General features: G+C 41.8%; 5 protein-coding genes across 7 annotated transcripts; 4 read left to right on the top strand and 1 right to left on the bottom strand.

Moving 5' to 3' along the window:
* The first annotated feature begins 7,103 nt into the window (after positions 1–7,103).
* Positions 7,104–17,011, top strand: pygma (phosphorylase, glycogen, muscle A). Its single transcript, XM_070843191.1, has 20 exons — positions 7,104–7,406; positions 9,667–9,768; positions 9,897–9,975; positions 10,049–10,152; positions 10,375–10,506; positions 10,611–10,722; positions 10,818–10,900; positions 11,899–12,042; positions 12,267–12,359; positions 12,619–12,765; positions 13,383–13,546; positions 13,732–13,846; positions 13,931–14,032; positions 14,381–14,528; positions 14,624–14,682; positions 14,794–14,935; positions 15,089–15,296; positions 15,859–15,993; positions 16,264–16,330; positions 16,484–17,011. The coding sequence occupies exons 1-20, from the start codon at positions 7,164–7,166 to the stop codon at positions 16,631–16,633; spliced, it is 2,529 nt and encodes an 842-aa protein (XP_070699292.1). The 5' UTR covers positions 7,104–7,163; the 3' UTR covers positions 16,634–17,011.
* Positions 17,012–21,498: 4,487 nt separating this feature from the next.
* On the top strand, positions 21,499–26,780 carry slc22a6l (solute carrier family 22 member 6, like). 2 transcript variants are annotated; one of them, XM_070843394.1, is made up of 11 exons: positions 21,499–21,886; positions 21,983–22,490; positions 22,582–22,685; positions 22,875–23,029; positions 23,257–23,425; positions 23,575–23,698; positions 23,789–23,904; positions 24,012–24,226; positions 24,311–24,419; positions 25,842–26,045; positions 26,281–26,780. In XM_070843394.1, exons 2-11 carry the CDS (start codon positions 22,086–22,088, stop codon positions 26,366–26,368), a joined length of 1,689 nt encoding a protein of 562 aa, XP_070699495.1. In that variant the 5' UTR covers positions 21,499–21,886; positions 21,983–22,085; the 3' UTR covers positions 26,369–26,780. The 2 variants fall into 2 exon arrangements, with proteins under 2 accessions (XP_070699495.1, XP_070699496.1); XM_070843395.1 differs by lacking the exon at positions 26,281–26,780 and having other exon boundaries at positions 25,846–25,993.
* A 1,734-nt stretch (positions 26,781–28,514) lies between these two features.
* Positions 28,515–79,254, bottom strand: nrg2a (neuregulin 2a). The gene is made up of 10 exons (XM_070843573.1): positions 79,051–79,254; positions 68,538–68,703; positions 67,442–67,560; positions 46,020–46,140; positions 42,565–42,641; positions 36,916–37,018; positions 36,528–36,651; positions 36,259–36,386; positions 35,786–36,007; positions 28,515–31,723 (listed from the first exon to the last, which is right to left on the bottom strand). Exons 1-10 carry the CDS (start codon positions 79,136–79,138, stop codon positions 31,069–31,071), a joined length of 1,803 nt encoding a protein of 600 aa, XP_070699674.1. The 5' UTR covers positions 79,139–79,254; the 3' UTR covers positions 28,515–31,068.
* A 28,857-nt stretch (positions 79,255–108,111) lies between these two features.
* puraa (purine-rich element binding protein Aa) lies at positions 108,112–112,454 on the top strand. Its single transcript, XM_070843831.1, has one exon. The coding sequence runs from the start codon at positions 108,147–108,149 to the stop codon at positions 109,002–109,004; it is 858 nt and encodes a 285-aa protein (XP_070699932.1). The 5' UTR covers positions 108,112–108,146; the 3' UTR covers positions 109,005–112,454.
* Positions 112,455–114,556: 2,102 nt separating this feature from the next.
* LOC139212960 (SH2 domain-containing protein 4A) lies at positions 114,557–129,997 on the top strand. 2 transcript variants are annotated; one of them, XM_070843544.1, is made up of 8 exons: positions 114,557–114,639; positions 115,362–115,949; positions 119,108–119,252; positions 119,461–119,563; positions 120,490–120,528; positions 120,625–120,666; positions 122,060–122,354; positions 128,789–129,997. In XM_070843544.1, exons 2-8 carry the CDS (start codon positions 115,763–115,765, stop codon positions 129,010–129,012), a joined length of 1,035 nt encoding a protein of 344 aa, XP_070699645.1. In that variant the 5' UTR covers positions 114,557–114,639; positions 115,362–115,762; the 3' UTR covers positions 129,013–129,997. The 2 variants fall into 2 exon arrangements, with proteins under 2 accessions (XP_070699645.1, XP_070699646.1); XM_070843545.1 differs by lacking the exon at positions 114,557–114,639 and adding an exon at positions 115,192–115,269.
* Positions 129,998–143,083: the final 13,086 nt, after the last annotated feature.

Genomic DNA, 143,083 nt, shown 5'->3' with positions numbered 1-143,083 from the left:
CCCCCCAGGACTTACGAAAGCCTGCATGATATTGAATGGGCTCTCCGGGATTCAGCAGCAAACTGCAGGTTATTCTTTTGGTTTGAAGAACGACCGTCCGCCAGCTCACACTGCTCCTGTGGCTTGCGCAGTTCTACTGATGCACTCTGTTGTGCTCTTCAAGCAGTTTGCTCAGTAGGCCTACAATCAAACTGTTAATATTCAAAACAAACACAGATAACACAGCGTCAGCAGAAGAGCGGTGCAAGTAAACAAGGGCTAATAGCAAATCTGAGAGAACCCAACTGGCTAAAAACTTAACTGGGTCTAAATAAATTGCTTTTCAGTGGTGTGTAATATTGATTAATGAGCGAACTTGGATGAAATATTGATGACTAATTAGTTATTTATGTTAATGTTGCATTTGTGAGGCAGATGAAGTTTTAAGTTATAGCCTACATGTACTAATGTAGAGTCTCATTCATACTATAACTGCATTTTAACTATCTTTAATAAAATGGTAATGAGTAATCAATCAAATATGAATTATTGAGCTTTTAATCAGTGCATGTTTAAAGTCACAGCAGTACCAGCTGACTCCTCTCGTTGCACTGGAAATACATATCATGATGTTATGTGATGATAAAACTTCATCATAGACAAAAAAGTAGGAAATCAATAAGCCCTTTTTTCACCAAAGACATTTTGTCACAGCAGGTGCAATTATTAACATTAATGATGGCTGAATTCTATTTAGCTGCTTTGGTGTCAGGGTCATGCTTTTCTTCATGCAGGCTCACAGTCACGCATGGCTTACTGGGACATCCGAATACAACAGAGCCATTGTTAATGTTATTAGTAACACCTGTGCTTTTTCTTCTATGCCAAGTCAAAATGTCTGCTGTGAAAAATCCCATTGAACAGAACAAAATATCTATGACAAGATTGTGAAATAGAATAAAAGGTGTTAGAAGAAGCCCCAGTGTTGTAACTTACATGTTTTGGTACTGTGTGCTACTCATGGACGGTGTTGGCGATGCTCTAAAAAGGCCCTGCACACCCACACAGGTGTTTGCAGTTCTTCTGATCAGACCTTCACCTGGGCTTATGACGGGCGAGTGAGGGAGCTGTCAGTCAAGCGCAGTCTGTACACACCCACACAGTCCTGGTGTGAACTGTGACTCTGCCTTAAAAGGAGACAAAAAATGAATGTTGAAGCTTACCTGAAAACCTTCCTCTGTTCCTGTTATATCCAATGAACATTTCCCCATGCTCCAGGAATTATCACAGAAAGGAAAACACAATAGCTATAGCTATAAAAAAAATTATGAAATAGTCTCATACGTAACACAGTGACAACTTCTCTTTGTGCTGAAGGCGTTCTCTACTGATTTAGTATTGGACTTTTAGAACATTGGGTGACCCACAAGAGGAAGATTAAAAACTGAATGGCTAAAATCAAAACAGAAGAGGTTGAGATAACCTGATTTCTACTGCGTAGTTTGGGCTAAACAAACACTAGATCTAATACTTCCCATGATGCAGCTCAGTAAAATGAGAGCCACAGAAGACATTAGCCGCCTTTTCACAGGTAATATAAGTGGTAATCCTTGTGATGAACTTTATGTCTAAAATTGATGGAGTGCTCCTTTAACTAGTTGAAAGTTGCGTCAATTATTTGAAATACTTAATCAGATGATAATAATTACTCCTTGTGGTAGTTGTTAGTGCTGGTAGTTCCTCTCCAGTCTGCTTAATGTAGAACAAACCTGGTGGTTTTGAATGTGACATTACCAGATGTGCCACCAGATGACAGTATTCCTCCTGCGCTGGCCTCAGGTTGACAGACAGACAGACAGATTGAAGCTCTTGACCTGTGTAAAACACTGCAACTTAACACTGTCCCTGTGAACAAATACTGCCATGATTTATTGCAAGCAAGAAACGCAATGCAAATCAGATGATTAGTATTCTGCAGACACATCACCCTTTTAACTCTAGACAAAAGAAATCAGTGTGGATGCAATTAAATGCCTTTTTTACCCATTAGAGATAAAATTATGTCACGTGCACAAAAAACAATAATACTGATCTTGTCTGTCACTATTAGAAATCATTGCAGGACAACTGGAGATAAATGATTTCATGGTGTATGGAAATGAATTGAACCAGTTCCGATTTCAATAAAAAAACAAAAAATTCAATCCAGTATAATGAAAAAACTCTGAGGTCTTGTAACAATTGCTTGCAGTAGCCTCATGTGCAGAAATGAATGTGTACCAAGTAGTAGGTGTGATACCTTAAGTCCACAACTATTGGTGAGATGTAAACAAAGATGCTCATTCTCTTCAGGCGAGGGAGAAGAAACAGATTTCCCACAACAGACTGCGTGCAACAATGTGGATGTCTGGGAGTCAATGTGTGAAGGAGGCAAGAGAATTACAGCCAGATCAACTTGAGACGTAATTATCTGGCTGCTTAGTCGCTGTGAAGCACGTTTGGGCAGCAGCAATGTGTTTTTGTTGAATGTAGACAAGAAAAAAAAAAACTTTCACTGGCACACAGGCTGCATATCCCTCTGACCTTATTCAAAGTGTGTTGGCAATTTTTGTCTGAGAACATGCATTGTGCTGCCTATTAGTTTGATACTGAATCTCACGTCAATGCACTGAACTAATCAAACCTCAGGTGAATTCACCCATATAATGTTTTTTTCTTCTTCAAGACTCTGTCAAGTCTCATTTCTATTTTTTTTTTTTCAGGCTTTGCTTCCTCTGGAGCCAATCCCATGGGCCCTTAATCCAAATGTTGTGGATAGAAAAAAATGATTCCTTCCTTTACCTGAAAACAGCTGAATTCACCAGCTAGCCAATGACAAGAATACTCAGAGAAAAAAAAGAAAAAAAAGCATCAATGAAAAAAATTCAATGCTTATGAAGTCAGTGCTGTTGTGGACATACGGAGGTGCGAGACATATATTGCACCTGTAAATGTAACACATTATTCTGGGTGACATCTTTCAGATGTATTTACGACTGTGTGAAGGGAGACTTTGCTGTTATGTTCATATTTTTTAAAGTACCAAAAAAGTGAAAATATGCTATAATATGAATATAAAAGTATAATCATGAAAATGTATTTAAACGTATTAAAATTAAAAGTACTCAATGGAGAGAGCCTGTCTGTCACACACAGGATAACCTGAAGAGTCCAGGTGTACAATGGCATACACAACTGTACACACCAGTAACACTGCAGATGGCAAACTGGTCATGGAGCTTGGGCATGGGGGGGCGGGGGGGCAGGATCCACAGAGCAGCAGAGCTTCCAAACTGGGCTGGCTTGCAATCTCCTCACTGTTCTCCTGGATTTTCACCCTCCCCCCAGTGGTCACATTTAAGAGCCACTATATTTACTAGAAACAGGCTAGTATCACTGCTGTCTGTGAAATGATGCACCTTGTACCACATGGGTTGGGTCTAAACAGAGAGTGAAGGAGACAAGCACACCGGCAGACAGACACACGGAGAGGGTGCTTTATGTTATAAATCGAGGTTATTTATGAAGATCAGCTTTACACGTGCTTACAAAGTAGCATGGGAGCAGCATTACTTGATGACCAGCTCAGAGAAGAAGCAGAAGCAGAATTGACAAATCACAGTGCTTTACAATGCTGCTGCCTCCTGTGTGTGTCTACAGAATGAGAACAGAACATGAACTCTACTCCGTGTAGCTTGAAATAACATGTTTTTTTCATTGCAGGTAGATATTTCTCAGCTATTGTGTTTGCAAAGCTTCTCCTGAAGCCGCTGCTGAAGATAGTGAGCTTTACTGAGTGACAGCATGTGAGGGGGAGGGGAGGCAGTGCCTGGCCCTGATTGGTTGTTTTTGTTCAGGCATAAAGGATTCTTGCACATGACATCAGGAGCACTAGGAAGTGCTAAAAAGCCCCAAAATGACACCTTCACAATGCTTGTCAATAGTCCAAACTGTTATTAAATGATCAAAAACTAATCTTCTCATTTGAGAGGCTGGAACATAAAATGTTTGGCATTTGTGCCTAAAAAATGACTAAAACAATTATCAAGATGGTAGGCAGTTCATTCTGACTTCTTTGGTAATGTAGGTCATTGGTAAAGTAACTAGCAGTAGAGTAGAAGTAGAAAATGACAGGCAAAGAAATACAGTACTTGATGTTCTTATTTACAGGGTGAAACATATTTAGAAAAATATATTTTAACATGGGCAGCAGGTTTGTGGTTTGAACCTTCAACCTTTCTGTGTGGAGTTTGCACATTCTCCCCGTGCTTGTGTGGGTTTTCTCCGAGTACTCTGGTCCAAAGACATACAGGTTTGGCTAATTGGTGACTCTAAATAGCCCGTAGGTGTGAGTGTGATTGCTTGTCTGTTTGTTATGTGTTGGCTTTGTGATTGACTGGCGACCAGTCCAGGGTGTACCCCACCCCTCGCCCAAAGTCAGCTGGGATTGGTTCCAGCCCCCCCCGGTACTGTGGAGTGGATTAATGGATGGATATTTTAACATGGGTTTTAAAAACTCAGTTATATATATGACCAACTTAAATAAATCACAGCTAAAAAGGCGCCTGCTATGAAAATAATTAAATAATTGGAATCTTGTATTAAATTTTTACACCGAATCTTAAATGTCAACACAGAGTTATTAGCATAAGGGTCTTTTTCCTTCCCTATTTTACTTCCTGCTCTGCACACATACTGTAGATCTACTCCCTCATTTCTTCCCATCTTGTCTACTTAAACGTTGAAAAAACTGCACGCATGTTTAAGACAAGAAAAAAGTGAGAAACTATAAATTAGTACATAAATCCCAGTTTGTACCAGTCATGGTCTGTCAGTTTCCTTTTACGCCCTTTTTAATGCCAGCCAGACAACACGGGCACCTTAATAACTGTAGTTACTGTTGGCCAATGAGAGCATTCATTAACATCAGAGTTAATTGACTTAATATTCTCCAGGGGGTAAGATTAAAATGAAAATTAATTAAACTTTTATGCGTCTTCATAATTTCGTGATGGAGAGATCATAAATTACTGTGTTAGCTGGAAAGACAGACAGTTAGACCAATTGGCAGATAGTGTTGATTGAAAAAAACAAACTGGTCACGTTGTGTTGGCGCACGGCTGTGGTTCAGTGGAAGGACTGGCCCAACAATTACGTTTGTTGCTGAAAATTTGCCATCACATTAAGAGTATTGTGTTTTTAATTTGTTTTTTGTTTTTTTTTCCATCAGGCAGCGCATTCGTTCAGTGTGGTCTTGAAATGGTTGATGTGCCATTTGACAGAACAGCCAGTAGACATGTAAGAACATAATTTGCTCATCATAATGGACAAATCGGGGGCACGCCAGCTTCAATCTCTGTCATTTGCTGTGTGATGGTTTCTCTGTTCTTGGGGTCATTTTGCTAGCAGGAACATCAAAAGGAACATTACAGGAAATATTCTAGAGAGCATTTATATACCGTGTAAGTTCTAAAAATTCTTCAAAAGATGGAGAAAATCGCCATGCAGCGCTGCCAACCACTTCAACTACCACCTACAATTTGATTTCTATTTAGCTGCTGTCCAACTGTTGTGGTGTTTGACAGAGGCCCCTTTTGTTTTTTTCTTTTAATACCCTGTCCAATCATGCGACGGAGTGGCAAATGGCTGAGAGGCGTGATAATTTTACTCCCAATACTTTTCCTGTCAACATTTATTCAAAGCGCAGGGCAATCCAGTGCATCTTGACACTAAAGTAACAGTCACTCTTTCATCCAGCTTTTAACCAATTTCAGTCCAAAGGCATAAACCCCCTTTTAACAAGATAATGGTAAGCGTGCAGCACTGCATCCCACTGAGAACAGCTCTGCAAAACACTGCCTTCCTTCTCCTTATGCTGTAGTCCGACTCATAGAAATGTAGCCTACTAGTGCTGTCTGCCGGCTCTTGCTGACATTAACAAGATATGCCTTTCAAATATCATGGCCTTTGGGACTGGGTCAGAGTTACTATTTATAGAAGGACAAGACTTCGTGATAGTTTGGCTTGCTAGAGTGATAACTGAAAATAGAGTGGGTTTTAGTAGCTGTGCTGCAGCTGATTTTGTGTCTGTCATTGCTCCAGGCTCTTGAACAGATGTGATCTACACAGACTGCAGATCACTGGTTTATAACTACTTACAGTAGCAATACTTACAGTGCTTACGAAGTAACACAGTAGCATGAAAATGTGAAACATTGCGATACTGCTGTCTGGGTTCCAGAGCAGGCCGACGTACACGTGAATCCCGATCCAGTGGCTGCAGTGTGGACGTCTAAAACAAAAGATGTCCTTGAATGCAGAAACTTATACAGTGTCACCCTACAGTATGGTAATTAGCAGATTTTGCAGTGCTATGCTGTTGAGGTGCAACAAAATACATTTTTAAAAATTCAATGTACTATTACCATCTGCTGGAAAAGACACTCCTGCCAAACTATGGGGATAAAAACAAGTTAGCCACCGTAGCTGCCAGATATTATCTCCAGCATGTATTTCTGCCATGATATCACACAATACTTTACACTGGGTGGTGGAGTAATTGCATATTGAAAAAACTGAAAGATAATATTGTGATTTCATGTGATGTTAATATTATTCTAATGGTAATAATGAATAATGCTGGCTCACTGAAGTCATTGTGGGTTGTCAGCTTTGTAAATGTCACATTCATCCTTTATATAACAGCATTACAGAGGATGGAAAGAAACTAAACAGGGAGATTTAGATTGTTTCTATTGCTTTGATCAGGTTGACGGAAAATGATCAAGCAATTATTTTGATCAGTTTAAATCAAATAAGAAAAACAGAAAAGCGGATGGAACCTCAATCAGCCTTTTTACTCCTCCGTTCATGATGAGTTGATATATTGTAAATGATGCCATGGAATATATTTGATCAAAGGCAGGCCCCTTAGTTATTTAAGTATTACATAACTGAAAAGTTACAACCCCCAATCTCAACACATGCCCAACCCTTTACCTAATATATAAAATCTGCTCCACCCTCTCCTTAATATTCATAGGGTCTCCTTTAAAATGCTGATCCTGAGCCTGTTTGGTGCCGGCTGTCTTACTGTTTACATTCTTCCAGAGTCAGAGCCCTGAGCTGCTCCAACTGGTGTCACCATGTCTAAACCCTTGTCTGACCACGATAAGAAGAAACAGATCTCCGTGCGAGGCCTTGCCGGGGTTGAAAATGTCGCAGAGCTGAAGCAGAACTTCAACAGACATCTCCACTTCACACTGGTCAAGGACAGAAATGTGGCAACCAGAAGGGATTACTACTTCGCCCTTGCCAACACTGTGCGGGACCACTTGATTGGCAGGTGGATCAGAACCCAGCAGCACTACTATGAGAAAGATCCTAAAGTAAGTTCAAGTCATGACTGCACCAAGGACACAAGATTTTCAGTCATTTCTATGAATATGTATGCTCATTAATTAACTGATTTATATCTTACAGATTAATTATGTCATATCTTAATGTAATTTCTTTAAAGCTGCCATGCTTTTAACTACAATAATGGCAGAAACAGACTCACTGTTCACTCATCTGGACATTTATGGCAGTCTGCTGCATGGTGAGCTTGCAGCCTGTGGACACTGTTTTCATTCTTAACATTCTGCACACATAACCTCAATCTTTATACTGTTTCATGAAACAACTCTGTTGCTTCTGCACATTGAACACATTTAAAACAAAGGCCATGAATCATTGCCATGACAGAAAGGGCTTTATATTCTTCAGCTGTACTTTAGGCTGCCTCACGTCGGTGTAAATGCCAGTCATGACATTTAAACTTCACCGGGGCTTCTTAGCGCTCTTCTGGTATGCTGCCGTTCTTATAGTGTGTTGAAACATTAAACCTCCCCATGACCTTCTGTTCCTATCCTGTCTGACCATAAAGCACATAGCCTTTACTTGTGTCATATGAGCACATGCCTCAGAGGGCTACTGAGTTCATATATAAGCAGTCACATTGTCTCATTAGAGAAGCTATATCCCAACAACTGCAGTGTTATTAACTAACAGCTACAGAGAGAACCTTAAAAGAACAACAGGAAGCTGTCATCACAAGTAAAAAGCAGCAAAATTGCAACCCACACCACATTATTGCTTTAAAATGTCACACAAACTGTGAGTAATTACAATAGAGGCGTCGGAAGCAGAGTGAAATTGAGCCCCAGTTGCGTTTACTTGGCAGGGAAAAGAATGTCCCTTTCCTAACTATAGTGAATAAATTAAATAAATTTGTCTTTTCTTAACACCTGGGCTTGCTGTGCAGGGTTCTGCTTCTCTAACTTTTCTGCAAAAAAGCCCTTGTGCATTAATCTCAGTAGTGAGACATTTACCACTCACATTAGGGTAGTTTTCAGAATATGTTTGATCAGACGTTAATGGGCTTCAACCTCTATCTGAGAAACCGTCTGACCTCCAAACTGCGTGACCTTTTCCTGGTGCTCTCGACTGAAAGGTCAGTGGTGAACCCCTTTAAGTTCTAAACAGAAAGGAAATCCAAGCTCAGTCTCAAAGTTTTGTGTTGCACGTAAGAGCACATGCTGCACATTTATTATTACAGCAAGATTCATTTTTAATAATGCTAATATGCATTAGTGGGGAAAAAAATATCAGCCTAATGAGTTGAAACAAGAAATTAATTCAGACACGATTTGGAACATACAGTCATTTATAATTCAAGAGATCCTGTGAGCTGCTCAGTGATATGGCTCTGTCAGTGGTGTTCATGATTATTTTACACATCTATCCGAACCACCTCTCCCATCGCTCCAGACGTGAACTCCACAATGAAAGGGTATCAGGCTCAGGCTGACCTTTACAGCGACCTCTACAGGAGCTATTTTTGCCCGGGCCAAAATGTTAGCGTTACGTAATACCCAAAGCAATCTGGCCCGGTGTCCCTTCTCTCTTCTCCTCTCCTCTCTACTCTCCTCTCCTCTGCCGCTCCTCCTCAGCCTGTGTACGCCTCTCCATGTCAGAGGCGGAAAAAAACAACTAAATGGCAAAGGCTAAACACAGGCTCAGGTGGCACATTTCTATGCTCTCCCGACCATGAAGCTAAGTCATGAAACTTGAAGATTTCTTTGACACCGTGGGGTGGATCTTATTGTGACGCATGGCATTATGATTTCACAGGTCAATTCCAAATTTGTACCTCTCAGATCTTTCTGTAACCTTAATCATAATTAACTTATTGATATCTTACATGTTGAATATATCTAAATAGAATCTCTTTAAAGCTGCTATTCTGGCAGAAACAGAATCACACTTCACTCATCTGGACATTTATGGAAGTCTGCTGCATGGTGAGCTTGCAGCCTGTGGACACTGTTTTCATTCTTAACATTCTGCGCCATGATCTGAGCCTTGTACTGTTCATAGAATAACTCTGTTGCTTCGGCGCTTTGAACACATTTGAAACAAAGGCCATGAATCATTGCCATTAGAGAAAGGGCTTTATGTTCTTCAGCTGTACTTTAAGCAGCCCGGTGTCGGTGTAAATGCCAGTCACGACATTTAAACTTCTCCCTAAAATATCTCTATTAGTCAGTTTCTAACTCTTCATTCACTCTGACATTTATTATTTCTCCCCTTCTTCCTAAATTGTAGCGTGTGTACTACATCTCCCTTGAGTTCTACATGGGCCGAACCCTCCAGAATACCATGGTGAACCTTGCGCTGGAGAATGCCTGCGACGAGGCCACATACCAGGTGAGACCCAGGCGCTTGTTCCTCCTATACTGCTCTAAAAAAGACAAAATAAGGGGAGGGGGAGCTGCTTAATTTGAATTTAAATGGCTGCTTAATTTGGCTTTATTATGCCCTGTTTTCCTCTGTAGTTGGGTCTGGACATGGAGGAACTGGAGGACATGGAGGAGGATGCTGGTTTGGGAAATGGTGGCCTGGGTCGCCTTGCCGGTAAGCATCTTTTCACCCTTCACATGGATACATGAAGTTGACTGACGTAAATAATGCATCATTCAATTTTCAGCCTGTTTCCTGGACTCCATGGCTTCTCTGGGTCTGGCTGGCTATGGTTACGGTATTCGCTATGAGTTTGGCATCTTCAATCAGAAAATCGTCAACGGCTGGCAGGTTAGAAATGATGAACATCCTTTTCTTTATTTCTGTCTTCATGTTGTAGGAAAAAAACGTAATTTTCTTGTCAATGAGTGTTTCTTTTTTACCTAAAACACCTGCTGGATGAATTTCCTTTATCAATATCTGTTCCTTCTTATTTTCTGTGTCTGGCTCAGCAGACGTCACTCGTCTAATGAATGCTTTGCCTCCTGAATATAAATGTATATCATTATCCAGGTTGAGGAGGCCGATGATTGGCTTCGCTATGGCAACCCCTGGGAAAAGGCACGTCCTGAGTACATGCGTCCAGTGCACTTCTACGGCAGGACTGAGCATCATCCCGATGGTGTCAAATGGGTTGACACTCAGGTGAAAATATGATCTAAAGTAAATGAATATGAATAATAATAGAAAGATATTTTTTGAGATGATGTAGTTATCTATTTGAGTTGTTCCTGTGATGATCTTGGCAGGTAGTGCTGGCTCTGCCATATGACACCCCTATCCCTGGCTACAGAAACAACATTGTCAACACGATGAGGCTGTGGTCTGCGAAGGCACCCTGCGAGTTTAACCTCAAAGACTGTATGTGTCTGCTAGTGATCCAGCATTCAACTCATGCAACAGCTGTCAAATGAGAATGAATGAAGGGAGCTTATGTTTTTTTTTTTTCCTTACAGTCAATGTCGGTGGCTACATTCAGGCTGTTTTGGACAGAAACTTGGCTGAGAACATCTCCCGTGTGCTGTATCCCAATGACAACGTAAGAAAATATAGTGAAAAACTGAACTGCACACACAGGATGGCCGTGCACATATAAACCTGTGTTGCAGGCAAAAGCTGTTGAACCTTATAGGGGCTGTGGACTGTATGGCTGCTGTATCACTGTAGGGCTTATCTTAACTCAGCTCGCAGATGGATTTCCATAAATTGGAGCCCAACTGGTGTCCTTTGTCTTCCGCTAGAGCCTCTGTGTGCTCTTTCAGCTTCATCTGAAGCTGTCTTTTATAGCTGACATATGAGCTGACCACCGTGTGCGGACTCCCTGAAGGCTCAAGAAGGAGGATTGGGGAGATAACCATCTAGCTCCAACTATAACTCATGTCAGGTCTGGTAATTTATGTCTGTGCAAGTGATAGCACAGGTGGCGGCGGACCAGATATTCTAGCTTTGTTTGAATTCAGTTCAGTCAGTGTTACACTGCGGTTCCATCATGTTGTGTATTTCTATTAACAGTATAGAGGGATTGAAACAATTGATTGATTATTTGACTAGTTCATCAAAATGAAACTGTTCATAGCACTGAAGACATCACATTACCCTTTTGCTGCTTAATGAATGTTAAATTAAACAGAAATTGCTTTTCAGAAGAAAAAAATCAAACAATACATCTGTACTTTTAAAAATGCTTTGGTTCAACCTCTATAAATATCTTAAATAATTGTTTAAGGGAACTGCACATTTACACAATGTCTGCACAGATGACACACACTTGTATAAGCATACTTCTTTATATTATAGGATGGATTTCTGTTGTTACACTAAAATTATCATAATTGGATGGAAACTACAGATGTTAGATATACTCAAGAGCTGCTGCAGCTGTGATACCACTGCAATTTTACATTAGATTTGGCTAATTAGTTTTGTTAAAATAATAATATTTCAGTGGTTCGTGTGAAGGCTATGTTAAATGGATAAAAAAGCTATTCATGTTTGCCTGCAGAACAGAAACAGACAAATATGTGTCTTCATCCCCAGTTCTTTGAAGGAAAGGAGCTCCGTCTGAAGCAGGAATACTTTGTGGTATCTGCCACCCTGCAAGACATCATCCGTCGTTTCAAGGTCTCTAAGTTTGGCTCCAGGGAGATTGCTCGCACAGACTTCAGCAAACTGCCTGACAAGGTGAAAGAAAAAACTCAACAAAATAGTTTCTGTCAAAAATGAAAAGATTTCCCCCTGATGCTCTCTCTGTGCTTCTGTTAAATTGGCTCTGTCAGTGTGCTGAACAGGTTGTAGGTGGGTTTTATTGTGTCATGTGAGAATAGTTGAAATGAGCAGCGCTCACAAAGCACTTTGTAGCATATTGTAATTCTGTATTGGCATTCAAAATTTTTCTTCATATTAAGGTTGCCATCCAGCTGAATGACACCCACCCAGCCATGGCTATTCCTGAGCTGATGAGGGTTCTTGTTGATGAGGAGAAACTTGCATGGGATACGGTGAGGAAGAGCAACACTGACATTACAACTGAACTGTTTTTTTTTCTTTCATAGTTTTCACAGACACTTTTTCTTTCTTTTGCTTCATGTTATTTCATTCTAAGTTTTTCTTAAACTGGGGCCGCCGCCTTTTAATGGAGTTACTGCCACCACCACAAAGAGGAATAATATGGCATATTGTGATTATTTACATTGTTTCTCAGGTATGTTTTTGTTTTCACAGTGAAATATAAATGCATTTTGTCTTGTTGGTGTCCAGGCCTGGGACATCAGTGTGCGTACCTGTGCCTACACCAATCACACAGTCCTTCCTGAAGCTCTGGAGCGCTGGCCAGTCGACCTGTTTGCTCATCTGCTGCCTCGTCACCTGGAAATTGTCTATGAGATCAACCGCCGCCACCTGGAGGTTAGCACTGCACATTGCAGCATGTTATCGCTTTCATAATGTGCTGCAAATACTGTGGGCTTATGGCTCTTTCTTACTATTTTTAGCAGAGGAGACCTTACTGCCAATGCTCTCCGTACCAATATAGAAATTAAAGTCTATGCTATGCTAATATCTCTCTGCACTTTTATCTGTAAGGCTGAACCCAAGTTAAAGAAAGTACATTTTAAGTGGGACTACAGAAAATCCTCTTAAAATATAAGGAATGACTTTAAAGATTGGCAAGAGCACCTAAATGCTTTAATGTAAACGTCAAAGAACAAAATGGTATTTATTGGCCTTTAACTGCAGCATCTGTCAGAATTAAGGTACGTGGCACCCGTTCCTGCTGAACAGAAGGAGAAGTATCTCTGACATGAGGGAGTGGGCAGCTTTTATGAGCTGTAGCTCAGCTGGACCTGCATAATAATACACTGAGTTTTATCTGTCTGCTCATGTACTGACTAACTCTACTTTTAGAATAGCTGTGCAGACCTGCTTTAATATGCACGACAGCAGAAATCTATGGTTCAGCAAGCAAGATGAAATAAAATAAAATGTGACCTATGACTTATTTTTTGCTCTTTTTACCTCTGCAGAGAGTTGCTGCTAAGTATCCTGGCGATAATGATCGTCTGAGCCGCATGTCTCTCATTGAGGAAGGCGGACAGAAGAGGATCAACATGGCCCACTTGTGCATTGTGGGTTCCCATGCTGTCAACGGCGTGGCCCAGATCCACTCTGACATCCTCAAAGCTACTATGTATGTCCCTGAAATTTGCCTGTAATACTCTACAGTGGTAAATCATCTTTAGCATTAAAATACAATGCTAAAGTGTACAATATGTAAGTGTAGAATATCTAGAATATCTGGTTCATGAGTCCCCAGCCACTGCTACTGCATCATCTGTGTGTTCTCATACATGCGATGTGTCACTCTGCCTGCAGTTTCAAGGACTTCTATGAAATGGAGCCACATAAGTTCCAAAACAAGACCAACGGCATCACTCCTCGCCGCTGGCTGGTCATGTGCAACCCCGGGCTAGCTGAGGTCATCGCCGAGGTCAGCTGTGTTTTAACACTCCACACAAGTAATGCTGGAAACCGCAATGTTTTTTATTTACTATTTCTCAATTTTTGTTAAAAGAGAATTGGCGAGGACTTCATTCGTGACCTCGACCAGCTGAAGGGTCTCTGCAAGTACGTGAACGATGAAGCTTTCATTCGTGACGTTGCCAAAGTGAAGCAGGTGAAGTAATTCACTCATTATTGTGTCTTCTGCGGTTGATGCATTAACTCTATTATGTTTAAGATAAGTAGAGACACTGGAATAGATCATTGCACTTGTATTGTAGCTGTTATGTAAATCCAGTTTAGGGCCTGGAGCGAGGGGACGCACATTCCACATCAAGCAATCTGTGCCTTTTAATGCTATCATACCACACATTGTACCATTATATACTGTACATACATAACTGCTGTCCTTGCACCACTAGTCACCACAGACAAGAGCAAAGGAGCACATATCTTCTGTTGTATCGCACACAGCACATACAAATAACCATCATGTAATGGAGTCAATGCTTTGAATTCATAGGAGAATAAGCTGAAGTTTGCTGTGCACTTGGAGGAGCACTACAAGGTGAAGATCAACCCCAACTCCATGTTTGATATTCAAGTCAAGCGAATCCATGAATACAAGAGACAGCTGCTCAACTGTCTGCACATCATCACCTACTACAACCGTAAGAACGATTTTCAAATATCCTGCTTTTTAGGACAGCTGATTGTGAACCGACACAGACACCGCAGTCCTGTAATGTCTTCATATCTCTGCCAGGCATCAAGAAGGAGCCTAACAAGCAGTGGACTCCAAGGACTGTCATGATCGGAGGAAAGGTTTGTAGCTTAACGGCATAAAATTGGACTCTTAAAGCAAGCTCACCCTCACAGCTCTCAAATTAATTTATTCCATTCATTATTACTTCTCTAACTGCTCCTTTCATGCAGGCTGCTCCTGGATACCACACTGCCAAGATGATTATCCGTCTGATCACAGCTATTGGTGAGGTGGTCAACAATGATCCCGTGGTCGGAGACCGTCTCAAAGTCATCTTTTTGGAGAACTACAGAGTTACACTGGCAGAGAAAGGTAACTATCAATTTACTGCCCTATTTTCTCCCTTTCTATCTGTGTGTTTATGTCATCCTCTGCAGATGTCCCCAGTTTTTTGATACACAGCTTAAATCACAAACACAGAATTCCTATTAGAGACATCAACTCTCTACTTCTGTCATCTCTTAGCCATCCCCGCAGCTGACCTGTCAGAGCAGATCTCCACAGCTGGCACTGAGGCCTCTGGCACCGGCAACATGAAGTTCATGCTGAACGGCGCTCTAACCATCGGCACCATGGATGGGGCCAACGTCGAGATGGCCGAGGAGGCTGGCGAGGAGAACTTTTTCATCTTCGGCATGAGGGTGCATGAAGTCGATGCACTTGACCAGAGAGGGTAAGGAATGGACCCCGATCTGTCCTGATTTTGTTCTGCAGCCAGTGAACTCTGTTCACATTGTGGTACTACCTCTTCATCACACATTTTCTATATATATATGTAAGGTGATATACAGCAGCCAAAAACATTTGTCTACAAACTCAAAAATAATTTGACCTTGCCATAATCCCACAGGGGAGGCATCAAAGGGTGTAGAGGCAGGAAGAAGGTTTATCCTTGTCTTTTTATTTGTGCCACTACAGAGTACAGTAAGAACACAAATACTTCCAAGATAGTCCCATATGTGATATCTATATAGGGAGCTCATGTACTCTGACAATTCTCTGACTCTGACAACTCGGACAAGTTCTCACAGAGGTTTTGTTAATGATCACTTTCACTAGACTTGCATGATTTCTGCACCCAAGTTTCCTCACTAAATGGTGCGGCCTTAGGGAACCTGCTGTTGCCTCTGCATAGGCTTGAACCACTGCTTCTTAATTGGCTGGTTACTACAGCAACACGAATATGCATCTGTTTTCCTGACTTGTGTATATTACTTATTTTTGATCCTGCTTAGATACCACGCTGAGAAGTACTACAACCGCCTGCCTGAGCTGAAACAGGCTATTGACCAGATTGCCGGAGGCTTCTTTAGCCCAAAGCAGCCTGACCTGTTTAAAGAAATTGTCAACATGCTGATGCATCATGACAGGTAAAGACACATCTAACATTAGCAGCCTGAGATGCACACGTGTATACACACACATACAAATACGAACGTGTACAAGCTTGCATGCTGGTGCTAGAAAAATAGTAGGGAAACCAAAACCACTCACAGTCTTTTGCATGCTCGCCAGTATTCAGTCCTCAATACAAATACACACAAGCACACACACGTAGCACATGCATTCACATTGTGCTATATACTCTCTGTGTTGTATATGCCTTTTTCATTGTGTTAATTGCATTCTTTTCTGCACAGATTTAAGGTCTTTGCTGACTATGAAGACTATATAAAATGCCAGGAGAAAGTAAATGCTCTTTACAAGGTAAGCTCATGAAGACGGAATAGTTCATAAAGGTCCTTTTAATTAGTATGGATGTATTATGAGCGTCACTACTAATGGATGGAGACTCAGAGCTACTCCTAATAAGTACTGATCTTATTACTCACTTATCAATCATTTTCATCCTCACATCAGAACCCCAAGGAATGGACCAAGAAGGTGATCTACAACATTGCCGGATGTGGCAAGTTCTCCAGTGATCGCACCATTTCCCAGTATGCTCGTGAGATCTGGGGCATGGAGCCCACGCTTGAGAAACTCCCCGCCCCTGACGACAAGCACTAAACTGTCGATACAACGGCCAACCCCTCAACTTTCCCCCCTTGTATCACAACATTATATAAGTTTAGAGCCTACATGATAGATACTGTGCATCTGGTAAAAGCCCCCACAAACGTGCATCAGCAGGGATGCTTCCAGCAGTAATACACTGTATCTCCCACAAAAGCTTGGACAGGTCATATCTACATATTATCAATACCCAGGCTATAGAACTGCTGTAGTTATCATCGGGGATGCAGAAATGGTTATTTACAGTGTATTACAGAGCTTTGTGTGGGGCTTTGTGACTTTATTGGTGATATTTTTTTATCTAGAGAAAATATAAACTCTTGTATTTCCACTCAGACCCATTCTGAATAAAATTTGTCTTAAATACCATAACAGTCTGGGTGACTTTTTTTTCTCCAGCTGTTCCCATTACATTTCAGGAAAATTCAGATATTTCCATATAATTCATTCCAGTACTATAAAGTGTAAAACAAATATGCACGTAATGCTTTTTGTTGCAAAGAGAATTATGAGTTATGTGTAATAATTGTAATTTCAAGCATCACGCAAAATGGCCACTTGAATAATAACCTAAACAGTTTTTCAATGCATCGTGATAAACAATTGTACATTTCAGTTAGTGTTAATGATTGATTTTGCGAATGAATACCCTCACATTGAAGGTAAAGGGACAATAAGGACTATGAGCCTTTGCAACTGTGGTGATATCGTCATAGTGTGAGGACAGTGAACTGCATGACAGTGACTCTATAGAATGTATGTATGTACAGTATGTGTGTGTGTGTGTGTGTGTGTGACTGTGTGTGTGTGTGTGTCTATATATATATATATATATATACACACACTCACATATATATATTGTGATTGAAATTTGGAGGATATGAACATGGCGAGATTCAACATTCAGGGAATCTGGGGTCAAATCAGTGGACAGCAGTGACGTAGCTGCAGTCAACATTCAGTCAACATTCATTCAGTATCTCTATGCAGCTCTTTTACAGATTAACCTAGTAACAGACTTATATTGACCTGAGTAAGACATTAACCTATCTGTATGTAGATCATATCTGTATGTCAATTACAGACTCTGATATCATGTGTCTTCCCCACCTCTGAAATTATATCAGCTGACTTCAGTGGAGAAAAAAATGGGATGGATCACACAGATCTGAAAGGTACCGAGTGGGTAGTTTTAAACAAAGCAGAGTGGAGTCAAGTGGTGCAACACAAACAAAAATAACTAAGAGGGATAAGAGTGTTTGGTAAGGCCGTAGCCCCACACACCCCTGGGTGACAACACTCGCACGAGACCCTGTGCAGCAGCAGACGGGACTTTGACACTGTGTCAGTGAGGGCAGTAGTCTAATCCACTGGTGATGTGATGCTGTCAGAGGCAGTAAAGTAAGTCTGAATGGCAGCGGTTATCATAGGCGGCTCCTGATAACACACCAGTGTTTTGTTGCAGTGCACCAGATCCACCCAGGAACTGTACTCCAAAACAATGAATACCAATACTACCATGAAGAACAACAACAACTGTGGAAAAATCCTATAGCCTACTCTATTTATCTGCAAATAAATAGGGATCGCTTTACAGACATTCTGTGATCTGCATATTAGTCCAGTGTTACTTGAATTTTTTATAAACACACTCATGCTTGTGTGGGATCCTGAAATTCAGCCAGTGACTGAAAACCACCGTAGGAGTCATTTGAGTTGAAGTTCTTGAATTGGACCAGGTGAGACTCACGGTTCCTTTCCTGCTATCCAGCTGTGCCCCCCCCCTTTGATTCATTCATTTTATTTTTCAATGAAACCTTTGGTAACAGTAAAAATGATCATGGTACCGAGACAACTCCACTGTCTGGCACATGTAACCGTAGCATCCAGTCCTGCACCAGCAGGCTCAGGCCATAAGTCTATGGGTCTCTTGAGCTCAAGCTCATCACCGAGCACCTTACCCTTTAGACTTTACCTTTGGTTACATCCCTTCATATCTCTTTATACGTATTTTTTACAAGCTGCAACAGTTTTGTTTTCGCCTCGTTACTGGGTGTGACCATGGCAGAACGCATTCCTGAAGACATCAGTTGTAGTGGGAATTTAAAACACCAAACACATCACAGCTGGTATGATTCCTTTGCAATATGGTCTCTAGCAACCAGTTTTTATACTGCAGTATACAGTATACACAATATATTTATCTCAGTAATAAAAAGTACATCAGTAATATATGTGGTATATATTTTAAATGTTATATTTTAATCTGGTATTTTTACAGCACTGTTTTCTTCATGTCTTATCAACATCAACAATTATCAACAAGCAACCATAAGAAAGAACAGATCTAAAAGACACCAATCATAACTTATAAACCTTATAAAACGTGTATAAAAGAAAACAATTGCAAATACTTACTGCAACTGTCTTACTGAGATTTGTAATGAACGGTTTGTTTCAATTTCTTACAATATTTTTTAAAAGTTATTTATTTATTCATTTTTTTCAGTTTTTCGAAAAGAAGCTAAATAGCAGGAAAATGAATAACTTTCAGATAAATATAAAACCAGCCCGTGGTATTGGGCTCAGACAGTTGCACCTGTACTGTTACTTGGTCAAAGTTCTATGTCATACGTGCTCAGTTGTGTTTGTAAATATTAACTGCACATAACAAGTGGATATACGTAAAGTATCACTAATGTCAACGTGATTGCAGCGTTTAACTGAGCCTTTACTGGTCCAATAAATTGTAAGATAACTCTTCAGGGCCTGTGAGTTTAACAAGCTTAAAGTCCAAACTGGCATCAAAGAGATAACTGCAGGAGCACAAGAAACTGTTTACATAATTGTTTGAATTATACATTGAGATTCTTTGTAAGTCTGTTAAATCATTATTTAAAGAATCTCTCAGCATTTGGTCCCTTGAAATCTGACATTTACTAATGTACATTTACAATGGTTTACACCAAACAAGTTTTACATGCATCACGTATCCACTGTTATAAATATGTAGGTTGAAGGTTGACAGTGTTGCTAAATTGAGTCCACGTATGCCAGGAAAATTCACCTCATCTCTTTAAAATATTCTTAGTGCTACTTAACGCTCAGGCTTACAGGGGCTCAGGTTCAGGGTCCCAACGTGTCGGGAGCCCCAAAGAAATGGGACATAGAGAAGATGGGCTCTTTGCCAGTATAAAATGTTGTGGCTGCTTGCCTTTGGATGAATAAAATGTGATCAGTTGTTGGTCAATTTTACCTCCTCTTTGAAATGAATTGTCAAATGACAAATCTACTTTTATTGATGCCGGTGATTCAGCCTAGAGCACAAGCCTTTTCAGCCTTGCTAGCTGAATCATCCAACAGCATCATCAAGTCAAAATATAAATTTTTTCCAATACTACTACATACATTGCTGCTGATTAGCAAATGTTTGCTTGCTAACTTGCTAAACTACGATGTGAACATGTTAAACAATACACCTGCTAAACACCAGTGTGTTAGCATTGACAGCGTAAGCATGTTAGCATGTGGATATGATAATTTACTGTAGCTCAAAGCGCCACGGCCTCACAGGGCTGCAAGCATGAAGAAAAAATACAGAGGTGGACACCAGAGGCAAAGCTTTTAAAAAAATGAATTTAAACTTAATTAGTAATTTCAGTGCTTCAGTGTACTTTGGGGGCCTTACTCACAAGATATCTCCTTCAAAGTGCAGCCAAAAGTCAATTTCCTCTCAAGAGCTTCTCACATAGCTGTTGAGAGCAACTTTGTACAGAACTGAGAGTAACGACTAAAAGAGTTTTTAGAATTTTGATGCACCTGAGATCAAATTGTCACTTTGAGTAGCTTTTTATACATACTGATCCGAATCTAAGTGACTTTTGGGTTTACCTGTTTTCCTACAGCAGGTTTTTAGTGCTTAAAATGCTTTGTGCATTACTTTCAGACCTTTCCCTTTCTTCCATTTCCCCTGCTGGCTGCTTCTTCAACCATAAAGTCTCACTAGTACAATGTAACTCCATGTAACAGCAGCTCCTCCCGAAAACCTTCCTGTTGGATAATGGATAATGAATTGTACGCTTTTCTCTGTGCACAAGCCCATCTAACAGTTTGGTCGCAGAAAACCAATCGTTTGCAGTTCTTTTGTTACAGTTTACTCAAACTTAAAGCCCAGAATGTACAAATATCAGCTGCTTCAGAGACCTGTCCTGGTCTTTATCCTAGTCCCTTTGGAAATATTCTCCCTGTTACATCAAAACCAGAACTAAAACGTACCTAGTTTGTTTGGCTGTCTTTACATTTGTGTCTGTTTCAACCCTCACCCTGCGCTTTACTGTTGTCTCTGTTGTCCAAAGTTCACAAGAAGCCCAGAGCCCCCAGGAATTCTGCAAACGACTTTGTTTTGCATCTTTTCTCATTTTTCATATTTTCTGTCAAGTATCTGTTCTTAAAGGGCTCAAACTACAAAATGTACCCAAGAAGGACAAAGCTTTCCTCGATCCGAGTCTCACAGCTGAAAAAACACAGAAAGTTTATTGTTTTGCTTTGGTGCACCTGCAGCTTCATTCAGCCTGACATCTCCTGCTGATCATTATACAAGTGCACACATTCCTCAGAACTAACCATTAGGACACAAACCAGGTAGAAATGTCTCAGATTATAGCTACATGTAGCCAACTGCATAAAGCAACACAAATCATTAGAGTGTGCAAACGCAGGCATGCACACACACACACATAGGCATGCACACACACATGCACGCACGCACGCGCACGCACGCACACACGCACAGGCACACACTCTCTATAACCCCGTCCTTGATAAAGAGAGAAGAGAGCTGAGCATACAGTAGTTATGTGCCCACTCTTGATGCTGGAGCTCACTTGCACTGCAACACTTGAACCAGACATTGTTGCTGCACAGCAAGAGCTCGGCACTCTACCTCAGTGTTCAGTGAATGAGCTGCTTCAAGAGTTGCACTTCTAATAATCCAAAGTTCAGAAAAGCTGCAGGAATTTGAGAGCCGATTACTCACTTCAACACACTGCAGCAACAAGACGGCTTTCACTTCCTTTTGATTTTTTGGATTTTAAAAGGACTCTTTTTGGAACACTTTGACTGGATTTTATTTGAACTGTATTGGTATCATGTGTTAATCTTTTTCATGAAGGTGCTACACTTTGTTAGCCAGCATTCCTGTTGTATTTTATGGCTATTTAATGCAAACAGGGAAGACTAACTCAGCAGGTAAGTCTATCAAATTGGCAATTATTGACACATTCAAATGCACAAGACGAATATACTCAATTCTTGCAACTGATGTTTTCTTTAATATTCTCACAGGTGCTAGAACAACATACTCTTTTATTCTAAAGGACCCTATCAACAACAGGATCAAGTGCCATTAACATTATATCATATTGTGGAGTTCTGGTTCTACAAAACTATGGCGTTTAGTGACCTCCTAGAGCTGGTGGGCAGCACAGGGCGCTTCCAGATCCTGCATGTGACCCTCCTCTGCATGCCTGTCCTGATGATGGCCAGTCACAACCTGTTGCAGAACTTTGTGGCCGCGGTGCCCCATCATTACTGCAGCGCGCACAAAAACGTCTCCCAGTCCTCGCTGAGCCCAGAGGAAACGCTGCTGATCACAGTGCCGCTAGATCAAACGGGGAAGCCACAGAAGTGCCAGCGGTATGTTACCCCACAATGGCACCTTCTGGCTAAGAACGGGACCTCCGGTTCATGGGAGCAGGATGACTATGAGGACAGTTTGGATGCTGGCCTGCAGGGATGCACAGATGGATGGTCATATAACATGACTGAGATGAGCTCCACAATCATATCTGATGTAGGACCGCTTATACTTTTTTAGTCACCTTTTTACATATTTATATGTGGCCTTGTTGTTGTGTGTTAAGTTGTGTTTACATTTTTGCCAGTGGCATTTGGTGTGTGATATTCGCTCCTTGAAGCAAATGGGACAAACCATCTACATGGGAGGTGTGCTCGTGGGAGCTCTTGTCTTTGGAGGTCTTTCAGACAGGTAACCTTTTGATTTCACAGATACAGTTAATATCATGGTTTTGTTACAACCTATTACAATTAATCATATGATGTCACTTTTCTGCTTTATCTTTAATTGTGAATCAATATCATGCAAGGAAACTTGCCTCTTCTGCATGCAGTATTGTTCAAAAATTGCAACTTCTCACTGACTTCCACCTTCTCCTAGATATGGCCGACGCATCCTCCTGCTCATCTCTAACCTGCTGATGGCCGTGGCAGGAACATGTGCTGCTTTCTCAACCTCCTTCCCCCTCTTCTGCCTGTTCCGCTTCGGTTGTGGCATGGCTCTGTCCGGTCTGGGGCTCAACACTTTCTCACTCAGTAAGCTATTTAGCTGGATAGAGAACTATCAGTGTGCTCTAGATGCAGTCAAGACGCATGCTGATAATAATAATAATAACAATAATAATAATAATAACAACAATAATAATAATAATAATAATAATAATAATAATAATAATAATAATAATAATAATAATAATAAAAGGGTCCTAATCATACAGAATTGTTTTAAAATATCCCTTTTATTGTGATTCTTTCATTTCAAGTTGTGGAGTGGATTCCCACCCGTGTGCGGACTGTGGTGGGCACATTTACAGGTTACTGTTACACAATGGGACAGCTGCTGCTGGCAGTCATAGCCTACTTCATCCGGGACTGGAGGTGGCTAACCCTGGCTGTGTCATTGCCCTTCTATGTTTTCTTCCTCATCGCATGGTGAGATGAAGTATTACACCGCAAAAACTGCAAAAAAGTCAGGGTTGCAGCCAGAATTACCGATTAATATTTGAACTTGCCAAGATTTTGTGATCAAAGATAAAATTGCTTCACTATGAACGTATAAACTAAACAAACATCTCATACAGGTGGTTTCATGAATCTTCAAGATGGTTAGTGCTGAGTAATAACTCCGAGCGAGCCATCAAGAACCTTCACAGTGTGGCCAGATTCAACGGGCGCAGAGAAGAGGGAGAAAAGATCGACCTTAAAGTAAGAGGCTGCGTTATTTCACCATCTATCTGCGTGGATAACTGTGTGTGAAAGAGATTTGAATTGAGAGAGCTCTGCCTTCATGTGTAGATGGTGCAGGAAACCATGAAGAAAGAGATGTCCAGTTCGCAGGGCTCCTACTCCGTCCTGGATCTGTTCCGCACACCCATGATGAGGACTATGACAGTCTGCCTCAGTGCTGTCTGGTACCTGATCTGCTCTTGTTGTGAAAACACAAAAACCCAGTGTCAGTTCTTGAGCATCTTTTATTAAATGTCAGTGAAACAATGCATTCTTTTAAATACTAACTCAGGTTATCAACAAGCTTTGCTTACTATGGCCTTTCTATGGATCTGCAAAAGTTTGGGGTGGACATCTATTTAATCCAAGTGATCTTCGGTGCTGTTGACTTCCCTGCGAAAGTTGTCGTAACTGTCTCTATGAGCTTCATTGGACGGCGGCCATCCCAATGTGGTGCCCTCATCTTAGCTGGAATCACTATTCTGATCAACCAGCTGGTACCTTATGGTGCGTCAGAACACATGCACACAAGGGAAGGTTGAACATTAGAAACAACAGGAGGTCTGATGCATGTCCCACTGCTTGTTGCAGATAAACAGACGATACGCACATGTCTGGCTGTGGTGGGTAAAGGTTGCCTTGCGGCCTCCTTCAACTGCTGCTACCTTTACTCTGGAGAACTGTACCCAACCATCATTCGGTGAGTCTTATTTTGAAAAAACATGTCAAGTATAATTTTGTGTTTTTTTATTAGGACTTAAATTCATATTATATTGTTTATTGAGGAAATCAAATTCATCTCTATGCATGAATGACACAGATAAAATATTTTCCTCATGGATTTATATAATGTGGAATAAGTTAACATTAAAGATTCGGCTGCCACCCCTGGGCAATTGCAGTTTATTGTTTAGATAAATACATACTTGGGGCTACTTTGTGATTGAACATAAATTACAAACAATAAAATCTACCAAAATGAATGTTCACTGCAAGCAACAGCAAAAAAAAAGGGCTGTGTGGCGTGTGTTTTGTTTTCTTAGCCTGCAGTTCATTGAACAGACACGTTTAACGGCAGGAGAGCAAATAAGGGTCAGAGGGCAGATGAACAGATAAAGATTAACAGCGTAAAACAGAGGCATGTCTGCCGTGACATGAGGGTGAAACATTGAGGGATCTTTGCGAACTCAGCGACCACGTATGCTTGTTTTGTAACGTGGGTGCATTTTATCCTCTTAAAGGCAAGGCAAATTTATTTATACGGCACCTTTCAGACACAAGGCGATTCAAAGTGCTTTACAGGGACATAAAACACAATACAAGAAAACCACAAGACACAGAAACATGAAATTGCATGTAAAACATAATAAAAGTACAAGAGAACAGATAGTTACAGCTTAAAAGAAGATGCACTAAAAGACAATAAAAGCATGTGTGTGAATAGTTACAAATTAAAAGAAAGTTATGTAGCTCTATTACTGGAAAGCCGCAGTAAACAGCAAGGCCTGATTTAAATGCGCTGACAGTTTTAGCAGACCTTAGGTGTTCAGGAAGCTTGTTGGGGAGCAGAGAGACTAAAAGCTGCTTTACCTCGCTTAGTTCTGATTCTGGGAACGCCAAGCAGAGCTGCAATCCTTCTCCGTGTTTGTGGATTTATTCAGATTAACCAGCAGCAGCTCATCATGGCCGAACTGTGTTCTGTGTCAGATTTTCTGATCAACGTCACCTTTGCATTTAAATCTAGTTTGTATTCTTTTACCTTGTACCTTTGCCATCCTCTACTGTGGGTCTTGGCAGAACAACACACTACTGCGTGTTTCTGTTTGTTATACCATTTTCTGGAAACTATAGGCACCAAAATATACATAGATATGTTTTTATTGTAATTTTCAGTTTAATTCAATGTCCATTTTCCACCACTTTATGACATGTGTGTGATATCTACGCCGCTGTACACCTTCATGAATGTTTTCGCTGTTGCCCTTTACAAAAAAATCAAATAAGGGCCTCTAAATCCATTTTTAAACCTTTATCTCCAGTACCACAACCACTGATTTGAAGGATGATTATAGCCATGCTTGTTTGTGGCATTTAATGTTTGTACTACCTTCTTTTCTCTCAGCCAGAATGGCATGGGCTGGGTGTCCATGATGGCCCGTATAGGAGCCATGGTGGCCCCTATGGTGCTTCTCGTGGGGGAGGACATATCTTGGATACCAGGTTTAATCTACGGAGGAGCTCCAATTCTCAGTGGAGTGGCTGTAATATTTCTTCCAGAAACACTCGGCACATCCCTTCCCGACACAATACAAGACGTGGAGGACAGGTAAGACTGAGCTCCAGTAGACTGGATACGTTCCTCGTCAGAATCAGAATCACAACATTAATTTTCGGAACTGTAGATGGAGGGACTCTAGGACAGTCATGTGTAATGGGAACGCAGACTTTTTGGAAAGGGTCCATCAGCATGGTCTACTCAAGAAAAAGATATAAACACAGTTAAAGAGAGGAAGAGAGAGAAACAAATTTATTCATATATGCATTTTCTATTTTAAACACAGGGGATCTGGGAAAAGTGCCGAAATGCCACCAAAGGAAGCAATAAGCTTGCAAGACACCGAAGTGAATCTCCTAAAGCAGGCTGCCTGAGGGCATCTGTGTTGTACTCCTGATGTTTCTGCAGACGTGTTAATGAAAGTAGAGTGGGTACTGCTTTTTTCTCCGGCCTCTTTATTTGTTTGATTTCTATAAAGAGTTTAAGGATTGTGTCTCGTGACTGCTGGACAAACGGAGTTGCAATGTTATTTTTTGGACAGGTCAATACAGTGATAAGAATAGCTGCAAACAATCAGACCCATGTTTATTTCTTATACAGGGCTTTAATCTTACTTTGGACCACTTGTGTTTTATATTTCACATATCTGTGTTCAAAAATAATAATTTCTCTGTATAAGGCTCCTACAGGTTAAATGCTGTGCTTTGCTTTCACTGTTTTTACAACTTCTTATTACTTTATATACAACCCTGTATATAGAACAAAAATGTATTTTCATTAAAATCAACACCTACTCAATTATCTCTTGTGTGAGTCTCTTTTCTTACAGTCTGACCACAAATAATTGTTAATGTGGTTCCATATAAATGGGCTGAGCCATTATCAGCAACATTAACTGAAACATGTCAGATGAAGGGCCTGCCAGAACAAGACTTTTAATTTAGACACAGAAAAAAAACAGCGCCCGGTGAGAGACAGACATGTAACAGCTGAAACAGTCAATGAGTAAACCTACACTTGATGCCACACCGAGTGAATGTTTGTGGGATGAAGCGTTACACGACACTAACGACCTGTTATGTGAGAACATTCCAGTTGTATTCAAATACGACATAATGTTCTTATGTCAACCACTAGTTTGCCATAAATGAAGTCAAAACCCTCGACCTGTAAATAAGAAACTTTTGGGTTTCACAGCAAGAGGTTTAATACGTGTGGGCATAATCCAGTGAGTGGGATGTTTTTCCACCTGTGAGGAGTAATAGACTAGACTTAGACCTACTTGTGAATAGAATTTCTTTTTACCATAAAACTGTAAGATTTTGCGAAATAATTTCACAAATTCAGTCCATTTTCATTTTTTTTTTTAACTTCACTCGGTGACCTTTCCTGCCCTGGATTCAACATGGCGCTGTCTGGGGACAGTTGAGTCTTTCCACATCATCTCCACCACAGAAAAAATACCGGTTTAGGCCAAATCATGAAGAAAAATTGTGTTTGATACATTTATGTTCAAATAATCAGCAGTTGAAAAGCTCCAAACGATCAGTAGGCTCCACTGACCCCAAATGCTTTGAATGAAAAGCGAAATAAAAAACCAGCACCTTATGGTCAGCTGAGTATTTGATATGGTAACATTATGTTGCTACTGTGCTTCATTGTCACAAGAATAAAAAAAACTATTTCAAACTGGATGAATTTGACAGTATTGATGCTTCATATCTGCTATGATTGGAGCTTCAGCTGCATTCACGAGTTGAGTAAATGTTCCCATAAACATCACTGTTAGATCCGTAAGGTGTGCTTACATCAGATATTATTGAATACAATTCAGAATATCTCTCACAACTTGTAAAAAGTGAACTCCTCTGATGTGGGATTTGTGAATCTTGCTGTTGGGACACCATCTAGTGGTGTATCCATGCTAATGCATCATACACACCAAACATAATTTCATTATCTGTATTTGATTTTTTTTTTAAAAAGGAGAAAAACATATGCGCTGAAATGTTACTTTTAATGTGACTGTTGTAGATTTTAATCAGCTGGACAAAATTATTTGCTTCTCATATAATTAGGGCTGCTCCCACGTGTTTGATGATTGTTTTCAATATGCAATGTGTAGTTTTTTTACTTTCATTCTATCTGAGGTCAAACCCTGTGACAGCTAGAACTTTTTTTATTTTAGAATAACCCCATACTCTTCTTTTCTTTTAAAAATACATATAATGTCACACTGTCGATCTCTCTCGCAGTATGTTTGTGTTTATGTGTGCTTGCATGTCTGGTACTTACTGTATGAACAATCACTTCAGAGAGCAGGAACATCATGCAGAACAGATTTGTTATGAGTAATAAACCCCCAATCACCATTTTGAACATGTAACATGAGCAGATTTTATGTGCGTCCTCCTGAGACGCGCCGTGTATCGTATGCATTGTGCCAGACGAGTCAAATTGCAGCTCTGCAGAAAAAAACTACATCGTAAAATGATATGAATAAAGATTTATTTTCTCATATGAACAGGTGGATTCATTTTTCATTTTATTTTACAATCTATGACAATCTCGCATTTTTTTCTTTTTTTCTAGCATATTTCAGGAATGACATGGGGAAAGGTTCTTTTTTATTGCTGAATGTTAAATGAAATACACTTTAACTGACTGGAAAAGAATTGTCTGCTGCGTTTTTACCATGCACCCATCTAACCGTGACCACAAGGACATGCAGAAGAGAGGTGTTCAAACATTTTTCAAGCGAGGGTGGGGTCAGGTGGGATCAGGTGGGGGTGGGGGTCATCAAACTAAACAGAAGAGACTGGCAGGACATGCCTGGTAGCATCTCAATTGGGTGAGAGGACTGGCAAAGTGAACGGAGTATCACATTTAAACTAGAGGAGCACTGTCTTCTTTTGCATTTTTCAGACATACAAAATTAGACCCAGAGGTGAGAAACTCAATGAAACATCTGCAAGTGAGGTGTGACCAAAAACCTTTCGCTATAACAACACCACTGTGCATTTACCATATAGCAGTTAGATTTGCAGATCAATCTTTTGATGAGTCTTTTTTTTTTTTTAAACCAATAATCATCTGATAATTCAGCATTCAGATGTTTTTTTTTTTTTTAACGAGGAGTAGAAACATACCAACAGTGATGAAGCATCATCTCATCATCTCCCTCACTGAGTCACTTTAAATTGGTTTGACTTTTATTAAAATGACCTTTAAGATATTTGCTTTTCCTTCAGTGGAGAACAGGGGGCTTAAACGATTTTGTTTACTTTTTAAAATTGTTATCATTTTGACGGACTTCATTTGAACTGAGTAGATCCGTCAACAAGACAAAGCAGTACACAGTACTATTGGAGGAGACACTATTTGGATGCTATTTGACATTACTTGGAAGTGTGCATGTAAAGTGGAGCAGTTTAAACCAGGTGATAACATAATTCATGGACACAGTCATTCAATGGACGTGAGTATGTGAACAAGAAAGGCTGACAACTTGATAGATGGCTGCATAATGGCTTTAAAAACTAACTCATGTAAATATGCATTTATATCATGTTATTTCATTCTACACTATAGGCATCACATAGTTTTTTTTTTTTTTACACACAACACACTACAGTCACCTCTTAGAAAATGATGTAATCAAACAGCAAAATAGAAAGTTTGCATATTTTTGCATTGTGTGATCCTCCAAAGTTTCACAGCTATTTCATTTATATTGTCTAGTATGTTCTGCACTGTTCTGCACTGAGCTACTTCCACTTGGCTTTCTTTCTCTCTATATGGGAGTGTTCAGGGAACTGGTAGACTGTATGTTAACATTTAGGCCTTCATTATCTGAGAACCTTAGTCTTAGGTAGACCTTAAAGTTGAGGAAGAGGGTGAACAGGGTTTAAGGTGGAGGGGGGTGCATGTGGAAATCCTGAGACACTGTGTGGCCTTTAACATGAGCCACGAAAACAGAATGGACACAGAAGGATGATGAGACATGGGATCAGGGGCCGAGCTGAGTGGAAACAGATGCAATCTTTTTGTTTTGCCATCACCTCCGATGGCAGGGGTCACCCTGTGCCAAGCGGCTCAGTGTTTGTTGGCCTCATAACAGACTAGCATGAGGAAAGCCTGCCGAGAAATAAAAGGGACTTAACTGGGGCAGGCTGGGAAAGGGGCAGAATAGCTGTAAACACATCAAGCAATGACCTGCATAACATACAACCCTACAGCAGCCTCACCTGTCCACCTACACTGGGGGTCACTGTTCTGATGAAGCACTATTCTGTGAACCTCTGAGACTCTCTTCTGTCAGCTCTGCTAAGACACCAGCAGACCCACTCGTTTGATGTCACCACGACAAACAATAAAATTCATCTGACAATCACAAATACATGCAAGCAAACTGACATGCGCACACACACAGACTCAGGCATTTACACACACAACCACACAATCTCTCTCTCTCTTTCTCTCTCTCTCTCTCTCTCTCTCTCTTTCGGGATATTAGTCAGAGGGCAAAAAGGATCTACACTGTATTTATCAGGCGTTCTATTAGATCCCAAATCATAAACCCTACAGGCGAATCATATTAATGTAAACATACACTTTATGTTGAAGTGGTTTATATTGCGTGACATGGAAGGGGTTATGTTCCAGTGGGGCTAGACTCCTCAAAGAATGCAACTTGGAAAGAAAGTAAAACAGGAAACCAGAGAGGAAAATAAAACATAAACGTGTATAAAAAATGAGGCGTCCATATAAGAAAGGCTACAAAAACCTCCACTGGCCCTCTGGCATCGGCATACAGCAAAAGGCACCACAATATTACTCTATTTTTTACGTTGTGAAAAAACTGGCACATCTTTTTATGCTGTAAATCAAAATGTACATATAAATAGAGTTTTCCCTATAAAAAAGTCTTTGCTGTTAACTAGTAGACAACTTTTGCTAAAATGAAAATAAATATTTCATTTGTTTAGAATATCTGTCAGTTATATAAAATAAAAATATTTCTTATAGATGCAGGTCTATACTATATTGATTTTTGTTGGTTCATTTTCACTCTTTAATGGGGTGTATTGTCCGGTTTGGAGCGTGAGTGTGTAAGTCTTGTGTGCATGTTCCCATGCCCACTGTGCCGCCCCGATGAGTGAGAAGTCCGACTGTCCACCGGCCTGTAGATGGTGGAGGGCTCGGCATTCATGTTCTGCATACTGAGGAAGGGCGTGCTCTCACCGTCCTCCTCTGACTCACTATCTGTTAGGCAGCTTCGAGACCCATAGTCCCGAGATGCCTCATATCCACGCGGGGCCACATGGCCATTCAGTCTGGATCTCCGCCAGCGCCGGCTACCAGTTCCACTGGACCCACTTCTCTTTGGTTGCTCCCGAGAGGAGAGATACTCCTGGGTGGTCTCATAGTCTTCTTCCTCAGCCAGCCGGTAGGGGCTGGAGGGCAGGCTGCCCCTGCTGTCATTTAGATAGGTACGGCGCTGCTGCCGGTAGGGCTCCTGGCACTGGGCATCGTGTAGGGGCACCTGATAGCGGCGCAGCAGAGGCTGGTCATCCTCAAGCGGGTAAGGGTTGTGGACAGCAGGAGGGAGAGACATGGCATGGCTGGCATTGGGGGATGTGATCTGGAAGGTAGGCACCTGCGAGGGCAATGAGTAATGGAAATCCACTGGCGAGAGGCGGGCTGGTGTCGTCAGGGCTGACACATATCTGTAGTAAATACAGAGAGGAGTAAACAGTTAAGAAGAGAGGAGCAAAAGACAGAATGAGAACGAGGAGGAGTGTACGTAAGTGTAAGTATTTTTCCATACATACAGATCTAGATTATATTTTCACCAGAGCACAACTGCTGTGAGGTAGCTTACACACTGGGCACAGTGACCGTATATTTCATAATCTTTACTAACCACTGACATACTTTCAATCACAATAAGGATCTGTTTGAGAAATTGGTAGGCAAGGAAGAGGACGGACATCTCGGCTAAAATTTTGTTTTCTCAGCTCTCACACACACTAACATGCATGAGCAGCCGCCCTGGCTACCAAAACAAAGAACAGAGAAACTCGGACACACAGAGGAAGTGTGACTTCATTTTCTGCTCAGGAGGTCATTACTCCATCCATTGTTTATACCACTTATCCTTTTAGGTTCGCAGAGGGGCTGGAGCCAGTCCTAGTTGACACTGTGCAAGAGGCAGGGTACATCCTGGGCTGGGCGCCAGTCAATCACAGCGCTGACACATAGACAGACAACCATTCACGCTCACACTGACATCTACAGGCAATTTAGAGTCACCATTTAATCTAACCTGTATGTGGTTGGAATGAACATGCAAACTCCACACACTTTATCTTTTCATAGAAATTGTTTGCTGCTGCATTGATGTTCTGAATGCTGTATATAGGAACTTAAAGTTATTTTATAGCTGGAAAAAAGTGTTTTCCACCAATGTTTATATATTTTGACACCCCGCTACAACAACAAACCAGTTTTCCTCCTGCCTGCAGAACTGAAATCTCTCTAATGGGAAGTTAACGTCACAAATGACAAACGCTTCCCCCAGGGATCTATTCTGGTTCCACTTCTTTTGTTAAGTTCAATCCAGACATGAATTGGAGTCTAAACAAACATGCTAAGACAGTCATTCACTGTTCTATTTGAATTTCATTAATAACTTTTACAACCATTCTTTAACTATCACCTGGGTGATCTAATCTTTTCAAGGTGTCTAAGCTCAGCCTGAGGTCGTCAGAGAGGAGCACCTCTGTTGGCTGCCCTTCAGTCTATACTGACGACTGACAATGACTAAACTGTCTTCCTCTGCACCCCAAGGCTCTGGATCAACCTGCCCAACAAGATTACCCAGCAAACCCAGTATCCTACTATACAACACTTTTAAAAACAAACCTGTTAAGTCTGGCTTTTGCTTTAACAAAGATTTACACTTTAATGGTCTTTTATCCATATTAAACATACTTTGAAGCAGCAAATTTGCCACTTTTTTAGCATGTCAGTGTGTAGGCTAATTAATATGCAGACCAAACTTTTCCTGTTCCTCTCCTATAACTTGACCAGCTCCTTATCTTTCCTATCTACAGAAGCCACAGTTACTGTGCTTGTCATCTTAGTAATCTTTGCTCAAAAATGGGCCATGGCCACGTGGGCACCATGGCTGAATGCTGGTCTTGAAGGTTCTTGAAGATGCAAAACCATTAATGTTAGATGCTCGCTTTAACAAATGTAAAAAAGGTAGAGAGTCAATGCTAAATTACATTTTGCACCTGGGTTTAAACTCCAGTTTGGAGTCAAAACATCAGAAACTAATGCATGTCATCACGCACACAGCCCTACAAACTAATACCACAATCATAAGCCAACGTAGCATTCATGTCAATACATTTGAAAAGCAACTTAGAATTCAGATAAACACTGATTGTGAATCATTGCGGATTAGAGTGTTCATATCGTCTTTTTATTGCCTTGAGGAACCTACAGCACGCTGTGTGAGATATTCCCACAACACTGCTGATACAGCTGATGCAGAAGCTGTTGCCATGATGGAAGAGGTGCTTGTTACCTGGAATGACTCTGAGGGGATGTTGGTTATGCAATCTGGCTCTGCATAACAGCTCAGTGGCCAAGGCCCTGTTCGCACAAACATGTTTGTTGTATGCTGGCATTGTTGAAACCATAGAGCTCAAGAACATAAAAGGCAAGAAACATCTTGTCTCGGAAATTTATATGGTGCTGGTCATTTGCTTTAGATGTTACTTATTCAGAAAACAATTGCCAGCCCTACATAGTCCAATTTCTTTTTAAAGGTCTTTGGCGATTTATATTGTACTTAAGTCTTTGCTGCAGCCAGCGGCCGGTGTAGCACGCTCCGTCAGTCATGTAGTCAAAAGTTCAAATACTTTACAGGTGCATGCTATAAAAAAACTCCTTGTTTCATTACTTTAGCATGATTGAAGCTAGACATGTGCTGGTTTGTCTATTCAACACCTCAAGTATACATTTTGCAAGAATAGCAGGCAAAGTATCACCGAGCATAACTTCAGATCTCCAATTAATTAATGTGTTGAAAAGTCAGCATCTGGTCCTGGGTGTGTCTTTGGTGGGCCTGCATGTTATGTACTGCTAATGGAAGCTTGTTCAGCCAAAAGGAAGGAGGCACCAGTTGGCTCATCCAGTTTCACCTTTGCTGCAGATGTTCTGAGGTCACTGTGCACACCGATCTAGTTGATGCACCTAACCTGCACATAAATTCTAAATGCAGACACACTGTCTACTATGAGAGCTTTGCGTGAGGATTTAATTACTTACCACTCGTATGAGAATGTAACCACTTTTTTGGATGGTGGAAATTAATCTCAATGACGCATTTGTGCTTTGTTGGCATGTTGGCTCCCTTTCAGATTTGGTGAGATTTTATCTACTGGATCTTATGAGGTTTCACTGGGCACTGTTCAATTGCGGTATCACAAGTACATTACCTTTTCTGATGGTAACCCATCTGAAATAGATTGGCTGATGCGGAGCATAACCAAGGTTTCATGAAGGAAAACATTAGGGTTGATACTTTTTCTGGAGACTTTGAACAGAGGTGAATGAGAGCCTGTGTATAAGCTATACGAAAGGAAAGGGCAGGCGGTCCTCATGTATAGCAACCTTTGGCTTGTTTTTTCAAACCTTAAACACAGCCTCTTCAATTACAGGGTCAACAAACACAGACTTGCTCTACCTAACTGGGCTGTCATTCCCCTCCTTCAGAAAATATGTGGGGTATTAGCAAAAATATCTTGCCAACTGTTTTTATGGGTGTTGTGTTGATGCTTAAACACACACTCCATAATTGCTCCCATATCCCAAAATTTCCTCCCAGGTCATTGCTAATGTAGGCTTGTTGAGTGACGGATGCTTTGCCGTGAAATGTGTTGGAATTCAAAACATCAGCAGTAAGCAAGTATGACATTTTGGGATTTCAGGGCCTCACTTTTGGACCCTAAAACCAAACCACGGAGCGTATTTTAAGCACTTATAAAGCAAGTTCAAATTCAGGCCATGGGTGACATTGAGTACTATTGAAATAGAGAGCATGTGGAAGATCTGAAGCACATTATTGAGAGTGAATCAATTTGAGCTGTCATGTTCTAGTTCATGTTAAAGGAACAGTCCTACATTTTGGGAAATATGTGTTGTTTGCCATCTTGCCCAGAGCCTCATGTGAAGACTGATGAGCCTTCAGTACAGAAATAGGTGCAGGATAAATATAGACAGCTTTGGAGCTTTGGTGTAAGGCACATTTCCTCACTTTTGACAGACAAAGCTAACTGCCTCTTCTTGCTTCTACTCTTTGTCCTAAGCTTGGCTAAACTCATCATGAACCCATCTCTGTGGTGCAAAGATGAAATCGATCGTTTCTCACAAGCCTGTGGGCAAGATGGCAAATGAGTGTATTTCCCAAAATGTCACATTGTTCCTTGGAAAAAATTAAAGGGAACACTTTAGCCAATCAGAATTACATGCTGGCCAGGAAATAATGTTACAGTAACTGTATGCACAGAGTTCCCATTGAAAGAAGCACTGTTTTTCACTCTTGCCTACCTTAGCGTATTTCATCATCATGCCTGCTGTGTGTCAGTTTCCACTGAGTCTCTCAGAGTGCCCTGACTGGCCTCTCGAGGCTGAGAGAGAACCAGCAGAGAGAAAAACTTCTAAAAATGTTCACGACAAACCCAGTGCCATATCAGCCATACAGGCCTGTTTCCCACCTGTCGCTGTGCGGAGAGTCTCCCAGCGAGTCGAAGGAGTCTCCGTACTGAAGGCCTGGCCGATGGGGGTCAGAGTAACCACAGTGTGCAGCGCGCCGGGCCCGTGCCTCCATGCACGCAGGACTGCTGCATTTACTGGTCCCCACGGATGATGACATAATTCCCGGCGAATCAGAAAGGATGCTGTCAGAATGTTCCAGGCTCCATGTCCGTTCCTCATGTCTGACAAATAAAAAAGGTGTTAACATGCACACACCCCTGCATGTCCCAATGGGATTCTTTTGTTTCCTATCCTTTTTTTTAAAAACAAAAAACAAAAAAGCCTGATGTACCTATTTCTAGATGCAGGACATTTAACACATCAAGTGCACAAATTAACCAATCACCTTGTGCGAGGTTTTGTATTTATATAAAATGATAATCCTTAATGCAGGGTAGGCATGGCGGGTATGTACCCTATGGTGCATGCTTACCTGTGAGTTGATGAATGGGCTCGCGTGGAAGAATTGTGAGATCTGGAAGAGGCATGGCTGGCAGGGAACGATCCCTCTGTTGCCGGCCGTATGACTCGTTCAGTTGCGGGGACATTCTTTGATATGTACTGTGTTGCAAAAAAATGGATTTGGCAGATGGGAAAATGGGAAAAAAAGACAAGCTTTTATTACAACTAAGCATAAAACCATTTGGTGTACATCTGTGTGCGTACACTTTAATAACACTAGGAATCCTTTCAGAAACTCACTTCCAACATAGGGATTTCCTCTGGGCCTGGTCCTGGGTGATTGGGTCCGTTAGCTAGGTTACGATTGGGATGTTCTGGACACATGTTTTGTCGCAGATGATTGTGCATCTTCTTTCTTTGTTTCCTGTTGAGCAAAATTCTGTCAATACTCTCATCAAGATGCCGTAATTAAAAATGTAACATTATGCTTTTCTTTTTACCAGAAAAAAAAGACGGTAATATATCATTCCCGCCTATGCTGCATATTACAGGCACTGCAAACAGCACATCAGCAGCTTGAGTACACAGTAAACTGTTATTTTTTTAAATAAGATGCAGGTGGTAATGGAAATCTGAAAGGCTACATGTGCAAAAATCATGAGCTGATCCATTCATCGGCAGGACTTACTTGGTTTTACAGTAGGCAACCACACACACGATGCCCACCACCAACAGAGCCACACAAATACCCGTGATTGTCAGGACTCTTTTCTGGTAGAGTTCCTCTGCCTCTGTCAACATCACACCCACAAATACACAGACGCACCCACACACACCGCATGCACACAGCGAGAGAAATAAAAGGAAAAAAAAAATTAGTGTCTTGCAGGTGCAGGTTTCCTTCTTTTTCACTGTAGATCTACATTTCTTTCTTTCATTTTGTTTTTTTTTACTAAATCCTGAGCAGTATGAAGCTTCATCTTCCCTCCCCTGACAACTCACTTCACAGTCAAACCTCTCCTCTCTCATAATCACAAATACAACAGATGCTGCTGCTGCCTGTGCTGCAGTAAGGCGGCGTGGGTGGGGGCAGGGGCTCAGCAATATTTGGACTGATCTATTAAGCAACTGTCTCTAAAAATCTGAGTAATTACAAATTATATATGATGCTGTAATGCCTTGGGCCTTCAATTTATGATCAGTAGAACCTGCAAACTGTGCAGTATAGCACCAGTGCACATGTGAATATGAAATGTGCAATGTCGGACATGATCCTCTAAGTTTTATTATTCAGTTTCGCTAGTCTGTCATGGTGCCTGCGTGATCAACAATCGGATTTATCTGTCACTTATAGAAGTCTTCATCTTCTCAGGCATTCAGTAAGCACAATGATAAGATCGTATTTCACAGTAATTCATGGAACAAATGAATTTTGAGATGGAATATGATTAAATATGAATCTTGAATGAGGCTTTTCTGCGTTTCCAGAGAAGAGCTTGTGTGCGGTTGAGGCAGACTCTTAGTGTCACTGGAAAGAGGTGGAGTGGTACCTGATAAATAATGAAATGAAAACTATTGAATTTGTACAACTCCTTTCATCTGAGGTATCGTTCACCAGCTGCCATTTTACGTCAACATGCCAGAAAGTTACTGACATCATGAATAAATCATATGTATTGATTATATTGGTGTTGGTATAACAACACGTGTCCTTATGGTCTTATACAAAAAATGCCTCTAGCATTTCCTTTACACTCTCAACCACTGAAGCACTTTTCTGGAGAAGGTAGCAGAAAACAAGAGCTAACAATGAAGGATGGGAATAGCGGCAGATAGAAGAAAAACAACTGTAGGTTCTAAATATAGCATTGCATGCTCACATCACAGCACTTACTCTTTGAAGGATAATTCAAACAAGTAACACAGATATTACAATTCATACTTTAAAGGTACATTTCAGCTATACTAAAGACGGGGTGATGCAAGAAGCATGGGCAAGATCACACATAAATATAAAGAAGAGATGGCATGTCAAAGGAAAAGACAGACTCTAAAGGCAATAAGGAGGGCTAGGGTTGAAGATTGAGGAAAGACATCTGGTAGGTACAAACATGATACATCATGCTTGTTACATATGGAATGAGGAACCAAAAATCAGTCCAAAAAGGAAACAATACCATTCACTAATTCTACATTTCCATTGCACATGAATGAGAAGAGATGACGTCCATGTTAATGATGTTTGATGAAGGATAAGTTGGATTGACTGAGGATTTGTCATTACAATGAGTTACGGCACGATTGATCGAGCGATTGATTGGTTAATCGAGGGATGATCGAGGATGATTTACAATTCACACCACAGACGGAGCGGGAGCAAGTCAAAATGAAGGACATCTATTTAGTAGCTACGCTACGACTGAGAATCAAAATGGATTGTTCCATACCCATAAATTCAATCCCAAGATGCTCTGCCATTGCAGAGGGTTGATAGTTGGGAGGAAAAACAAAAAAAGAAACAGCAGATTAAGAGAGTGGCACCTTCCAACATATAGTGGGGCAAATAGAAATCGGCATTAAAGCAACTGTGACAACAAACACTTGTCAGTAATTGTCAGAATGACGTGGTCAGTAACATCCGAGGCGAGGCAACAGAACACACTTACAGTACCGCATGCAACACACACTTCAAAACACACTACACACAACTACATGAATACACAACTACAACTTCAATAATTTTTTTTTTTTTTTTTCATTTTTATGACTAATATATTCAACTTAAACTATAACATTTCTTGAGCTCGACTCTGGATTTTGCTTGTGTGAAATTCATCTCACTGTATGTCTCAACACAGTCCAGTGTTGCAGTTTCTGTCAAAGGAGGCGCCTCACTTCTACATTTTACAAGTGGTTTTTGATCGAGGTTTCAGTTTTGCAGAAAGTGCCGTTTCATTACATAACCAAACAAGTCTCCTAATGGGAATAAGGCATATTAGGCACATAGCCACTCTCATTACTGCTGTGTGGGGAAAATATGCGTCATCTGCTGAGATTACCTGTTCTTTCAGTTTTCTGCTCCCTAAAATCGCTACACTACAGTTTTCCAAACACACCCATCACATGAACAGGCAAGTTAAAAGGAGTGTATCTGTACAGTATCGGAATAATCACGCTGAACGAGAAGAGTTATAGTTGGACCTTATATTATATGGCAGAGTGAGGCCATAGGGAGGCTGCACCAACTAGCTGAGTCCATATCTCTGGCAGCTCACTTGCTTTTTCTTGGGTTGAAGAAAGTCCCAGCTGTTCTTATGACAACATGCTCTTGTTAAGCCAAGCCCTTATGGCTGAGGAGCAGAAGCCATCCTCCTCCTCTTTGGTATCTCCTGGGGATGGGAGGCGCCCCTCCAGGAGGCGGGTCCTTCACTATGGAATAAATGTATGTGTGCACATGTTCCTGCTCTCTGGGACCAAAAAATGATTTATTCTCCTTAATTGAGAGTTGCAAATGTGAATTATGTGAAAGGGAATTAAGGCTTACTCTAAAGGCAACATCATGTCTGATTGTGGCTTTCAGGTCCCTAATTTCTACTGTGGATCTGCATTTTTGAATAGTAAAATAACACTACATCTTTCACTTTACTTTTTTATTCAAAACCAAAGCCTTTAATTATGTTTAGAGGTAATGCCTAAAATATAAAATTACAAAGTCTACTTGCATCATGGACAGAAAGCATTTTTCATTTTTGTGTGGTGTTGATATTAACAGGTATGAATGCGTCTTGTCTCAACACTGGTTTCATTAAATTAGTTTCAAATTCAACTTCTTTTAAGCCTACAAATAGTAAAATCACTGATTTGAACATATAAGCATGTAAACCAAGTAAGCAAAGCGTGGTCTGTGTTCATGTGGCTGGACAAGAAGTGGAAATAAATGCCGTCCTTGATGCATTCGCACAGCTGCACTGAAGTTAAACAGAATGCACAAAAAGTGGGTGAGTGTAGGAAAAAAGAGTTCCCACACACCACTGTCTGCTCTGCCAAAAAAACAAGTAATTTCAGCACAGTGCATTACGACTTAATGTGAGATGAAATTACTTGTAGTTAAGAAGGGGGTTTTTCGCATTGTACAGTGAGCCAACATAGAACAAACAGTGTGTGTAAGCTCTACAAGTCAGACTACAGGGATGAGACTCTGTAGGCAGCATCGGGCAACCCCAAAAGCAGATGCAGTTAGTTATTTTAATTGTACAGTTACACTGAATTGCAACCACATGGGCTTGCAAAGACACGATGCTGACAAATATGCAGTAAGATAGAAGGCGATTCTAACCGATTATCTGACATGAGTTACAGGCTTTGTATTTGATTCTATATTATTAAGATTATTATTAATATTATCATTATTATTATAAGACACTATCTTAAACATGCGTATGTTTCATTCAGAGAATCAAGTCCACGCTACATGAAATCTTAGTTGTTTGTGTTTCATTAATGTCAGGTCACTCACTCCTTTCAATATCACCTGACATTCTTTACAAGTAATCAAAAGTTAGTACTGAAGAGTAAAACAGTGAAGACTGCAGTTGATAATCTAAAGAAGCATGACTCCAGACCAAATGGAGGGTTTTCAAATCGAAAAACCTTAAGGGCGAGATCTATCAAGCCGTAGTTCTCCACAAGCCTTGATCTAATCTTGGTATAATTCTGCAGTTGATGGATGTGTTTGCTGATGTTGCCGTGTGGAGTGGTGCAGGGTTGACTTCTCTTACCCCAGGCTAGCAAAGCTTTTTGACACAGCACTTGACATGGTACAACACATGAACTCTTTGCTGAGAACATATGCTGCGAGTGCACCATTTTGTTGCTACTTCTGGAGCAATGTGTGTTAGCAACAAAGGCAATTTGCTAAATGTTGGACTAGAGAGTTGCTGAGATTGAGGTCAGTAAGTTATCGGCAGCATTTGAAAGTGTAAAAAGTAGGGCCAGCCTAGCATATCCTGATGTCGAACCTGTATGTGCATGTATATTCTGTGATCCACAGAGTATCAGAGTATCAGTATCAGAAATATTCATTGCTAATGACTGGACCTGTGGGGAATCCCTTATTAACTTTAATTAGTCAGGAATGACATGAGTGCTAACTGGATTTTTGTCCTATTGGCAGTATAATCTACATGCTGTTAAACAAGGTCACAGTTCCACGCTAATATGTTTATGAAGAAATCCTACAAGTCGTATCTTGTTCATCTGGAGTACCGAACATAGGGCCTGTATCAAAAACAAGAGAGACTAAATTTCAAGCTCCAAGTGACGGCTCAAAATAAACATCTCTTCATCTGTTGAGCTAGAGCACCACCTAACAGATTCAATCATTTGTCATGCCTATTAGTTAATGCTAATTGTGCAGGCCTGGCTCTCCATCCATCACCTCTGACAGGAGCTCACTGCATAAACAAGCAGCATTAGTAGGTGAGTTAAAGGCAGGGTTGTAGTAATCGTTTTGCCATTGGACTGTGTTGTTACATGCAGCTGAGTTTGTGCATATGAACTTCCTCAAAGCATCTAAATTCATCCGCCTACTTGTTGCTATCAAACTTACTATCAGCTTGTATTCTGAGAGTGCACATGCAATACACTGCTAGTTAAAGGGCACACAATATCACATGCAGACCAAACACAATAACAGACTCCACTACACTATGCCAGTTTGTAAATGAGTCATCGGAGGACGCACAGACAGAACTATTAGGTAATAACAGGAAATTAATGCAATCTCTCTACACCCAGCATGCACGCATGACACGAGGACAGTCTGACAGAGTGACAGAAGAGGAAATTGACATACGGTAGAAACTGGCCATAACGTAGGTTTGACAGCGATCACCAGTAAAGTCATTTGGACACCTGATGGAAAGAAACAAAGCCACAAAAAGAGAGGGAGGAGAAGGGTGGAGGGTGAGTGAGAAAGAAAGAAAACAGAAAGAGAGAGAGGGCGAGGGTGGAGTGAAAAGGAGAGTATGCGTAAGAAAAAGTGAAGAGAGAGGGAGGGAGGGAGAGAGGGAGGGAGGGAGGGAGAGAGAGGGAGAGAGGCAGAGAGACACAGAATTAGAACAACAGCACATCTACAGACAGCAGAAGCAGAGTGTTCCCATGGATGTACGCCGTGTACATGGTGTAGTGCACAGCTCATTGCGTGTTGACCTGAGAGGGAGAAAGAGGAGGAGAAAGAGGAAGAGAACTGGGTGGGGGGGTGGCAGCAGGAGTCCACAGAGGTAATCCAGTGACAACTGTGTCTCTGTTCTCAGCTGCTCATATCAAGCGAACATACTTTTGAAAGGATTGGGCATGTACAACCGCAGCGGCTCAGTCTGTAAGCATCGCGGGCCGAAGTATCCATCCGGACATCTGGGAAGGAGCAGACAAGTGTTATGAAAAGGAAAAACACAGGAAGTGAGGTGCACTGTAAATGTTACTATGACCATAACAATATTGTTTAAGGTCACAGCGAAGCTATATGGATAAAGAAAAAGAAAAAAAAACGTGGAAATGATTATGACTTTCACAGGTGACCCAAGCGTTCACTGATATCAATAAACTGTTTCACCTCTGAAAAATTTTTTAAAAGTGAAAAGTAAAACAACAAACAAGATAAACTGCTACTAAAAGTGACCCACGGTATACTATGAAAGAAAGTAAAAAAATATAAAAATGATAAATCAATCCAAAAATGCAATAAAAAGCAGGTAGGGAAAAAAACCACAAGTAAATTATGATGTAAAAGGCTATGAATAGACTTCATCAGCTCCCACAGCAAAAGCTCACTCTCTTTTTGAACTCTGTAACTGTATTTTTTGGGGGGATGAGAGAAGAGCGATGTTCAGGTGCACAGGGACAAAAAAAATGTATCAGGGGATAAAACATGCATTGGTTTGTAGGCGATCAATAAATCAATCCTGTGAATGAAGTCTGTGCAGCAAAGCTGAAATTGGGGTAACGTGGTTTCTTCTCTTGGTGCCTGTTGGGAGCTCGGTAGTTGTTTTCATAACCTGTGACACACTTTTATAATCCATAAAAGAAAAACAACCCAAAAAAAATAAATACAATAAGTAAAACAAAATCCTGAATTTGTATCTGCAGTTTTAAAAAAAATCTATTTGAACATTTGACAACTCTCTTTGTTTTACTGGCAGTTTGAAACACAAGTCAGAGCTAAGAAAAGGTTTAGCTTTATGTCAGACTACTGCAACATCGCCTCGATCATTTGTGTTGGACCGAACTATATTTCCTCATTATAATCCCTTTAGGATGAGCAGTTGGTCTTTTAGGGGCACCGACATTCCTCTCACAGTCACAACTAGACCACCAATCCCACAAAGGTCATTGCTCGTGATTTACTGGTTTCACACAACGTCTCCCAGGAGCGCCATAACATTCAGCATTGAATTACTCATAGTGAGTGATGGTGTTTAACTGGGGGATAGCACCACCTCGGCCACGGCTGAAAGATGAAAGAAGTATACTGTCACTACAAAATTCAACAATCAGATGAGCATGCAAATGTCCACTGAGGCGCAGCTGCAAACTCTATTATCCCTCTTTTATCCTTAGTTTACAAAAGAGGAAATAAATCATCGCCATCATTCATTAGTCATTATAAATGAATAAATGAGAAAATAAACACATAACATTTAGAGGGAAAAGAATGTTTTAACAAGTGTTGCCAGAGTTGAAGCAGGACCTGTCCTTATATAATGCTTCTATAGTACATACTGAATATACAGTAGATTTGCAAAATCTCTTCCTTTCTCAAGTCCTGCCAGGAAGAGGTTTTTTTTTTTTTTTAAAGTTCCCAGTGCGCCCTGTTGATTATTCTACTTTATACTTTTATACATTCTTATAGAGCTGAAACCATTGGTCGCCTCATTGACAGGAATTTAATTTGGAGCTATTTTGACAATCCCCGACAATTCTCTGGTTCCAGCTCCTCTGATGTGAGATCTGCTGCTTGTCTCTTAATCACTATAAACTGAATATCTTGGGATTTTGGAAAGTTAGTCAGACGGACTCCAATTTGGTGTTCATTTTGATGTGTCAGCCAGTCAAAAACAGCAACAAACATAGTGAACAAATAATATTATCTTAGATTTGGCTGAGAAGAAGGCATCCATATGTCCATCCATATGCGTTATGTGAAGATGACAATATATATATATTTTTTTATGATTTATATGTTTTAAAGCGGCCAATTTGCTTTTTAAAAATTAATTTATTTGAAAAAAATCATCACAAAAACACGTTTACTTTAGTGAGTTACTTACTTTGGGTCATTTATTAACCTTACTTCCCCTCAAAACAAAGTTTATACCTCAAAGTGGAGGAGCTGGGCATAAAAGTAGGACTAGCTGTCTGCAGGACTTGTTTAGCCAGTGAGTAATACCCACTGAAGCCTGGCCTATATTGAATGAGATGGCTGTGGGGCAACAAATCCCTGCAGGCCTTCACTGCATTATCCAACTTTTCTGGACCCATGCCCCAGACGTGAGTGAATTAGCTGCAGCAATTGAGTTATTGCTGCCTCCAATTTGTACACAGCGTATTGAACGGCTGTTGCAGCCATGTCCTCGTTGCTTGTCGAGCATTCTTCCTTGGGCCAACTGGGCACAAAAGCCTTGCCAATGTTTCAGCTCTACATCAAACCAGCCAAAGGACTTATGCTATGATGACATATGGTCGAACAGAACATGCAACATAATATTTGACAACCATGACAGGAGGCAATGCTCATATTTTGTGTTGTACACTAAGTACACTAATAGGGTATCAGTTGCTGTTCCAGTGTCTTGCAGTGACACTATGCTGAATAAAGCTAGGGTGCAGCTAACACTTATTTTCCCAATTAATAGACATATCTTTTAGTCTTTTAGTTTAGTATAGTTTACACCTATAGTTTACACCAACCTACAGTCCAAAACCCAAACTATTCAGTTTATTAAGAAAACCAGTGAATGTCTGGCATTTTGTGCTTAAGCAATGACCTACATATCCAAATAATTTGCATATTTAATTTTATGACAATGGCCTAATCGGTTAACGTTCTCACAATTTCTTCTTTACGCATACAAAATTTGTCAGTGTTCTGAAAAACACAAAAAGCGAGGAACAGAACTGTTTATTTTAAATGATATCGTCTCCTGAGTTTGTACCGAATGATGTTTCTTGACTTTGAGTGTAATACAAACTAAAACGTAAATGTCAAAGAAAAAAAAAAAGGTTGTTTCTGTGATAATGTCAACCTGTTTTCTTCCTGAAAAGCTGAGATACATGGTTCCTCCAGCACACTTTACACTCGGGTCTTGATCCCCTCTGCCAAGGACCTCAAATGTAAGCAATGATTCTATTTACCTCACTGGGGGCCTCTAACAGGCATAAATATTTGCTCACTACTAAACCAGTGACTCATGACATTTTGAAAAGGCTTTTAATGTGCAGCCCCCCTGTACACTAAACATGACTTAAAAGGATGAGCGCACCACCGCCTCACTCCATTATTAGTGTTAAAATACACAACAGGTGGGTAGTTAGGCAGACTGGCAGGATTTTCCTGTGATGTGTTGCTGCTGCTGCTGAAAGAAAGAAGAGCGGAAATCAAGTGCTATCAGGAAAATAAACAGCAGGATAAGAAAAATGTTAGTTAGGATGTCACAAAAAGAGTTATTTATGAACACAGCACGAAATGAAAATTGCATTTTCAAAGTAAACCCAAAAACAAAGGAGATAACTCACTTGCAGGAGAGCTGATTTATACCATGTATGAAGTAACAGTCGCCGCCATTCACACAGTAGGCCTTCTCTGTGTCGTTGCATCTTCTGGCGTGGCCTGAGCCTGGAGATAGCGTTGTGGTTACTGAGAAAAGAAAATCAAGAGAAATACACATTACCACCAGCTGCATTTATCTTAATCTTAATTCATCCTTTATGTGTCAGTAGCTCCATTGCGATGAATAAATGATGATTTAAAAATACAATTTGTTGTCAAAACCTGGAGACATCATGACACATAATGTCAGGAATTTCATCTAATATGAACATGGGTGTTATTTTCATCTCACCGATTATTCTCAGCTTTAACCATATTATACACTTGTGCTTCACGAGAACTCTTAGTTTTCCATCCACAAATGTAATTGTGTCTCTAAGCAGTGTTGACACTATCTCAAGAAGTTCTATGAGCAAAGATAAATATTTCCCTGACATTGCGTAGGAGTTGTTTACGCGTTGACTCAGGTCCTTGGAATGGCCCAAAATGTCGTGTATCTGCACTTAATCCCCCCGACTGAATAGATATAATATGTTTGGGATGAAGTCTGCTTATCAGGACGAAAGCGAGAACGTTTGAAGGAAGCGCTGTGCTGAGAGAGGTGCACAGTGGCAGGATTGGGCTTGAGAAGGGAGGAGTGTGCCTCGCATGTCAGATGTTGACACGTGATTGCAACTGTGTACCTGCTGTCAGACGCTATTAGCACCTAAGTGGAATGTGACAGTTTGTTGGTAGGGATACAGAAGTTTCCGATTGGAAGACCTTTACAACTGCAATACATCAGCTCCAGCGGCCTGATACTCATGTCATGCACAATGTTGTGACAAGAAATTGCACTAGGGTGTTATTCAGCCGGGCCACTGGCTCTGACATATAGTAGGCTGTTTGCCACCAGGACTAGATTTCACAACTCCCATTTGTTACACAGTTGAAGAGGTAGGCTTGATTCTCTCCTCTGGTTGGAGAAGTGTGCCCCATCTTGTTCAGAAGCTCACTTTAGGTTTAGCTAAAACAACTGAGTTTAATTTCCATGCTAGTTAGCATGACAAAGTATATGAATGACATCAGTCACTTGTCAGTATGAGTGTAACATTGCAAACACAAAATCATAATTAAAACTACAAATGTGTTGTTATTTTTCAGTAAATACCATTGATTAGCAGAATAAGATGTTCTCACTGCAAAAAAATGAAAGTTTCTTTCTTTCTGATAAAAAAAAAACAAACAAACGCCCAGATAGGTCACTGGATATCAAAATCTTCCCAAATTCTTCCTTTCAGAGTTGCTGTAAGCATGTATTCAGGTGATTCTTCATCTGATTTACTATTACAAGAATCCATCCAAATAACCAACCAAGTCATAAATCTACAGCTGGTTTAATCAGATGAGACTGATATCAGTTGCGATTTATAGCTGGCTTTTCATTTTTGGAGTTAAAAAGGAGTGGAGTAAAATATGTTCGGGCTTAAGCCATAAACTGTTCTGCCCAAATTCCTTGAAAATTATTTAATGTCTCAAACATAACACAGCACCCATCTGCTGTCTCCTAAAAATTTTCCAAAAACATCTCCAGGTTCACCAGTTAATCGGAACTAACTCGCCGTCACACCTGACCTCTCACTGGCGTGTAAAACACCTCATAAAAAAGATCAGACGAAGCCATCAGGAATAGGGAACTTCAAAACATTGTAAAAACCTCCTACGCTCAAAATAGAAGCCTTGTGCAGTCTTGAACTGTAAAACACGCAAAACAAAAGGCAGCATGAATGTCTATCTGGGGCAGAGGCCTATCCCAGATTGCACTGGTGGAAGGGAGGGGAGCGTCCTGAACAGATCATCAGTCCTCTTGGCAGGGCAGGCAAACACATACATGATCAAACTCGCACATAATCTCCAGTCCACCTGGCTTACATGTGAGTGGACTGTGGGTGGAAAACAGGCGACCCGAAGAGAACCCACACAGGGAGGTGACGAACATGTAAACTTCCCACAGAACGGATCAAGGCTGATATGTGAACCGTGGACATGTTCTCCTCCCTCCTAAAGTTTATTTGGTTACTGGACATACTTTTCTGCTTAGTTTAATCCTTTCCAGGCAAAAAGATCTGCTTCATATCTGGCACTTTATGGGAATGCAGCTTATTTTAGATGATTATTGCCCCAAATTAGCCTATTGCAGCGCCTCATAATGACCCGCTGTGCTTTGTTGTCAACAGAGGACCGCTACACGACCTAGAGCTCATGCTCTTTGAACTACAAATATATTCTAATTGACCACGACCTACTTCTTGTCTGTCTTGAGGTCATAAATTACTTTTTACACCAAGGCTCTGAGAATTGATCTCTATATTAACATTTCTGTGTTTCATTAAATGTTCAGCAGGCCACCAACTGTACTCCCTTGGTCAGATTTGCATAAAATTTCAGTTGCAAAGTAAAATGATCCACATTAAGGTACAATACTTTCATTGAGAAATAACTCTGACCCATGAGCATTATTTTCCTGAGAATGACTTTTTGGTTTTGGTGAATTCATTAAATCCTTCTCCATTAACGTAGAGGAAGACTTAAATCCTTATTTGGCTGAAAATATGGTAACATGTTTGTGAACATCTGCATTCTGAGAGGAAGCTCAGAGCTACAGACTTGGTTTCAGACCTAGCTGGATCACCGGTCTTGTTTTGTTTCGCCATCCAGCTGGAGGCCTGCAGGTGAAGAGCCCATACAAACCCTTCTAAGCGGACAAGGCTCATTTGCCTAAACAACAAACATCACCTGCCTTTATTCAAAAGCTTCTAAGAGGAGCAGGGATTCCTGTGGACATTATTTCACCCTCAGTGCAGTAAAAAAGATAAACAAGTGAGTCCTCTTCGGGCGATTCAATGCTCTCTGAGGAAAGCTGCACATCATGGCAGTATCTCTTTTAAAAACAGGCTATATTGTAAGTATCTGTGCAAATTAATTTGTAAATCCTCTCAACTGACATCTCAGGTCCACTTAAACATTATCAAAAAGATGAAGATGCTGCATGAGGGCGTAAAAGTCTGATTGGTAAAAACCTCCCTGAAGGGTCTTGTAGTGCAGTCATGATAACAACCTCAGGTGAGTACACACGCTATGTATCAACCAGCCTTATGTATGTAAAATATGTAATAGGATTATAAAAGAATCCTATCAGATAAAGGTAACATTTTTTTTATACCTTTAAGAAAATTACCAAGTCATTATAGATCTAAGGTGTCCCATGGGCATGGAGGGACAAAACCTAAACCTTTCAAACCAGCAAATAATTTCATAAAGATTTTTTTCTCCCACAACAACATTCAACTGACTGCTAGCAGCTAGCTTTCAGTGGCTTCAAAGATGGCATGACGCCCAATACTAACACAAACAATCCATCTGAGAGCAGTTATTGGCCTGCCGTCATCAACTGACATCCAATCTATGATACTGCACAGTCAGTGTCCCAATTTTCTTCCCTTCTTCTCCTTTTCTCTTCTGTCCTCCCTTCTTTCCTTTGTGTCCTCCAATTACTCCCCTTGGGTTCAGTACTATAAACTTATATGAACTTGTCCTTGTCCCAAGTTTACAAAGACGTGATTGGAAAGAATATATACGCTAACAACAGAATCATGAAACACAGCATGCTAGACATGGCAGCATTACAGGGCCGGGACACAATAAAACAGTAATCTGTGAAGTAAACACAACTACATCTGCATCTGATACTGGTGGTGTTCTGACAACATGAACACACTGGACACACACTGAAAGCTTGAAGGTACCAGAACTACTAAGAAGAAGAGATTCAACAATTCTGATTATTATGCCGAATTTCATCTATGGCTACTATGGCTATGGCTACTGATTGAAACAGCTGGAGGCCAAAGCGAGAACAATTAAACTGAGGCAGCGGGAATCTATAAATCACACATGTGAACCCACTTGAGGTTTTATACTAAGCTTGTAAAACTTGACAAAAGTACGTAAAAACCTGCTGAGCAGCAGTTAAATATCCAGGCAGAATTTAAATGTTATATCCTGTAAGCCACTGTATTTGTTGTCATGAGCAGTCTAGTATGAACTGAAGTGCATATGTCAGTAGGATATTTGAAAAAAAACGTATGAATGTGTGATGGCATTTCCGTCATTACACTGTTAGTCATTATTGTTCAAACCTCATCTCCTGTAAGTCATGTTCATATACTACTAATTTGCAACAGGATATAAGCTCGGAATATGTTTAAACATTAAACATTAATTAACATCCTAGAGAGATGCAAACCCCGGCCTCTAGCGCAAAAGTCATGCACTTTGTACGTCCATCATACAACACGACCAAGAATCCCTAGAATTTGCATGCAGTACATAAATGTAGCACTTTCTACACTATAAATTCTTAGGGAAATCCAGTCCAGCAGGAACTACGTGCCCCTGCAAAGAAGTGTGAAAACAAATTAGCTGTATATACACATAATTTCTAGCAGAGAGCGCTGGTTGTGACATTTAAATTGATTTCAAGTTGTAAAAGGGTCAAGAAATCACTTAAAAGTAATAAGTAATGAAAGTAAAAGTAATACAAACTTATAAGTGCCTTCTAGAGTTGGCCGTGTGTGATGTAAATTATTTGTACTGACAAGAAATAAACCATGAATTACACTCTATTGCAAAAATCCCTAGTCAGAAGTAATATCACTGTGTGATAAGGCCTTTTACTGACTGACCTTTCTCCTTCTCTCTTCTACCTTCATATTTTTACATTTAACGTCACAGTTGTAGTGACCATCAGAGCTTCTGTTGACTTCAGGCCGACCGCACAACACGACAAACAGATATTACTAGAATAGAGGACCACCGCAGATGTCGCTGGTAGTCATTTCTCACTTATTGGAAAACCCGTAAAAGGAGAGGTACTTACAGACCCCGCCTCAGTGATGACACAAGAACAGTGTCTTCCCTCTGAGGTGACCCGGTTCAGCCAATACAGTGTTTACTCAGGCTGCACCACATGTTTACTCCAGATTAAAACTAATGACAAGGCCTAAAAATTTATTGACATGGTTAGAGGTACAGATACAAACAACAGAGGAGCATTTCATTCAGGGGTTTATAATGTGTACAAAAAATCCTATTGAAATTATTGCACTAGGGTGGTCATAATACAGCTTACAACATAACTTTTGGCAGGACATATGGGAATAAGTTTCTCCTCTAATTGAGCGTAGACTTATGTTGATAAAACATATCTGCAAGCATGCCAGTACACTTTTTCCTTTGATATGAGAATGTATTATTTCATTATTATTGTATCATTATTAAAAATAATTTAGAGCACAGTTTTACAGTAACCTTAGTGTTTAAACATTTGCTATCAAGAAGACAGTGGGTGGCCTTTTGTTTTCAACATATCGTGCTGTTTGGACAATCTACTGTAGCACAACTTTCAAGTTTTATATTTGATTTTAAACATGTAATTGCAGTAGTTTTAAATCCGTTATTGTCAGATGCAGTAGATGTGATGACATCACTACTCTGCTTTTGTATTATCTTGTATTGTTTTATCCAAGCAAGTTATTGCATATGAACGGAGTTAAATCCAAATGGCTGATCTGAGGCGGAGTCATTTGTAATCATCCAGTGAAGCTGCTCTGAACAGACCACGGCGGTTTCTGTGGACAGTTGGTATAATAACATGTGTAGTGAATGCTGTACGTGCTCATCGTTGCCATGTAGAGCAGCTGTTCAGTCGGGTTAGAGTGGCAGTGTTTTTGCATGTGTCCTGTAATGTATCAGTAATATATATATATATATTTGTTTCAATGCATTATTATAAACCTTCTTAAAGCTGCAGTGTAATTTAAACATTGTATTTCACAAGCCAATCAAGACACACACTGTAATCTGTCACTTGAGAGCTCATCTCTTCCACCTTCTCCAGTTAGCCCTGTCAACCAGATGACTGTTTTCTCTGCATAGTGTTTAAAGTGATAATTAAAGGAAGGAAACAGTGGGCAGCACTATTAATAGAAATAGCTTTTTCTTATTTGGAAATTAACAGTTTTGTTTAAACTCCTCTTTTGTTCTTCCCGGAGACAGCACTTTTGTCTGCATTTATCCCCGAGAGGTGAGATGGGAATGATGAGGCTAAAAATGGTTGATAAAAAGAGAGACCGCAGCCTGATCATAGCAGTCTCTCTCCTTCGTGTCTTGTGAGAGGGTGGTGAATCACTGAGAGCAGGTTTGAGTTAGAGAATGGACTCATGTGAAATCTATTGTGTTACATGTAAAATCTTTACATGTAACGGAGAATCCATAAATATCATACAATACAATCCCCCACCTCACAAAAAGGACATGACCTCAGGTGTATTTGTCAAGGTCGTCTCTGCTTTTCTTTAACCCACGACGGAGATCAGCCACCCTGCTAAACAGACTTTGTTTATCTGCACTTATGTTGCCAGGGTTTTGTTAAGTTTGCTTGGTTTTTTAACCTCAGGTTTCAACTTTCCTCGGTCCCGTAGCCCAGGGGCTGAATCTGAGTTGGACTTGACGAGAGGTTTCCTCTTGGTTAGTGAGAGCCACAGTGTTTAGCCATCAGCCTTTGCCACTGACTTTGATTAATCCTTCATGGCCCAAGAACTGAAAAGAAAAGCTGGGGGTGCAAGCAGGACCATCTGGAAACCTTCATAAACATGCCTGTCTTTCCACGCTCTCCAAAGGATTCTAGGAAAATCGTAAAAATGAAAAGAGAGGTCCCTGCTGCACAGTTTTTTTTTCCTCTTGAGGCACCCTGTGCATATGCAGCAAACAAAAAAGCGCTCAAACTGAATCCTAGCCCTGCGCTGCACCTCACAACCGAGCCCGAAACGTTGAATTGTGTAATGAAATACATTTTCAATTGGCCTGTCTATGGTGCACAGTTATACACATGTCCCCCTAATTTATGACAAATGTTGATAATTTATTGCAGCTTGGCTTAATCTGTTTCACTTATGCACTGCAATTGAACAGAAAACCATCTCAAAGCACAGGACAGAGTCTGATTCTGTGCAGGGAGAGAGCCAAGGAAGTTATTCAACCAGTGGTGAATCGGTTCCATCTGGAATTTGTTATTGCTTTATGTGTTCTCTCTTAAAAGCAACGTTATCAGGATAAAAATATAAATTATGTGGTCTATTTGGGGGCATATCAGTGAGCGAGAACAGTGTGCAGACCGGTCCATCTCTGACTGTTCTACATTATTGCAGTGGAGATACTGTATAACAGGACATGAAGGTCCAAAATCTTAAGACACATCTTTAACAGTCATGTAAATGTTTGATTATGGTGCAAATGTATCCTTTTATGGCCTCGGAAACATGCAAAACTATTTTAGTCACACAGATACTTGACAAAAAAATCGGATAAATGAATATGCAGTATAAAATGAATAAAGCGTTAGCTGGCCAGTAGTGTGTCAACAGGTGGCACCATACTGCAATGCCACACTGGCCCTTTACCTCTTTCTTTTATCAGATCATGTAAATCATCCCAATTCAAACGAGGAGAAAAATTAAACTCTGGCCATAAAAATCAGTCGAATGGGAAAGTGATAAATGTCTTAAGTACAGACCCTTCAGCAGACACATAAAGAGGATGGTATCTCTAATAGCTCTACCACCCAGACATGCTTTTCCACAAGTCAGTTTTATGTACCAGAAAAAAGCTCTGAGTGCCCCCCTCCCCTCACCTCCCGAGTCTTGGCAGGGAATGTCTGACATGTCTACTGTTACAGCTGGGACCAAGATCTTTTATCTCTATACTAGAGGCCAATTCATATGGCCGGCATTCTTGCAACTTCTTGTGTGGACTGCATTGTGCTCCTTTCTGCTTTTCTGAAAAGAGAGTCTAATCTAGATAGAAAGAATAAATTAGATAAACAAATTAGGAAAAGGTACAAAAGTCCAATTTGGTGAGTGTGGTTTCGGTTCAATGTGAAGTTGATGACAGCTCGGTCTGATGTGGTGAAAGAGGATGTGCAGTGAGGGTTAAGATGATACATGCATGAAAGAAAAGAAAAAAAGTATTTTGTTTGTGGCTTCTTAGCTATTTATATTGGAGGAGTGGTACTTAATAGAGGTATTAGAGTTCTATAGAGAATGGATCTGGAGACAAATTACACCAATAATAAAGCGATAAATGTCTGGAATCTGCTTGCATGCTGCAAGAAGAATCTCCTACGTGTAAATGTTGTCCTTTATATTTATGGAAGATTGATACTTAATTAAATGCATGTTTTCATTTCTAGATTAAGAACCATAACATATTTTGACGGGAGCTCAAGTTCAGACAAATGCAGTAGCAATGAGAAAAAAGAGGAAAAAAATGAGAGGAAAGGCCCAATGAAAAAGATAGATGGATACAGGAGTAATGCAGGGAAGAGGAGGGTAAATAAAAGAGACTTTGCCGACAGGATCTTAAGTCGGAAAATAGTTCAGCTTGCCAAAGCCAACAAAAAACAAGCACGCACCTACTTCCACACATACAGTATAGGCACACCCAATCAATGGCCATATCCAGCGGCTGTGTCGTCAAGCATTTTGCACAGAGTTCAAAATAAGCATTGAGATTTCATGTCAAATGCCGAAAGAGGAATTAAATTACTATTTACTGTACGCTGGACGCACGAAAGAACCCATTATGAGTGCTAGTGCACTTAAGGCTTTTCTCAATAGAAAATTATCCACAATTCAAACACCTTCAGTATGAAACAGGAATGTTTAGAAATGAACAAAATGGAGCCTGCCAGGAACATTAATCTACCACCCACTCTTCAGCAAGACTGCCACTGCCACAACCAGTGTGTCTTCTTTTATATTCTTGTCTCCTATTACCATTTCTCAGTCACATAGCTGATATGCCTGGTCTTGCCTGCCTCAATCGTCTCAGCACTGAAGTGAAATCAAAGAGCAGCCCCATGTGTGATTGCACAACAGCTGCTCATGCACTGCAATAGAAGCAAAGTGCACTTAGGAAGGGCAGGGTATGGTGCGGGTGCATAAACGGGTGCTGGTATGGACGCTGGCGGGCACCAGAATGCGTGCAGTTTTGACACATGGTGTTTTCCGCGGCACAGTTCCAGACAGGGCTGTTCCCCGCTCTGTCTTTTCAGCAGCAGCTCAGGCTCAGCATGGCTCTCCCGCTGCTAAACCGTCCTTGTTTTGAGTCTGAGGATGCCTGTTGCTTTCATTTTCCACACTCTGACCTGAGAAACAATTGTTTACTGCATCCATCTGCTTGCATATTCCCCAACTGGTAGGTATGGTCACTACAGTCACAGATGAGCAGTAAAAGGTGAGAGGGAGCAAGAAAACTCTCAATGACTATTTCAGTTTACTCCTACAGGGATATATGCTCTAAAATAAATCACACATGAAACTCAGTAGCCAGAGATTGAAATCACTGAGCCACTCTGGTAAAAGGGAGTATCCACTACATTTTCCGGCACATATGGTCATCCACTTTAGAGCCTCTCAACTTGATGGCGTCTTTTGTCTAAACTCACTAGACAGACAGTTACACTGCTGGTAAAGGTCAGAGATGCAGATTTGTGACCTTAAGGTGACACATTTGAACCTGAAGGCCAAGAAGAGTAACCTGTGAAAATACACTCCTCTCTTCTTCAGCATGTGCTGCTGAAGAGCCATTTAGTAAAGTGTTTAACCACCTTTGTTCAGCTGACGCTGCTCAATGACCAACAATAGGAGATGTCCTGTTCATTTTATTCAAGATAAAACTGGAATACTTGAGGCAGCTTATATGGTATTTCTTTGTCACCACACAAGGGTTTATCATGGGGAATGTACAAAAATAACAAAGGGACTAACGGAATAGTCTGCTCACCATGACTGCAGTGGCAGAGTTGAACTGAGCACATTAACACTGACTGTGAAAGCAGGGATGTTTTTGTTCATAAGGACCGACAGCCGCCCCTCTGACAGAGGAAGGTAGTGTGTGTAAATGTAGTTAGTTACTCAGTCTCAAAACACTAGTCCCAACTTGGTTATGACACAAGAATTTGGGATAAAATAACACTTACACACTGCATCTGTCTGACTTTCAAGTGCTGTGAAGAGCAGCTTATTAAACCCAGCGGAAAGTGGCTAACTTGTGATTTAAATAATCGATGTCCATCAAAAACTCAGGATACTGTAAAAGTGGAATTTCCGTCAGGATACACAGATCCAAGCTATCAAGAGACTTGTAGATTATAACTTTCATTTTAATGGCATTGGCATGAAAATTAAATTCTTTACATACAGTACTGTGTAATAGTCAGGCAGGTGTGAGGAAATGCTGTAAAGTAGGAATGCTTTCAGATATATAAAATTTAATAGTTCATTTTTGTCGATTAACAAAATGCAAAGTGAGCGAAAAGAAGAAAACTCCAAATCACCACCCTTTGCCTTCAAAACAGCATCAATCCTTTTAGGTAAACTTGCACAGAGTCAGGGATTTTATAGGATCATACTCAGGTGTATGATTAACCAATTATACCAAACAGGTGCTAATGATCATCAGTTTCATATGTAGGTTGAAACACAGTCATTAACTGAAACAGAAACAGCTGTAGGAGGCTTAAAACTGGGTGAGGAGCAGCAACTCTGCTACCAACGTGAAGCTGTGGAACATGTGGTTATACTGCATCAGCGAGGTCTCTCCCAGGTAAAGACTTCAGAGCAGACTGGGGTTTCAAGATGTGCTGTTCAAGCTCTCATGAAGAAGCACAAAGAAACGGGCAACGTCGAGGACAGTAGACGCAGAGGTCGGCCAGCAGATGAAATGATGACATTATGCTTACTTCCTTTTGAAATCCGAACATGTCCACCATCAGCTCAGAACCAGCAGAAACCAATGGGACCCAGGTACACCCATCTACTGTCTGGAGAGTCTGGCCAGAAGTTGTCTTCATGGAAGAGTTGAGGCCAAAAAAGTCAAACCTCCAATGTGGAAATATGACCAAGTTACTCTACCATGCATACAAAAACAAGAACTGGGGTGCAGAAAAATGGCAACAGGTGCTCTGGACTGATGAGTCAAAATTTTAAATATTTGTCTGTAGCAGAAGGCAGTTTGTTCTCTGAAGGGCTGCAGAGCGGTACAATGAGTGTCTGCAGGCAACAGTGAAGCTGGTGGAGGTTCCTTACAAGTTTTGGGCTGCATTTCTGCAAATGGAGTTGGGGATTTGATCTGGATTAATGGTGTCTTCAATGCTGAGAAAAACAGGCAGATACTTGTCTGTCATGCAAAACCATCAGGGAGGCGTCTGATTGGCCACAAATTTATTCTGCAGCAGGAGAACAACCACAAACATAGAGCCAATGTCATTAGAAACTTCAGCATAAAGAAGAGCAAGGAGTCCAGAAAGTGATGGTGTGCCCCCCCCACAGAGTCCTGATCTCAACATCATTGAGTCTGTCTGGGATCACATGAAGAGACAGGTGACATCCACAGAAGATCTGTGGTCAGTTCTCCAAGATGTTTGGAACAACCTTCCTGCTGAGTTCCTTCAAAAGCTGTGTAAGTGTATCCAGAAGAATTGATGCTGTTTTGAAGGCAAAGGGTGGTCACACCAAACATTGATTTGATTTAGATTTTTCTTCTTTTCGCTCACTTTGCGTTTTGTAAATTGATAAAAATTAACATTTTTAAAATTTTGAAAGCATTCTTACTTTACAGTATTTCTTCATAGTTGCGTAAAACTTTTGCAGTATTGTAAATTACATTTTCATGGCTGCCAGTCAACTTTTGCCTATAACACAGAATTATCTAGAGGATGCCAAGGAAACTAAAGGCAGCAAGAATAGCTGGTTTGGAAAAGAAATACGAGCCACCAGGGCTTAAGTCGATAAAATACAGAAACTCCAACTTTATAAATGACTATTGCCAAGAACTGTAAACAATACATTAATATCATAAAACTATTCTAGACAACTTTAAAAGGACACAGGCATCCACATCTCTCTGTTGCCCTTCATCTTCAACAGCTGGCCCTTATTTCTGAGGAGGGGCAGACTTTGCAACCATGTACCAGATACAGAAGACATACACAGCTCCATATTTGGGTCTTGTGCTCACAGCTACAGTAGTGGCCAGCTGCTAGGACTAAAGGTTTTCCCTCTGCAATTCCCCGAAAGTCAGAAAGCACACAGTCTGCTTGCGTGTGTGTGTGCGTGTGTGTGCTGCAGCCCTCCTTCACTCATATACACACACCACCCACACTCGCTGTATGTCCTGAAAACGGGCAACGGAGCACTGCTGTTTTGTTAGGCTGCCAGCCCTCTGTATACTAAAGGATGAGTTCACCGTGAGTGTATCAGTGATTAAAGTGAGGCCTATTCCATCCACGGCTCACACCTACACACTCAAAAGGAAATGGCTTCCACACTGCCGACGGTACCTTTGTACCCACTACTCATACAGAATCCCCAGGAAATAACTTACTCACCCCAAAAGGCGTGATGCGCTGAATACAGTTGCAAAATCGCCAACAAAAGGAAGCAGCGTGATGGAGTAATGGGAGGTTTAGGATGAGAGACAGCTGTGGCAACCAAACTATAGTACTGTGCTCCTGAGCTTTAAGCAATGGAATGGTAAGTATATGTTCCTCTTGTGCTCAAAGAAAACTTCAAAATGAGAAGACACCCACGATTGCTCATGTCCAGTTCTGAAAAATGCAAAGTAATAGGAGGAGCAGCGATTTTGTTTGATGTGACTGAACAATAGTTTGCTCACAGACCTGTTGTGAGTGCACTGGCTCGGTTCCAAGCAACTGCAAATTATTACTGACTCAGTGCGAGCAAGTCTTTATGACGCAATGAATCATTTTCAGTCCATAATTGTTCCTCTTTGAAAGTATTAACAAACACAGCATTGCTTGTTAGATATTTGGCAAGTTAAAACAGAATCTTGCACAGTCACCCACAGTTGGGGTCACCATTAGGGATAGACCACCAGGACAGCTGAGGGGCCCTGAAAGGGAATCTTTTATTATGCTATTAAAATAAGTCTCAGATAAGTTCGGTCCTGGGCCCTGGAAGAGTTAACAAAGCCCTGCACACAGCAAAACCTCATGTCACCTCCTGCTCACATCACTCAGCTCTTCAAGTGTAACAGCTGCTTCCTTCCACACACATAGCAATATCCTCACTCATTCACACTGAGGGCTTAACTGTCCCACATAACACAGTGAGATTACTGGATATCCTAAGAAGTGAGATGTGTTTTGGTTTTCAATAACTTAGATGTTTTTGCAAAGATTTGATTGAGGGTGCACGATTAACACATTGGATTGACGGGATTAAAGTGAATTAAGAGAGCAAGCAAAACACAATGATGCTCTGAGAAACTTTCACTTCATCATAAAGTCATTTTATTTCATATCTTTTTTTTTTTTCTCTCTCTCTGATAATGATACGATCCAGCAGCTGCCTCTCCTCTAACACATTAGGACATATATGTCAAAGCCAGTAATTCATACCATGCATAGCCCCTGTCAAAAAGCAATGAATTACTGACATATTAGGGAGGGGATTTATGTTTTATGTGTCAGCCACCTAACATTTATTATCCTCTACCACATTAACTTGAGGTTGTTGGAACTGAGGGGCTGCTTGGAAATCTGCGCTTCCATTCCTGTGTCAGAAACAAACACATTAATACATCTGAAAACTGAAATACTCTAAGATAAGGGTTCCTGAATGTGCCTAATATGTTTTGTTGAGGTGTACTAAGGTATAGGCGTTACCAAATATAATTACAGCATGCATATTCAAAAAACAAATGCACAGGCTTACATGCTTATGAAAATATGTACAACTAGATGTCAAAAGAGCAGCAAATACATGGAGGTGTTTCTTTCCTTGCAGGCATTACAGGCACGCAAGAGCTCATAGTATCCCATCAAGCTGCTTGATATTCCTCATGAATTAGTATTTCCCTTTGATTTATTATTCCTTTGGATGATATTCAAAGCGTGGGGTTCAAGTCCTCCTCAGTCATGTTTTCTGTATGAGTACACTGAACCCATTTGTAGCGTCGAATGCCGCGTCCTGATGGCTCAGTGATGCTGCACGACAGCGTGATGTGTGCTTATGATGCTGTGGGTGTTCATCCGCTCGGGACATAAACTCTTCCATTTACTCTGGATCTTCCCACTCTACCGGATGCTGCCCACTAATACAGAAAGGCCCTAACAATAAACAAAAACAACACGCAGTGTGGGTGAAGTGACGATCCTGCGACTGCCGCTGGAACTAAACATCACTGTGGGTGAACTTCAAAACAAGGTCTAAACTCTGACGTGCTCCAGCTGTCATGAGGTAAGACTGAATAACAAACACTCTCATTTCAGTGGAAGGGAATGTAGCATGGATTGTGAAAATAATTAATTGACTTAGTTTTACACTGTTTGTGTGATCAGCATTTGCTTGGATATTGTTCATTTAACATTTTGACTTTTACACTGAGGTTATTTTCAACTTCTTCATTTTCTTGCTTGCGCTGTGGGAAGCTAATGTACGCATTAACAGTTGTAAGCTGGAGCAACATAGATTCAGATTTTTTATATATCTCTGAACACCATTTGCTTCAAAGTGCATAAACTGGATCCATATTTTGCAGTCAAACCCGCCAACTGACAAGACCTGAGATTCTGGCGCAATCAGACGGCCACCTCGAAGGAATGCCTGTCCAGACCCCGGGACTGAGGATCATTTTGAAAAAAGCGGGCATGACTAATAGCACAGCGGCTTGATCCATGGAACCCTACAAGCTGTTCTCCAGTGGCCTGTAAATACAGAACGCTTGGCAGATGTGAAGGCCTGTTCCTCTCAGACATGCCTGCTGCTGCTGCTTACCCACACCAATCAATAGAATTGACTGGGGTACAAATACTCCACATTCAGCCACGACCACAACTAACATCCTTTAGCGTTATTAGAGATGAGTTTATCTTGTCGCTTGCGTAGCAAGAGTGAGTAAGTTCTGTTTTTACAACACAAGCTACATGGATAGAACTAGCAAAGGAAGTTGTTGTTTATCTAGTTCAAAGTAGTACTTGCTGTAATGTTTCACTTACGTAGGACGGATATGAAAATTTACTGGAAGAAAATAGGAAAAAAGCTGTGGGAGTTTTTGTCTGGTTTATGTTTATTTGTGCAAGCTCATGCTTTCTGTCACACTAAAAAAACAGCAAAAGAATGAGGTCCCACTCCAAGGCTAAAAGGTCACTGAATCACACTGTCCAAAACATGAGTCAAAGAATATCATAACATCTTTTGATGTGTTTTTTTCTTATGTGTCCCCAACTGTCTTCATTAAGTATGAGGACTGAGCCTGACTATAGGACATTAAGTATGATTTCACCTGTCTAGAGGCTAAAATGGCTTCTAAAAGCCTAATTTTTCCAATAAAACTAACCACTGTATTTGAAATAAGTACCCCAAATATCATAAAAATTAAATATTTCTTAATTGAGATTTGAGCCAAGGACCCCTGAAGTGCAACACGTCCTCTCTTTTTAGCTATTTCCTCTCAAGGCAAATACAGTGTGTGCAGCATAGTTTTATGACATTTTTGATGATGGCTAATTGATGTGTTTACTGCTCAACAAAGTGCTAAATGTTCTGATTCTTCATCACTTTCAGATGTTTGTGTCTTGTTGGTCTGGTTTTCTGGCATACTGTGGGTCCCCCGAGAGGATGACTGCAGTGCCAAATCACTTCTAATCACAAACACCCCATTGTTTTTTTTTACAGGAATGCATAAACAATTAGTTTTTAATTGATAAATGAATAGATTTTCTGTACCTGAATGATGTGCAATGCAGTGGCCTGAAAAAGTTTGTTGAAGCAAAGATCCAACCATGGTATATACGCTGGAGTGAACAGTGATCAATATGTAACCTGTGAAGTCTATATTTCAACTAATTGAGCACTACATGATGTCACTGAAGTGTTTTTTGTCCACTCATTAAAAGTTCGGAGGTCATTTTAAGTGTGCTAAGCATTAGCCTTATGACAATTGCATTGTGTTTGCTTTAGGATATGGAGTGAAAACATGTAAAGGTATGTGCACATGTGTGCCTGAGCGTGTGTGTGTGTGTGTGTGTGTGTGCGTGTGTGGGCCTGCGTGCATGCGCGAAATTGTTGCTGGTGGGCCCCAGCATGACTGCTGAGGTTGAAGCAATCATATGTTCAGCTGTGATTTCCATCAACACATTCCTGGACGCTCACACACTCTCTCAGTGGAGCTGCGCACAGCACCCCCCAAGGATGTGACCTGCAGCCTGCAGACACATGGCTGCCTCACAAACGCTTATCACAACACAGCAGCCTGTAGGATAATGGGAGGCCTTAATCTGAAGCCACGTGGAGCCAAGCAAACTTTGACTAGTGTTGCTCCTTCACACTGGCCTTATAGAAAAGCAGTCGATGATATACTACACCGTTCTGCAGAAGGCCAGCGGGTCTTACCATGCCAGACTGATTACAGGGTAGAGGTCAGACCAAATGGACAACAAATGGTCCCTGGTCCTCTACGCTGGGGGTTGGGCATAAGGCTGAAAACACCACTTTGGAAAAGGCAGCAATTGTTACAGAAACTGCTACAAGGACATTTGATATTCTACACTACCAGGAGACATACACTCACGCACATGCTGGAGGCTGTTATGCATTTTGTCACAATGCCGAAGTTGGCAAAATACAAACAATAAAAGACAGAGAAAAGTCTTGCGGATCCAGACAGAAATGTCAGAAATTGCTCCACTGAATGATCTCATGTTTCTCCAAAGCAGATAAAATGCAGCCGCCGAGAAGCAGAGAGTGTTAAATGAGTCTTAAGGCTGAAACACTGATAACAAGCAACTTAAACGGCTCAGTAGAACATCCAACCATCTGTGCTGAATAATTATACTGTGACTGGCACTTCATCAGCTGACAGTGTGCATTTTTCTTCCACTGGTCAAACAGAAATACACAAGTAAAACCTCCACACAGGTCCAATCATTCAATGTTATTGGCCAACTGCATGGCTGGCATGAAGCCACGATGTACTGCATGTATTTAAAATGCATGAGGGATTCGCTTTGAGTTTAGGTCCAACGTTGAACACACTGGCTATTTTTTCCCGCCCAAGGCAATTTGCACAACTTGCTCCACATCTCGGCTCACGGTTACAAGGGTGTCGCATTTGTCTTGCTACACAAATATTGATATGGCTTGGCTAGGCTGAGTAATGGCCAGCCCTTATGTGTAGTATCAATATTAAGGGTTTATATGGTTTTTGCTTTTTATGGCATGTGGCAGTGATTCTGTGTGTACATACTCTGATATAAGACATGTTAGGCTATTACTTTTCATTCAGGGAATGTTCAGACAACTCCTATATAATCACACCTCTGGGCTATATATCAGATTTGTCTGGTACTCCTTGTGTAATTGATGGTATGTATATCTTCTATAAATCATATTGTCTGTAACCGTTAAATGTTTTATGTCTAAAACTTTGTTTAATGTGTGCTGCCAGAGAACATTCATGCAAAGGAGATTTTTAATCACAGTGAGGCCTTTACCTGGTTAAAAATATGTCTTACTTATATTCAAATTTGTTGATCAAATGCTTTGCTGTGTTTGAAATAACCACTGTGTCAGTGTTTAAATGCCCATTTTATGTCTTTACCCTGAAAAATAGTGATGCAGAAAATCTGCTAATATAATAAACAAATAAAACAAACAAAATGAATCAAAAGCTACTTCCACCCTCCACCACACACCAACACACAACAATGAGTTAAATCACTGGCACGGTGCAGGAGTGTGTGCGAGCTGCTGAGCTTGTGGTGGCCTGTATTCACCATGTGGTGGAGCTGAGTGATGGTTTCCCAAAGTCTGTCCTCACCAGAACAGACAGCAGGCACGCACAGCCATGTGCTAAATTCACTCTCACTGTGAGGGTTAGAATGATGCTCCTGTGCTGAGCTGCTGTTTGACTCTATCATCCCAGATTTCTCTTTCTGTCTGTGCACGCCGGTGTGACGGCCAATATTTCTAATGATTGCATTTTCCTCTGAGACCTCACATTGACAAAGCAGGTTCAAGCTGCATTAGCATGCTTGCATGCCAGATAGCGTGAGTGGAACAACACAGGCAGAAAAAAAGCCATCCTCCAGTACCTGACTGTAGACATCAGATACAGTGGGAAGGTGCCTCGGACAAGGCTAGCAAGCACTAACTGCATTCTAAAATGGGTGTGAAAGTCTCCTCTGCAACACAGCGGGCTCTTGTCTTCCTCCTCTTCATACTTTTCTCTCTCTCTCTCTCTCTCTCTCTCTCTCCCTCACTGTCTGTCTCTCTTTCCTGTGGCTGTATCCCCTTCTCGCTCTCATCCCTAATGTCTTTGTCTGCTTCCTGTCATGCATTCCCTCATTTTGTATTTTTCCCCCCTTTATTCACGCTCTCTTCTTCTTTTGCTCTCTCTGTCCATCTACATCTGCACCCCTCCCCTTGCTCTCCCTCCCTAGAAGGCACACATACACAGATAATACTGCGGCTACATGCTGCTTCGGCAACATACTGCAGCAGGCGAGCATACTCCACTGCAGCCCTTTGACACAATAGCCATCTCTCTTATGACCTTAGGATGAAAAGCAGCTCTTGGTCTAAATGAATTTTATGTCCTCTGCATCAAAATCAAGCATGTTTGCTTCAAACAGATGTTTTTAAATCCGACCTGTTTCATAGGCAGAGAAAAGCCATTATTGTCACAAACAATTCTCTGCAAATGCAATCTTTTATTCTCGACATCTGCCGTTTCCAGCCTTTCATCAGCATATGATTATCACAGCAACATGCACTGTTTGCTGCCATTTCCTTTTATTGACGTATGTAGTTTGAGTGAAGCCCTCCCCCTGCCTATGGACATACCACCCCTGATTCGCCCTGTCTTGCCTTCTCCCCTGAAGCGTGACGGAACTAGGCATGCTGCTGTAACACAATGGGACTTTATTTCATTGAAAAGTGAACAAACACCTCGGCACATACACAAACAAACACACACGGAGACAGACATCTGATGATCATGGCACATGATAGGACATACAGTGTTCCCATTGTTTCAATATCCAGGAGTGATTTGCAGGAACATCGGCGCTGACAGACAGCCACGCAAAGAACATAGAGAGATGCATTTATGCAAGCACGTACACGCAAACGTGCAAATGCGTCTGAGATTCAAGGCAATCGGCACGAATGTGGACACATGTGTTTTAACATCAGCTTTAACTATTAGCACCCTGTTTATCAAAGACATCCCAAACTTCGCACCAGATGTAGGGATATCACATTTTACTTGTTTTAAACGGGGTGTGCTGTGAGTGAAAACACTGTCTAGTGTACCGTATCATCGCTCAGTCATGTTTTATCCATTGTGGCTACTGTACTCCTCAGCCCACTTCTTCATTGCTTTGTAATATTATATTTTCTTTGATACTGTTGCATTACATGCACTTTTGCCTGCTAAGCTTATCATATAGAGTTTCCTAGGCCACCAGTCACATGTTCATTAAACACTCAGGCAAACAGGTGCTACCACCAGGGATTCCCCCGACCTTTGCAGGGTGTAGAGCACGATTTAACCTATTTTATTTAATTGCCATTATACATGATTGTTACTCAGTAATTACCATTTATCAAATACATTTTTCATAAGTGTTAGCACCATATGTCTTGGGTTTGCACTTGTTACTGACCCTTTAAATATTACATGCTCATGAGTAAAAAGGAATATATCATTGCACTGGAATAAAGCCAAGTGTCAGAACAAGCATACAGTATGAATTACACATTTTGGCTATAAACCCCAACTGAAGCTTTTTAGATGTCAGAAAATAAAAAGAGGCAATGTGCAGCCCCATTTAAATACAAGATGGATGACTTCTTTTTCTGCACAATTGTTTGCTGGAAATCAAACTTGCATGTTGGAGCCACTGAGAATCTCTGTGTTTCCAAACACAATGGGCCCTTTCTTTATCTGAAAAGAGCCGCTACACTAATAATGCAGCTCAGCTTAAGTCTGCTAACCATAAACAATGGCACTAAAAGGTGGCCTTGACAAAATAAAGACGGAAGGGGGAGTGATTATTGTGCCTGAAAGTGAATACAAGGACTGAGTGATGGCTAAACTCCTGTCCCTCCCTTTTCCTGACCAGCTTTACTTCTCATGTCAGTGTGGTTTGTCTACAGAAATCATCCTGCTGTCAAGGTCAGCAATAAGAATGAGAATATCTCCTCTGTGGTGGGATGTGAGGAACCTTCGCCGGTACCACATTGTTTTTAACTCACTGGTTTTCCAAAAGCAGGGAAAGTACAGTGAATGTATGAATCTAGTCAACTCACACGGCATGACTGCGAATGTGTCGTAATGCACGAGAAGAAAAGAAAAGAAAAAAAATGCTATCTGCACTGACACTGTTCAACATCACAGCCCCTTGTCTGCGTAGGATTGAAATCTTGAGACATTATTCAGCGGTCTTCCGATAGAACAGGTGAACTCAATGTGCCAGCAGAAAGTTCATGCACATCAAGCAATTTCTGACTCATGTGCGCCAGACAACCTGCCGTATGATTCGCTGACAGTCCAGAACCAGATAACATCAAGTCCTTGATCGAGGCAGAAGCAAAGCTAGGTGAATTGTATCTGCTCCATAAGATCCTTATTTATATATATAATTTTTTTTTACACTGGTTCCATCCACTCAGACAACAAGCTACCCACAGCAGCCACACACCCGCTACCCGCACTACTTGGAACAAACACAAACTCACCACCCCACCAAATGGAAGCAGCTGTTATCAAAACTCTTTCATCTGCTACAGTACTTTGCAAAACTCAGCAATGCACACATACCACTACTGAACAAGCCTGTTAGTTTCTATCACACACTCTGAAGATTTAGACACTTTTCACAACTTTCATATTCTGTCGAGCTGTGCTTTAGATTTTATACTCTATATGCTTTATAGTCTGCTGCTTTTGTTGTGTGCTGTGACGGTCAAAGGCACGGCACGGTGTAGTTTTGTGGGATTTCACATTGCCAGCAGACTGCAGTGAATGAAAGATCACACCATACATTGCATTCCGTTCACCTCCAAGTTCAATGTGCTGTTCCACTGATTAATGGGCCGCAGCCACATGTGTGGACAGTTGTTCTTCATGCATGTTACCATTGTTACATGCCTGTTTGCGATGGCTCCTTTTTGATCTCTCATTTGGCAGGAGAACAGTCATACACGACAACAACAATGTACATCTGTGCCACTTCACTTGCTGCTTCGGAGTCAGTACTCACTGCTTTGGACGTTAACAGTGCCAGTGGAGTTCTCCTTTCCCAGCGGGTTCTCCACCACACATGTGTAATTCCCAGAATCCTCCAGTTTTGCTCTGCTGATCTGGACCCTGGAGTTTTTCCTGTGGGAGACAACACTCGCACCGCTGAGTCAGGGGAATCAGGGCAGGGAGGAAATAGCATGGAAACGCAACAAGTGGAAACATGGGGGACAGAGAGGCAGACAGCAGGGTGAGCAGCAGCATGGCAACAACTCTCTGCTTTGATAGAGATACACAATCACTGACACTGGGGCCAAATTTGAGGGCAGAAAACTGCTTATAATATGAAAGTATAACACCAAGTGTCAGAGCTACTTAACAAACTGTATCGTGAAAGGCATTCTTTGTTAGTCCATTGAAATGGATGCATTAAGAGAGAGCTGGATAAAGAAGCACCAGTCAGCCTTGCTGTTAATTTCCCCTGCTGGTCATCTCTAGAACTCCCCTGCAGCCCAAAAAGGATTTTTCCCAGTAGACAGCCATCGCTAAAGAGACGTCTGTAAAAAGGATACCGAAAGTTACAAACAGGGTCAATTATAACTCTTTGTGTTGTGACTGTTTAAAGTGTAAAATGCTGATTTATGTGAGAGCAAAATGATCCCATAAGATCAGTTATATAAACTGTGATGTGTGGCTGGAGATAGCAGAAATTAGCCACTGGTTGTGCTCCAGCAAGCAAAACTTGACTTGTAGTAACATGCACATTTGCTGAACTGAGAGCGGATGTGTTTTATTGCCTCTAAATGTAACATCTCTATTTTTATGAGAAAGTTACACGTAGGCATGATAAATTGACTGATTGATTTTGTATAAATCATTAGACTAGATTTCAATGAAGGTATAAGCCTTTATAATCCCACATATTACCTGAATGTTTTTATTCAATTTCTATCCTGATATTGATTTTTAAATGAGTTTCAAACTGCAGCTTCCTGAAAAACTGCATTAGCACAGTCTGCTGATAATAACAACCTTGCTTCGACTTTGGAGTTCCTCCGTCTCTTTTCATCTTACACTGCTTGTATTAGGTTTACAGGACACGGGTGACTTGTACTCACTGGCTGTTCCTTATTCGGACTTTTTTGCTTTTCTTCAGCTCGTTGCCATCTTTGAACCATGTGTAGGTAGGGAGAGGGTTCCCTGTGGCCTCACACTTAACTGTGAGCCTGCCTCCCTCGTCCACTATTATTGGATTCTTCATCGGTTTTAACTTTGGAGCCGCAGCTAAAAAGAGAGAAAGAGAAAAATTCAGTGTTATTAACCGCTATACTGTAGACACAAATTTGATTAAAGTTTGGCTGGGACAGTTCGCTTATGATTGTGTGTTGGTGTTTTAGGGGAAAACAGCGAGACAAAGAAGGACGGAGAGACAGCAATGGAGCCAATCATCATCTCTATGGACTCAGCCAACAACTCTCTCATGTGACCACCAGATGTTGTCACTAGAGACATTATCAACTTTGCCTCAGACTAATAAACAGGCTGAATTTCACTCTGGCTTTGCTGCTACAAAAACACCTGAAGCAATATTTACCAAACATCTAACAGCCGATGAAGGAAACCTGCAGCCACGAGGTAATGTGCAATTAGAGGCAACTGGCAAACATGAAAAAGCCTATAACATTGTCACACTACAACAACTAGTAAGATGAGCTGATGATTTAAAAAAAAAAAACTTTGATCATAACTCCTTCATTCGCAACAATAAACCTGTTAAATTCAGATTCAGTCAGATCTTTTATATCCTGTTGAGCTATATTCATATGTTACACTGTGGCGTTTGTTATATGTGATGTTTGTCACCTGCTGGGTTTAGTCCCTGATTCCCTGCACTTTTTTTTCCTCTGAGGAAAAAAATTGAAATTGAAAAATCATCTTTGTCCAAGTGCACACATACATGTGCACACAACACACACTCACACAAACACTTGCCAGCTGACAGCTGCACACATGTTTAGGAGAAGACTCATCCAGGGTGGGGCGAGAGAGAAGGGGTGAACGGGGGTCAACCAGGGGCTGGCCAAGATGCCCCCCTCTCACTCAACACTTTCTCTCTCTCTCTCTCTCTCTCTCTCTCTCTCTGTCCATGTGTAACATTTACAATTTCATGCATATGCTAAACTGAATAGTCGTGCAAATTACAGCTGTTTGCCGTGCATCATCTCTACAGGGTGACAGCAGAATGAAGACAAACAAAGCATGACAAGCAAAGAGAAGTGTGCATAGGTAATGACTCCAATTAAACATCGAAATAGAGGTGCACCAAAATTATCCCCTCTCGTCCTCTTTTTTGGGAGTCTGTCCTACTTCACTGACCTGGTAAAAGCGACATGTCTGCACGGAGAGAAAAACCGTAATGATGCTGCATTTTTCATTTTCTTTGTGGATTTAAGTGGACAGCTGTGATGGATTTGGGGTACAATTAGTTTTACGTCAAAATCGCCGCCATCCATGAAAATGTGATGTGTGCCTACACTTTTAAAGAATTTTACAAACATATAAGGTAGCTAGTGTGAAACAGACACTATCCTAATTCTCTGCAGTGTTATAAAGCAATTGTCCCATCAATTATGCAGAGGACACTTTCTTTTTAATGATCCTACCTCAACTCATTGTATACATACACAAGTGTTCATATACAGCAGGCCTTTCTTAAGCTTTATAAGCCTGGCAGATGTCGGTATTATAGACCTCTGTTTATGGCAAACCAAATACCCTGTGAGTATGTCCTGTGTGCTGTGCCACCTCTTGTCACCTGGCGCTAATACTCCTGATACGAGCCGAGGTCACAGCTCTCAGTTACAGCCATTGACCTCTGTGGTACAAGGTACTGGACGAACTCTCAGTGGATGTTGATGACAACTACACAACACAGAAAAAGTCTACCATAACCCATCCTTGTTTGACCATTGTGTGTCTCGCTTAAAGGTAAAATAAGTAGGATTTTCCAGTTTTCAAATTCATACAAAAAGAATCCCTCTCAGTCGTCACTTATGACCCACAAGAAGTGTATAGCTGAAAAAATGCAAAAAGTGAAATGCTAATCCGACGAGGCTCGCTCCACACCGAGAGTGAGACTGAGGTTGGCTTTGACCTGCTGGCGAGCACCCTAACCTTAGCCATGATCAGTTGAGCCGAGGAGGAAGGGCCAACTTTGAATGGTGAGTTAACAAACCACAACCAAAACATCCCAGTCATTCTACTTTAAGGGTCTGAGGCCCATCTGGTCTAGATCATTTTAGAAATATATACTCCCCACATAGATCAGTGACAGTACCGTAGATCTTTGGCGTTTACTGACATTTTACGGCCACTACTGCTTAAGTATACGATTTAAGGAGCATGAATTTACTTAATCTCATACAAAGGTAATTCGCATTGCAACCGAGCATGATTATTCCACAATACTGAATACCACGTACACTGAGAGAGTTGTCTGTCTGATGTAAACTTTATGATGAGTGTTCCAGTGGAATCACAGATAGTGAAATGTCAAATTCAAAATAGCTCACAAACAGCAAAGATCAGTGGAAAAGCAACTATTCTTAGTGCAGAAGCAGCTATTTGTTACTAAAATTACTCTTTCGCTGGTAAGACAGTGGACTTTTATCTGTGAGCAGCTTCCTGTTGGAAAATGTGAGTGATGATATTCATGGCATTTGGAAAATAAAGACAAACATTCTAACACGAGGCAGATGTGCCTTTGTACTGTGGTACTTAGTAACCTTAATGAGCCTATTCTCAGGATGGATCATTGTGCTGCAATTGCTCGGGCAGTTAGTTCAAGATTTTACTTTCCCAAAAGGGTTTTGGGACAATAAAACCCTCAATTATGCAGCAAGGCATAAATGTGGTTTTGCTGAGAGTCATAACATTATATAGGCTGAACATATACTGTATATCGCCTTTTAAAATCAGCTCTGCAAGTGGTGGAGCTTTATCGATAGCCTCCAGCAAGGCCATATAATGAACATGAGACTCCTGATGCTCCAGATGTTCTTCGTTTAACATTTTCTGTTATTTAACAAATGTAATCACTATATGGGACTGGATGTTAAGTAAAGATCAGACATGCGCAATGCACTATGGTCTGCTGCTCTGCCTAATCTTACCATTACAGTGGCTAATGGAAAATTACCAACACTGTATGTAATGACATAGCTTTGTAACAACATGGCACAATGATGAACATACTATAACATATGCACATGTGTAATGCCTCATTAGCAGCTTCATCACACATTTTCATGAACTGTTCTTAAGTTACAAATGTAATTTGGCAAAACTTTTATTTCAGTCTCATTAGAAAAAATATTTGTATGCTGTTCTACCTAATTACTTGCAAAACTTGCAGAACAGAACTGCTCAAGTCTGCAGATGTACACGATTTCCGTACATAGACTACACAACTGTGCCAGACTCCCAGCACAGACTCAGCCCAGCACACTGCCCAAGGAAAGCCTTGTCAGTCATAGTCACAGAAGAGCAGGAATGAGGTCGCACCATAAAGAAAAATGTTTAGTACTTCGTCTGGACACAGGTTTGTCCTTGCCAAGCAAATTAAACAAGCTTTGTCCTTGCCTGGAAAAGTTACAGAAACACAGGACTGCACTTCTCATTAACACAGTGCGCCAGATGTGCAAGAGGGTCTGCTCCATCTACAGGATTCAGTTCTAATGAAGACACAGGAGTCCATCAGGGACTAGCTTTGAGACACAGATGTTTAACATTATACTGAATAGAAATTAGTCTCCACGTCTATGTCTCCATTTAGTCTTTCTGTCCAGCTCCTTTATCTAACACAAAATAGAGTAACAAACAAATGCCTCTGAAATCCATACATTTCTAAAAAAAGAATATACTGACAGCATTATCAGTAATATACAGTAGTTGCTCTTGTTTGGCATGACAGATATGAAAAAAGGAACATTGTACAATACTGTCAAGTCAGCCAACTGTGTTGGACATAAAGCATGTAATTTTTAATGCTCGCAATTAATGTTTTCCAACAACAAAATAATGAGTCATTATCATTGGAAATAGCATAATTTCTTGGAAGCAAATGGCGATCTCGTTTTCCATTACACCAGTGGAAAAAGTGTCCGGCAGCAATGATAAACCCTTGCCTCAACAACAGCCTGATTCTCTCTTTTTGAAGCGGAGGGGCAGCTGCAGACATGGACTATAAAAACCAAATTTGAGAATAGAAGCCTAGCCGGCATGTCAACAGCTCATGCCTTGGGTAACAGTTGGAAACCTCAGCCCAGAATGAGGTTCAAAAACAAACTCACTTGATGAATTAACAATGCATTGCTCATATTATTGAGTTAACATTTCTGTTTTACTTCCAGGAGCTTAGAAAAGGAATCTGAGGCATGCCTTTGTGTTTTCCCTTCTAGACAAAGTATCCCTGATTACTCTGGTGTTATGTCACTTCGCTGCACGTTGTCAAAAGACAAATTACATGGTGGGACAGCTCATGGAATGGGTTTTGCATGTGGGAATGGTCTTCAGACACTGCACACTAGTCACTGTAACGCAACATCTGTTCAGAGAGATCATTTCAACAGCCTCCTACCACAACCAACACACTTTCACCAAATAATTATCTGGTACATTGTTTATATATGACTCAAAACGCTCTGCTTCTCTCTCACTAACCTCTATAGACCCGCAGTGTTGCTTTTCAAATTAATGACGCATATTTTCGCCCAACACTCAAACTTCCATTCCACTCCTGTGAACTTTTGACGTCCATTAAATTTTGTGCAGTGTGACGATTGTTTTAGTGGCATTAATGGAAAGTGGTTTTATGTGTAGAATTGGACAAAATGGCAATCACTACTTCCATTTTAGTAAATTAGTCATTTTTATTAAATAATTTTTAATTTCTTATATTTCACTGCCAATCCATCGCTGACACTTCATGTATATCTAGAAATCAGGATTTCATAGCAGGGACAAAAGTAGAATAAACAGTCTCCTAATTTTCTCCAGATGTGAAAATGTTGGCGCTATTTGTTTTTTGGGGGGGATTTTGTTTGGTTGCATAGTGAAAAGCACATAATCACCACAAAACGCTGAGGTGACGGTGAAATGTAAACAGTTATCATCTTCAAAAAGAGCAAGTTGTCAACCCTACAGGACCCAAAGCACTCCATTACATTTTGACCTGCCCTGAACATACTAGAGCAAAAATGTTACCCATTGGCCATAGTCTTTGCGTGTGTCTCTGCTCCTGCTGGAGAACAGGTCTTTCTCTTGTGTGATTGGAAAACTATGTTTATGTTTGTTTCATTGGTGAAGTGATCCAGTACGTAAACTCTTTTTGCAATGGTTCTGAAATAAGCAAGATGTTGAAACATTAATCATTTTGAATCTTTGGTGCTTTTACATAAATAATTAGAATTCTTGCACATAGTAATTGGACTAAATGTGCAGATGTGTGGTGTTCTGTATTTGGCTGTATGCTGCCAATGAACAGATTTTGTGATAGTATATGAATTTTAGATTTTTGGTCATATACTGTCAGAACTAGATAACTGACAACAGTTGAAGCAAAATATAAATTGCTACTCCTTAGATTACTTTGTGTGTGACACAGGCTGACAACTATAACAACTGGATGACTGCAGAGTCACCTCTTAACAAGTTACCAGACGTTAACTGAGGTTTGCTTCATTACATTCATAAACTAAACATAATGTTCCACTAAAATAACACTTTAACATCAACCATCAATTGACTAACTGTAATGCAGTGGGGTTGTTTATACTACTGATTCCATTGACAACCACCACTCTTGTACATAGCTGTATGCAGCCTTCAGCCACTCTCAGCTCTTAGCTTTGGCTTGTGCTTCACCATGGTTGGGTCCTTCTGGCTCTCACTGACTACCCCAAATAACACTGTGAGCAAACACTCCGAGCACACAAACTCACACACATTAGATGTCCACTGAAGATAACATTAAATAAAAAGCCAGCGAAGAAAGTTGAACATTAAGCAAACCAGAGTTTACTCTTGTTTCTCAGGAGTTGGTAGATAAAATCTGATGCACCAGATGGTTTGTTACACAGAACCATCGGGAAAGTCATCCATGGAAACTGTGAGGCAGGCAAGTTTAAAAATACTTTGCAGGTGATTGGATAAACTATCTGTCTATCACCATCTAGCACAGGCTAACCTCAACCAATCAGATCAACGAGCTATATAGCCCGTCAAGAGAAGCATCGTGTTTTGCTCTTTCTTTATTGACAAAATGCTTCCTAGTTCACATATAACTGATGCTTTAGCAGCATCTATGCTAACCTCTTTAAGAGCTGTCATTGTTGACTCTAGCACACCTAAACCCCGCCCGTAGCTTATTCTGATTGGCCCCGTGGTTCAGCCACATAACTTGGAGCCTGGCAAGATGGGCAAGCCAGACCGAATACTGTATTAGACAGTTAACAGTTGTGGAGAGAGAGGACTATTATGGGATGCCCATGTCACTGTAAGTTTCTGTTAGATGTGTAATATGCTTTGAGACGGATGTAGTGATTTGGGTTAAACCATGACCTACTGACATCAGTCAACAGACATTTGTATTAGAAATTAGAATTTTGCTTAATACTTCTGTTATTTATGCACTTGCTGACTAATTTACAGAGAAACACACAGAAAAAGAGAAAGGGGAGGAGAATTATGGAGGTAATGAGAAATCATGCACAAGTGGGCACACCGAAGACTACAAATCTAACATCTATTGTAATTTCTTGCCAAATATCTCCATTTATTTTCTGTTGGTATAGTAAAATAACTAAATATAAAAGCAAGAAGGGCATTTGCTAAGCAATTGCCAAAAATAGTTAACACTGCAAAAGCACGACAAACTTCCGTGCATGATATGCACTCACAGCATTATGTGAAAGCTCTTTGGTAAACCAGCAATTTCAAAAGTCTCGTCTGTTGATTGCTTTCAGATTAAAAGTCTGAATCAGCCTCCAAAGGACTTTTGTTGTTTTACCAATTTGTGGTTTTGATTAACCATGTTTTGAGATTACCACTGACAGTGAATTTAACACATGAAGTACAGTGTTTTATAGGCACTATAATGCTCTTCGTATAAGTCATTTGAATGAAGAGTGAAGTTGCGTTGATGCGTCTGATTAGTTGTCCTGTTTCCAATCACTGTTTGTACCATGTTTGTACCAGCATACCAAAAAGCAATTTTGTAAGAGCAATTATATGAAGCAAGATCACACCTGGATTGGAAGCTGAGGTTGTCTGAGGCCTCAGCACCACCTCATCCAACTACTGGTCTCTGTTTTGTTGCGGAATAAATTAAGGAGCTCAATTCGAATTATGAAGGTGTGGTAGGAGTTAGCACATGATAAAGAGCATCTGGCACAAAATGAAGGAGTTTACTCTTCACTTCGGTTACTGATTATTACTAAACTCCCACGCAGGCAAACCCAGTCACACAGAAAGGAACTTGTTGTGTTTCGTCTTGATGTAAGATAAGATAGATAGGGAACGTTTAAAGCCACCACCAGCAGAAGCATATTCATGTAGGTCAGACAGGCCGCACAGGGATTTCTAACTACTACTTGAAAAAAGAGACACATACATTCATGTTGCATTGCATTGATGACAGATTTGATGAAATGCCTGTAGCAATTTGCTCTCCTTGTCTTATTCATAAGAAAGACAAGAGAATTGCACAGTGTTTCCTTCCCTCGGGTGTCTTTTCTTTCTGATGGGGACCAACATTTTGGAACACGTCTTTGTACTCTGTAGAAGTTTTACCTTTCTAACCCTGGGCCTGATTCATTAGAAAAGCCATGCAACATTCTTTAAAAAGTGTCAACTTTCAGCCACAATGCACGTAACCTTCAAGAAAGAAACCTGAAAGGAAGTCATCATGTAACACTGCAGCAGCAGAATGCCCCAAATCAACACTTTCTGGTCCAAATACTGGAAATGTCATGCAGTGAAAGGGCAATTATAGCAGAGAAATACCTGCTGTGCAGTAATCTCCTTAATTAATAATGTGGAAAACTAAGTTCTCTGGGAACGTAAGGTACACAAGACGAGACTGTCGCTGATGGTTGACTGACAGTCTAACAAGAACGCTCATGGGCTAGATTACATATAGTTACATTTTGACATACCTCATCCACACAAGCACATGCGCGCACACACAGCACATTGTATAACGTATTATCCACAATGCACCACACTGGTGTATCGACGCAAAGGTGAGTTGGAATAACATCTTGTAGAAGCATTCAAACAAATAAAGAAATTCAAAGAAAGACGATGAATGAATCCTAAGCGAACTTGACCAGCTACAATAAAGCTATCTCATATCTACAGACGCCCTCAGACAGCTGTGGATCTCCAGCAAAGTGATGATAAAAACATTTCAGTTGATCACAAAACTAATTGGAAATAGGGTTAGGTCAGGTAGCATTTTGGTGTGATAAATGGGAAAATTGACCCTTCTCACTCATACATATTTTGATGGATGTGAGCATGTAACCCACAGACTAACGCACAGCAAGACAGATGCTAAGCTACATGATCAGTTTGAGCACATCAGCAAGGCAAGTTAGCTGGCTAAAGGATTTCAGATTACTTTTTAAACTAAGTACAAACAACGTACAGGAAGATGCTGTATACATTTCTACTTGTTTGATTTTTAACTGCATCATAAATCACACCTTGCTGCACTTCTGGTTGTCCAGACTTGTTTCCAGATTTGCTTCTTCTTCTTGCCTCGTACTTCTGACTTCTTCTGAACATGATTTATTGATAAACCACATCCTCAACAAAGTGATTACGTTCATGGGTAATTACAAGTTGCCAAGAGCCAGATCAGACGGAAGTATTGGATAGGGGATTAATCCCTAAAAGTGTTGTTTGGTTCTTCTCTATCTATCTTGGATGACCCATTTTGGAGCCTTAGGCCCAGAGCACACCTGATGCAGTGCGTAAAGAGCCATTAGTGCAGACACAACAAGAATCACCCTTGAGCATGTCTTCATTTTGACCTACTTGGGTAAGCAAATAGTTTCACATAGATTACCCATTCACCCAGTTTTGTGATAAATCAATGACAATGACTTATCATTTTTGAAAGGAAAATGATGATTCAAGATGAGATCATCACTGGCTCTGGGTGCATTTAAAACTGCTATGTGTCAGCTGACACATATCAATGAACAAAAGCAGCAAAGACACTTTGCCTTCAGTTACAATAGTAAAAGCATGTTGCCAATTCAACAATACAGAATAATTACAGGTTATTTTCATTTGTGTGAAAAGTAGAGAAACTAAACAAGAACGTGTTCATCACACGCTGCTCGTCTCTGTGTGTGTGTGGCAGCTGCACTCGTTTGATTAACAAAGATGCCAAATATTCTGCAAACAGTCCAGTGTAGCTTGGAGAACTGTTTATCTTCCATGTTTATAGATTACAATCAAACTTTGAATGAGGATCAGTAATTATTTGTATATTCAACTTTTCATGGGTAATAAAACAAGAAAATTAACCACAGATTGCCAAAAAGCAATCAGTAGCACGTTGGCGCTGAAAAGGTGCAATTTAAATATCTGGAAGGCCTACAAAAAGAAAATCTTGAAAATGTTGAACCCAGTGTTGAGGGTTATTTGTTGGAAGCTGACAGGGGTGACATCAGTAGGTACAAAATGGCTACCAGCATCAAGAGATGCTGGCTGAGATACAGTATCTGATCAAAGCAAGAATGACACATAGCAGCTATGGTGATAATCGTGGTATTGTCCTTAAAGTGTCGCTGGGACGGGGGTTGGGCTTCCCCATGACCTGAGGTCAAACTACAGTGACATGCTGCAGCTTGTAGGATCCACCACTGAGCAAGCACATTGCTACGTTTATGACTCGGAAAGACAAGCGGCTCCCATGCTATTCTAATGCTATTCAAACAGGCGGACTTTTATGTTGGATGACTCACCACAGTATAAGATAAAAGGGTTGTAGTAACCGCTGAATAATCAACCCTGTCAAGAAGCGTATAATTAAATATTGTATTCTGCTATACATACATCGCTTTCATGATAAAACTGTTCAAAAACAGACATTGTGTCAAACCTGTGATATGCAGCAGAGCTTTTAAGAACACATGACCACACATTGAAAAACACCAGAACCTTTAAAGCGCAGTAACTGACAGTCACTGGTTTTCAGAGGTAGCTCAAAATACAACTCTAGTTTGGCTCTGTGAGGTCCAGAGTTTGTTTAGCTAAAACTAAAGTTTTGGTTCTTTTTGTACACAAGTCATATCTTTTGTTCTTCCCTACAATTCCAAAGTGCTGCCAAAACCAGATGTGCCTCTACACGCTGTCCACATCAGGAGACCAATCCATGTGACAACCTAGCAGCAAGCTTTGACAAGCCAAGGGGATACTTACTTTGTCCCACACTTCCGTGACACAGTTACACAAAGTCTCTTCCCCTCTCTCTCCCACACCGACACACGCACACTCACATAAATATATTCATACGTGCATAAAATGTCACACAGAAACCACCTAATTTCCTTTTACCTTTAGTGGGATCGCCCTCTTTCTCCTTTTGTCCTTTCTTACCCCCCTTCTTTCTGCCTTTCTTATCTTTCCTCTTGCTCTCCGTCATGCTGTCAGAAGAAAGTAAATCCTCTCAGGAGAAGACACAGGAAAAAAAGCAGGTAGTCCTATTGGGAACGTGTGGCAAGTGGGCACCACCAAACTCTGAGCCTGTTAGAGCGTCTCTCCTCCTATATAGACTCACACCAATCAAGTACAGCAAGGAACCACCTACTCACAGCAGGGCAGAGGGAGAGAGAGAGGGAGAGGGAGAGGGAGGGAGAGGGAGGGAGGGAGGGAACAGGGAGGAAAAATAGGGAGAGAAAGGTGGAGAGGCACCGCTCAAGAAACTACGAGGGGTGAGTGAGCGAGAGAATACAGAGGGAGGGAGGGAAGAAAAGGGGAGGGAGTGAGGAAGGCATTTCCCATTGCTTTAAGGCAATCAACTGTTCCCTTAGTGGATCTATCAGATAAGCAGTGGCTCTTCCAGGCCCTGCAGCCACAGCTGAGGACAGAGGGAGGCCGGTCCTAAGGAGTCCGTGCAAAAGCCTGACGTCGGCCCATTCGAGCTCCATGGCCCCCCGCTCGTAGCCAACTCTGTTTCTACTACCTTGGGAGCATCTTCTCCGCCGTAATGACCCATGCAAAACTGAAGCGAGACCACTTAAGTTGTCCCCTCTGCGCTGCTGACCCCACCCAGATAATTCAGAGTCCTGCCCTTGCCAGGTTGATGTCGGGGTCCCAAAACACTTTACATCTGGTTCAGATTTGCTGAGCACGGATTCTGTGGATATATGTAAGAGAGCGATGTGTGAAGTGCCGAATGTCAGATTGCAATCTGTCACAGACTGCTTCTTGCAAAATTGCACAAAATCATCTGTGGCTTCCCCAGTTGCTCCCCTTCCTCACCTCTCTTGTCTGTCAGCCCCCCCCACCCCCCCCCTTCTCAGTATTACAGGCAAGTCCCAGCATGTCTGTGGTTGTATCTCTGTGTTTCACTGTCGCTGTTAGCCAGGTGTCATCAGTGTCTACGCAGCAATAAGGATTTAAAATCATTCAAACAAGCCTTTATCTTTTAAAAAAGTGAGCTTTAAGCATATGATACCACACTCTGGCCTTCTGCAAATCAGTCAAGTCCATTTTTTTTTTAAATTTCTGAAAGGTGAGTAGTCATCTCACCGGCTTACCTTTGGGATTTTCTATGTGTTCAGCAGGCAGCGTGAAAGCACAGAGGAAAATAGGGCAAGGGAAGAAACATGAGATATAGGTAGGACAGGACTGAGTTGAAGGCCAGCAGGGGCATGTGTGTGGCTCCAGAAGCATAGAACTTTCTTAAAATGGCAATCGAGTTCCTATCTTTAATATGACAGGAGGATATTTCAGTTTTTATTCAGGTTTATGTGAAACAGTAACTAATGCGAACATAACATCTAATCTGTTTATCTTCATTTGACGTAGCCCAAACGGTGACTGCATGATGATCGTAGCATTATCTTCAGCTGCTATTTCAAAGTAAGGTTTTCTAATGTCATGCTGACTGAACTCCACTCTCCTGTTTAGTAAACTATGTTAAAACAACAAAAGGGTGACTCTCAATGAAACTTGTGTGTTAAAAAAAAAAAAAAATCTGTAATGCGTCATCTGTGGGGCTCTCCCAGGGTTTGTCTCAGTCCAGCCCTTACAGGGTTCTTGGCGTTTCTTGGGAGGAGGCGGCAGCAGCAGGGATTGGGAAAGGGCAGCAGAAGGGTCATGTCTTAACAGGTCAGCGCACTCAATAGCATAAGCCTCATCTGTGGGCAAGAGAACTGGAGAGGTCAAACCGAGGCCAAGGTTTGACACGCCAGTCAGGTCCAAGGCAGTGCTCTTCCTACTTCAAAAATTTGCTCTTTCTCCTCTCCTCTCCTCTCCTCTCCTCTCCTCTCCTCTGCTCTCCTCTCGCAGTGGTTGTTCGCGATGATCTAATCTGTCAGCAGAGGTAACTGAGGACTGGCAGAGGCTACGGTGTGTCAGAGAGCTGCCATGCCGCCGTATCTTCCCCCAATCTCAACACTCACTTCCTCCTCTACAATGCAGCAAGATGAGACTCGTTCCCAGGCCTGCGTGTCTGTGGGTGGGCATGCGGTTTATGTATGTGTCAGAAATGTGAGCATTTGTGACGTCAGGACAAAAGAAATGCGACTTTTGGGGATGATGGGATGTAAATTTAGAACAAGAGTGCCTCTCACAACATTTCTCAACCTGCTCCTTCAAAATCCCACAATTGTCTTCAAGTAGAGCCACACAAGCTGCAAATTAGTGAAATGTAACATTAGCTGACGTGAGTTATGAGGGTGTGCGGCACATAACTGTGGGAGCACTGGGAGCGCATTAACCTTGGGAATAGTGTGGACATCAGTATGTTTCTCTTGTCTCAGAGGTTTTGCTGAACCGCTGCTGAACTGTCAACAAATTCTAAAATTTGCAGCATATAGCAGAAAGGATGCAAAAATGTATGAGGTTCATGACCACTGCTTAAATGAAACATGGATATGCAAAAAAATAATGTACATACACAAGACAGGGGGAAGGAAAGAGAGTCACAGTAGACAGTAGAAAATTAGGTTAGATTTTTTTTTTTGTCCACAAGCTTGTATGATGAGCTCTGAACAAGGTTGGGCTTTTGTATATGAGGTTGTGGAGTACAACAAGAGTCTGAAATGGACTCCATTTTCACACCCAGACACAAATATGGTCATGGACATGTGCATCTAAATCTCTTTCTCTTTTTTCTAGTCCACTCGAAAGCATCTGCTGTTTTTCAACAGCCGTGGGCCGTCCTTGGATCAGGGTCTGGAGGTGAAGGGGCAGAGTGGGCCAGCGTGGGAGGAGCATGACTTGAAGAGCACATCCAAAAAAAAAAAAAACACAACCCAACCCCTAAAAGTTCTGACATGGATCCTTTGTATGCCCTTCTCATGAATGCTTCACAGGCCCCATCTCTGCCTGCCTCCTAATCCCTCCTCGCTGCCCCCAGAAAAGGGGAGACAGCTCTCCTGTATGATGGAGCTGAGCAGCTCCCTCCTAACAAAAGCATACCTGCACATCATCACATTGATACTGCTCAACAGCACTCCTGCCCTTTTGCAGGCACGAGAGTTTATCTTTTTAGACATAATGGCTTTAAACAGCCATTAGGTTATGTTGTTTACATCTGTCTGCTTTTTTGCCAACAAAGTGCACATGGGGGTGGGGGGCTTAAAGTAGGGTAGAGTGCCTGCTTTTAGCACGCGTCTGCAGTCTTGACTCTGAGAGGTGAGCAAGGGCAGGAGGGGGGACAGATAGGACACAACCTCTAAGGAAGGTTGCGAAAGAGGATAAAGGGAAAGGGCGGGAAGAAAAGAGAGGAGGGAAGCACGGAGGTAAGGGGAGGACAGAAGGTAAAAAGTTGAAAGAGAGGTTTGGGAGTGAATATAATGTATTCTTCATGAGATGACAGAAAACAGCCCCACCTGCTGATGTTCACCTTTTAACAAGGCAGCCGCATCCTCAGCTGACCATGCACTGAGGTGTGTTGTTGGAACAACACAGGCTGGCTGCCTGATCACTGAAATAAAAACCTGCTCATCCAGCAGTAGTATCAGTTGTAAGTACAGACCAAGGAGACTGCGTAAAACACACATTTCTGAGCATAATAATCTGGTTGATGACGCCAGCGTTGCTCCTTTCTAAGTGTGTTTACATGTATGCATCAAAGGTGTCTGTGCAAGAGGCAAAATATGAGAAGCATGTGATGAAACACTGAAGACTTATGTCACTGGGCAGGCTGGCGAAGCCCCCTTAAAGGGAGGCACGACACAAATAAATGCCAGTGACATCTGGAGGCCCGAGGAAGGGGCGATTTTCTCAAGGTCAGCTGTGCCAAGGTCAACTGAAATTCCAAATCTGAGTGTTACTAATGACTCCGCTCAGCAACAGCTGATATCAGGATCACAGAAAGAGAGCAGAAGTCACATTCGCTGCCTCCTTCACCACCCAGCAAATGAACGGATAAATTCAAATCAAGCATGGTTTGCTCGGTATTTACAGAGAGCTGCTAGAAATCAAAGAGAAACAGCAAGAAAGAATTTAAGTGTTAAACAAGGAAGTGATCCTGGGTGGATTCAGCTCTTTGACGTTTCCGCAGCACATAGCTGTCACCATGGTAACCGCAGTCTTAAGGGTAGCAACTAGAGTATGTGAGAGAGATGTGGAAGGGCGGAGTGAGGATGAGAGACAGGGAGAGAGAAACAAGGAAGGATGCAAGCGAGAAAGTAGGAGATAATGTGTAAGAAATACAATGGGAGGAAGAGTGAGAGAGGGAGGAACAAAAGGAAGGTGAGACGGGAGAGACGGAGCAAAACTGAGAAACAGAGACTGAAACAAAGAAGCAGAGAGAGTGGCATCCACTGAGCAGCTGCAGCCTGGCCACTGTATCGCTCCATAAGAGAGATGTCCATGAGTAAGCCTGTGCCAAGCCTGCTGGGAAGCACTGCAGCAGCATCTCAGAGAGGGAGAGATGACAAACATCAGCACTGAGCATGCTCCACTCTCAAGGCCACTGAGAAAATGAGATTTCAGCTCTTTAGCCTCTCAGTTTGTTCAGTTCTCCAGCTCTACTCCTGCCTCCATCTGTCACTATCCAGCTTTCATGAGCACATCACACCATCAGTGACTGCCCCTGCTTCAGATGTGGCTCCACACTGGATAAAATCTGACTGGTGTGTCGGATGACTGATTGATCTGATGGTGAGAGGCATGTTTCCCACTTATGGCCACGCTGACTCATATTGTGACAGGTTTGATTGGGGCTGAGAGGAACAAGAGATGAGCATAGCAACTCATCAGCCAATGGGGCATGATACTGCAATAACAGGCCAGCACCACGGCAGCCTCGCTCAAACACACACACACACACACACACACACACACACACACACGCAGCCCTGCCATAATGCCAGATGTGATCTCTGTGCCTCCAAACTCTTACTGATCATCTTCCTTGTCTGGACGGCTGCCAGAGCTACACCGCAAATGACAGCCATACATTTGTGTCAGACCTACAATTAAGCTGAGGTTGATTTATTATTTCTCTCTTTTTTTTTTTTTTTGTTCTTTCTGCTTGTTCTGCAGTCAGACAGACAGACAGACAGACAGACAGACAGACAGACACGCCCACGCTGAGATACGATTGTGTGCTTTTGCAGTTTCACGACTGAAAACTGACGCCTCTTATTGGCGTCAGTCATGGTTATGGGATGATGAGTGTGGTAATACGTGTGAGTGTGTGTGAAGTTTGTGTGTGCGCTGTATGTATTGTATGTGTGTGAGGATACAGTGTAATTGAAAAAGAAGCTGTAGAGGATGTCAATTGCCACTCAACTTCCACTGTGGCTAAAGTACCCAACACTGAAAAATAATTTTCAGCTCGCTGATAACATTGGTGATAAAATTTTGTATCAAAGTTGGCGTACAACTCCTAACTGTCTATATATCTGTCTTCACTGATAACAAAGAGCCTCTCAGCTGGACAATAATAGCTTATTGCTGTGATACTGAAATAGCACAAATATTTTTACTGACAGATGCTGTCTGAGCATGACTTTGATGATCCTCTTAAACAAAAATCCGCTCTATCTTCTTAAGGCCGCCTGATTGAATCTCTATCTCTCTTCCCCTCTGTATTTTTCCTCTTTTTAAACGTATTTATTTTCCTGAGTCTCTGTCTGTCTCTCTCTGCCTGTCTCCCTCCCTTCTGTCTAAGGGAGAGATAAAGAGGTTTGTGTGACTGTGAGCAGATTGACTTGAAGATAGAGGCTGGAAGCAGATCTCTTCCACCTCCTCATTCTGCTCTTTCTCTCTTGCTCTCACCCAGATGAATAGACAAACAGTCTCCCACATGCTCTCACAGTTTATCAAACACACACCCACATAGAACCAGGTCTTCATGCAAACACATATGTGTGCTCTCACCAGAGAGAACAACACACACTCAATCTAAGTGCCCTCAGGCCGACAAAGTATACACTGTCACACTCAAATACAAACATACCCCCTCAAACACGCACATACGCAAACGCATACAAACACACAGGTGCATCCACATGTAAATACAAGAAGCACATGGGTCATTGATGCGTCTAAAATGGGCCTGTTTTCCACTCATAGTGTATCTAATACAAACTATTTCCCCATATAAAAGCACACTTCATTTACAAAAAGGACTTTTAAGACGACACATCTGAATCACAGCGTAACGCCAGGCTCGGTGCGTGTATTTTTCCATTGCGCACACATTTTTCACTCCAACACTAACTGACTAAACTTTTTAAACATCTTTTTTTTTTTTTTTGCCATCACTGTGCATCATTTTGAATGTGTGAAAAAATGTCTACAATCCTGAACTAATGAGTCTGAATTTTCAGTGCACAATACAGCCGTCATGGCACGGTCATGTATTATTCACAGGAAATCTTTAAAGTTAAAGTTAAAAAATGACTCCCCAATTTTCACAGCTTTTTTTGAGCAAACCCGTGACAGCAATAGCGGATGCATGTTTGAATTGTGGATTTAAATAAACAAACGATGAAATGTAAATTCACATGAGGGAAAACACGGGAAGGTTGTGCTCTTATCAGCAACCCCCTCTTCAAAAACATGCGTGCATCCGCTCTCTGCTTTGCATTCTTCGCATCAAATCAAATTCCTTTTGCGCTCTGCACTTGTCCTTTATCTCCAGAATGTGCTTTTAGAGCAGCACAAACATGTCACAATGAGGACACTGTGAGGAGTTTCACGCAGAGTGAAACCAGCTTCTTGGTCAAATCATTTGCATTTCTGCTTTCTGCCTCTCATGGCTGAGCTCGGGCTTATCAAGAGTCTGTCTTATCTCTTTGTTTGTTTTTCACCAATGTAGGCTTTTCCTGGAAAACAGGCCACTACGCATGTGTAAGCTTAGATCATGCTTTGGCGGCATAAGCCCAGATCAAGGCAGTCTCAAATTGAGTGATGCTTGATAAGTGGGCAAGAGAGTGGCCCCAGTTGACGGTGCCAGGATGGCCTCACACTGTGCTCTGGCAGGCCAGACATGGCTGACAGGAAGCCAGGACTGTGGTTGGGTCATCTCAGAGCGACAAGATGACTGCACAGGCCCACAAAACCCTCTCCACCCTTCAAGAAGCAGTTAAATCCATCGCCAAGTGTACCAGTGACTGACAATCCCAGTACTAAGAAGGAGGTCAAAGCTAGCTAAAGATATAATAGTTCAAAATAGGCAAGGCACAGCCAGTATGAGCAGCTTAGTGATGAAGCAGCAGAACCAAAGCTTTATCCTAAAAGCTAATAGTTGAGTTCCAGCCAGCAGAGTATTAATTGTTGCTCAAAATGCCTTGTAGTAATAATATAATACTAAACCATGTTTGTGTGGATAAAGATGCAGACCTGGGAGCTACAGGTTAGAGTTGACTGCAGTGTAAATCCGAGGTCAAACTGTTGACCTATGGGTATATCAGAACGGCATTACAGAGTTTTGACAGAATAAAAAGGATCCTTTGTATTATTTTAATAGTACATTTTCTCTTGTTTTGTAATGCTGGCTTGCCTACAGTGGTTTCCTGGCCCATGGCCATTTGCAGTATGATAACTGCCTGCTTGCAAGCCTAATGTCATGGAGACAACAAGGGAATGAAAAGAAACATGCCTAGACAATGCGTAGCAAAAGTACACATCCCAACAGATGTGATGGAGAAAAAGCGGAAACGGGGCTACAGGGCTCACACTACAGGGACTTTCTGTAACACTGATCTTACTGGCTTTTACAAGTACAACAGACCTCTGTGAGGAATGTTGCTTTCTCATTTAGGGTAAAACACCCCCGGAGTTAAGGGGTATCAATATCACAAGGGAGATATATTCCTCTTTTGTCTGCATTTGCTGCAGTGAGGTGATGGTTAGTGTGCTGGCCTGTGGGCCAGCTGGGACACATCTCAGTTCACCCGTGCACACACACGCACCCACACACACAAGCGCACGCACATACTGAAGCTTGCTTTACGCTGCTCACTATCTTTCAACAACAAGCTGAGCAGGGACCAGACGGAAAGAGGTCCTATTTGTGCAGGAAGATAAATACACTTCTGCACCCAGTCCTGTCCCCTCCAGATTAGAGCAACACAATAATGAGCAGGAGCACTGGTGGAAGGTCAGAAGAAAGCAAGGGTAAAGGATAGAGTAACAGCTTACTAACTAAACATACACCCACACACATACATGCAGGAGTAATTACAGACGCTCATGTTTTATCATTAATCATTAGAACTTAATATTTAATAATCGTCTAAATAAGCAACTATATTTTGTCCCCTGTGCGGTATTCTGCATGTGAATTTAACCATCCATGTGTGTTATTTGTGCAGTTACAGTACGTCCCTTATTCATTTGGAAACCCCTGCGGGGATTTACTATCTTTTGCTATCTTAACCAAATCAGTCACTCTGGAAAAGCTCCAGGATTTACAACTTAATGGCGTCACAGTTTTAAGAAACACAGTCATTGTGCGTGTGTGTGGGTAAAGTATAATATAGTAGAATGATGGTGGAGTGAAATCATCTAAATAACCACATGCTCGCGGTAAATATGCAGTTGGAGTTGTTTACAAGTTATTCTTGTGTGAGTCAGCAGTGTCATAATCTTTTATCAGCTCCTCCTCTGTGTTACATTTGGAATGGTAACACTCAATCAAAAACCACAGAATTAGGCAATTCATCTCCTCTCTGCTATGAATGCATGTCTTTTCTAACTGAAATGAACCTCTGCCTCAAAGTAGGAGACCCTTTCGCTGTTGAGGGAAACGTGATTTTCTCTTGGTCCACTTCCAAACACTGCTAACAAGCCATTCCATTCTGTTTAAGGTCTTTTCATGTTAAGACACACATCAATCCACACCTACAACATACCTGAGGAAACAAACCTTCTCTCAGGATATGTACTGTGTGTTGTGTGGTGAACATGGCCGGACACGTCCCTTAAACACACCGGGAGGCGCCCAGCGGGAGTGCCGGCAGCCCCTCTTTTCAACACTTCGGCACGCTGCACACAAACACAGTTGCCCTTCCCATGGTCCTTTTGTTTCCTATCGTTTCGTTGGAGTTCCTGTCATGGACACTGTCAGCTTTCTCTGGACATTTATAACTGACAGTTATATTATACGTTTGGACAAACACTCACTTCGATGTACGATATTTTTCAGGACTACAGGACTACTCATGCTTGAATCACTGAGCAAATGCAGACAAGCTTCTGAAACTAGCCATCTTATAACTGACGCAGGAAAACATGCATATGCTTGCCGACACAGAATTGTAGCAATTGCAATTTACAGAAATTCATACAATTACCCAAAGAATAACACACCCAAGCACTGGCAAGCACCTACACAGATCTGGGCAGAAATGTGCTTAAATTGCTTGCATTCCTTATGAAACTCTCTAAAGCAAAACAGACAAATAGAGCTGGAAGAGACAGTTTATGTATAATTTAAAAAGGTACAACTTTGAGAATATGTGGATAAACATAACTGAATATAAAGTAGCATGCCAGTTCCAGCCAATGCTCAGTTTCCTGTGTTGCAACAACAAACTTTATTACCATTAAATGACCTCAAAATGTCCCAAAAAAAACTTTATTTCTACTAAATAATCATGACGTAAAAAAAAAAAAAACGCTGAAATAAACAGATAAAACCGGGAGAGGACAGTACTGGTGCATGATGAGAGTGAAGCAATGGCCTGGGGCCTATAGCAAATGAATGCCAGAGAATGAGTCTGCAGTTAAAGGTTATCTCCTGCACTGTCCTTCAGTGTCATGCTGCTTCCTGTGAATCTACCTGACACCTTGGTGAGGAGACGCTGCAATGAAGATGCACCCGGAGCTACGAATGAATAACTGACGAGCAGATTTCATGCACAAACTGCTGTAATACATCAGTTTTCCAAGCTGCATATTCTAAACAGCACTGACTCGCAGAACACACTCACCAAATCATCACTGACCACACACACACACACACATCATCACAGATGACATGTAGCATACCCTGCAATACAGCTCAATACTACCTGCCTCCAACTATTCGGAAACCAAATAGTGATTGAGTAATAATAAGCTGTACTAATTCTACCGGTGACTTTGGCACCCCTTGTTGGCATTTTCCTTCCAGCTAAAACATGTTGCCTTGTTTTGTGGAACAGCACCATGAATTTATTATTTCCCAAGAAAAGTGAAAAGCATTGCTTTGGCACTGTTATCCCAGGTAATCAGTAGCAGATTGTGTATCACCTGAATTGACTTGCTCAAGTTCTAGGTCATGTCCTCTAACACTGGCAACAAGACGATGCACATGCTTTCTAAAATTTTGAGTGACATTAAATAAACTGAAGCTGAGGCTGACAATGAAGACTTTAAACAAACCAGTGAAACCTTGCGATGGAGGATCCCTGTTGTCATCTATAAACTAGTTTATGGAATTTTATGGAATGTGCTTTCTGTGATGCTATGCCCAAAGATAAAATGATCTACAAGTGAAAGAACATAAAATGTTGTGCCCGCCAGCTTCATCCTCCCTCTTTGGACTTGGCAACAGTAGGTTCCTTCTCCTTCAACATGCCAAAACAATGTTGATCTCAACTGTAATTTGTGTGATCTTGACAATCCTGACAACAAGCCTGGTGTTACAGGCAATTATACTGTTCATAAAAAGTATCCATCAACCGTGTATCTAACTCTGTGTCAGTGTGAGTGCGGTGTGAGAGGTGGGTAGAAACAGATTTTACATGCCACAGTAACCAGTCTAATGTTGTAGACAGCAAAGCAGCTTAATCAGGTATTAGATCATTGAAAAATGAGCTTACCTGGGTTTTTCAGAGTTATGCCATTTACATGCATTGATCCAGAGCCGGATTAACGGACCAAACAGGGTTAATAATGGCGCTGTCGATAGGTGTAAACAAAGCCAAATGCATATAAAGCGGGGTTAACAGTCCTGATGCTAATTATTTTTCTCTAAAGTACTAATTACTTTGCTGTACACATTCACATAATAGATAAAACTACATTATTTTCTGAGAATATAAGACATTCCAGTCTCCATGCCAAAACAGGCAGACAATAATGTTTTATGACTGGTGGTAAATTATTTGTTTTCTGTTCTGCGCTTGTCTTCTGGTTTCAAAATAACAAATTCATGGCCTTTTTCAAAGCTAATTTCATTTTTTCTGATGGCCTACATCTGTTGTACAGGATACAGTGCATGTTTAGATTTCAGATGTGCCTGTTACTGACGTGCATTTCTTGTATTCCCGATTTCTCGTTTTAATGCAGATACTATTTGTGGCTTTAAGGGGTTAATTTTTGTCGACAACCTTTCATGCTGTGCACAGAAAAAAACGTTTTAAATATTTAATTACATGCACTGGCTGCAGCCTGTGAAGGAAGAGTATTGCAGCCCAAGATAGCTGCAAATTACTGAATGATTCAAAAGGCAGGGTAAACTTAAACTGCCTTCACATAGCAGTCGGATACAAGTCGAAAAAGAGCAGGCCAATATAAACACATTAAATAGCAGTATCAGATGGGGGAAAATTAATAGGCCATATCATAATGCAGATTTGTGTCCTGAGCTTTTGTGTTTTTGATTTCCTTTTAGATTTTGTGCTTTCCATGATTTGTCTGTAGTTATATTTTAATGCTGGCACTTATTTTGTTCAGTGTTAATTCTGATTAAATAGGAAACTGTTTCCAGGACACCATGTTTGTATGGTATCAATCTTATCTAATACTGTTGTACGTAAAAGTTACTCATTCTTTATTTCTGAGGGGGGTGTCCAGCAGTGGGGGCAGCCATGGATGTTTTCATTTACACAACTGCTCACAGTTATTACCGGGCATCTTCTTGACCTCGGTCCAGCACTGTACATGATTGCTTCTCCCTGAGGGGCCGCATTACGGTTCAGACAAAACAAGACGTGCGCTTATAGCTGACTGCAGTATTAACAGCAAAGGTCTAACTCTAGAAAGATGGCTTCCTTTTGTGAGCAAACTAAAATCCAAATGGCAGTGACTTCCACAGTTGTTATCCTGCACATATCTCTCGGACTGTGCAGTGACTGTGGGCTTTTGAGTGTTTTTGACACAGCTCCAGCCGCAAGGGCAGGGAGTCTAACAACTGCTATGACATTCCCAACGGACTCATCCCTTTCAACTTTTCGGTGTTTCTCCTGCTTCCTGATCCTGATCATATACTGCCTCATTGTGGTGAAGGCAACATTCTTCAGTGGGTTGAAAATTTTTTGGAGTCCTGATTGTTGGGAAAGCAGACAGGCATGGTGTAAACTGTGGTCACAGAGGCTAAAGTCAAAATACTGTCATGTTTATGGTTAAACTGCTGTTGTTTTTAGAGGGACAATAACTGTAAACCCTTCTTTTTAATCTCAGATGATAGTTATAGTTACATATATACAGTATAACTTTGGGTGGTGCTAAACAACATCTTGCTGCTGGGCAGCAATAGCCGTGTGATACAAAGAGAGACAATCAAAATAACTAAACTATACAATAAAATAACAATCAATTTATTCATTTTAGTCCTGCAATTAGCAAAATATCCACCATTACAGTGTAATTTAATGCAAGTGAAACTATGACTATGTGTTTCCTGTTGAACTTACTGCAGTTTATCTGATGTCGAGGTTTAAATAATGAATGCTATGTGTAAATAAAGTTTGATGACTTTGATTTTCTAGAAATATAACATGATACAGCTTGTGACATCTGTTATGGAAAAGCACATTAATAGCAGTAATCAAATGTCCAATCTACCCTCCAATAATGATACTGTAATGATAATTTCACAGATAAATAAGATCTTAGTAACACGGTAATATAATGACTTAAAGATATTTAGATGACCCCTGTATTAACCAAAGTGTTTTAATAATGAAGGTCGTCTCTTAATGTCCACATAAAAACAGCCAATGACGGCTCTCCCAATATAAAGCCCTACAATAGATTATTTCATATTCCTAATTCATCTGATATAAGGCATATTCTTCATTCAGACCCAGTGGGTGTTGTAGGATCACATTTAAATACTAAACTTTAACGTCATGGGTTATCACTGATACTATAGGACAAATGCAATTCAACCAGCAAACCCGAAAGGCATAAAAATACATTTGTGACATTTGTCCTCTCAGAAAAGAGTAAAATTTTGTTCGGCAAATAGTTTTGCTGCTCCAGAAGCAGCTTTCTTTTATGAATTCACGCCAGAGATTAATGGAGATTATTGGTTGTGACATTATGTACTAACTGTAAGACTAATCTGCATTCACACCAGCAGCAGCCGACCCAGTCCTGCTCCTCTGTCTGATGGCTGATTTCAGCCAGCTGTTTGCGAGCTGCAGTGCTGCAGCAGTACTGTAGATAGATGATACACGTACCAATTATTTTAGAAACAAGGTAAGTAACACTGATGCGTCTGTAATCACACAAAGAAAATGGTGAATTATTCGCCATGTTTCTCCTCATGGCAAAATAGCTACGACTTAATGATGCTAAATGCACATTCGTAATCGTATCATTCCCTCTTCGCTCTAATTATTGTTCCTACAAAATGGAAGAATAGAAAAAAGTAGAGGTAATTTGATTACTAAGCCATACAGAAATTGTTATTGATTACCAATACAAAATGCCAATACTATAGGGAGATAAAACGTGTTTTAAATGCACAAAGCATATTTTGCCACTGATGTCAGATATGCAGATTTTCCCTAATCAGGTTTTAACTGAGAAAAACAAACAAAGAAACTATTAAGCCCTTTATTTCCACCTCTGCTGACATGCCATTTTGCTTACTTCATTACTGCCCCAACCTCCCCAGACTTAACATCTGACAAATATTTCAAATTCTTTGAAGACCTCACTGAAGCAATTTGCAGTTACGTGGATCACATGATTAATTTCATATAAAATTACAAGCTTTGAACTGCATGGCATTGCAGACTTGTTTTTTATAGTTCTTATCCAGCTGAACTTAGAGTAAGCCCATTATTCTCCATGAGCCCGGACATAATTCTGTATTACAGCATGGAAATTTATAATCATCCAAAGCATTGCTTTGGTGTGTGTGAAATCAAAGGGCATGTTAAACAGACATTCAAAACTGTGGAAAATATCTGTCACAGCAGAGTGGCTAAACCAGTCGTGTAGAACTAAACTCATGTTAAAACACTCATAATGGCTGATAATACTTTAGTTCTGTGATGCAGCACATTAGAGCAGAATTAGAAAGTGATAAGAAGTTAGGTTTGTGTCATGTCCAGAGCTTTCACAAACAAACAGCGCTGTAGCTCATCAAAGGGAGTCCTTTTTCATCAGAATAGGACCTTTCTGTTGTGAAAAGAGTGCAGTTTAATCCGAGTTTTTTGGCTTACAGTCGTCTACCAAAACACAACTTTGTTTTCATTTTTTGTTAAGTCTTTTAGGAATAATCCTGAAAATCCTCATGCGCACAATCCCATTGTGCATTAAAATGGCAATAAAAGGTAAAAGTAAAACAAATATAATCAAAATTCAGTGCTTTTTTCCACACCCAAAATCTGAGTAGTCTTATTTTTTGCTAATATTCTCTAATTTGGGCAGGATTATTATTATTGTTATTATTACCATTAGTTGTCACTCTCCTGTGTTTATGATCTTATCTGTGACGTTATCAGATTCTGGATATATTCGTCAGAGGTCTTCTAGTGTGAAGTGCCGGTCAAGCAACTTAGACCTCTCTCAAGGAAGGCGTTTTGATATTGTGAATCCTGGTTTATAGTTTACTGAAACTTCAGAGCAACAATAACTGTGTGTTGTGCTTGTGCTTGTCATTTTGTTGCGAACGGTCTACTGCCACTCCGACCAAATTCAAAATGCATATTATATGAAGGAATGTGGGATACCAGTGATTTAGCAAGTTTGGTTAGTTCTCTTGAGGACAAACTAGTTTATGTAAATAACTTTTGTGCCATCAATAGCCATCAATAATTTGCTTTAGGCCGTGGCTCTTGTGTGATTGACAAGTCATAATCAATTAGGATAGAGGCATCGCAATGCACATCCATAGAACTGTGTGCTGTATATAAAAAGCTGTGAATTTGTTCTCTGAGGGTCGTCTGTGTTTTCATTTGAGAACTTAATGCAAGAGAGTTAACTGCAGCATTTTTGGCCACCTAAAAATGTGCTGGTCATTGCTTGGTTGTACATCTTGTTTTAAAGCCAGTTCTTTGCTAGCCAAAATTAGCATCCCAGTTAATATCACAGTTAGCATAAAATATGGATGCACCTTGCCGACCAAGCTAACTAGTTAGTGCTAACATTGGCTGCTAACTTAGCTTGACCCTCTCATCCACATATGGTCACATCTGGCTCCAAAAAAACATGATTGTTGGAGCTAAAACTCAATGCTTCAAAATAGTATGTCACAAAGCATAAAAAGTGGGTGACAGCATGGTGGCTAAGTTCACTTCTTTTATTTATTCTGTAATTGGACATCACCTACCAGGCACCAATTGGCAGATCAAGTTAAAAACTAGCTAGCTATCAAAGACCTGTCTAGCAAGCTAAAAGCACTACTACTCTATTTTCTGCAGCACCTTGGTACTTGGTCGACTAAAACAAACATACAAGGAGAATGAATATTGAATATTGGACTTACATTCACAAGATTTCCAGAAACACAGTGCCAAATGATGCTAATGTTGAACTCCATTAGCTGGAAGTATAAGGCAACTGTTTTGCTAACACATCTAAAAGTCTAAAAGTCAATGGTAACTGGACTTATGTTAGATTCTTGAGGATGTTTTGTCATACAAAAGTAATATGGATAACTGAGAATCGTCTCAGACATACTGTTTGCTAAAATGTAAGCTAATGTAAAATAATAAGTCATGTCAACGTTTTTGTCAGCTTGCTGTGTTGTTCCTCTAACACCAAAATGGTCATTTGAAACGCTCTAGCATTAAGTTTTACTGTGACGGATATTGGTTGCTCTACAGTTGTATGGTATGCTGGCTTTTATAATAGCTAGCATAATGTTCAGTTAGCCGGTAACTGAAGACACTCAGGCTAGCCTCAGTGAAACTACCTTACTAAAAATGACTATCATGTTTTAAAACAATTTAAGTGTTAATTTCCCTGATTTGAAAACTTTTATATGTCAAAAATGGCACAGGCTTGTGTTTAACCACAGCTAAAAATGAAATAAGATCTTACAAAAGGAGGTGAGCTATGCCGACAGCACGCTACATGTGTTAGCATATTGTTATAAGCTACTTTGTTGAAAGGTGTGTTTGCAAGCACAATTCCAAAGTTGCATTTGAAAAAAAAAAAGAATTGAGGAACACAAATTTCAACAACTACCTATAACTTTACTATGTCTTTGTAATTAAAGTTGCTATGTTACACTGACAAAATATTATTCTAAGCAAATATTTCAGTAGGAACTACACTTAGCAACAAATGTATGTTTGCATGAAACCCAATAGATGTATTAATGTTGGGCAATGCCAAAACATTTTGGCTATTAGATTATTATGTTTACAGTTTAAAACTTAAGCTAATTAAACTCATAATGTGGCTCTACAGTGGTCTAAATGCTCTTAACAATACACACCATGTATTGAACCTAATTGCTGCAGTAGAAGATGCTGCACACACGGCTGCTAATTAGACTGTGCACGCTTTACGTCTTCTTCCGTAAATATGATCCAGAATTTTTGAATGCTTGGGTGGATAATGTGTATGAAACCTGGACTGGTGCGATTTGAAAGGACTGCTGAATGTAAAGCGCTTCAAAGTAAATGCTGAGAGGACCAAAGTTGGAGCAGAACAGGAATTTAAATTCCTCACTCATGTATTAGTCATCTAACCTCAACAAACACGCATCTTTCAAAAGAGCTTCACAGTGCTTTACAGCTTAAATGAATCAACTGACACTGCAGGGAACTAGACAAAATATTGTCTTACATCATCATCACTACTACCAAACAGATCTGTGGCAATCATGTCTGCAAAGAAGTAATTAATTTTGCCATGAATCTTCTTTTATCCCATAACCATTATTTCTGAGGCAAATATATATAGAATATCTGTTGCAAGTTCCACACACTCGACTTAAGACTGTGAAAAGACAGACACACGTTGCAGCTTTGATATTTTTAAGCGGTATTAAAGCCCAGTGACTGTAAGGCTCAAAGCCCACCACTTACTCTCAACACATCTGCTTAGTGCCAGCTGTGCTCTGCAAACAGGTATCACCGATGTCCTGATGAGTAAACCTCCGGTCTGTCATGAAAACTGGTCCGTCACTGAAGAGTTGTGACTTTTGTAGACACAGTAGATCCAATATCCCTGCTCTGTCACGATGATAGCTTATATAATTCTGTCTTTGGAAATGCTGAGAGATTGCGAGAAATCAGCTAACAAGAGAGGAAAATGAGGAGCCAGTTACTTAAAATGGCCATGCCCTTTCGTCATACATCTTATAAATATACTTCAAGCTATTTTGGTGGAAAAAAGAAACCACCAGGGAAGAAACGCGTCTACATAAACGTGAACGTGACCATAGAAAAAAAATCCCCTCAAACATACACTGTAAACCTTGGTCAAGACAAATCCATACATCCAGCTGGTCAATCTCATTAGCCTGTACCACCGCCTTGGGCTCGAGTCACTACAGCATTGACAGTTGAAAACACTTCAGTCATTCTTATCTACACAAACACGCATCCTTTACATGACAATAATCTCTGTGGCGAAATACAGTAAATGAGCGCCTTTGTCACAATCAACAATTGTTTGCTAAATTGGGTTATATTAGGTTATAATGACCGGCCTGTAGATGCTTGTTGGTTCATATTGCTGCCAGACAAACTTGTGGGGTAAGAGCAGTAGCCATCAGCAGCTGTCACTCATGTTCTATGTCGAGCTTTTCTGAGGAACTCTCTCAATTCAAAGAAGGATGCATAGCTCGGGGCAAAATTCTGCCTGTCTATCACCTCAATGCAGCAGCTGCGACCCGCATACAGTGACAGATTAGTGATGGAGTGTGCATTCACGACAACATTGTTACATTCATTTTCCTTCAGAGAAATAAATGGGCTTAATGAGCAATAAATACTTGCAAGAGTGCGAATGATTTGCACGTTTGTTAATTACAAGTATGAAGGCGATTTCAGGGCGACGTGTTACTCCTCGTCTCAGATGACCTTTTTTGTGTAATTTGTACTGTCTTGTGAGGATAACAATGCCCCCACCCGTCTGCATACACCCGCACCCACATGCACACACAAAAAGCAATTAGGTAGGTCTCCTACATGGAGTCTATGGATAGACAAAAAGCTGGGGGCCTCATCTAGCACATTTGTTTCATTATACCATGAAGCCATGAAGGACAAAAACACTATTGTTATGCTAAGTAGTGAGAGCTAAAAGGCAGATGTGACATACTGGAAATTACAGTTCTAAGTACAGTGATGTCAGACTACATTTCAACTGATCAACATATCCACTCTCATTAAGGTAGATGTCATTTTCTTCCCCGTCATCTCTAAAAGAGCGGCGCATAACAGCGAATATTGTCGACAAAGTTTAGTGACAGAAGCTAATCGTGATATGCTAACTTTTCTACCTCTGTCGTAGAAAACGAGTCAGTATATGAAAGGATTCAAATTTTGACAAATGGAAGAAAATGTGTATATAGAGAAGTTGGCCCACTGGTTTGATACTTCCACACCAAGCCTACTGGGGAGTAAATCCAAAGTGTGCACTGAGAAGTAACAGTAGGTCATACAGACAGACTTCATGTCATTTCAGGCGGCTGCGATCACACTGCATGTGATCCACTGTGAATTGCCTCATTCTGTGAAACAAATGTGCCAAATATGCACGTGCCTGGATTAAAAGTTCAGCAAACTTCCTCTTAAAGGCGATGGCGTTTTGTCGTCATCAGTGACTTGTCACGCGGCAGCACTGGACTTCCAGGAAATACTTGCTGTCGTGTGTGTCATGTGTGATACAGTACTTGACTGAGATGTTCACAGACACCCTTTCCTTTCTTTATAGTAAAATAATGTCAGAGACAGTGTTGCAGTTCCACTCGGGTACAACATGTCCTGCAGGGGATACTGGACAGATCTGATATGTTAACATGAGCCTGTGTTAGCATATATTTGTTGTAATCTCTATCAGAGGAACAGTATTTCTTTTCTTCTTTGGCTGAAACCCTTGTTTCTGCCGAAGAGTGTCTCGAGGAAGGGGCGCAGGTGGTAAGCAGTGGTAGTCTGTTTTTCAGCCAGCCCTTAGGAACCGGAAGACAACAACTGCATCACTTTGAGAGCTGTACAGTACGTCCCCTGGCGCTCACACCTGGGAGCTTGTGTATCTCTGCACGAGAGGGATTCTAGGCAAGTTTGGGATGTGTGCTGGTGGCCTTGGATTCAGTGTTTGGTTCCCAGACAAAGCTGCTTATGCAGCAGTTCAAGGTTCATGGCCCAGATATAATGGTCTCATAATACAGATGCACTGATACAATGCAAGGGAACTTGATATGGGGGAAAGAAGACGTCAACAGCACATTGTTGACCTTGAGTCTCTGCTGAATGAAGGCAGGAGCTCAAAGGGATAAGAGGATGCCGAGGGACTGATTGTTTATCTGTGTGAAAGACTATATGGTGAGGGAGGGGCCAGGGAAAAGAAGCGGTGATGGGATCATTTACACCGAGTAAGAACCCTTTGGATCACAATGGACCACCAGAGCAATATCAGCTATGTTGTTGGGTACTTTGAACTAAATAAAAGAGACTTACAGAAGCCCAGGAAGCGGGTGTGGTAACTCTCTCAGGTAATACAGTGAGGTGGCCGTGCCAGTTTGATCACGTCACCGACAAGCCTTGCTAAGTGGCAGAAGAATTGACAGGGGATGTTTGGGCTGTTCAAGGACCTCAGGAGGTAATAAGGTCCATTTTGTGTTACCTCTCTAATGGGATGATGAGTTTAAAAGCCAGAGCGAGCGTGGAAAAATCGAGAGAGGTGAGCATTTGTGTCTCAGGAGTACAAGCTAAGAGGATTTAAGAAAGGTGGCAGTACAGGGTACACACCGTGTTCTAGGCCACAACACTTGAGAGTAGATGCTAATGTGTGCACCATACGATGGCAGTAAAAGAGATCTTTCACTATGTGTGTGACATACGCTCTAATTGGCGCAAAACATTCAAAGTACGGGAGATGAGCCGCCTCACGTTTTAAAGCTGTGTTGCAGGCCGACCGTCATGGGACATTAGTTGTAGACACAAGTGAAGGAGTGGCACTGAGAGGTGTTAAAGATCCTGTTACAAACATTGACGCTAGTTCATAATTCAAGTAGCAGAGACTCATTTTACCCTGGTGAAAAGCAAGAGAGACACTCGCTGTGGCAGTTGAGCTGTTGACAAGTGGCTCTGGCAAACCTGGTGACAGAACGCCCCAGGAACTCTTGTCAGAGAACAGGACACACTGTTTAAATAAAAAATGTGTGTCTGAGCATCCACACGTGCACATGCTCGTTTTGTGTGTGCGGCCCGCTGCATCAACACCAGTGCAACACCATTGTGCACGGTTTTAATCAATAACTTCCGTAGCCTGAACAAAATGCTCAGCCTTGATTTTCATTTGTGAAATCTTACAGCAAGTCCTGTGTGTGTGTGTGTGTGTGAGAGAGAGCATACTACATATGAACAATGAACAATATAATATACACATGAACATCACCATTTACAATAAAGAGCCTCTGAAAAATGAGTAAAGCCTTATTACACATAAAAAATGGACCTTATGAGATTATAAAATGACTCTCGTCCAATCATGAACTACTTGTGCAAACAAAAAAGATGAAAACCCTAAAGTGCAGGGAGATAAAGTTGATCATTTGACATATTCAGCAGCAACCTCATCCATTCCAGGCTAGCACTACAACACCGAGCCCTCTGGCTGCACCGAGGATGCATGCGTGCACAGAGGACTTGGACAGGCTATGCTGAAGTGTTGGGTATTAAAGCATTAAAGCAGGGCGTGAGCCTAAATATAGACTACGAACCAATTTGCTTAAGGCAGCGTGATTTCCCACACGTGATACCGGTGATACAGGCCGCTGTCCCTGGTCCTGAAACTGTACCGGGAGCGTGAGACGCATGTGCTCGATTCTCACACGAGAAGCCTCGAGGATTCTGCGAGACGGAGATCTAAATCAGATTTTCGGAGGGTGCCTGCAACGTTTAAAGTAACAATGCGGGTTTGCAGGATGCAGATAGTTCGATACACACAAACTGCAATTCCTCATAAGCAACAGTGCGAGGCGCATGTCTGATGCAGTTCAGGAGGAAGGAGAATGGGAGAGAGAAAGAGAGTTTGATTGATCATGTGGGCTATGGGAGCCTGCGAGAGTTGTCGAAAATTGCTGCATAGACGCCCCTTAGGCGCCTATCTGGTACCCACTGACTCCAAACCATGCTGGAGCCAGAATAAACACAAATCACCAGAGCGCCTGGTACCAAAAGCCCCGAGCCAGGCGCCGTTATCAGCCCGTTCATTCTTCCGGGTTGGACTTCACCGGTGATCCACAATACATTAAACTTACCGCAGTCCTCACACAAGATCTTCCCAACATCCTTTTTTAGGTTCTTTGCACTCGTGTCCAGCGGCGCAAACGATGCCTTGAAAACCAAGGGCTCGTCAGTGGGGTCCATGAAAAAAATGTACTTGTGGTTCTTCTTCACTTTGGTGCACGGAGCCTCGGATCCAAATTCCCCCACGGTGACGAGCTGCTCTCGCTCCAGACCCCCGCTGTTCAGGGGCCAAACATCCAGCACTTTGACATTCACACGGTACGGCTCCGCGGAGACGTTCACAGGCGTAGACTGCACCTTGCCCTCGATCACCACGGCGGATTTGTAAACCTGGTCCTGCAGGGAATTCAAACTCGGGGAGTAGCAGGCGAATGAGACCCCGATGACCAGCATGGATAAATGCACTGAATCAAGCCTCATGCCGCCTGCTTTGGCTCGGTGGTCGCTGGTCGCGTTGCGGCAGGGCTCTCTCGGCTGCGGGGCGATGGCGATGGAGCTGGGTTGAATGAAGAGACAGCAAGTAGGCTCCAGTAGCACGGCAGCGCGGCAGACCTTGCATAAGTGTCCATGCCATCGGGATCCGCTGCTTTTTCGAGTGATTTTCAGTGGGTAAACAGCAGCTTTGAAACGGGGGAAACCGCGGGATGATGCTGGGATTCAAATCCAGTCACTGCTTTCTGCTAATAATAAGGCATCGTAGACAGGCTAAGCGAGGAATCGGCGGATTCTTCCCTCCAGAAGATGCCCCCCCCCCCCCCTTATGCTGCCATAGTAGCCTTAACTGCAAGACGACGCCACTCTTATCTTTGCCCAAAAATTGCAGTGGTGGGGTACCGCTAGGATGGTTTTCTGTATCATCTGCAGCGGAGGGAAAAGACGCAAAATGCTGCAGTGAACCACAAGTTTGGTAGTCCGGTCGCAAAACATAAGCCACGTTTCATTCCCCCCCCCAAAAAATACAAATGAAAAATAAAAAATAAAACAATATTTGTGGTCGGCAGCTATATAACGCGAATACGGCGCCTTCCACCGCGGCTCTCTCTCCGCCTCCCCCACTAGCCACAGACGGAGAGGAAATAATGCCGATTGCCAAGGGGCTCCGTCAACAAAAACGCAGGATTGGAGCGCTGAGATGGAGGCAGCCGAGGGACCGAAGGGTCGATCTCCTCACTCCCGAAACCCAGTTACTGTATGTCAATCACTCCATGGTGTTTTATCAGCGGTGATCTCACGTTGTAATGAAATAAACGAAATCCTAAATCCATGACTGTCCCTCCTCAAAATCGCATCTTACTGTAGCCAAGGCATTACTCCACAAAAAAAAAAAAAAAAAAAGAGAGAGAGAGAGAGAGAGAGAGAGAGAGAGAGAGAGAGAGAGAGAGAGACAGGTTCACGTTAAAAAATGCAGCCGCATAGTCCGGTGGGCCTGAAAAATCATATGGCTGCGATGACTAAGGCTGCGAAAGCGTTTCAGATTCTTCAAGAGACTGTTTTGAATGAGTTTTGCGTCTCTTCCCATTAAGTCATGCCCTGCATTCAGGTCACATTCGCTGCTCTGCCTCTAAAAAAAAAAAAAAAAACTGATGTTGAAGCACCGCATTAAATCCATACAGCTGTAACAGCTGCAATATTGGGCTCCAAAGCAGAAAAAAAAAACTATGTTTTTCATCACTTTAGAGGGAGAGGATCCAGTGAGTGTGTGGTTCTCTGTCTTCTCACAATCACAATTTACGCATTGGTGATGATAACGCAGCTCTGACTGAGCAAACATGGGAACATCAACGCGTTTGATCAGCAGCAAATCACAGAGTTTAGGTCAAATTAACAGTGTGATGGTTTGGTTTAGCCTAAATGCCAAATAGAATGCGGATACAGGATGTTGTAGTGACAGTACTATTCACAAAGAGCGACATCTGCTGACCACAGTGCGGCATATTTATGAGCGATTTGACACAGGCTTGCTGTAAATGCTGCTGTAAATCAAACAGCAAAGGTACCAATTCAGGAAAAGCAGGATTACCGAATTTGAATCCTGCCCAGTGAAATATGAGGACTGAAATAGCAGTACAGTTTATGCCAATGCGTGTTTATTTTGCATTACCCTTAAACAGGGAGCCAGTGTGTCACAGAAAAAAAAATATATATAATAATTTCTTTGTATATATAATATATATGTAATATTCACAGTATATCCACATATTTACATGTGTTTCCATTAATGCGCATGTCCTGCAGACCTGGCTGCTCTCCGTGGTGCTGAAACTTTAACAGGCCTATAAATTAGACCTATAGCGTGCTCATGTGGGACTCAGACATGAAGGCATGAATAATGTATTACTACATGAACTTAACTCTTCTTCTTCTGTCACAATAACTACCACCACAGAGTAGACACACAGGCATGGGTCTGACTCTCATTCTGAGATGTTAACAAGCTGTGAAGTGACACAAAGGTCACAAAGTTGGCCATAAATTGTACTTGTTATGAGGTGCTGATGATGATAATGCCCACTTACACCTTTAGACCACCTCCTTCCGTCACAGTTGCATCAAAACACTGCCCAACCTGTTACCATCAGCGGGCGACGCTGCAGTTCCTCGGTATCACCGAGGGGAGGCGCGCGTCCGCCCGCGGTGCGCGGTTCCCACAGTGCGTGTTGACATCAGAGGCGAAGCGTGCGGCGTTGAACTTGTGCGTGTGTCGCTCTCCGTGCCACGACTCGCCGTTTCTTGTCCATCTTGTGAAGCAAGCAGAAAGCGGTCGGCGGTGCTGTCACGGAGGCCTCGGAGCGCATTCACATGTGTCCTCTGCCTCGCCTCGTCTCCTGCGGCACGCCGTCGAGGCTTTAAAGGCGCCCCCGCCCGCTGACTGAGCGCTGTAAGGTAGGTTACGGGATCTGGCTCGGTGGAATGACGCTTTATATTTACATGCCATCCGGACGGCTGACTTGTCCTGCAGCATCTAAGTGTCCTAAGGTGCAGCCCCAGCGTATGTCACCGCCTCGCAGAGTTTTACAGCGGCGCATAACATGCAGCGAGCGGCCGTGCGCCTCATGTGAGATGATAATGGAGCTGCGTTTGGAGCAGCGCCACAGCATTCCTGTGTCGGGATGTAGGGCAAAACTTTGTGAGGTGATCATAGCGGCAGCCTTTCTCAAACTGCGACGACACCTCTTTTTTTTTTTTTTTTTTTTTTCTTTCGTTTTTGAGGCTGAAATTCACGTCGGACGATGCCAACTGCGTTCAAACAGAAGTGATTTTACTGATCCGTGTTCACGATTTAAAAATTGGTCTGAGAAATAGGACAAGTAAACCGATTGATGATAGATTAATGAAGTTGACAGGTTGCTCGTGGCCTGTCGGAGCAGCTGATAAAACCACAACGCAGACACAGAGTCTATACAGCCTATTAGGTGAGTGAATATAAAATGCCCCATGGGGAGATTTGGGGTTTGAAAAGGTCGGATGAAATCCTAAAATGGGGTTTTTTATGGGCAGCTGAGGCCTGAAGGGGAAGAGGGATATTAAACCATGCAGCATACATAAAAAAAAATGCAAATCTAACACCAAAACAGCAAAACCTCCTCTGATTTTCAGAATAATAACTCCTAAAGGAATTACTTACCTCTGTTAGACGCATGCGGACTCGCGTTTATCACAGAAGTATTGAGGAAAGGAAACAAAAGGCCCCTCTCAAAAGGTAGAGTAAGGTCGGCTGCACAATTACAGCAGTAATATATAGAAAAAATAAATTAGAATAAAGAATTAAAAGCGTGGATCCAAATAAATTCCAGAGCCTGACAATGAAATAACAGCAAGTTATGCAGAGGGCAGTGAGGCCTGTGTAGGCCTGCAGCCCACTGAGCTCCACAGTCACACGTTATAAACTGGCATCTTTTTATTATTTAGTTTTATATCCGCATGTTGATTCGGCTTATTAAGATCCCTGCTAATTCACTCACCTTTTCACTCCCTGAAACTTTGCTGGATTTTGCGGCGGAGCTGATCTGAAGGCCGGGCGACCTTTTGGGGCAGAAAGAAGCAGCACGTATTTAATAAGAGTTGATATAATACAAATTTAAACGTAGATCAGGGTTGAATAAGAAAGTTCAAAAGGAGAAAATCAGCTAAACTATGTTTAATCCCTTTAGGCCGACATGCTCACATGGCATGACCGTAGACAGCAGTTTGAATTATAACTAAATAAATGTGCTGGGCAGGCTTTATCTGTTAGCCCGAAGGTTCATTTGGACTTCTGATTTTTAATAAATGAGCGTCATTTATTTTTTAACATGTTTATTACAGCGTTTTTCAGGCTAAAGGTTAATTAATGGTCCTTATATTACAAATTAATTAACACATTTTACCTGCCTAATGCGATGATATTTTTTACTTTGGTTTTTTTTCATTGCTTTATACTAATAATTACAAGAATAAAATGGAAATAATGAGTTCATCTTTGCCTTTCTTCAGCATTCTGGATATCAATCAATCTGTAGTCCATTTGATATAATGTTATTTTAAATGTTTAAAAGATTATTTCAGTGTTGTACTCAACGAATTGTGGGAATCTTTATTATATATGAAAGGTTATTAATGATTTTTAAATTTATTTCTATGCAACAGCAAAGCAACGTTTGGCATAAAAGCATCTGAAATAATAGGCATGTCTTATTATTTCAACGTTTGACCAGAACCCGGAGTTATAAGTATCTAAGAATTTAAAAAAAAGCCTTCTATAAATGTGAAGAGGTTTTATTTTCTGGGGGAGACTATCTTTGTTTGTGTTACTGAACTCCAGCCAGGCCTTCAGAGAGTCTTTGGGACGCCTTCACTGAGGAGATGTCCACGCTGAAAAGTGACTCAGTCTCCTATTTATTCCTAACAACTCTGTTAATGTGGATTTTTTTCATTTTTTATAAAGAAAAGTATATATATATATATATATATATATATATATATATATATATATATATTATGCATGTTGAAACAATACCCAAAAAACTGACCACAGACCACATGACACAATTGGCCCATCTGTCCTCAGAATAATCGACGTGTTTTGAGCGAAATAAATGTGAAGGATCACGCTCACCCTTTAAAGATGAATGTATGTGCAGTGCATAACAAATATATTGAATTTTGAATCAGGCGTCCAATCAAGCTGCTGGCCATCATTTTTATCCAGACCTCGAGGACACACATTTACACACACACACACACACACACGTGGTCTTCAAGAACGCATATAAGAGCACATGAGGAGGAGGTTCAGCATCCATGTTCAGGAGAGTCCTACAAAAAGTGGCTGTTTTACAACAGTCTAAAAATAGGCGTCAAATTCTGGTATGATAATGTTGAAATTCATGGCATTCTCTTATTCAGATTTTAATTTATTGCGTAAACCCCATGCTGCATCATAAGAAAATGGCCATTTAGTCGTTTTTACTTGCAAACAAATTGTCGGTTTAATGACTCATATAAATCTCAGGCGTCACTCTCTCAGTGATTTTCCAGAATAGAACAATAACCTTATTTATCCTTTCCTGACAGCGGATGATTTCCCAGGGTTGTTTAAGAGGAATAGGGCAACAACACGCCTAGAAATGATGTTGCAATAGCAAACTGGCACAGCCGCATTTAGGGCTAAATAAAAGGCCTGTGTGAAGCCCAGAGATGCTGTGAGTGAAAGGTCTGCGCAATCAAATGTGTTTCCAGGTGGCCCAGAGGGAAGAATTACTGTGGACAAAGTACCGCCTGCATGGGAACCGCATTTGTGACCGATCACAGGTAAATGTTGTGTGTAGCCTATTAAAATGTGTCGGCATGAGTCCGCAAGTGGAGCAGAAATAAAAGCAAAACCAGATTAGGATAATTAAATTGTGAATTTCTCAAAATCAGCTGTCTGTGAGCTCGCCAGTGGCCTTGGAAGTGAGCAACAATTAGAGCACATCATCGCCTGGGCCTGTAATAGGCCTATGGGCTGACAGCATGTGACTGTGTGGGCCCACGTTTAAACATGGGCATAGTTTGGGGGGAGGGTTCCCCCCCCTCCCACACACTCACACACACACACACACACACACACACAATGTCAGTCAGTGCTGCAGCCTCCAAATGTCTAAATAAAGCGCACAACAAATGATGGGTGTTATTCTCAGGCCTCTCCAACACAGATAGATAAAAATGAAGCTCCTGCTTTATGATAAGCTGCTATTAAAGACCACACAGTTGACATCACAGAGGGCCTCTGCTGCAGCACACAGTGAGTAATCTCACTAAAAAAGGCGGATATTTTTTTGTCACTTTTGATCCAACTGGAAGGAAGTATACTGGCAAACTTAGCGGTCGTGACATCAATTAGTTGGCGCAATGTGGCGAACACATTGGTCCTAAATCCATTAACATAGGTCAGTCCCTCTGCCCTTATCCCGACATGCTTTGGCATCACTGCGCTCCACCGCCACGCCAGGAAAGCACATTTGAATTTGAGTTGCGTGAGCGCAGATTTCTAGTGTAATCTTTCAAAATGTTGCCTAATTCACCCGAGAACTGCGAATTAAATAATTGAAATTAATAATGTCATGACAATGCTGTGGCATTTCAGTGTGTGCTATTTACTATATTAATCTGAAGAAGGTTAAAGTGGACTATTTGAACCAGTGGACCTATTTATTATATTATGTCATGATCCTGTGCCGTCGGTTTCACAGGCCTATTAGTGGGCTATTAGTGGTTATTGTTGATATCATTTCACCACTACTGCTAACACAACGCCGTGGAATATTAAGAATACATTCAAGTTGGTGGACAGAATATAAAGTTTAAGAATTAAGACTTGATTGCCATTTTCTTATGACTTCAGTCATGACTTTGGCCCAATTTTTGCTCCGTAAACTAACCTCTCACTCACCTGAAATAAACTGTGTGTGCTCGTGCCAGGATGCCACAGCTAATGCGTGGTTTGCACATTAAAAGTGCACAGAGATACTCATGTAGCCGGTGCATGCATTTCTCTCCCTAAAACAGAGGGCAAAGCTGGGGTGTTTCCAGGCACCAAACGCACCACCATAACCAGAGGCTGTATCTGAGAATCGAAACCTCGGCACACACTGCGAAAAGAGCGTTTCTTCTCAGTTTCGTTTTCAATCTCAGTAACAGCTCATAGTGTTGCACACCTTGCGGGAGAAAACACATCGTCCTCGCTCCGCATTGCAAATCCCCCCTCCATCCCTCTCACCACCCCTGCCTACCCCCGTGCCTGTGTTTTATATACCTCTCTGTGTAGATCTCGCGAGAGCTCCGGCGTTGGCTGTGGCTGGCCGTGGCTTTGCAGCAGACAGAGGGAGAAGGCAGGCAGGCAGCATCATGGCGGACAGAGACAGTGGAAGTGAGCAGGGAGGAGCAGCCACGGGCCCAGGCTTCGGCTCCATGCACCTGGCGGCAGGAGGGGCGGGCTCGGCTGCGGGCCTCCAGCACGAGACGCAGGAGCTGGCGTCGAAGCGGGTTGACATCCAGAACAAGCGCTTCTATTTGGACGTAAAGCAGAACGCGAAAGGCCGCTTCTTAAAGATAGCAGAAGTCGGGGCCGGTGGAAACAAGAGCCGCCTCACTCTGTCCATGTCCGTGGCGGTCGAGTTCCGTGACTACTTGGGGGACTTCATCGAACATTATGCCCAGCTGGGTCCGAGCAACCCGGGACTGGTACAAGACGAGCCCCGGCGAGCGCTCAAAAGCGAGTTCTTGGTCCGAGAGAATCGGAAATACTATATGGATCTGAAAGAGAACCAAAGGGGACGGTTTCTGAGGATCCGACAGACCGTTAACCGGGGGCCCGGGTTGGGATCCACGCAAGGCCAGACGATCGCTCTGCCTGCCCAGGGACTTATTGAGTTTCGTGACGCTTTGGCTAAACTTATTGACGATTACGGTGTAGAGGACGAACCTGCAGAGTTGCCCGAAGGGTCGTCATTGACTGTGGACAACAAGCGGTTTTTCTTCGACGTCGGATCCAATAAGTACGGTGTGTTCATGAGGGTAAGCGAGGTGAAGCCAACGTACCGCAACTCAATTACGGTGCCCTACAAAGTGTGGTCCAAATTTGGGAATACTTTCAGTAAATACGCCGAGGAGATGAAGAAGATCCAGGAGAAACAGCGGGAGAAAAGGGCATGCGAGCTGCAGCAACAAGAGGAGATGCAGGCGGACGATGGAGACGAGGATTGATATAGAGTGCAAAAAAAGATGCAAGAGTAATGAGAATAACAAGAGAAATATAATTAAAAACTCTACTGTATAAAGAAAGAAATCTAAAGATTTAACTGTAATGGTTTAACTCCAAGGGAGCATCACCCACAATATAAGAAACCTCCACAACCTGACAGTTATGACATGTTGTCACTCATCGCTGGATGTTACCCCACTTATCCACCATTAATACAGTAACAGGCTGCTAAACAAAGTAATAACATTATATTTGAACATTGTTTCCTACTTGACAAACAATATTGAACTGAGTGTTTATTTCCCTTATTAACAGAAAACTTTTGTACCAGTTAAAGCTATTGTAAAAAAAAAAAAAAAGTGTTTGCAATGTTCAAATGGGATTATTGCCGAGTTCCGAGGAAAAAGCGTTTCCTTTACATGTGAGCTAATGACTTCAGCACAAATCAGATAGTTTAATTTTTAAACCAAAATTCAAAAAAACTTTGTAAAAGGTTGTCACATGTACTTGCCATCCTATTTACCTTTACCTGTGAGTAGAGATGTGTTTACACATGAATCATATGAGGGCTAGGCCTGCTTCGGAAACCGGTTAGATGTCATGCAGTATAAAAGGAACATATAGGCATTTTCATGAAATGAAATAAGTGCTCTATTTGTTGTGCAATATGCATTGCATATAAATCAAATATATTGAACTGGTCAATGGATCTTGACATGATGACATTTGCCAGAGGCATTCAAAGAAATATTAATATTGTAATTTTGTTTCAGTTGAAATTGTTGCCATGCAGATGGATATATTATAGACTACCTTTGTGTCTCGTTGTTAATGCAATGTGTTCATTTTAAAGGTACTAAATGTGTATTTGATAGAGGAAATGCAGTGACAACATGTAGCAAATGGCCGGAATTGCAGATTACTTAACAAGACAAATGCCCCACACATACTGTGCTGATCGGCTCAGTGGTCTGAAACAACATCAGAACAAAAAAAAAAAGAATAAGAGGCAAAATTCACAGGAGCGTCACTGGTTGGTACGTCTGAAAACATTTTGTGATCTTGTTCAGTTCATAAAAGTCCGAATGGTGCCAAGGAGTGCTGTTGCTGCATGTTAATCTGCACTAAGATAGATTTCGTTGGTCTCCCAAAATATTGGCTCAAGGACCCTTCCATGTGTATCTTTATCTGCCTATAGTGTACGAATCTCAAGTTTGAGTACCGAGTGATTTCCATCCAAAGGCTTGGAGTAGATGTAGTGGAAACTGTATCAAAGCGTGATTGTAAAAGGAGCGACCTTGCGAACTGTAATGAAAATATCACCATCACACTATGAGGAGGGCCACTGAGGAGCACGCTTGGCTAAGCCAGGGTGAAGAGGGTTTCGCTTCGCCTGTTGGTGAACCCCCAAGTTGCGTGTCAGTGGATGTGCCCATCCCTCCGAGATTTAGATCTGAAGATGTGAAGTTCAGTGGGGCTTCTTTGGATACGTACTCATGGCTCCACTTTAGATTTGTAAGCCCAAATATCTACCGGGGGGGTCGGGAGGGGGGTGATGAGATTCTGCTTTGGTCTAATTGTAAATATTTGGGCTGCCACACGGAAAAACAACTGGTTCTAATCCAGTTCAGTCGCATCTCATAGATGTGTGATAGCAGTTTTATAAACTCTGTCAGTAAACTCCAGAGAAACTGACAACAATCAGATAATGTCAGATTTACCTCAGCATTGAATTAAATGATTGCTCCCGTGTTTAGATTGACTGGAAACCAGCAAACTAGACTGTCCTTGACCACCTATTTTTGGAGCCTGTGGTATAGCCTAAACGATACCCGATTGGGAGCATCCTCTTCAGCATATAAACAACCTGGTGCCTTACACACTCCGCATGCTTACACGCTGGCCTGGTGCTTTGGATCGCAGTTTGGCTTCTTTTTGTTATCGTTTCCTCTTTCTTTCATCCATTCTCGTGTCTCAGCCCCCTTGTGTGCTAGTGCACAACTCGTGGTGCTAAAAGGGTTTGTTACCAAACTCTTAAAGAAAAATTTGAAGCAGAATTCTTAACTTTTTTCTGCTACCTTCCTTCCTTCCCCCGACTTCATTGCCATCCCCATTCCCCAGCCATCCAGGTATCGGCCTACATGTAAACATGGAAAGGGGGTGGTCACCTAGATGCAAGATGATGCAGAAGAGTTGGCTCTTCACAAGCCAAGCGCATTAGCAGAGAGAGAGCAGGGGCTGATTGGGAACATCGGTAGTGGCTCAAATGATTAGTAGTTCATGGGAAAGCCCCCTTTTGAAATGCTCGTTCTATGGCTTGGGTAGTTCTGTGTAAGATGTAAGTAGCTCAATTAATGGGGAGCAGCAAGCATGTCTTGTTTTGTTTTTTTTGTTTTACGTAGTTTTACCTTTTCAGCGTTATTCCACATTATTTGTAATTTTGGAATGTTTTCGCCCACAAAAAATATATCTATTTTTTCTGTGCAACATTTCATCACTGTGTGCAATATCGTATGTGCCAATGGTGGCAATATATGTATATCAATTAAATATATGATTACTATTTGAAAGCATGTGGCTGAATTCCATGTTTATTTCTCATGAAGGAGTTGTATGCCTTTATTTGCACTCAAATCTCCATGCTAGAGGAAAATATAGTAAAAACCAAGGCCTTAGCAGCCTGTTGGGTTAAGCAGTTCACATACGTACTTTAACTTGAAATAGAACAATGTCACTGCAAGTGTGCGTCTCTGTAGGAAAAGGGTAAACTCGGCTTATGGGTTGTTGAAGGTAGACTGTAAACACACAATGGAGTTTTTGTGAAAAGGAAAACTTCATGAAAAAAAACAAAACAAAAAAACCCCCAAAAAAACAGTGAAATCTCGATTTTTAGCTTTAAGCTAAGAAAAGGTGCTTCAGTCCAATCCTCATTAAGGTGTATGGTGAACTGTCTTCAGTGGTTGTTGTGTGTAGCACTTTGCTTTCCCAGGTTAATGAAATGCCTGACCAATACTTGTTTTAAATGATCTCAACAAAGAATGTCGTTCTCTCTTATGTTGGTTCTTTTTTTTTTTTTTTTTTTTTTTTAAAGAGGGTATCTGATTTGCTTATTTGGTTTTGATGCATTAAATATAATTTATGTACATTTGACAAATTTAAAAAAATAAATTTAATTTACCCACGAGGGAAAATCTACATTCAAAATGTATGTGTTTTTTATGTTTCATTTCTTGTTGGAAAAAAAGAACTTCCCAAAATGTCTACAATTCACTGATACTGAAAGTATGTTGAATTTTGATGTAGTGTTGTCCACAATGTCTGACTCTACATTTGCAATGATACTAATTACTAACGCTTAATTTTACAGCCTTTAAAATACAAACTTTGCAATGACAAGTACCTGATGATTCATTTCTTCTTAGAGATTTCTACATTAGTACTGTATGTGTAACACCGGGCTGTAAAATAAAGCATTACTTTGTTCTCTAATCATCCTGACTATGCAATTTGTGATCATCTGTATGCAACTACTGCTTTAATGCTCGTACAATACTAAAGAACTTAGAGCTTATCGATCACGACCCATAGATCCTTTGTGTCTTTCGAGTTTTGTAACGCAAATAACATTTTTCATCTGAAATGAATTTTGGGGTTTGCCATACAGCAATGAAAAGTAGGTCAGCAACGTTTTTAGGTTACTTCTTATTAATTTTACTAAATTTACTTACAAGGATTTCTATCCTCATGTTAGATTACCGGATTAGTGCACGTTCATTAAGTGGTATGCTGTAGAAGATTTTAATTATTGTAAATACTGAAAATAGGCCAGGCGTTCACGTGGCCGAGTTGAGAAGATTTTCATTACATGAAACTGTCCTGTCTCCTGTCCAGTCTCTTCGACCAGCAACCAGAAGAAGCCACATTAGAAAAACGTCAATATATGGATGAATTCAGTTTGTATCCTCCACCACCACCGCTCACTCTCAAGAGAGGTCAGAGGGCAGCGTCTGCACATGCTCAGGGGCAATTCTGCTGGACACATTTATGTTCGGGCTTTGTGGTGAAGTCAATGGTCTCTCAGCCCCTCGGCCCCCCTGCTGGCCAGGAGGAAGGGTGAAAAAAAAACCAAAGGGGATGTGCGAAATTGAGATGGACTCCAGCCCAGATGCCAACTCAGAGTCTGAGCTTGCTCTGCATCCAAGAAACCCACACAGAGGATTGGTTCAGGTCATCGCGGCTTTGGAAGTTCAAGTGCAGCACATCAGAAGTGGTGATGGATTGTATGCAGTCAAAGCAAGACTAAGTTTGTGAAAGCACATTGCATTCTGTTGATGAAAAGCTATAGAAATCCTGTCACGTCCATGATAGTTTTTCAGTCATGCCACTTAAAAGCACAATGGCAATGGCTGCTAACAGGAATGCAGCTCAGAGAGATTAACACAACACACTGCTAGCTTGATCACATTCAGGTTTTACTGCTGCTGCAACATGGTCACCTGCACCTGAGCGCTCCCTGGCACCATGTATCATCAATAGCTTACTACAATGTACAACGTCCTTTTGCTTTTGTTTTTTTTTTTACCTTCTGTGCACAAGTGCTTGTATGTTTGGGGTGGTGCTGCTGAAACACCTTACAGAAATGCAGCTTTGGCTTTTACATTTTTGCCTTTTTCATTCAGCTTTGTGATTTAGTGCTTTATTTTGAAGTAGTCCAGCATTGGCTTTAGTGGTGACGTAATTCATAGCAAGCTTGTCTGCTGGTGGCCACTAGAGAGTGCTCTTTACTTATAAATGAACCGGTGAGGAGAAGACGAGAGGAGTCTCAGAGGAGAAAGTTGCTTTTGGGTTCAGTGTGATAGAATTAACAATAGACAAGGGAAAGTAAACAGCTTTACGATGCTGGGCAAAATGTACATATAATTTAGGATCACAACATACAATTCAGTCCACTGTTTCAATATTTACTCAACTGGTCCTCAAACAAAACCTTTACATTTACCACCTGAGCATCTTAATCTCACAGCATCAGGCATTATATCGAGACATCCCTCGTTCAAATTTCCTATGTAAAAAGTCATCCTGTAAAGGAAGAACGAAGCAAAATGAGAAAATGAGTGTAGAGTATGTGCCATATATCAGCGGACTAATGACGATTTGATGAAAGAAACAGATCAAAATTACTCTCTAATATTTTGATGTTTAAATTAAGTACATGTATGTGCAAACTGAAGTTTGAAAAACAACTGTAATGTCTATTTAAGAGTAAGAGCTGTCCCATATTTGCACCAACTTTATTTTTACATTCTCTGGGAGAGTTTAGTGGGTGGGAGAGCAGTGATGGAAAACAGAGCTTTTTATTCCTTTTTTTTTTTTTATAGATTCTTCTCTTAATGTGTGAGGTCAACTTCCTGAATCCACCAACCCCGAGTGTGTGTGAGTGTGAGTGTGTCAGACATACAGAGAGGGAGAGAGAGGGAGGGAGGAAAGGAGGGAGGGAGGGAGAAGGAGGGAGATTATGGAATGCTGTGATGTCATCAGCCCAGTCATACACACAAAGACGAGGAGGACCCACAGGCGCTCTGACTCTCTCAGCTTAGTTAGCATACTCTGCTGTGGAGCGGCTGTCTACATCCCACTGTGAGTACTTCAGCAAATTCTACCCTTCTTTCACACCTCCCTCGTGTCTTGTATCACTTACTTTCTCTGTTCACATTCCCCCTTTCCCCGGGTTTCCTTCTGTGCACCCTACAATGTGTTTAGTGGGCACCAATCTGTATTCCACCAGTGTGATAGTTCTCTGTCTGAGACAAGCTTTCTTTCCCTCCAAGTGCTGCTTATGTGGTAGCCATTGTTTAACTACCCACTGTGACTGGAGGAGTCCATTGCAATCCCCTTGTTAGAGAAAGCGGCTCATGCTGGCCTGGGCTATGACCCTGTCGTTTTTTTTTTCTCCCCCTGTTACAACCAGGAATTGAGCATGTTAAAATGGAGCCGCTATCTTGTGGGAGTTTGGGGGGGGGGGAAGAAAGGAACATGGGTATGGGAAGGGATGTGTGTTAGGGAGGGGGAAGAGGGAGGTGGGCCAGTGATGACAGAAACAGTCCCATTCCTTTGGAATCTCCTCCCTTTCTGGGCGAGAGTCCTTCTGTCAGTTCAGAAACAGGGTTTGGGCTCTTCCGTATTCATGAAGGGAGGGACAAGATAACCGACTGAAACAGACTTTCTTAAGGATTGACCAGAGGAAACAAGCTTTTGAATGTGACAAAGGTGGGATCAAGAAATATATACATTGCAACTTTCAGGAAAATGTATTGGGAACAATTTAGTCTTTGCTACACGTGTGCTCTTTTTTTTCATAGATTGTCCCAATGATGACCTCCAAAGACAAAGGAAACTGACATCTTAGTAGGGTAGGGAAACTGTCAGGAAAACACAGACAGGAAACAAGAGTGTGTGTGTGTGTGTGTGTGTGTGTGTGCGTGTGTGTGTGTGTGTGGGTGCGCGTGTGTGTGTGTGTGTGTGTGTGATTGTACAATATGTACAAAAGTGTGCATCAGGAGGAGCATGCGGCTTGACTCATGAAGAAGAGGTTATGTGTGTATAGAGGAGTAGTTTTAGGATCAAGAAGCCGTGAAAGTCTTCTTCTAAGGACATGAGACTATAAACCAACACTGTCCACCTCAAGAAGCTGGGACAGCGTCTCCTCCCTCCGACTTCTTGGCCAGCCGGTACCAAGTTATCCCACCCCTCAGCCGCCAACATGCTGCAGCAGATTTTAAAGGACATGTACATCGACCCTGATGTGCTGAACGCTCTCAATGAGGACCAGAAAAAGACCCTGTTCCTGAAAATGCGCCAGGAGCAGGTGCGGCGCTGGAAGGAGCGGGAGGAGAAACTGGAGAGAGAAGCGGGGGGCGCTGAGTGCAAGCGAGCAAAGCCAAAAAAAGGTAACTTCACCAATGCATCAGCAGCACCTCACCTTTGTTAACTTCTCTTCTTCCTGTTTATCCAGCGCAACAGGGCGCAGCTTCAAGTTTTTCAAGCACACTGACATTTTAAACAAAGCTTATGGCAGAAAACCATCTGTTTTCCTTTTAAGGATTACATTGTGAACCCTTTTAGCCAAGATGTTTGCTTAGTGTGCTGTGAACTACCTGATAGGCCTTGAGAAGTGCACTGCAGAAGCATGTGTGCATTGGTTGTGACAAACATCCTGTGCTGCTGGATACACTGTCGCTGCTGCAGCTCATGTTCCCCGTCATCTCAACAGCTGCTTGCCAAGACAGGCACAGCATTTACCTGAAAGTCCATTTTCCAAGTTTAAAGTTTCCTAAAATGCAAACTTGGGCTTACAAAAACCAGCTGCTACACATTAGTGTGTCTGTGATGCTGGAGAAGTTGAGGCTTGGAAGAGGATTATGCTGACATGCTGCATGATATACAGACAGAAACCAAAGGCCATTTATGCTTCACTACCATGAAGTTCTATTTATATCTGAAGCCCTAAACAGTTACAGCTGATTGACGGTGCTGGAGAATTAATGTCAACATCGCACTCACAGACGATGTTAACATTTACACAAGTAAAGTAGATGTCATGGCAAAGTAATATTCACTCTGAAATTAATGTATTATAAGAGGCGTATATCAAGAAGTGTTGCATTGCCATAATGGTGAACATTATGTCAGTGTATGTATGAGTTCACACAGACAGATTTTTGCTTTCAGGCTCTCACTTAGATCATTTTGTTCCCAGTCACACTACGCACTGTGAGCATGAAGAGCGACAGAGAAGAATATTCACTGGGTCAGAGACGTCGCTTATGTTTGGAATGCGGATTTTGATGGAAAATAGATGGCAGATGAAAACATCGGCGTGATAGACAGACAACACGAGAAAAAGAGTCCCCGCGAGGTGGAAATGCGCAGGGCGACGTGAATGGTGAATGGGTTTATCAGGAAGTGGCTGCAGCTCAAAAGCAGCAGCTGGAGCCAGCAGTGTACATGCGGCAATCAACCCAAACAAAACAACCAGAAACTCAGGAGGCCGCTAGTCTGTCCCGAAACTGGTTTGACGCATACCACAGGATCTCGCCTGTCTGCATTTTCTCTTTGCTGGTAGCAAGTGCTGGTGTGAGAAATGCCCAGTGTAATGACACTGACATAAACAAATTGCTCTATTTTTACAAGGACTACTATGACAAAGCAAACTACAGAGGATTTGAAGGATGCAGCAGTTGCTTAAAACCCACTTGAATATGACTTAAAGCCAATTAACAGTCACAGAACAGTCGGCAGAGCAACTCTGATTGACATAGTAATGCGATCTGCCTTTTCTTGGCTAATAACAAAGCACTCACTATGAACTGTGGTGCGGAGTGAGAGAACAGAGCTCTTTCTATCTCTTAATGACCAATGCAGCTGTCCTTTGGAGGCTGGATGTAGACTGCAGGCTGAGATCACATGGTCTCAACTCTTCTCCACGCAGGCTCCTCGTCCACAGTGCAAAGGAAATGGTGGATAGTTCATGTTTCTGTGTAAAAATAGGAAGTGAGTCAAGACTCAGTCCTTCAAACAATTAGCAGGGGGTGAAACAGGAAGCATGCAGGAAATGTATGTGTTCAAAAAAACAAAGAGAGAGTTTGATCTTATCTTGACGGCCTTGTGGGAGAGTTGTGGTTTTTTTTTTTTAATGCACCGAATGAAGCCAGCAGTCTCTCTCGGCTGCTGTTAGCAGCACGGTTTCTGCCCCCGGCCTCTTCTGATCATGGGACTTTTGCTGTGGTTAGGCTGACTTTATGATTATTAGTGTTTTTAAGTTCCCTATGCTGACATGTTTGTTTGGATGTGTTTATGTCACGTGAGGCCGAGACAAACTGCACAGCTCATCGTAGAGTTTCAGTGACTGCAGTTGTTTTTAGAGTAGTAACCTTGGTCTTACTATCTTTGCTCATTTTGGAAACATTATTCAGTTCACTTTGACCGTGCACCACACTATTGTACGCTCCATTTGGAATAGAGTTTTTACACTGTCTATTCCAGTTGTGCCAATACGTCCAATATGGCGTCCTCTAGATGTCCACATACTCAACTGACAGGATTCGTGTCACCTGCACCTGACAGTAATCATGTGGTTTGTAGCTGTCAGTTTGAAATCACAGCTTGTTTACTAAGGTATGTTCTGACTGCTGTGTTTTCGTAATCACCCCGGTATGCCCTACTACAATGCAATCCACGGGGCAGGCTGGCAAAACCAGTTCACTATGAAAGTATGTTATCCTGCTCTCAACCCAACAAGCTCTCACCCTCCGAGCCCACGTCAGCCGGTTTATCTCTATAAAGTAGCTCCTGTATGCTCCCACACATTGTCACAAGGCAGAGGCATTGCGCAATATGAAATTTCTGCGTGTGCCCTGTTGTTCTTGAACGCTTATGAGGGCTCGCTGTGCTCGCAAAGATAGAAAGGTGATGAGGAGAAGCCAAATGAGAGTGTAGCACCAGATTGGGTTTAAGGTGGGAATTAAATGACAGTTTCATGTGAGAATTTAGGAATTAGGGAACGAAACTGAAGGTGTTCGCAAGTATATTAATACAAAACAAAGACAGGATTTTTCCTTTTCAACTGTGTGTATATCATCTATATGAATGTCCTTTCTCAAACATTTGGGACCCGATGCTTAGGCCCCACCAGCTGTTGCTCCCCTCTGTCTGTCTGTCTGTCTGTCTGTATATACACTAAAACAGCAGCCTCAGCTTGTTAGACACACTGGTGATGAGTTGACAGTTTTCTTTCAATTTGTCCAGATCTACAACTGATTATCTGACTGATTATCTGAGATGTGTTGTGTTGTACAGTATTTCAGAATAATTGTTTACAAATGATGACTACAGTCTCAAAGAGAAAGTACTACTTGTAAAGCGACCGAGCAAGTCAAGTGTTGTTATAATGTCTTTCCTGTGAGAATATCACATGTCATATTCTTTTACATTTATTAACATGTTAACCCAGTGTTTTAATGGCCAATTAACTCATGTATATATTGTGTGTTTGTGTTTGTGTGTGTGTGTGTGTGTGTGTGTGTGTGTGTGTGTGTGTTTCCTCTAGCCAACAGTAAGAATGTGAGCTGGCTGCTCGGCCGGGATGGAGATGTGTCAGTCATTGTGATCGGGGAGGTGGATGAGCTGAGCTCCAAATTCATCTGCTCAGGATTCGGAGAAAAGAAGGCGCAGAGTCTTCACAGCAATGCATAGTAACACACCTTTGTAATATGAAACAGACAAACAGGAATTTGTTAGATTACAGGCAGTCAACAATATGTGACGTGAAATGATCTATTTGTGTGTCAGTGTATTAGTGTTCAAGGGTTATCTGAAGTTTCTGGTGTGATATAGCATGCAAGAGAATTTAAGTACCGTTTATTTAGAGAGATATGACAGGCTTTGATTATCTTTTTCTAGCCATCAAACCATCCTGAAGAGCATAAAAACCACAGAACCTGTCAGAACAGAGAGAGAGAACCTCCCTCCGAAAACACGACCTGGAATCTCACTGAATTTAAAGGTGTGTGGCTGTTTTTGTTTCTGGTCCCAAAAAATGAACTCATGCTGTTTGTCATAGTGATTCTCAAGATGATGGATTTCCTACTCTCAACCATTTTCTTTTAAATCTTTGATAAAGCCAAAAAGAGCTGGATGAAGGAAAATCATTATTGGCTAAAGCTATTTACCAGTGTGTATGTGACTGTAAACACATAAAGGCATTTAAAGAGACTGAGAATCCCTGCCAGTTTACACCAAAGTCATCATATTCCTCTCCTTAAATCTTTTTTTTTGTGTCTCATCCGCTCGATTTAACACCTCCATCTCAAACATAACACTTCCGTCGCTTCATTTTCACTTCTCTTACCTGCAGTGCAGTTTGTGAAAACTGTCAATTAGGGCTTTGAGTGTAGCTGCTGAAGATCACTCCATCCCCAGTGAATATATATCACTATCAGCTTGAGCCTCTGCTTTGTGTCGAAATAAGCCCTTGCTGTGGATAGTTTCCAGGGTGGTGAAATTTTGGGTGTGGGAGCTGTTGATTTTAGAGTTGGGGTGGGTGGGCGGGGGGTGGGGTGTCTCCTTTTTTCACGCTATCTTAAAAAGAGATTTTGCTGCGTTGTCATGGCAACCTTGCACACACTGAGCCAGAGCGAGCCGGGGTGGACGGTCTCATCTGGCCACGATGATTCTCTGAGCTAAAGCTGCACGCTGCTCACTCAGTGGAAACACGAGCATCCCAGCCAGTCACTGATTTTCCTGCATCCCTGCATCCACAGTACAGATATGTCCTTACATCCTCACCGTTTGTAATACTCCTACATCTCATTCTAACTCCTCTCTACCTTTTAATTAAACTCCTGCTCATCAGAAGTACTGAACTGACAGTTGAGGAGGATGACGTGTCTCCTCTAGTATCATCTAACATGGCACTGTCTCTCCCAACAGGGGAAATGTGAGGAGACAAGCACTTTACTCCCTCTGCCGGTGAGTTGGAGCCACTGAATGCTATAATTGAGCTCTGCGCTCTGGGGTTGCATCATGGCCTGTAACACTCATGTAATGTCTTTGTTAAACCCACAGGTGTCAGTGAGTGAGCATTCATCACCTCCAGCAGGAGAAAAGGTATTTGTGAATTAAAGTAATTGTTGCTGCAATCCCATTTTAGCTTTTAGGAGATTTCACTGCGCTTAGAATAGATTCCAGATGGTTTAGGAAGCAAAGACTAGTTTATTTTCTGCTGTCATCTGCACCGGACAACACATTTTAAAATAATTCTCACATATCTCAGGAAGGTGTGTTTAACAGTGTGGGGATCCACTCTTCAGATCTTTCAAATGTGGCTTTAGAGTGCCTACGTGTCTGTTCATGACAGTCCCACCCTCTGTGAGTAACAGGAAATGGTGGTTAGGCCAGCTGTCCCCTCACTCCCAGCCGCTCTACAGATCATCTTTCTCCCAGCATTCTCCCTCTCTGTGCTCCCACTCTGCCGAGGAGAGCTGCCGCACCCCTCGTGGCTCTCTCTGGGGAACAGCTGAACTGAACTGTCCTCCCACTGGCTCCATCATCGCTCCAGCCTTGGGTTGTCTGGGGAGTATGCTCTCTATCTCCCCTCTCTTTCTTTCTCTTTCTCTGTTTATGTGCACGCTAATGTGTGTGTGTGTGTGTGTGTGTGTGTGCACGTGTGTGTGTGCGTGTGTGCAGGTGACACGCGCTGCAAGAACAGCTGAATCACAGAGGCAAGGCAGGATTTCTGGACTGCCCTAGAACAGATGGTTGATGAACTTGATCAGGGAATTAAAACGCCAGAGATAGAGAATGCGTCAGTCGCAGATGGATGGGATTGTGGGATAGTCTCCTGAGGTTTGGGCGCGTGAGCTCTCCTCTGTTCTCTATTTTTCCCTCCTCTTTGCCACAGAAGGAAATATTTCTCCCTCACTTCTTATATCTATACCAGACACTCTCCATTAACAGGCCCCAACACAACTCATTGAACACTCACACCTTAGGAGGTTTGGCCGGTTTTACAGCCAAGCAATCACGGCCTAAGCCTCCCCTTATAAGACTCATTATTTTGTTGAATGTCTCATCTGTAGACATAGAGTGATTTGTGTCTTCAAACGGGAAGGGACTGCTTTGGTGCTGCAGATGTAGCAGCGGTTGGCTGCTGCAGGTTTTCTCCAGTTGATTTAAAGAGGGAAGAAGTCAGCCTGAGAGAGGAGGAGAGAGTGAGATTGTTGATTAAGAAGGCGGCATAAGATCAGGAGGGAAGATTAGCGAGGCAGCTTGATTTCCAAGTCACCTTATAATTTTCTCTCCACACATCCTTAAACTCTTAATCAGTGGTCATAGTTCTGTGTGTTTCATTATGGCGCGGTGCAGTCATTGGGGAACTGTAATTTGGTGAATCATTTATCCAATGATTTAATCGAACATGACAGTAATTCCACTGTATGTGAATTAGCTGTCAACACTGATCGCACTCCTCTGTCCTCTTTTGTCACTCTTCCCTCCGCAGCCCGAGTCGAAGTCAGCCAGTGCGACTGAGGAGAAGTCAGTTCCCCAGCCCTCCATCTGCTCCAGGCCTCCCATGAGAGCTAGCCCTGTCAATGTGCGACCAGCTTCTGCAAATGCAACACCAGGCTCTGTCAACACAAGACCCGGCCTTGCAAATCTGAAGCTGGCCGCTGCGGCACCATCGCTGCTCTCCAGCAGCACTGTCAAAATAGACCCTGGAACGGCCACAACATCCACCAAAATTGGCCTGCAGTCACAGGAACCTCAAAAGCCCCAGGAATCAAAGGGTGGGAAAGGTGAGCGAGCATAGCATCGTGGGTAATCCTACACGGTGGCCCTGATGTTTAAACAAATAAATAAATGAAAATGTATTGTTTTAGATATGTTTTTCCATTTTGTCCGTTAATTGAGCCAATGCTGGCTAATTAGGGGAAATACACAAACAGCAACATTAATGACGGCTGGTGTCATCATGGAGAAACACAGCTCTTAGGGACGTCCCTGAAGTTGGGATATCCAAATGAAAACTGAGCCCACGATATTGTAACTAGATTACATGACCACCACCACAAGCCACTGAGCCAACAAGAGAGCCCTTTCCCACTGCTTCCTCCGAGCAGAGCCAGTCTGAACAAAGTTTGGTCTAGATGGGTTTTTCAGCACTGCAACAGGAAGAAGGATTTATTTCCCCAAACCTAATGTGCTCGCCAAATGGTGCCTCAGCCCGCTGGAATCTTTATGGACTGGCAGAGCAAAACGAGGCCAGCCTAGAGGGGGAAAAAAGCTTATGCGACTGGGATTTGTGTCGCAATACCACATCGCTCCCACACACCTGCTTGTTTGGTAGCTTCTCTATTGTCGTTGGTGCATGTCAGGAGTGAACTTGCCAGTAAACACTCCAGATTGGTTGAGGTGCATGGTCATTTAATCAGACAAGTCACGTGCCAGAGACTAATACAAGACTTAACACAGATCTTTCAGGTGTTTATTGCATGATTTTCTATTTAATGTGGGATTAAAGAGCAACATCAAACCCCCAAAACTTTATGGCCTTTAACACTGGTATTTATCAGTGAATGGCAATATTTAACTCTTAAATATTGAAATCTCCTATTTTTCTCTGGTATTTAGTTATTTGGCATGTTTAGTGTGCACTCCATTCTTACTAAAACTACTTCCTTTTTTACCCTTAAGTTAGTTTAGTAACATTATAATATCCATAAATCTGAGATTCAGCAGTATGTGTAGATAAGGTTATACGTTCTGATGGGTTGCACTCTTTGTTTAGAGCACACGTGAAGAGAGGCGCATGAGAGTTGAATCATTTAATCTATACTGGAACCGTTGTTGGCCTTACACAGTGCTGTTTGTGTTATTTGGCAGTCTTTTCCCATCATTAAACCAGTAAGAACAGGTAACTTTGTGATGCACAAAGGCATGATGGGAGAGTGTTGGCAACACTCGCCAGTTAACTGCACCCTTTAAAGTATTACATTTAAACTGGTTTTCAGATACCGTTGGGATTTTTTCTGTTTGTTCCTCTCTTTGTGTCTGTTGCATATGTCAGCCTCTGTCCATGTAGAGGTTCATTGTGCAGATGGTGACTTTTTCAGGCTTTTTCTTCACAGCAGATATCTCGGGCTGTGATGTGGATATGGTTTTTCTAGGTCTTACGGCTTGTTGTGGAGATTACTACTTGCCTGAATCTTGTTTGAATTATCTTTGTGCTTCCTAGACTTCCTGTCTGAACACAGCACCCAATTTCATGAATTGACCAAACACTCATTCACCATACAGTGACCCAGTTATGCAGGGAAATTGGTCATGTGAGGGTGAAGTTAGCACCATCCAGTGGAAAGGAATGATACTGTAGGGGGAAAAAAAAGTTCAATTGGGTAGAAAATGTCATCTCCATAGGGTCCCTCTGCTGGAAAAATATTCATCCTACACATTCACACTGCAAACACACTGCAATAGATCCTGGAACTTACCTTGCTCTGGGAAGCTTTTTCAAATAGGTGTCAACAGAGAAGCTTAAAGACAAAGATTTTTTGCTTCAGTATTCAACCATTTTACAGGAGAGCTGAATAGTATTGTTCAGATTTAGACTCCAACCTGTCATCGTCTCTTCTATGGCTGAGAAATAATAACAAGTATGCACAGATGGACTCAAAAACATACATAAAACAAGGCATCACCGGCCCAGTCGAGTTCTTCTTTCATTCCTTTAAATACTGAGTGTGAGAGGTCGGCTGGGTCAATGCCATGTTTAAGTAGAGTAGTTTTAAATGAATGCAGAATAAGATAAATTGTCTGTGTCAAATCTTGTCAATGTAACTCAACAACAACAGCAATCTCCAAGATAATGACACACGGACAGAAAGTTCTTCAAGGTTGAGTGTCAGCGTATTCTTTTGCCAGCATGTTTTCTCGCACTTGTTAAAGGCAGCTGAATGAAAAAAAATCAATCCTAGAACTATTTTTTCTCCTTCTACGAGGTGTCTGTGGTTCATTGTGAACAGTCTCCAAAATCTTTTTCTGAAGCCAAACACAAGAAAGCTAACAAGTCCTTAATAATTTCACCAAGAGGCAAAATCCTGGAAATATTTGTGAAATCATGATTGCACTGAACCAGACTGGAGTGAACAAAGAGCTATCGTGATCAAATAGAATTTTAAGAGAATTTGTGCTACAATACCATCAAGTACAAAAGCTGCTTGTGGAGGTATGTGCCGTGAGCTCAGAGTTTTGGAAGTGATTTATCAATTGGATCAGGAACCGTTTCACAGGACACAAATGACTAAAATGTGAAAAGAGAGAAGAAACCAAGAGATACTATTCCAGTTAATCATGGTAGCACAGGCGTGTTTGTATATATGCCTGCACCCACATTAGTGTCTGGGTATGAGATTGGTGGACAATGCCAGGGCAGCGAATAAAAGGCAAATGTAGGGAAAAAGGAAAAGAAACTGAGAGGAAAGGGAAAGGAACAGCTGGTGTGGTGGGAGTTGAGGTGGGCTGAACACAGTGCTGAATAAATGTGTCTTGACTCTGGACAAGAAATACTGACAGAGTGTCTGTCTGTGACAATGGCAGGAAGCTTGTTCCAAGGGGAGGAGGAGGCCGATTAGGATAAGGCTCATGCCTCAGCTGTTTTCTTTTGAATGTGGGTAAAGACAAAGATTCCTGCATCCTGTGAGCAGAGGCTGTTGCCTAACTGTGGCTGTATTAGACGAACCTAACTATAATCAAAGTAAAGTATAAATAAATTAGATAGATTAGAACTATAATCTGTTTTAGTAACATTCATGAGTATTTGCAAGTACCTGTTGGAGCTGGACTAAACTAAACTTGGGAGTATTGCTCTTGGGAATTCAAGAAGATGTATCAGATTGGACACCATGGCAAAAACCAACGATGGTTTTGTTAAACCAGAGACAGCATGATAAAATGCATCACCAAATTAAAAGTATCAAAATCTGAATATTGTCGAGATGTAGCTGTCAAATGTCAAGGTTTTTGAGGACTAGGACAAAGACTAAGCTTTTATTTAATCTGAAGTAATCTACCTTATTGTTGTCTGAAATACAAGATGTTCTAACTTTAGGAATTATCATGTCAACCTTTCTTTCAAAACTATGACACTATTAGTCTGAAGATGTTTTGATTCAAGTCAAGGTAAAAATCTGATTTCAAAAATAAGTGTAAGAAATCAGTGGGAAAAAATCATGTAGCCCGAGCAATGATATTCTAAGCAGAAACTGTTTATTTACTTGGTGAAAATGATTTGCTAATTACTACTCTCTCTTTCTCGCCATTCTGCTTTTCAGTGTCTATTACCTGACACATTTTCTGTGCCGCCAGGACCTAATTTAATGAAAACTGCAATGATCAGTGTCATCTTCCAGCAGGAAACATAACTGTTTGGGAACGATGGTGTGTAAAATCTGGGTGAAAATCTGTTTAAACTCGCTCTACTCTACTCACTTTGCAACAAGTGAAAATGATGATGAGGCTAACTAAACACTAAGTTGAAGTCAAGTGTCATCTGCATAAAAACAAAAGTAAAGGACACATAGTGTAGAGTCAGTGAAGAACTAAACTTATAAATACAGAAAGAAGTGTTGTGTTAGCTTGTGCTTGTGTCATGTGATTTGAGCACATGTGGGCATGAAAGTGTATCAATCTCCAGCAGCTGGTGGTATTCATCATATGCGTAAACGCTTCTCTGTCTGTTGGTTGGCTTTCCTCCCCTCTCCCTTCACCTTCAGAGGGAAGGACACACATTCCAGCGCTGCTTCCCAACTCTAGCCCTGGGCGACGCTCAGCCAGAGCTGATAAGTGACAGGGGCCCCAGCCCCCACACAGGAGCCCCCCCTCCGACCCAACACACACACACACACACACACACACACACACACACCTCTTCTCCTCCCTGCCCTTCAGTCCACAGACATGCTGCTCGGGAATTCTGCCCTCTGCCCCACTTCTGCCCCCACCCACCACCCCCACCCCACTCTCTCTCTTTCTGCCGGAGACGTGGAGGTCTTTAAAGAGATAGATTGGTCTTTAATTTTTGTGCTAGCCTGGTCAGTGACACTGCTTCCCGCCCCCTCCTCTTTGTCCTCCCTGTACATTTACGAGCTGGACTGAGATGTGAGGAGTGGCATACGAAAGCTCAAATGGGAGATTAATCAATCTTGACGAGTGATTCTCTTTCATTTTAATAGGTGTTTTCGCAGGTAGCTTTAATGACTGTTTCTGCTGACGGAGCTGAGAGTGCAGCTGCTGAGGATAGTTTCAGGCAGAAAGGCGTGGGGTTTGAGCATTTCTTTAGGGTGTGTTAAGACAGGTTAGTCAAGTTACCTGTGGGAAGGTGTTAGGGTTTTGCGTTAAGAAATACTCCCACTATCTATCTAAGTATATATATATATTTATATATTTATATATATGTATATGTACTTGCATTATTTATAACAGTCCTTGCCCATAACGCCAACTCTCCCTCTCCTTCTCTTTCTATCTCTCTGTCTCTCTATTAAGCATTCCACTCAGACCTGCACACAGGCTCTGAGCTCAAAAAACTCTCTGACCATGAGTGTGTGTGTGCTTGTGTTTGTCCGTATCTGTGTGTGAGCGTGTGTGCGCGGTGCGTGCCTGAATGTGTGTCAGCCTCAATTGCTGGAGCCTATCCAAGGTTTCCGTGGTGACCACACAACACAACGAGACAATCAGAGGCAAGCCCACGCAGCGCGGCAAGAGGACATTAACACAGGAACCGCGGGTCAGGGGGCAGAGGAAGGCAGGGCAAGACAGGGGGAGAGGAAGAGATGAAGAGGAGGGTGGATGGAGGTGTTAGAGCCACAGGGAGAGGGGCAAGAGAGAGTGAGGGCGAGGAGGGAAAGGGTGTAAACAACAATAAACAATAACACAACCTTAAAGGCTACTTTAGGTCTCTCCCTTTCATGCCTGCAAGACATCAAGAGCTTTAAAGGTTTCCTGGCCCCAGGAGCGCCTGTGTGGTTTTGGCCGTACCCCACCTCTGTGTGTGTGTGTGTGTGTGTGACTCTGTGCTATGCCATGGCGTTAGTCAGAGATGGCTGCATGCGTGACTGAATCCAAGAGCAGGAGGGCTGTGCAAAGGTGCATGTTTGTATTTATGTGTGTGTGCGAGCATGCACAGACCTGAATGTAACATGAGAATGTGCGTGTGTCTTTTGAAATCCAACTGTTAGAAAGTGTGTGTATGCTTGTGCGTGTTTTCACTTTATTTTGTGTGTGTGTGTGTGTGTGGGTGTGTGCATGTGTGTGTGTGTGTGTGACTGCCTCTAGCCGTGCACGCGGGCGCTCTCACATATCTCTGTCCCCCGGGGATGACGCTAAAAATATGTGGCTCCTCAAGCCTTCTGGTGTCTGAGCAGCGTCTGTCTGCTCTCCATTGCTGTCCCTGTGGCCCCCCCCTCCCCTCCGTTACTCCTGTTCCCTCCATTCCTCCCTCAATTACACCCTCTTCCAAACACAGTACCTCAGCAAGCGCACACACACACACCAACTACACCCAGCTGTGTCCCTACTACACTTCCACTGAGGATGACCTCTGCTCAGTCAGAGTGGGATAAAGGGAGGCGAATAAAAAGGTAAAAGAGTGGAGGAAAATGTAGGCAGACTATTTCGAGAGGGGAAATGATCAAGTAGTGTGCTGAGAATGGTTTCCTGCTTTTACAGCCGTAGAACACACGTGTTGAATGTGTAACTCTCATTGTTTAAGGTCTTTTTTTTTGTTTTACCAATTTTCACCCAAATTTTACACCACATTTTAACTGGATTTTATGTTCTCATGTTTCCACAAAGGTGTTGTGTTTCCTGCTGCGACAAGACACTGACCGCTGCAGTTTACAGTAAACAAGTTTCCCTGGTGAAAATCATCCAATAACACACTGTGAACAGAAAAACTGAGAGAAAATGCAAATTAAATGATGATGGTGTTTTAATAGCCAATAACAACAAAATTACAAATAAAGTTGAAATATATTTGTTTGTATCATCGTATTATTGCTTTAAAAACCAACTCAGGCAGTTTGGTTAAATTCACAACATCCAAATTCCCAGATATTTTTTCAATTTGTTTCAATATTTTGAAACACAAACCAAAAACCCCTCTGTATGTGGCAGTAATGTTGTCACCCACATGGTAGAGCTCTTAAGGAAACCTGCCCCTCTCTTTTTTCAGAAATCGGTGCACCAGAAGCGTCTCAGAGGGCTGCCTCAGAAGAGACCGGGTCATCAGGGAGCACACCAACCTGTGCAGGGCGTGGCCGGGTGGCTCAGCTGATGAAAGCCTTCAGTGCTGAGAGCACCACGACGCCCGCACAGACCCCACCCCGCAGCATCAAGCCTCCCCTCCCCACCAAGCCTAGCCACTTGCGTATAACCACCACACCCACTGTCAGGTAATCCTCACGCACTGACGCACGGACGCCCACCCAGCTTCACGCATCCCCATGATTCAAATGCAGCCACACTGGACAATGTCGGACACCTCGTATGGAGCTTAAGCTAGTGGGCTGATGGGATGGAGAACTCCAAAGGTGGCTCTCAGAAATGACGAAGTTCAAAATGTTGCTATCACTCCCAAAGCACAGCAATGGACATGCTTGAATGTAACAGTTTCCTTTTATTTTTGGACGCTGCAGTACTGTAAACACTGTTTGTGGGAAAGAAATATCCAAAGCAATTGATTGCAATGTATGTGTGTTTACCAGGGAACTGATGACTATCATGTGTTCACTTGTTGTTAATGATTTTCCATTTTGTGTAACACGTGGGAAATTACACCCTTACTCACACACAGTTTTTACACACACCCTATACACACCATATTGTTTACTTACCAATGACATTATTTTCATCACTTATGAGACAGTTTGCATGAACTCATATGCAGACACGTGTGGTTTAGTGTTAGTGGTTCAGGACAAAAGAATGGGCATGGGAGGACGTAATGGGATGAAATAAGGCACAGTAGGGCCCTCCTTCATCTTGCTGTCTCCTCCCAGGGAATAGTCTGGGGTTGTTTATTTGTCACAATGCAATGTACATCTCCCTCTGCCACCTGGCAGGAGCCTCGCTGCGACCTGTTGTGGACCAATGACAGTGCCAAATGCCTCGTCTGTCGCTCCCCGTGGATCAAGTTAGACAGTCGCTGCCAAATAATCCAGCTCTGTGTTACTCATCTCCAATTTTTTTTCAGGACTATTCAAGAGATACGCAGTTGTACTTTGTGTTTGTTTTTTTTACGTTTTCTATAGGGAGAAAGATGTTTTGTAATGGGATGTTTAACATTATGACAATGCTCGCCTGTAAAATGAGGTGCATTTTTATCTTTGATGTCAAGCTTGTATGGTGCAATCAAAGAAACAATAAAATTGTGTAATTTGTACAGCTTGTATCTTAACTCCTATTTTGTTGTGTAGTTCTTTTGAATGTCTGTGTCACCTCCCACTCTTTCTCTGTTTATGTAGCTAACTTCCATCCTCATTCAATTCCCTACAGAATTAAAACGTGATATTTCTTTTATATGAGTGTATAAATCTATCTATCTATCTATCTATCTATCTATCTATCTATCTATCTATCTATCTATCTATCTATCTATCTATCTATCTATCTATCTATCTATCTATCTATCTATCTATCTATCTATCTATTTATCTATGTCTATATGTCCATAGATATCACACAGACATACATTTAGAGAAGAGAAAGAGAGAGAAGAGGGAGAGAGAAACTTTGATTGCATTCTGCCAATCAAAGTCAGGTAGGTCTGTGAGAATATATGTAATTTGAAATGTCCTGCCTCAGCAGATAGACCTGCATGCTTCACCAGGGTCAGTGTGTAAAATTTGAATTTTAGCAGGGCTGCACATCCACCCCCACATTTGTTATTACTGTGCTCAGATATTTCCTGCTTAATTTCCAGTGATGCTCCCCAAGCTTGCCAGTGAAATTGAAATGTTTGCCATTGCTAAAATTGTGAGGCATATTTTAACATTTGTATCTGTAATTTCCATTGCAGATCGCGGTTACCTCGGCTAGTGTTTGGCAGTTGGTTAATTTGTTTAAGGCAAATCTCCACTGTAACAAATCAGCTTGCTGGGGTGAATAAAAAGAAGACTCAAACATTATACAAGTTGACGCAGTGATTAATCAGTGATTAATAATAAAGTAGGAAATGCCCTCTGCTGTTGTACGGTATCGACATTAACAAAATTAGATAGTAAGTAATCTTTGTTATTTAACTGGCAGAATTAAGTCCAGCTTTTGAATCTGGTCATGGAGGTTGAGTGACCCCTGTGTCACAGGAGCTATAGGATGTAAGATGATAGCTTGGTAATCTAAGATGAGAGAGCTTATTGCTTTTTATTGTTCATTGATTCATTTTCTAGCTGTGGCTGGCTTTTCAAAGGCGCCAAGAGGGAAAAAAATTAGATCTTTCCGTGCACAGATAAACACACATTCATGCAAACATGTACACACAGGCAGGCAAAGAGTATGGAGGTGTTTCATTTTACTACAATGGGAGCAGTAGACCTGTAAAGCAATGCACTCATAGGGTACAGTAGGCTACAGCAGTCACTGTATTGTACACTATGTAAGTGTGTGTGTGTGTGTGTGTGTCAGAGTGTGTGCTATGGAACTGCCATTGCAATTGTTAATAGTGAAGTCGATTTAGAGAGGGTCAAAGGACAGTGATTCATCAAGACTATTTTCTCAACAGTTTGCATTCACAAACACAGTTTACTATCATCAGTCATGTACTTTTCTCTTTAGCAACATTTTCCAAGTATCATTACCAGATATTGTTTTTGTTGGAGCTGAATGGGTTAGAGTTTTACATCTTAGACCAGATGTGTTTCCACTTGACCGTCAGATCAGATCATAGGGGAGATTCCTCTTTGGCTCTTGTTGTTTTGAGAAGACATTAAAAACACTTTACAGAGACAACCTGCATGTGTGTGGCTTTTCAAAACGTGCATATATATTACATACATGTGTATAGTAGAACAGGTAATAGCTTGGTATGTTCAGATCTTTGTATTGCCATTGAAAATACCCTTTGAATATTCTTTAAATGCTTTATCTATGTTGTGCTCAGTACTGTGCGTTACACAGTGGCACCAAAATATGTTGGGGTTTGCACCACATTTTGGCTATTGGAAATAATTGATAATTATAGATAACTAACAATTGGATTGATTAATCAAGTTCACTTCGATTGGGGCACCATTTCCTTAAAACAAGGAAAAAGAGGCAATTTAATTGATTCAGTCTCTATCAATTTGGTATTATGATTAATAATTAATTTAATAACTACATCCAAAGTTGACAGCTAGTTGAAGGATTTCAGAGTTCTTGACAGACGTTGGCAGTATTCACTCTTGTACTACACTAAAAAGAAGACAGCATGTGGATTAAAACATTTATTAAAACATGGCAAAAATCAGACAAACAACCAAACTAAATGTGCCTAGCCAACAAACAATAGGGCGAGTGTGTGTGCGAGGGGCCGTGTACATGTGAATATGAAAAAGAAGGTAAGATGGAGGACTACAAAAAGATGGGAGGACCAAATGGTGACTCCGTACAAAATGGCCACCAGACCCCAGGTGCCAGGTTAGGAATGGGTGGTTATGTGCGTGCAGGACTCTGTGTCTGTGTGAGCAAACTAACATCAACTTAACTTTATGGCTACACAGTAAACTACGACGCATCACAATAATCAAACTCAGTGAACATTAAAGCAAATCAAAACCAATACATTCAAGAGGTTAAACCATTGCTTGGCCATGCATTGGCCAGTTAGAGTTTGCTAGCAGTCCTCAAAAGGGAAGAAGAAGGGGCTTTCAGTGTGCTGCTTTCTAAGCCTGTTGATGAGTCCTTGCTGTCCTGGTTGCAGGCTGGAGGAATCCGGTCGCTCCTTTGTTTCTTGCCAGTTAGCAGCTCGGTGCTAACTTGCTGGTGTTCAGATCACCTGGCAGACTTCGGGTCATACCTGCTGGCGCTGATAAACTTGGTTCAGGAAGAGCTTCGCATCGCTGCCATTAAAAAAGGTGGTCTGCTTGGTACAGACCACACTGAGGCTGGAGCTGGAGGAGAAAGCTGCAGGCCTGGAACTGGACCCTCGGGGGCCTGGGTGAGAAGTGAGGTAGAGAAAGAGAAGTGGGTTTTGTTGACCTGAGGTTGCAGGCTCATGTGCCTCACATTGACCAATGGTGGCTGTAAAGCTGGGTCCAGGGGTGCATTTAGCACACAGGTGTGAGACAAAAGCACTCTGGGAAACTGAGTTCAGAGAGAGAGCCCTTTGTTCAAAAGACAAAGAAACATGTAGTCCTCACTATTTCTGGTGGGCCCAACATCTATCTGTCTAACATGCTGATGGTAGTTGTAGTTGTTACAGGGAGTGAAAGTGTGCCTTGTTCACATCTCCAGTACACATTTCCCAGCTGGGGAAACATATTTCTAAGTCTGGCTGGTGGCTCTTGTATAACCGTACACTGCTGCCACTTGATATAGTCTCCTGGTAGAGTTAGGCTAACACCTGACTTATACTTGCTGTACATCTGTTTTAAAAAATGTCATAATAATGTGTCATAACTTGTGACCATGTGCTAAGAAACATATTTTTCAAAAAAGTATGTTAAAGGTTTTTTGATAACAGCTGAAAAAAACCAAGAAAAGCTTCACTTGACCTCGTCTCTTTTTCATTTCATGACCAAAGAGATAAGACTCTGGTGGCAAAGCATGAATTGCAAACAATGCACTGCTGTCCATGTATAGATGGATGTTGTTGTATCTGTGTAGGCCCACACAGAGGTAGACACCAGTGTCTCTATTGTATCTGTTCATTTGTACAAAGAGCATCAGGCTTCGACAAACAGTCCACGGGGAAGTGAAGCCGAGCGCACGACACATATACGTCCTGTTTGCAATCAGATTTACTGCGGGCTTCTCATCCTGAGGACTTAGAGCGTACCACACTGAAACATTTAAGGTTCTGCTGTTCACACACACTGTAGGTGCTTGTGCAACACACAGCAAAATGCTGAAGCACGCAACTGTGCAATGCTGCCTGGATCTCCGTTTCCCAATGAGCCCAACAATGGCTGTGGCTGTTCTCTGATGCGCAGAGACATCGTCGAGCAGTTTCCAGGAGATATCTGTGGCGAGTCCCTTGGTATGCCCCCCCACACACACACACACACACCACACCCCCCTCCTCCCCACACACTTCTCCTCTTCATCCACCAAGCCTGGCCACTGCTGTCGTCAGGGCCCTTCGACGGGAGATAAAAAAAGAGGCTGTTGTTGTCTCCTTGCAGGAGAGATGGACGCCTGTTTCTCCCTTTTTTTTTTTCCTGCCTCACTCGCTTCACACCCACAGAAGGGGAGGTGAAGGGGGAAGAGAGGAAAAAAAAAAAAAAAACAACAGTGTGGAGGAAAGAAAGAAAAGCTTGCTGCGTGCTGTGGCGTTCCACCACACCACCAATGACCCCCCCCTACCACCACCACCACCACCATCCCCATCCACAGCACCCCCAGTAGAGAGAGAAAGAGCGAGAGAGGAGAGAAGAGAGGGGGGCCAGGGCCATGTGATACGGAGAGCATGCGGGCACAGCTTCACCCCCAGGCAGAATGAACGGGGGCCTGCTGTGTCTCTCCTGCATGATTAATCTGGCTGAGGGGCAGGAGGACTGCCACAGCCCTGCCTGTATTAACTCCCTACTCTCCAGGTCTGCATGAACACGCACACACACTAACTCACACACCAGCAGTAGACCCATGGTCTGACACAGGTTGATGTACACATAGTTCCTGCGTGTGTGGATACTAAAGAATAGTGACTGGCGCTGAAGTGGATTCCTATTGAAGTATCACATTCTGGCCCCATTAAGTTTAACTGTATACTTGTCTTTTGCCAAGGGCACCGTCTCACTATCGTTTATGCACTGACACGACACTAATCCTTCTGCATGTCGCCAAATTGTAAAGAGCACCATGATGTGAGGCCGTTCAATAGTGTTGGTTTCTAGGTAGTTCTGGGTTTCTGTGACTCATCCTCTCATGTGACCTCTGTCTCCCAGGCAACATTGTGGATGTTTGCTGGTGCCGGTCTTGTCTTTTGTGTAATTCATATGAGGCAGATGGTCCAGGAAATGTGGCTTACGCTTCAAAATTCTCCCAGACAAAGAGCATTTGGCATGTGATGGTCAAATTTTCAAATCACCATGACAGCTTCTGAGGATTGCACAGCAGGCCTGTCATATTGTCTCACAGTATTACACTCTGCTAATGTAGACATGATACCGGAAAATAATGTATACTGTAACCGTCCCTCTCACGGCTGGCAGGACTGATTTTTTTCCATAGACTGTCCTGGAATGTTTTAGCCCTGAACCTCTGTGAAGCAGGAAGTGTTGTGAGGACTGAGTGTTGTGCAACAGTGGAGAGTAAGCATCAAAAGGCAGGCAGAGGGTTAACATCCTGCAGTCCGCTCCACATTAACTGGAAAGGAATGAAGTGTCAAGCATGTTTTCACCACAGCGAGACGGTCAAAACCCTACCCCCTCCTCCTCCCTCCAACCAGTCACCCCTCAAACCTTCTCCCCCACATCACCCGCACGCCTCCCACTCCCAACAACCTCCCACAGCCATGACCAAATTATTTTCCAGCCTCCCGAGATTTGCCTTGCCAGACAAAAATCTGCAGCGCAGTCCTGATTCAGTGCGCAAGCACACTCAGCCTCCGTCATCTCTCTTTCTGCCACCACCAAGAAAATAGGTCTTCTTTTTACCAACTTGGCCTCTGTTACGACAGCTCTTTGTGTGTTCTCTTGACAGATGTAAATTGCTACCAGCCAAACAAGTTGCATTTCTGTTTGTTACTTTCTTAATTTGAACAATGACTTGTCAAAGTGGCACGCTTTCCAAGAATTTAAACGAATGTATCTAAACGCAGGTATGTCACTAATACAGGTGTTCTGGTTTGAAGGGGTTGAATGAAAGTACTGAATGAGCAGCAGAGACAAGGAGGGGGAGGAAGCACAAGACAGAGGAAAGAGGACGGACACTCAATGATTGAGAGAATAAGTGAAAAGGGGAGTAGAATGAGAGTGAGGAGAGACAGAACGAGGGAGGGAGAGAGAAAATAAGCCCCACCAGTGAGCAGGCCACACAGCCCTGCCAAACTGCTAGAAAAAAAAGCCCCCTCTGTTTTATTTATAGTGCGCTGTATCCATGGCAACCAGAGAGGTCAGGCAAGCTGGGCCTGCGCTTCACCCTGCTCTGGGGATTAGGATTTCACAGAGGTTCTCAGATGTGAAGAAGGTGGGCTAGAGCAGCTCGCTGCTCGCCAACGCAGCCCTCCTGCCTTTTGGTGAAGTCTGGGCCCTTGGAGGGAAGCGAGGGGGAGCAGCAGAGAGTCATGGGAATACTGTGGGAACGGTGGTTTGTGGTGATGGGGCTGAGAGGAAGGGGACTAGCACGGAGGGGAAACACACAGGCATGCTAGCAGTTGCATGCAGAGGCTGTTTTGATGAAGTACCTTCTGTCACACGAAGCCTCATTGGAGTGTTTTTTTGAGGGGGGGGGCGTTTCTCATACTATAATTAAAAAAGGTCATACAAGGTCACGAGGAACTTTCATTAGATTAATGTCTCCGGTAATATGATAATGTATAAGTGGTAGCGAATAAAATTGAGGGAATGACAAAAAAAAAAACTGAAATTCACAGAAAAATGTGAAAACATTTTGAATCTTCGCTGAAGTTCTGTTCCTTGTTTCGTTCTCACGAATAATTTCACTTTGCCATGCGGTTTCTAATGATGGAGGCTTTTCCCCCTTTTTTTTTTTTTTTTACATTTTGTGGGCTTGTTATTTTCATCCCAAGAAAGACTCCTTCCAAAACAGCTAAGCCAGTTGGAATGAATTACTGGGATGACAGAAGCAGAGAGAGGTAGGGCAAGAGCGAGGGAGTTAGAGAAGAGATGAGGAAAAAGCTGATTGCCCTCCAGGAAATGCATGGTGTGACTACAGCAGAGACCTCCAGATTCCTCCTGGGGCAGAGGACGTGCGTTGCTAGGAGATGGTTGTTGGGCTGGTGTTGCCATGCGTGGATGTTGTTGCCTGCCATGCTCCGATGTGCAGAAGGACAAGGATTCAATACTCTTTAAGGGAGCATGTGGGAAAGGACCTTCAGAGCTCTGTAAAAAAAGGAAAAAAACAACAACTCTGGTGCATCATCATCATCAGGGGCTAGTAATGACTTCCCCCGTCTCTAGGGGGCACCCTCAGCACCTGAGTCACAGGACCAACAGAGCCAGCTTTTCCGCCTTGGAACTGTGACCAATCCAACATTTGTGGTTGCCAGGAATAGATGTCACAGGCACATGATCTTTGTAGCTGCCTTGGAGGTGGTCAGTTCGTCCTCCTTGGAGCTGAGCATGTTTTTTGGGGAGGATGGAGGACAAAGTGTTGAAGTGTTGGAAGCGAGGCGTCCAAGTCGCTTGGGATTTGGGGCTAGTGACTTCGGGCTCGGTTGCTAGAGACTGTGAGATTGAGGCATGGCTGAGAGAAAGTTAGCCAGATCATCCGTAGCACTTATTTAGATAATGTACACTTTGAACTAGAGTAAAACGCACCCAAGTGCTCGAGCTGTAAAAGTTTTGAAGCTTGTGAAATGCAACTCAATAACCAGCATAACTTTCCAGCAACTCGACAGAGAGACAAAGCAGGAACACTGAGTTCAGAGATCAGGGAACAACTTATCCAGATTGCAGAAAATTTTTCCCACACATACCTGCACATAAACGTACATACAAAGTGAGAGATAACACAGAGTGCCTGATAAGGGGGTTCATTCAATAAAATACCCATTCAGGTGAGCGAAGACCTTGACAAGTGAATCTGAACCAATTTAGATTTGTACAATTTGCTTAACAATGAATTTACTTTCAAAATATGTGTATTAAATCAGTCTTTATTGTTAATGTATGAATTCAGAGCTTTGGGTTGTCAAGCCCACAGATCAAGGAAAATGCACTCCAATGCACATCATTTTCTTACCTTGTATGTCCCATCGTATTTCTGCGACTGAGATGAGAATGAGTGGTGAACCTTTGTTTCCACTACTATCTCCGAGTGGGCAAGTTTCTGCTTTTCATTTGATTCGGCTTCACTTTCTTGCTGCTTTTCAATGCACTCAAAGACTTTTCACAGTATAATAACCTAAATATTAGCTTTAGTGAAAACTAGGTGGGCACTTCTGAAATGAGAAATCTGAAATGGGGGAACTAACACAGGAGTGGAGTGGATGATGAATATTTAAATACTTTTGGGACTGAAAGAAATCACTATTACACCCTATTTGTGTTCAGTAATGTCATGCTCTATATAAAATGATATTGAAGTAGCAGCACAATTACTACTGGGCCCAGTATATTGACACTGTAAGGCTTCTATAAGGTGTGAAGTTATGTCCATCTTATCTCAGCACGAGACAACCTGGCTGTGTACTAATCTGTCTGCACCATCCTGTGGAAATGCAGATGCAATGTAGTGTCTCTGGAAGCAACAAGACGATTATATACTATAGCTTGCAATGACATTTACATTCACCCAGGTTCACAGAGGCTGAATTATATTGCACATTACCGCAAATGGGTTTTCAGGCGAGTCTGTGAGTCAGAGTAAGTAGTAAGACGAGTCCTTCAATCCGAGCAACCAGGTTCAAGCCCCTCCATTGACTCACAGCCCACCTGCTCCAGGCTGCTGTTCTGCAGCCGACCCTGTAGTCTGACCTCTCTGTGGAAGAGAAATTTACACTCCAATCCTCTGCTCTCATTTAGTTATCTAAGATGGCGATGTAGACAAGAAATCGGCACATGACATATCAGTACAATTGCCTGTAGCTTGTATAATGTTGTGAAGAGTTATACTCAGACATACTTTTCTGTTTTGCTGTTTTCAAAGACTCGCTACTTTAGCACAATAACAGCCAGCTCAAGGAAGCGTTAACAATTGTTGTTTCTGCTATTGTGAACAGCTGGTAGTGGGTATACAGTACATGTTTATTCCTGGGAATAATCATCTCTGGTGCGCAGAAACTGATACGTTACCAGAAGCAACAGAAAGAGTTTATTTGAGATCAATAGTTAACACAAGCGGTCATAGCCACCTTGGCTGAACAAATGAAAAGACTGGCTACCTGCAGAAACTGAAGTTTAATCAAAAAAGAGTGCTCAGATATTCTTTCAAAAGCCATTCGGCAGCAAAGAACCTTGAAAGCGTTGTGGGGACAAAGAACAGTGTCCCATTTGTCCAATCTTTTATTGAGTGTTTCAGCTTGTCTCTACTCTGCGGATCCTTAAAGGCTGAGAAATATTGTTAAAATGGAAAGACAGAATGACGGCACTTTTATGTGTGAATTCTCAGAAGCATCGGAGGATGAAGCAGTGATTCAGGGTCTGAGGGGCAACAAGGTGATGCAGATCCAATTACTGAAATACACACAAGGTCTTTTGTCTTTTGTGCACCGAGCCTTTCTGATAAGTGGAGCCCCTCATATCTACTTTTACTGAACACACATAATTCTATGGAAGCAACCTCATACAAATATTGCAAACAGCGCTGGTCTGATTCTCCAACATTCAATTCATTTCGTTTGATTCAACTCCCAAGAGCCTTCTTCACTTACTTATTTCTTCTTCAACTCAGACCAAATTCACTCAACTACAAATTCTACTAAACTATTTGAATATTTATGTTTTCTGGGTTTAGTGTTTTCCTAATGCCCTGCATACTTTTATGGGGGACTATGAGTAAAGGAAAGTAGAAGGGATCGCTAGTGTTGCAACATAGTCCTTGCTGGCTTATTAGTATTGTTTTAATGGCGTTAATAATTCATTAGATTACATTGCTGCAACCAGTTTCCATATTTACAATTATATTTTCACATCTATTACGTGCTTATATTTACCTACTTACTTTGCAACAGAATTTCCAATTCAGTTTTCATTGTTATCCAGTTGTTCATAAAAGACAGAATGGAACAAATACGCTTTTATTCAATACAGCTGTCGACACAGACAGTGTTGCTGCTTGGCAGATTAATCTATTTATTTAATAATACAGGAAAATGTTTTGGTATGTTTTCAGCACAATAATTGACTCCTTTGTTCACTTAGGCATTTTTTTCTCCATTCAAAATAAGACATCTTGTGGCTGCACAACTTTAGAGTGAAATGTCCCCTTTTTCTGTTGTAGTTTTGGCCGCACTCCGCTGTGTTTTTCCTTCTGTCCATCTCTCTCATTGGTATTGTCCAGCCATTCTGTTGATGTCTCTCCCTGTTTTCCTCATTTTTCTTTTTCCTTTCCCAGCACCGGGTGATTGGGGACTTGTGTTGGTCTGTGGAGGCAGGCTGTAGCCAGGGCTGTGAGGGGCTCAACTTGGTTCTGCTCTGGTTCTGGTGCTGGCTGACCAGAAGGCCCCCACGGCTCAGGCCCAACTCCAGGACGGGCAGTAGTGGAACGGACAAAGGACTTCATTCTCTGTGGGGGGGGTGGAGAGGGGAGGATGGTAGGATGAAGGGGGCGTTAGGAGATGAGGAAAGAGAGAAAGGGAGGGGGGCTGGCGAGCCCAGCGCAAAGGGGTCTTATCCTCCCGGCTCAAACACATGCCACCAGCTGCTGCCCCCTTCCTGTGCTTTCATTAAAAAGCCTCCCTCTGCTCCGCTGGGTAATCCACATGCTTTACTGAAAAAGTGTGAGGTAAATACAGTATGACTATCCATTTCTCTGCCTCCACCATCTCTGTTTTGCCATCTCTTTCCCCTCGTTGCTCCCTCATTCTCTCTTTCTATGATGTGCTCTGCTGGGCAGTGGAGAGCAGTCCTTTCTCTGCATGTGTGAATGTGTGTGTGTGTGTGTGTGTGTGTGTGTACCTGTACGTGCGCCCATGGAGTCTGTCAGACTCTCAGCGTTTCCAGCACTCAGCCTAGAGCCAAGGCAAGCATTGCCAGAGGGAGTGCCTGCAATGTAGGGCGCCCAGCAAGCTGGACGCAGGCAGAATATCAACGCCACACGGCAGACACTCCTCCCAGCAGCCCACCTGCTGACTTACGTGATCCAAATGCGAGGAGTGGGGGGTGATGGTGGTGGGGGGGGTTAGGTGGAATGAAGGTAGTGGGGGAGGCTAGGCTGCAGGAAATTGCCAGGTAGTTTCCAGACCCACTTCCCTGTGTTGCGCCCAATTAATCAGGGCTACATCTGTGTTGGATGGACCTCTACCCCAAGGGGAGGGGGTGGAGCAGAGACATTTGTGTTCTATGTCTGTATATGCGCACACTTTTGGTGTTTTTGTGCATGCGTGCATGAGTGTATGTGTGCATGCTACCTGTGAGAGTGCACAGTTAGCCGGTAGGGGAGGGGCTTTTGTGTGTTTTGTGAGTATTTTGTCAGCAAAGACAGGAGGAGGTTGTTGATGCTGGGATTATTCCAGCCTTGCAGTCAAAACTACAGTCATAGACAACCCTCTCTACTACAATGTCCTCCTCCTTGTCCACATTATTCTCCTGGTTTCAGTAGAAACCAAGCACATGCACGCGCACACACACACACACACACACACACACACACACATCCTTCTCTGCTTTGCTGGGCCTCGCTAGAAAAGGGATCATTTTTCAGCACCTGTGTAGCTCAGTGCCTGTATGTTTACTTCCTGAAGCTTCTGGCACACCTGGACCCGAGCTACCCCTCCTTCTTTCATCTCTGCTCTCCAGTTTTTTTCTCCCCTGTTGGGCTGTTATGTCTCCAGTCTCTTTCCAGGTCTATTCATATGAATAACAAATTAAATTGAATAACGTGAGGCCAGTCAGTGTGTTCGTTTCCACAGTTTCTGTTTATTCTTACTGGAGTCTGACTGGATGAGCAAACATGTTTTGATATTACATCTTTATTTTGATTATCTGAAAATCCCCCTTTGTACTGACATCTCACACCTTCTGAGTATTAGAAGTTGTATTAAGTCCAATGCAGCATGAGAGGGCTTGAAAATGGCATGCCTCTGTGGAAGTATAGCCTTGTTGTCGTTAGGGGATGTGTATATTTTTAAGAAACACCAAACAAACATTAGCAAGATTTAATAAGCCCTAGATTTCATAAGTGTATTTCATTTACTGCAGTATTTCATGAGACAGTGTCTGCAGTTAGGCCAATTCAGTGCTCTTAATCAATTGATTAAATCTAGCTTTTCAATTTGAGAAAATCTTTAGACTTCACACAATTAAAACTATGAGGACATGCCCTATCGTGACTTGGTGCGTATTAATGCAAGTGTGTGTGTAGCTCACGATCCTGTGTGGAGGCCTGGCATAGTGTGGTGCAGTGCAGAGTGGAGAGGAGAGACAGCTGCCCTGACAGATGCCGGGAGGCAGGACCCCACTGGGAAGCAGAGGGAGGGAGCTGGCACTGTCTCACCCCAGCGGAAACACCATAGGCTGCAGAGGAAGTGGGCAGGGGGACAAACCAGGGGCTCACTGTGTGTGTGTGTGTGTGTGTGTGTGTTAATGTGTGTGTGCGTGCGCGTGTGTGTGTGTATGCATGTGTGTGCTTGATCAACTTTAAGAGGACCTTAGCAGTTGGTCATGTACGTATGCGTTTACGTCTGATGCACACAGACCAGTATATACAGCATGTATACTGTATGTCCAACCATCAATCAGATAAGCTACACACTCCATGCTGTATACATGCCCATAGTAGTTCTCTGATTACGTGTAGGAATAAGAGATTCGTATTTGGATCAATGCTTGATGGTGAAAAACACAAATGAATCTTTGAAAAAATATTTTACTGTTTAGTTATCATGGTTGCATGCTTGTATTATTCAGTTATGGTTGTGGGTAATGTCAGGTTTTGGGAAATGTTCAATATGTATCATTCAGGGTCAACATATTCTCAGAGTAAATGGGTTAAAACTTAAATAAAACCTGGTATGACACTTCCATGTCAGACATGAGCTACCTAAGGCTCCATTAAACCTTGTTTTCAACCTATATAACTAACATTAACTTAATTAAATCATCTCAAGAAATGAATCATTTCTTTCTTCTTTTTTTTTTTTTTCCTTCTTCGAGTAATAAATAACAACCTCATATTTCTCACCCTTAAATGGCTGAGTGACACCTGAGAGCCTGAGATTTGAAGCAGCAGTCCTGGAATTTACATCTCACTAATGTGATGGGTGACGTTAGATCATACCTTCTTTGAAATTACATAAAAAATGCACCATGGCCCGATCTGTAGTCTGCATACTGGCAAGTAAACCAGCCGGTGTTCATATTTGGTCCATACAGCACTGGTTCTTGTCGGTAATCCTTGCATATACTATTTAATGCATTCAGTAAATATCAGTCTTCCATTTGTCTCTGTTATAATTTATTGTATACTATACTATATGCTCTATAAT

The sequence above is a fragment of the Pempheris klunzingeri genome, chromosome 14 (assembly GCF_042242105.1).
Source record: "Pempheris klunzingeri isolate RE-2024b chromosome 14, fPemKlu1.hap1, whole genome shotgun sequence".
NCBI lineage: Eukaryota > Metazoa > Chordata > Actinopteri > Acropomatiformes > Pempheridae > Pempheris > Pempheris klunzingeri.
The sequence above is the reverse complement of the archived record's forward strand: the minus strand, read 5'-3'. Positions and strand labels throughout refer to the sequence as shown.

Bases quoted from the DNA above. Each gene is read 5' to 3' on its own strand.
- pygma (XM_070843191.1), top strand. From the start codon at position 7,164: ATGTCTAAACCCTTGTCTGACCACGATAAGAAGAAACAGATCTCCGTG. The intron at 10,901-11,898 runs GTAAGAAAATAT...CTTCATCCCCAG, and splicing joins TGCTGTATCCCAATGACAAC to TTCTTTGAAGGAAAGGAGCT. The intron at 16,331-16,483 runs GTAAGCTCATGA...TCCTCACATCAG, and splicing joins AAGTAAATGCTCTTTACAAG to AACCCCAAGGAATGGACCAA.
- slc22a6l (XM_070843394.1), top strand. From the start codon at position 22,086: ATGGCGTTTAGTGACCTCCTAGAGCTGGTGGGCAGCACAGGGCGCTTC. The intron at 23,699-23,788 runs GTAAGAGGCTGC...CTTCATGTGTAG, and splicing joins GAGAAAAGATCGACCTTAAA to ATGGTGCAGGAAACCATGAA. The intron at 24,420-25,841 runs GTGAGTCTTATT...CTTTTCTCTCAG, and splicing joins CTGTACCCAACCATCATTCG to CCAGAATGGCATGGGCTGGG.
- nrg2a (XM_070843573.1), bottom strand. From the start codon at position 79,138: ATGACGGAGAGCAAGAGGAAAGATAAGAAAGGCAGAAAGAAGGGGGGT. The intron at 46,141-67,441 runs GTGAGTACTGAC...TTCTTTTCTCAG, and splicing joins CACTGTTAACGTCCAAAGCA to TAACCACAACGCTATCTCCA. The intron at 37,019-42,564 runs GTATGTTCGCTT...TGATGTTGACAG, and splicing joins CATGCCCAATCCTTTCAAAA to AGGCAGAGGAACTCTACCAG.
- puraa (XM_070843831.1), top strand. From the start codon at position 108,147: ATGGCGGACAGAGACAGTGGAAGTGAGCAGGGAGGAGCAGCCACGGGC.
- LOC139212960 (XM_070843544.1), top strand. From the start codon at position 115,763: ATGCTGCAGCAGATTTTAAAGGACATGTACATCGACCCTGATGTGCTG. The intron at 119,564-120,489 runs GTGTGTGGCTGT...CTCTCCCAACAG, and splicing joins GAATCTCACTGAATTTAAAG to GGGAAATGTGAGGAGACAAG. The intron at 122,355-128,788 runs GTGAGCGAGCAT...CTCTTTTTTCAG, and splicing joins GGAATCAAAGGGTGGGAAAG to AAATCGGTGCACCAGAAGCG.